At 42.7% G+C, this 144,179-nt stretch overlaps 2 protein-coding genes and 1 long non-coding RNA gene across 5 annotated transcripts in view; 2 read left to right on the forward strand and 1 right to left on the reverse strand.

Moving 5' to 3' along the window:
* The window catches only part of OGG1 (8-oxoguanine DNA glycosylase), a 17,922-nt gene extending 5,247 nt beyond the window's left edge, over nt 1–12,675 (forward strand). The window contains exons 4-8 of the mRNA XM_075264791.1: nt 4,511–4,690; nt 7,141–7,319; nt 10,074–10,221; nt 11,633–11,682; nt 12,528–12,675. Coding sequence (XP_075120892.1) covers nt 4,511–4,690; nt 7,141–7,319; nt 10,074–10,221; nt 11,633–11,682; nt 12,528–12,611 — 641 coding nt within the window. The 3' untranslated portion in view covers nt 12,612–12,675. The remainder of the gene's footprint in view (nt 1–4,510; nt 4,691–7,140; nt 7,320–10,073; nt 10,222–11,632; nt 11,683–12,527) is intronic.
* Nucleotides 12,676–15,755: 3,080 nt separating this feature from the next.
* RNFT1 (ring finger protein, transmembrane 1) lies at nt 15,756–49,318 on the reverse strand. Of its 3 annotated transcripts, none has more exons than XM_075264733.1 (9): nt 49,242–49,318; nt 32,988–33,415; nt 31,327–31,403; nt 28,943–29,043; nt 27,512–27,665; nt 25,335–25,493; nt 22,673–22,738; nt 19,226–19,327; nt 15,756–17,947 (listed from the first exon to the last, which is right to left on the reverse strand). In XM_075264733.1, exons 2-9 carry the CDS (start codon nt 33,364–33,366, stop codon nt 17,813–17,815), a joined length of 1,173 nt encoding a protein of 390 aa, XP_075120834.1. In that variant the 5' UTR covers nt 33,367–33,415; nt 49,242–49,318; the 3' UTR covers nt 15,756–17,812. The 3 variants fall into 3 exon arrangements, with proteins under 3 accessions (XP_075120834.1, XP_075120833.1, XP_075120835.1); XM_075264732.1 differs by having other exon boundaries at nt 49,116–49,317; XM_075264734.1 differs by lacking the exon at nt 49,242–49,318 and adding an exon at nt 49,031–49,078.
* Nucleotides 49,319–49,420: 102 nt separating this feature from the next.
* LOC142195214 (uncharacterized) lies at nt 49,421–86,764 on the forward strand. Its single transcript, XR_012715074.1, has 3 exons — nt 49,421–49,474; nt 51,659–51,776; nt 86,695–86,764. It is a non-coding gene; the product is annotated as an uncharacterized LOC142195214 (long non-coding RNA).
* Nucleotides 86,765–144,179: the final 57,415 nt, after the last annotated feature.

Consider the following 144,179-nt stretch of genomic DNA (forward strand, 5'->3'; position numbering starts at 1 on the left):
CAGACACCGGGGAGGGTGTCGGGGCCGCAGCATCGCCACGCTTCTGCCAGGAGCATGGCGATGCTGTACATTTCAAACTGCAGAAGTACTTACGGTAATTCTGCTAGCACGCCAGGAAGCAGACACACGCCGGGTGAGGGCCTGAGCTTACGTGGCCACGTCACCCGGCGTGTGATGCAGCAGTGTGTGTGTGTGTGGGGGTCTGCGTTCCTGGCCTGCTAGCAGAAAATTACCGTAATGACTCTAGTATAAGCCGAGGAGCATTTTTACAGCACGAAAACTGTGCTGAAAAACTCGTCTTATACTCAAGTGTATACGGTTGCTTCAATCTCACCAATAATGTATGCTTATAGTTCGGACTCAAACAATGCTGACACACACTCTGTCCTATGATGAACCGGAGAACCTCCTGGGAAAACGTGTTTGGGACTTGCTTTGAGCATTAAGAAATGAATCTGAAACTCCTTGCTCACTGTTCCATTTCAGGGTATAGAAATAGTGGAAGTTTGTCCGTAAAGAGGTTAGGAACTATCTGGTATTTAATATAAAAGTAATGATATCCACTCTAGATTATAGATTCAGTATATTCTCCCCTATACCTTAAATTAACTTTGCTGATCAATGTTCTACCTCCCATAGATATATATTGTAGTTATAACTACATCGAGATACATAGTGGGTCACTGTGAAGGATATCACCTTACCAAAGACGCTTGGCACATCTGTGTACACCCTTCTCACTTTCCACTCACCCCCCTTGAGTGTGCCTGGGTTTATAGGATAATACGAAACAAGCTTTATTATATATATACACTCACCGGCCACTTTATTAGGTACACCTGTCCAACTGCTCGTTAACACTTAATTTCTAATCAGCCAATCACATGGCGGCAACTCAGTGCATTTAGGCATGTAGACATAGTCAAGACAATCTCCTGCAGTTCAAACCGAGCATCAGTATGGGGAAGAAAGGTGATTTGAGTGCCATTGAACGTGGCATGGTTGTTGGTGCCAGAAGGGCTGGTCTGAGTATTTCAGAAACTGCTGATCTACTGGGATTTTCACGCACAACCATCTCTAGGGTTTACAGAGAATGGTCCGAAAAAGAAAAAACATCCAGTGAGCGGCAGTTCTGTGGGCGGAAATGCGTTGTTGATGCCAGAGGTCAGAGGAGAATGGCCAGACTGGTTCGAGCTGATAGAAAGGCAACAGTGACTCAAATAGCCACCCGTTGCAACCAAGGTAGCCAGAAGAGCATCTCTGAACACACAGTACGTCGAACTTTGAGGCAGATGGGCTACAGCAGCAGAAGACCACACCGGGTGCCACTCCTTTCAGCTAAGAACAGGAAACTGAGGCTACAATTTGCACAAGCTCATCGAAATTGGACAATTGAAGATTGGAAAAACGTTGCCTGGTCTGATGAGTCTCGATTTCTGCTGCGACATTCGGATGGTAGGGTCAGAATTTGGCGTCAACAACATGAAAGCATGGATCCATCCTGCCTTGTATCAACGGTTCAGGCTGGTGGTGGTGGTGGTGTCATGGTGTGGGGAATATTTTCTTGGCACTCTTTGGGCCCCTTGGTACCAATTGAGCATCGTTGCAACGCCAAAGCCTACCTGAGTATTGTTGCTGACCATGTCCATCCCTTTATGACCACAATGTACCCAACATCTGATGGCTACTTTCAGCAGGATAATGCGCCATGTCATAAAGCTGGAATCATCTCAGACTGGTTTCTTGAACATGACAATGAGTTCACTGTACTCCAGTGGCCTCCACAGTCACCAGATCTCAATCCAATAGAGCATCTTTGGGATGTGGTGGAACGGGAGATTCGCATCATGGATGTGCAGCCGACAAATCTGCGGTAACTGTGTGATGCCATCATGTCAATATGGACCAAAATCTCTGAGGAATGCTTCCAGCACCTTGTTGAATCTATGCCACGAAGAATTGAGGCAGTTCTGAAGGCAAAAGGGGGTCCAACCCGTTACTAGCATGGTGTACCTAATAAAGTGGCCGGTGAGTGTATATATACATATATATATATATATATTAACCTGAGTGGGTCGGTACTAGCCACTAACATATACAGAAATACATATCAGTGGATGGCAAGCAAAAAACAGATAAAACACAATACAACACATAAAATAAAATAGGAATAAAAGATAGGAAGGAAACAATACCAAAACAAGTCTCTGAAGTCTTCTTTCTAGGCCTCAGGGCGCATGTTTAAGTCAGTAAGGAGCTTCAATCTGCTCACATGGCTTTCAAGGTCAGAACTCCCTTTGTCTCCTCAGGTGAGACCATTTAACTTTTCCAGTCTCCTCCCAGGTTCCTCCCTAAGTGATGTCATTAGGGGGGGGGGGGAGTCCAACGATCCATCCTTGAAACCAAATAACCATGTATCGTCATATTTCCTCGCCAGATTACCGTAAAGTCAGGTGAGGGGTATGATGGGGTTTGTGGCGAGATCCCCATCATGTAGACTCCAAGAATGACATCCTAATTCCCTTTGGGTAATGAGTGCTGTGTCCCTGCCCCCACAGTATCTTCTGTGGGCTTGGAGCGTGCAGCTTCTGTTTGCGCACCTGAGGAATTGATCGGGGCGACTGTAGCCTGTCTTCATAGACAAATATTATCATAAAACCATATTCCCTTTGAAGTTTGACTTCCAGACCTCTGTGTATTCAGAGGTCTTTCAATACACAACTCCAGGATGTCCACCTGCTAGGATAATGAGGTTAGCACAGGTATGCTAATGGAGCTAGGCATGGAACAACAAAGGGCTTTGATTGCAGAGCAGACATACCACATTCCTGAAGCTAAACAGGTTTTGTTAACAGTCATAAACACCACACTGTGTATGAGGATTCTGAACAGATGATAACTCACCAAGGCAAAATACATAACTGGAAAATACATAGCTGAGGTTCTCTCATGATCACAGTCACCCCATCAATAATTAGAAATAGCTTGGTAATTAATCAGTGTGTCACTATGGATAGGTTCACATGTGCGGAGACTCCGCCACAGAACCCCCTGAATACCGACAGAGAGAAAAGTCCTGCATGGAGGAATTTTCTTTCCGCTGGTTTCAGTAATAAAACAGCAGAGACCCGACAGACACCTGGTGGACCCCATTATAGTCTATAGAATCCATGGGTATCCGTGGTTGTCCATTGTTTTATCGGAAGGGCTCTCCATTATTCAGATCCCCCAGTGGACCCAAACAACTGAGTACCCAGTGCAACCTGAGTGCAGTTATAACTATCCAGGTGTATAATGTGCCACCCTTCCTCAGTAACGAGAAATATCCTGGAATTAATCAGTGTTTCACTTATTAGTGACAGCACCTGTGTCCCCAGCGCTGACTGCAGTTATAAGTATGTTCCCATATATATATATATATATATATATATATATATATATATATATATATATATATATATAATGCATCACCCCTTGACTTAATTGCCTACTTTATAACATGGAGCAAGAAGGATATTTTGAAGAGCTTCTGTGTGGAAACCAGATTGTTCTTTCCATTCACAGAACACAGGCATTAAATGTCAAGCAAAATACAGGCAATAAATAGATTGTCCAGGCTTTACCAATGGATTACCTATCCTTAGTCATCAGTTGAAGGGGACTGACACCTGGGCCCCTGACCAATCAGCTGTTTAAGCCTGTTTCCAATTTACAGGCCATGTGACGTCACAATCATTAGTCAAATGACCTTTTCACAGCTCATTCCCATTCAAGTGGATGGGGCTGAGCTGTAATACTAAGCAGCAGCTATTCAACATATGGCGCTTGGTTTTCTGTGAACAGGCCGCACGGCTCATACACATACCACGGTCTAAGAATAGGTCATGTATTAATAAGCCAGAAAATACCCTTTAACTTGATATTCAGAAATAGGAATATGTTTTGGAATTGCTAATAATGCCATTTTCTAATATGGTAGTTAGAGTTATTGCCACAATTAAATACTAATTTACTGTTAGGTCATACAAAAACAAGTTTCCAATTGGAATTATTTAAACCAGTACAATTTTGTTTAGACGCTATTATATACTAATCATTGTACCCACTGGTGTTCTTTGGATTCTTTTTAGAAACATACACCTAATACTGGTGGAACTGGATGATTATGGATGATGATGATATATATAGGCATGTATATGTAGATGTATCTGTATCCTGCTATTCTGCAGGCAGTCAGTAAGAATAGGCACACTAGAAGTTGCTTCTTCTCAACAGCACTGGACTAGGTGGATGTTCTTAGAGAGAATCAAAAGAACAAGAGGGCACTGTAAGAAGTATGTAACATCTATAGCTAAGCATTGGGGATTTTTTTTTTTCAAATGATTGTAATAGAACAATTGCTGTTTTGTGTGAGCTACTAAAGAACTGTAATATTAAATATACTGAAACCTGATAAAGGTTCAATGAAACTGACTATATATTTAAAATCTATGCATTGTCAATCTTCCAGGAATTCGAGTTTTGCAGCAAGATCCTGTAGAATGCCTTTTTTCTTTCATCTGTACCTCCAACAACCACATCTCTCGCATCACTGGAATGATTGAGCGTTTGTGCACAGCTCTTGGAGAAAAACTATGCCAACTTGACTTGGTGGATTACTATTCATTCCCAACACTCCAGGCACTGGCAGGCAGGTAACATGCCAGTTTTTCTGTGACTGGCTATATGTTTAGGAATTTTAAAAAAAATTGTACCGTAGTTAGTTTCTGAATTTTGAACATTTATCTGATAATGATAAAAACTGGCCAAATAGTTACATAGTAGATGAGGTTGGATAAAGACATGAGTCCATCAAGTCCAACCTATAACCCTACAATCCCCTACAGTGTTGATCCAAGGGAAGGCAAAAAACCCCATGAGGCTCATGCCAATTGCCCTATTTCAGGGGAAAAAATTCCTTCCCGACTCCAAATCTGGCAGTCAGTATAAAACCCTGGATCAACGTGTCCTTAAAATCTAGAGACCATAACCCATTATATTTTTCTCTTCAAGAAAGGCATCCAGGCCCACTTTGAACTTGTTCAGTGAATCCGCCATCACCACTTCCTGGGCCAGAGAGTTCCAGAGCCTCGCTGTTCTTACTGTGAAGAATCCCCTTCTATGTTTCTGGTGAAACCTTCTCTCCTTCAGACGTAGTGGATGTCCTCTTGTCACTGTCACTGGCCTAGGAGTAAAAAGATCCTTAGAAAGTTCTTTGTATTGTCCCTTCATGTATTTGTACATTGTTATTAGATCTCCCCGTAGACGTCTTTTCTCTAAACTGAATAACCCCAAGTTTGTTAATCTATCATTGTATTCCAGTCCACCCATTCCCCTAATCATTTTGGTTGCCCGTCTTTGCACTTTTTCAAGTTCACTTATGTCTTTCTTGTATATCGGGGCCCAAAATTGTGCACAATATTCTAAGTGTGGCCGTACCAGTGATTTGTATAGAGGCATAACTATGTCCTTGTCATGAGAATCTAGACCTCTTTTGATGCATCCCATAATTTTATTTGCCTTGGCAGCAGCTGCCTGACACTGGTCATTAAAGGTAAGCTTGCTGTCCACCAAAATCCCTAAGTCTTTTTCATTGACAGTCTTACCCAGTAATTTACTATTTAGTACATAGTCATACATTTTATTACGTCGCCCAAAGTGCATTACTTTACATTTGTCAACATTAAACTTCATTTGCCAAGTCTCTGCCCATGCTTCCAGTTTCCTTAGATCCCCTTGTAATATTCTACTATCCTCCTCATTATTAATTACCCTACAAAGTTTAGTATCATCTGCAAATATAGACACCCTGCTTTGTAAACCCTCTACCAGGTCATTAATAAAGATATTAAACAAGAGAGGACCTAATACTGACCCCTGCGGCACCCCACTGGTGACTGTGGCCCAGTCTGAATATTTACCATTAACAAGTACCCTCTGTTTCCTATCAGTGAGCCAGTTGCTAACCCAAATGCATATGTTTTCCCCCAGTCCCAACATTCTCATTTTGCATACCAACCGTTTATGTGGAACAGTATCAAAAGCCTTTGAAAAGTCCAGGTACACCACATCTACTGCATTACCCATGTCCAGTCTTGAACTTACCTCCTCATAGAAGCTGATCAGATTAGTCTGTTTATGTGCAACAGTATCAAAAGCCTTTGTAAAGTCCCCCAGAACCACAACTTGCTTAATAGTTTCAGCTGAAGTCTTATGGTAGCCATGCAAATTGGTTGTACATTGGCTGAACTCAGTGATGTCGTCAGGGCTAATGTGTATGGGGACCTCCAGATTAACAGATTTAATGGGCAGATAAGGATCAGGTGGTTGGATTTTAAAGGGAGTCTTTGATTGGGGATTTCGTTTTTTTTATGTAAACAAACGTTGGAATGGCCTTTAGAAAGGCTATTCCAGTCCTACCTCTCTTTCTCTCCTCCTCGCAGCTGTTTTTGAAATGTATTGCTTTTTGCAAATATGTAAATGAAGCTCAAATTTAAATATGGTGGTGTTCGTGGAAAAACCCCTTTAAGTGTTTTGATTGTGAACAGGGGGCATGCACCCATGTCAACCCAGCAGCCACTAGTTCACTGCAAAATGAATCATCCACATGATTATTCTATTGTTTAATTTGAATACAATGTGATTTCTACATTGGTTTTCTATGCAAAAGCTTTTTTTTTGTCTTAGGCCTCTTTAATTTTCTTAAAGTGATTATACCCTCTGAAAATTAAAGTTGGAATGATAAAACACCTTCTGTATGAGAAATACAAAGCCTGCATTGCCTGTAAGGGTGTAGAATGAGCTTATGTACCAACGAAGATAATTGTCTATAGAGCTTTTAGTATATTATTTATTGCAGTCAAAATACAATTAGTCATCTATACAGTTATTCACATATGGTTTTACTTTACCTTATCGTGTAGTATCAATCTAAAAAACAAAACAAAACATATATTTACTGCCAATAAACAGGTTGTCCCTTTAGTATTTTTATATGTACTCAACTAAATGACTTGTACTAACTCTATTCTACCCAGTTTTTGTGGAGAAACAAATCCCCTGGTTTATGTTTAAAGCAAATCTATGATGTTTATTCTGCAGCTGATGACACTGAGACAAAGTTGCGAGATTTGGGTTTTGGTTACAGAGCAAAGTTTGTCAGTGAGAGTGCCCGAGCAATAATGCAGAAGCACGGTCATGACTGGTTGAGCACCCTTCGACAGGTTCCTTATGAGGAAGCAAAATCTGCTCTATCTGCCTTACCAGGAGTGGGAGCCAAAGTAAGTACAATGGGTTTTTTTTTTAGCATCAAAAGCTTTTATTGAAGTTTTGCAATAAGGGTGAAGTAACATGAACCACAGTTCAAAATAAGAGGAGGGGAAGGAAAAGGGGGGATACAGAGGAACACCCAGGAAAACAACTACAGGGAAGCTGATGTGAGGGTGAAGGTGAGGGAACAGCAGCAAAATGTAACAAAATAAGCATAACAAAGGCTAAACATTGTGATGTCAGGCCCAGTTCACATCTGCGTTCGGATTTCCGTTTGGGAATTCCTCTTGGGGACCCCCCAAATCAAAACCTATCTGCATAAAAAAAGCAGATACCTAGACTATAATGGGGTCCGTGTGGTATCCACTCGGTTTCTGCTTGAAAAATGCGGATAGAAAAGTGCCACTTGCAGGACTTTTCTCTCCTCATATTTCATGCAGATAGGGGAGCTGAATGGCCCATCACAGATGTGGATCGGACCTCAGCATCTCAAAAAGGGACAGGAGGGTGCATCTACCCACCAGAAAACAAAGAGAACCGCTATGGAGTGGAGGGATAAGAGAGCAAAGTGAAAAATAGGACTGGAAGTTTCAGGAAAAGGGAAAGTGAAAAGACCAGTAGGAGAGGTAAAGAAGTTAAGAAGGTAGGGAAGTAAAGGCAGACTGAAAATCGGCAGAGTAATAAAAGGTATTCCAGAGGAGCCACATCTGCTGATGGGCCCTATCATTTTGCTTCAGTTCATCCAGCAGGTTTTCCATACTATGTATGCAGAGTAGCTCCTGCAACCCAGATGTCGGGGGGCGGGAACTTTCACAGCCTGGGCATGACAGTTTCTGATGCGACCATCATGAATCTGAGTAACTTGCGGGTGTGCTTTTTGAACTTACTGGGAAAAATTGAAAGGAGGATAGGAGCAGATTCATCTTCCAGTGCAATACCAGTTACTGTCCAAATGATGCGTCAGACATTGGTCCAGAAAGGGCGCAGGAGTGAACATCCCAGCCAGATGTGTGACATCGTACCCCCATCAGTGTTGTATCTCTAGCATCGATCCAGAATGATAGATGTAATGGAGGACAGAGGGACTGTGTACCAACGTGAGAGAATTTTATAATTGGTTTCCTGTGCCTTACAAAAAATGGAAAATTTGTGGAATGCCTGGAAGGCAGAGGCCCACATGCGGTGTGAATGAAACCCCCAACTGCGGTTCCAAACTTACCATATATTCTGGTAATTGAGCAGCATAATCCTCTAGTAGCATGCTATAGACAAGCAAGATGGTATGGCAGAGGGCTAGGGAGGAGAAGCAAAGATGTTCAAAAGGTAACAGTGTCCTATGTAAATTATGCAATTTCTTAAAAGAAGTGTAGAAGTGGGTCAATTTGGTGTACTACCGATGAGAGGTAGTATTGTCGTAGCCTATCGGGACCAACTCTGAGAGGTGTAGGAGGGAAAAGGTCGAGATTACCTGTTGGAAGCGGAGAGGCAGCAAGTCCGAAGCATGGGAGAGAAAAGTGGACCACAGGGCAGCAGCAACGTCCAGGTTGCTCGAGATAGGTGTCACAGGTTCATCATTTTTGAATAAGTGCCTAACAGCACTGTGGAGTCCACAAGAGTGGGTAGAGTGATACCTATCGACGATATGTGCAGTGGCCGCAGTCAGGTATTAACCAAGGTAGTCCGGTACAGCCAAACTCCTATGTTTGGGCATGGACATAGTGCTTTGCGATGCACAGAGGCTTCGAAGCCCAGATAAATTTAGTGAATGTCTTCTGGAGTGTAGTAAAAAGAAAAAAAAAAGGCTTTAGACAAGTAGATAGTTTGAAATAGTTTACTGCTTCTGATTGACCATGACTGTCATGAAGCAGTTGGAGTATGGATGTGGGAAAATAGAGGCGTCAAAGACGATGGTTTGGTCTACCAACTCCATAGCTCTGATTACTAGATTAAAGGGATTCTACCATTAAAACCTTTTTTTTTGTGGACAAGACGTCGGAATAGCCTTTAGAAAGGCTATTCGTCTCTTATCTTTAGACGTGGTCTCCGCTGCGCCGTTCCTTAGAAATACCGTTTTTACCGGTATGCAAATGAGTTCTCTCGCAGAGATGGGGGCGAGCCCAAGCGCTCAAACAGCGATTGGGGCGGGCCCCACCGCTGCCAGAGAAGTGTCTCCAGCGATGCCTCCTTCTTCATCCGCAGCGTCATCTTCAATGTCTTCTTCCGGCGCAGGCTCGTAACTTCTAGGCCTCAAGCCTTGAGCAGAGCAGACTGCGCAGGCGCAGAGGCCACTGGGAAATGGCCGCTTGCACAGTATTGTTAGTGGCCATTTTCCCGTGGCCTGTGCGCCTGCGTAGTCTGCTCTGCTCAAGGTCCGAGGCCTAGAAGTTACGAGCCTGCGCCGGAAGAAGACATTGAAGATGACGCTGCGGACGAAGGAGGCGGCGGCGCTGGAGACACTTCTCTGGCAGCGGTGGGGACGCACCCATTGCTGCGGTGGAACTCATTTGCATACCGGTAAAAAACAGTATTTCTAAGGAATGGCGCAGCGGAAACCACGTCTAAAGGTAAGAGACAAATAGCCTTTCTAAAGGCTATTCCGACGTCTTATCCACAAAAAAAAAAGTTTTAATGGTAGAATCCCTTTAAAGTTATATCATTAAGGATAGAAATACGATGGATCTCTTCAGTGACACCCCCCCCCCCCCCCCAACACATGATTGACTGTTGTGGTTTTCTTTTCTTCTAAATTTTGTGTATTGTTTCAGGTTGCAGATTGTGTTTGCTTGATGGCTCTAGATAAACCAGAGGCTGTACCTGTGGACACTCATGTTTGGCAGATTGCAAAAAGAGACTACTTACCTCAGCTTGGTCAGGGTAACAAGACTCTCACGGAACGGGTTTACCGGGAGATTGGTATGAACATTCAATATATGTTAGGAACTTAATGTAACTGTTTCATTTGTACATTCATTTTTGTATACGTTTTCTTGTACACAGTGGAGGCATACATTTTGCATTTTGCAATGCAATACTGAGATATTGGAGACACATGGTACAGAGAATTGCCAGACTAATCTCTCAAGTATTTAGTTTACAAAATTGCTGCCTTACCTTTTTTTTACACAAATGTCAAGAGGCAGCTGCAATAGTAATAAAAATATTTGTGGTATATAATGAAAGGATCGACAACTCAGCTTGAAAAAGAAGACATTTAGTAGTGATCAGTGAGATCCAAAAATATTTGGAGAGTGACACAATCTTCATGAATTTGGCTCTGCCTGTCACCACGTTGGATTTGAGATGAGACAAGTGAGATGCAATTGAAGGGTATATTTTCATGTTCAAGGGGTTGAACAAAGTGTATATATTGGGTTTGTTCAAGGGGTTGAACAAAAATATCATTTGAAACATTTCAGAATTGCAAATTACAAAGCCTCTTTATTTCAGGGGCTCAAAAGTAATTGGACAAATTAACACAGCTGTTCAAGGCAGAGATGGAACAAGTCATGCACAACTTTTCCACATACTGATGAATTTCCTCATCCTCTCCCTCTTCTGGCTGTATAAGGAGAGGGGCACCCTGGCAGGGAGATGTGCTATGCAGACTGATTTTACGCTGCTGTTTTTCTTTTTTAATTTTTTTTTAAGTTTCTTTATTTTGTATGTGATTATTTAAAAGTTAAATTTAAATCTGTTCCAAATTTTCGAGATTCTGGATATTTTTTCTTTTATCAACAAAAAATTGATTTGTGGTTTTTTTTTTTTTAAGATGTTTGCTTGTGTGACATTTGTTTTGTTGTGTTTTCTTTTTACATACAGCACTTAACCCTTAGATCAGTGGTTCTTAACCAGGGTTGTCACTGTCTAAATATTTCTGGACTTAACTGTACCTGTATAAATGTAATTGTGGCCAATACAGAGAACTAGAACATGATTAACTTGAATGCCCTACCCCAAAAGGTAGTAGTGTCAGATACTATGTCAGCATTTATAAATGGGCTAGACACTTATCTAATAGTAAATTGCATGGAAGGCTATAAGTAATCTAGCATGTAATGATGCATAGTTTACCTAAGGGCCCATGCACACGACCGTGTCCGACCCACCAGACGTGATTGATGCCATGTTGATGCTACGTGTCGCTTCCAGCAAGTGCGGCTACACACTGCGGCTATATCACACTGATCTAGCACACAATCATGTGCATAGGCCCTAAGGATGAACTTGATGGACTTTTTTTTTTTTTTTAAATAAAAAAAAAACAAAAACAGAAGTTTCAAGCAAGTCTTCAACTATGTAATTTGTCTATTCTTTTCTATTTCAGGAGATCATTTCCGCAGTCTCTGGGGTCCTTATGCTGGTTGGGCCCAAGGAGTAAGCTTATGTCTATTATATAGAGTATTAATTTTACCATATTTGATACCATATAAAAAAATTTTGAAGTTGGGGGAAATTTGGTGAAATATTAAGGCCAGGGCCCCACTGGACGTAAACGGAGACGCTGCAGGAAAAATCGCGGCATTTTACAGTGCAAGCAAAGGGGATGGGATTCATGCGAATCCCATGCCCACTTTGCGGAAGAAATCAAAGGCGCGGACACGCTGCGATTTGCAAAGCCATTGCGGCTTTGCAAATCGCAGGATGTCAATTATATCTAAGGAAACGCCGGTGGTTTTCCCGTAGATATAATGTTAAGAGAAAGTCCGCAGAGGAAAACTCAGTGAACTTTCTCTTAAAAGCGCTGTGGAAAGAACCGCAATGCGCTCACGCAGCGGTTCTTTCTGCAGCGCTTTAGCACGGTGATTACGGCCCGTGGGGCCTTAGCCTAAAGTTGGTTTTCTAGCATAAAAGTTGCACATTTTTGGCACTTGGCCCTAATTTGTGCCTTGGCATTTATGGCTAAAATGTATGCCAGCCCCTGGCCGAAACGACTTAATAATTCTTGTGCATTAATCATTTGCAGAAGAATGGATTAAGACTAAAGACAAAATAATAAAATTTTCAAATGTATTTGCTGTAATTAGGCAGGTGTTTATACAGCAGAAGGCTATACAGTAGCTGTGTTATAATAAACAGCAGAGTAACATCTGTCACCGCTTCTTAAAGGTTAAATTAAATAAAACTTATTTATCATCTTATCATATATGAAACTTGGTATAAAATTGATATCCAAAGCATTTTCTATTATAACTTTTGTTTGTTTAATTTTTTATTTCTAGGTCTTATTTTGTTCTGATCTTAAGAAATTCCAGAATTCGGGGGATCAACCAAAAGCACGTGCAAAAAAAAGGCCAAAAGAATAAAAATGGATGGAATTTTTTTTTAAATCTATTTTTCCATAAAAAAAAAGGTTTTGTGCATGTGGAAATAAAGACATATTCTATATTTGTCAGATATTTTTTTTAATTACAAGATACAGTAATCTAGCATATCCCATCCCCACAGTGCAGGAAAATACACGCTGGGGACACACTGCAATTTCCAAAACCTTTGTGGTTCTAGAAATCGCAGCATGTCAATTATACCTACGGAAACACAGGCAGTTTCCTGACATTGCCTTATTTTTCAAATCTGACATGTCACTGTATGTGGTAATAATTTTGGAACGCTATAAAGGGAGTCTCTCTGCAAGAAAATCAGTACCTTATAGAGCTGCTTCTACACTTTCCAAAGATCTCTTTCTAAGGCAGACCTGGGCAAAGTCCGGCCCCCGGGCCATATCCGGCCCTCTGACTGTTTCAGTCCGGCCCGCACAGCTTTGACTAGGGGGGCGTGTCTAGGGGGCGTGTCTTAGTGCTGGCCGAAGATGGAGATGTGGAGCGTGTCATAAAGTACTGAGAGATGTAAGGTGAGCTGCAGGGTGGAGAGAGAGAGAGTGTGTGTGTGTGTGTGTCTATATGTGTGTCACAGTCTATATGTGTGCCTGTCTATATGTGTGTCTGTCTATGTCTGTCTGTCTGTCTATATATATATGTGTGTGTGTGTGTGTGTGTGTGTGTGTCTCAGTAACCTAGGGGCAGAGATGGAAGGGGAATGTTATACTGGGGCAGAGATGGCAGATGGAGGGGGGACATGAAACTGGGGGAGAGATAGAGGGGGGGGGACATGAAATGGGGAAAATAAAGGGGGATATGAAACTGAGGGAGAAATGGAGGGGGGGACATGAAACTGGGGGTAGATGAAGAGGACACTTAGACTGGGGGGGACATTAAACCGTAGAGGAAGCTGTAGGGGGACCTGTCTGCCTCTAGTTGCCCCCAGTTTAATGTCACCCTCCAGCTACCCCTACGGTTTAATGTCTGCTTCCAGCTTCCCAATTTTAATGTCCCCCTCTAGTTGCCCCCAGTTTCATGTCCCGCTCCAGCTGTCAATTTATTGCCCCCCTCCATCTACCCCCACTGTTTAATGTCCCCCTCCAGCTGCTCCAGTTTCGTGTCCCCTCTAGTTTCCACCAGTTTATACTGGGGCACCAGGAGAGGGACTTAATACTGTGGGGCAGTTGGAAGGGAACATTATAATGTGGGGACATATAATGTACGGGTGACTGTAGGAGGATTATACTTTGGGGGGGCACATGGAAAGATGATTGGGAATGGGCGGAGTCAACGTAGAAGTGGGTGGAGCTAAATTTGCCGTGGCGCGGCCCTCTAGCATAGTTTCAATCTCTTATGCGGCCCCATGGGAAAATTAATTGCCCACCCCTGTTCTAAGGGCTCGTTCACATCTGCGCCCAGCACTCCGTTATGCAGGTTTCCGTTTTCTGCATAAAACAGAGCAGGAGACGGAAACCTGCAGGATTCTTTCTCCCCCATTCATTTTAGATTAGCTTAGTTTGTGTCTCATTTTTCTTCCAAAAATGTTAGTGCCGTGTAGAGTCAAACAACTGTTATTTTTGGTGCACATAGGGCCGTGATGGCGAACCTATGGCACGCGTGACAGAGAGGGCACTCAAAGCGCTCTCTGCTGCCACATGTGCCGTCGTCCGGTTTGCGTGTGCCAGCAGATTCCGGTACAGATTCCCCGTTAGTGAGCGATCCCTTCTTTCAGCTGTATGCACATACTACTAGGCGACCGCAGCCTACACTGACTTCAGTGTGACCTCAGCCCCGGTACAGGCACAATGATGTAAGTCACGAGCACCTGCAGTCAAAAGGAGGGTGACGACCAGCGGCTCTTCATGAGACTTCAGGTAAGTATAATTGTGTGTGTATATACAGTGTGTGTAGTGGGAGGGCTACTGTGGAGCATTTAATACGGTTTGGTGAGGAGGGCTACTGCGGAGCATATAATACTGTGTAGGGAGGGTGGGCTACTGTGGAGCATTTAATACTGTGTGGGGAGGCTACTGTGCAGCATATAACACTGTAGAGGGGTCTACTGTGGAGCATATAATACTGTGTCCTTACTGTGGAGCATATAATACTATATGGGGACCACTGCAGGGCATATTGTACTGTGTGGGGTCCCTTTACTATTTAGGGGTAATCAATTTTTTATTAAACTTTTGCAATGAAAGGAAACAAGACAATGGAAAACGGCTATATGCCCACACATCAGGGCAGGTAAACATAACAGACACCAGGGGGAACCCCCTGGTCAAAAAGGGAAAATACAGAGAGCCAAAAACAGGAACGAGACAACAGACAAGTACAAGGAAGAGAGGAAAGGGGCTAAGATGCATAAAACACACAAGAAACACCTGGTAGGGGAAGGACAACACAAACAAGACTCAAAAGGGAGAGGCTGGGGTTGCGGGCGAGGGGGAAAAGGTGGGACGTCCCTTCACTATTTATATCACACAGTATCTGTTTTATAGCACAGACGTGATATTTGTACAGGGTAATAACATTGGACTGTCACTATAAAACAGGTCCTGTGCAATGTAACATTTATTGCTCAAAAGTACCAAATGCAGAGACCTTTATCTTTCAGTACAAGTTCTGTAAAGCCCCATTCATACGACTGTAATTTGTGGGTCTGTAACTGTCTGCAATTGTGGATCTGCAGAGTATTAAGATAAAACTGCTGTGCTGGCACTTCACTATAATATAGTGGCTTTTGGGTTGCAGTAGGGGCACTCGGTTTCAAAAAGTTTCACCATTGCTGACCTAGGGTTTTCAGCATCGGACTCAGTTTAGCTGTTCAACGGCTAGACCTTTACTTGTTGGACTAGTGATGTGTTGTGGCATTTATTTTTTTCTGTGAACAATTTCTTGAGCAGTCAGCTGAGTTTGTGGCATAAGCCAAGCATTCTTTAAGCAATCATTAAATATGTCTAACATATTTGTTGGTGCAAAAAGCACCAGATTTTGACAAGCCAGAATTCAGGTGCAGTCAAAATAGTAAATATGGGCTATCAGAACAGTAAAATTGTTGCAAAAGCGTATACAGCATAGCGAAGAAACCTATGTGCACAAAACAAAATTTACAAAACAAACATCCCAATATTAAGAGGATACGTTTATTAAGCAGTTTCTTATAAATAAGATTGATTTTCTTTACATACATGCGCTGAATGAAGAAACAAGTTCCAATATACATTTTTAGGTTGCCTTTTTCAGAATACTTTCGGTTGCAAGATGGGCAACAAAATCTAATACAAAATATTCTTCCAAATGTTTCATATAAATCATTCTTTTCATATAAACAAAGTTTTACCATTGACAGCTGAAAAGTCATACATGATCTGTTTGGCTGGATGCCAGCTAGTAAAGATGATTTACCCCATCCAATGTACAAACCCTGCAGTTCTGTGTAGAACCTACTAGAATGCTGGTGTGGCCTACTTAGAACACAGTGGAAGGTGCAGAATTTACCGGTGTAAAAGCAAAAATGACAATTACTGTGCTTTGGTTTTGACATAAACATATTGAATACTAGTATAAATTGAGCTTAAAATCCTATACTAAAAGGTTATATATATATATATATATATATATATATATATACACACACACACACACACATATATATATATATATATATGTGAAAAATGTATATATATATATATATATTTGTATGTATATAAATGGCCAGCATGCATACATTTTCACTGCAGCAGCCACAATGTATGACCGTCACAACTTTCCAAAATTGATTTAAAAGTTGTGAAAATAAGACTTCAGTCTTCCTAGTAAAGTACATTTGATTGCATGATAAATAGTCAGTTTTGGCTGCCTATGTTCATAAATGCCATGTGACTCACTGTCACTAAAGGTTGTCAAATATGCCTTCTAAAACGGACAGTCCCTTAAAAATATATCAGGTATATAATGGATCACAAAAATCTCACTATTAATAGTTTTCCTATAGTGGATTTCAAGTCACAATACTGTAAAGGAGGATACAGTGATTAATGGTGAATATTTCTAAGAAAAAAACATGCAAAAAAGCTAAAAAATAACTTTTTTCTCGGTACAAAAGTGCTAGAAAAGAGGAGAACATATTGACAGTAGCAAATGGGCTTGGTACTGGCATTTATACCACCAATATCCAGTTACAAATTACATTAAAAGGGTAATTCAGCTTCAGCAAATAAAGCCAATTCATTATATTAAAAGCGGAGTGACTCTTCAATATACAATGTGTGTATCAATTCCTTGCAGTTTTTCAAACCACCCATTATCACATAGGTACAAGACTTGTTACGATCAGAGCATGTTCACAAGTGTTCGATTAGTTTCCATGCCGGATATCGGTCACGTGGATTTCTGGCATGGATGTGCAATTTAATACGCTGCAGCTCTGCACAAGGACTAGTCTTATTCACTGGTGCTCAGAGGTTTTCTAAGCATGGGAATAAGTAAAGATTTTTCGCCCACACTGAAATTTGTTGTAGTATGTGAAGAAAGCTGTGGAAACTCCTTAGACAAGCATGGGCTACAGAATGCTTGTACAGTCTAGTGTAGAATCCATGCTGAAATTCTGAACATGTGAATGAATCCTTACAACAGTTATCAGAACTATCTATTGTAATAAGTTGTGCACCGTGTACTCTCAGAGACTTTGGAAATTCACACACATTATATATTAGTAAAAGGAATAAGATTTATCTGCTGAAATGGAATGGCTGCTTTAAGAGCGACCACTTCCAGTGTGATATAGAAATCATCTATGCAATGATTTACCTGTCTTGACATCACTCAGTGGATTTTACAAGTGATGACAATCATAAAATTAATACAATATTTTGTATTAAAATATATTTTGAGGCAGAAGAATGTTGTATGCATTTGTATAAAGATGTCTGGCTCTGGGCCATTAGCTCTTATACACGTATGCTATTTGCATAGGAAAGAAACAGACACAGGAGTAAACCAAAACACTCACAATAAAAATCCAAAACCCGATGCAGATCCATTAACATCTAGCCCTTCATTTCATCAAGTCACCAAAAAATTTTCTTTTAATAATTCTATAAACCAAAAGAAAAAGTAAAACATAAACCCAGGATAAACAATGGAATTTCATTCAGCATTGAATTAATAAGACAGAAAACTTAAGACTAGAACAGCCGCAGTTGTAGAGATGTTGCGCCATCTTTCCACTTGTGGTTGTGGCTGGAAATCACAGTCCGGCAGAGAGGACAGGTCTTCTCTCTATTGAACCAGAGTGAGATGCATTCCTCACAGAATATGTGCTGAAGGAAGAAGAAACCATTTGTTATACAGAAACAAGCTAAATAAATAGTAAAAAGTATTCAAGTGGCAAATACATGAAAGTTCCCTATTTATTAACCCTTTACCACTGCAACCATTTTTTTCAGATTTTACTTCCCAGGACACTGCCAGGACAGCCAGTGTGCTTAAAGTAAACTCAATATAAGATAGTCACCATGTACCACACAGTTTCTTTCATGTCTGTGCTACGTACACAATTGCAGTTATATTGGGCTTTGTTCACATTACTGTTAACTAGCTCCATTAGCTTTGGTTAGAAGAATATCACAGCATGGAGAGCTGTTTTTGTCATTAAAATGACAGGACCTTTAATGGAGTTCATGAGTCAACATTTAGATCTTTTGTATGACTGATCCATCGGAGTCATGGCTTTTGTTAATAAACAGAAACTATGCCACTAGTTTGAACAGTGGTTGAGCAAGTTATTGCAGAGCCTTCAAATGATAAAACTAAATGTATGGTAAAGGCCAATTATTCAAGGGGCTGTCCATGGTTAAGTTATTTAAGGCCTAGAAACAGACTGCTCTGTCCCATGTATAGTGGCAGAGTACAGACATTACCGTTCGGCTCCTATTGAAGTCACTGGATAGATCATAAAAATCACTTGCATAATGATTGCTTCGCGGGGGTGTGACTGCGACTGGGCCCGGAGGGATACATGCGCCCCACGTGACCTATGAGGTCCAATCTCAGGCCCCAGCAGTGCCGTTTGGGGCACATAACCTCAGTCGCCAAAGAGAGGAGGACCAAGGAAAATACATAAGACACACGGACGGAACAAGGATGCCCAGGAAAGGTGAAACAAGGTGAGTCTAAGAGTTTGTTGTTTTTAAACATGTCCCTGGGCTTCTACTTATTATACTCTGTGGTCTGAGGAGACCCCAGAGTATAATAATTGAACCGGCTCTGGGGGTGCCCTTGGGAGCATATAATATTGTTTGGGGGGTCACTGTGGAGCATCTAATACTGTGTGGGGGCCACTGTGGAGCAGATTATACTATCCCAGTATTATTTACATGCCAGACACTTCGTTGCTCACTCACTATCTTCTTTTCAAGTACCTGTGAGAGTGCTGCAGCACCCTTAACCTTCACTATCAAGAATTTGCTCTAAGGAGGGGATAGGAGGCCCTAGCCAAAAGTCTACATTAGAGCTCACAAGACTTTAGTTACACCACTGATAAAAATCTTAACCTCGGACAACCTCTTTAAGTCAATAGGAAAAAATTATTACCTTACCTGGCATATAAGAACAATTGGTTTTGTGAATTCAGCTTGACATATTGCACACATGTCCTCAGCTTCTGAACACTGTCTTTTAGTTGCAGTCACGCCATAATTCTGTAGAAGGATTTTGGAGAAAGTTAACAATCACTAGCATATATTTCTATATTTACATTGAACACTTAGATTTAGTTTTGAGTACCAGGGGAACACGATAAACTTTCTTTAAGAAAGCAGATGCTAATAGTCTCCAGACGCTAATAGTCTCCTTGATTGCAAGTTGTGCCATTATAAGAAGTGGAAATGAAATGTTCCCTTCAGTCAATTTAATTGCCTTACATTAGGTTCATACTACTGTAGTGTTCAGTTTCCTGTTCTTTGGGTCCACTTGGGGACCCGAAAAATGGGAAGCTAACTCGCTTAAAAGTGGTTACCCACAGGTGGACATATCTGTTCGGAGGTCAGTAGATCGAAAGACGTTTCAGAAATAATAGCAACCCTATATTCAACAGGCAGCGTATGGACACACTGGGATTAACCCTCACACCTAAAATCTCCCTAATAGTAGCTCATATCAGTAAGAGGAGGTTTCTAAAAATAAGCAGATGCAGTCAAGCTAGAGAAAAATAACAGTCTGTGACACCTGAGGCTACTGACCTTGTACCACACCAACAGGGACAGAGACTGAACTAGCTGCTGCTGGTAATACTGCCACTACTACCCCATACTGGCTAAACTCAAATACATGTCCCCATCCCTACGCGTTTCATAAATCAATCACCAGGCGTTGTCAAGGTGTGAACAGCAGTGAAAACTGCTGTCCTAGAAATATCACAATACGGTGGTGGGAACTTGAAAAAGTAATATATGTACAGTGACCTATGAATTTTGCATTGCTTATTTATGTGTTTTTATGCAAATTGTGTAGGTTAATTTGACAAACGAGTCGTTGACCCTTGAATTTGGTTAGGGGCATGTATTTTAAAACAGTCTATCTAGTCCACTATGTCATTTGATCTCAAGAAGGGGTTATTACACCCCAAAACACATTCTCTGCAACATATAATAAAACCTACTATCTTTATTGATAGCATTCAATGGACCATTGTGTTACTAAATATTTGAAGAGGCGCGTAGCCTGAAGATTTTTTCTGAGATTTGCTGGCTCTCTTTTGATATCTAGGCTGGGAGATATTAACGCATAGCCAGTCTGGAGGATAACAAGAGTGGAGCCATAAGAGATACCGATTGACGTTATAAATGGGTTCATCCAGCAAATAAAACTTCTCTGTTAAATATAGATCTTCTAGCTAAACAATTCCTAGTATATTGTACTTGCTGTTAGGCAGGAATTGAGAAATCACTTTTCTGAAGGCAAGTTATGCTGCTTCCAGACAAGTGTCTCATCTCAGTGCAGAAAGAGGAGGGGTACTCTTCCTCCCTTCTGAGACAATACACCACGTTTCACTGAACTCCCCTCCCCTCTGCACCATGCGAGTAGTCAGCTCTTACATTCATGCGTTCTTAGGACCTCACTTCTGATAGTAACCATCATGGCACATATTATATGAGCACAAGTTCGTTGAAATGACAGTGACCATTTAATTATAGATGTGGAACAGTTTCTCATCACAACTTGACCGCTTGCTAGGAACGCAGCACAGAAGCTTCATTATGGCAGTAGTAAAATGTGTCAAACCCAATTAACATCTGATGCTTTTTTGTTTCAAGCCTGCAAATTGGAATGTTGCCTTGATTCAGACAGCAAACACCACACAATGAGTCTGACATTTACATATGTAAAGCAGGAATGGCAGATATCCTGCTGGACTAAATATCTGCTTGCACTGCAGTAACAATGCCAAACAATAAAGATATCACTTCCACACGGCTTAACACTGAACTTGCATTTAGGACTTCTACAACACAAAGCTGGATAAAGATGAAAAAAAAATGAACAGATGTATATTATATAATAAGATAAATTAAAAACACTATTTAACATGTATGACAAACACTTGACAAAAGCAGAAATAGAGAACAACTGAGAATCTATGATCGGTAAAAGAAGCAAAAGGAGTATCATAAACTGCCAATATCAGAAAGGAAGACATTGCAGACAAATGGCCAGCCCGGCGATCTAGATAAATATACATTTTTGGTAACCTGAGTAATTTAGAAGGTAACCAAAATTAACAACACTGATTGCTCAGTAACGGTGAGGGCTAGAGAAAAAATTCCAACTGTGCAGGTATCAATAGAGCTTTGCCTATTCACAGATGCTAAGGACTAGAGTTGGTGGAGGTGGTGAAAGGTCCTCTTTAGAGATGAGCGAACACTGTTCGGAACAGCCGTTCCGAACAGCACGCTCACAGCACGCTCCCATAGAAATGAATGGAAGCGGCCGGCACGCGGGGGGTTAAGCGACCGGCCGCCGGCAAAGTGTACGTGTCAGGTGCTTCCATTCATTTCTATGGGAGCGTGCTGTTCGGATCGGCTTATCCGAACAGTGTTCGCTCATCTCTAGTCCTCTTTAAATAAAAACAAAACAAAGACAACAAAACTGATTAAGAATTCTTAGCGGAAAGCCATGACCAGTTTAAATATTTGTCTTGGCTGTTGAAAAGCGAGGTCAGACATTTTTTATATCAAGACATTAAACATGAACTGGTCATTAACATTGCAGACAACTTAGTCTCATTTAATAGAACTGGTTCTGGACCAAAATGTAATGGACTTTAATTAAAAATGTGGATTTCTGCCTGAAAAACATCTTTGAAGTTCCTGCCACTAGTCTCTGTTCTAGCTAATTTGCTTTTTACTAAGGAAGGTCCGTCAGACTCAACATGAGACGTGCAGGGGCCAAAGTGTCTCTTCACAGTCTCCTCATGTTTACATACACCTTTGCTGTCATGTACGCTCTTGCCTTTACACTGCTCAGAGAAGTGTGCGCAGCTTCTCACAGCGAGTATAAGGAGGACTATCTACTTCTGACTAGCTGCTTTTTCTATTGCTGATGGGATGTTAGTAATAGACAGGAAGCAGCTTTCCTCATTGTACTCAAACCGCTCTTTTATCAGTGTCCTGACTTGGATTTGGAGTCCTGTGTCCCTGGATCTCATATTATGGAACTTGGACTTTTCTCAGCTATTTGTATAAGTTACTTCTGGCTGAATTACATGTAAAGAAACCAGTAGTAGTAAAAATGGATGGGGAAGCAGATTGCTAAATATTGTATATGCCCCTTTAATATGTAGACATAACGGAGCAATTAGCAGTAGAAAACCATAAAATACCATGTATGAAGTCTTATACAGCCAGCGAACAAACTGCCCAGCAAGACCCAGCTAATATTGCAATTTTTGATGAAAATATCAGGTTAGCTTTAACCCCATGTTCAATAGGATCATCTTATTTGGTTAGGTTATTTAATCAACAGAATTGTGTCAAAAGATTACTTACAGGCTGAGTAAAAAACAATCGCAATACATCAGCAGACGTTTTCCACTGTCCAAAAACAACAAACAACTGGAAAGACACAAAATGTGCAATAAGTGGGTGGTTTAACAGTTTAAATAATATATCATTTTTCAATGTATTAATTTTCAAATTAAACCTTATATATATTTTAAAGCATAGATATATCTCTATTTATACACATACAGTGCCTTGCAAAAGTCTTCATACCACTTGAATTTTTTTTTTTACTCCTTACAACTAGAGATGAGCGAACAGTGTTCTATCGAACACATGTTCGATCGGATATCAGGCTGTTCGATGTGTTCGAATCGAACATCACGTGGCAAACTCCAAAAAATTTAGATTCCCCTCCCACCTTCCCTGGCGCCTTTTTTGCACCAATAACAGCGCAGGGGAGGTGGGACAGGAACTACGACACCGGAGGCATCGAAAAAAAATCGGAAAAAGTCATTGGCTGCCGAAATCAGGTGACCTCCATTTTAGACGAATAGTGGATTTCAAATCCAGGTCATATGAGAATGTGAACTTTGTGACTAAGAGACAGGGATAGCTGTACAGGCAGGGATAGCTAGGGAGAACCTTTATTTAGGTAGGAATGATATTAAAAATAACTTTTTGGGGCTCTATCGGGTGTGTAATTGTGATTTTTGTGACATAAACTTTTTCCAATAGGAATGCATTGGCCAGCGCTGATTGGCCAGAGTACGGAACTCGACCAATCAGCGCTGGCTCTGCTGGAGGAGGCGGAGTCTAAGATCGCTCCACACCAGTCTCCATTCAGGTCCGACCTTAGACTCCGCCTCCTCCGGCAGAGCCAGCGCTGATTGGTCGAGTTCCGTACTCTGGCCAATGCATTCTATTAGCCCGATGAAGTAGAGCTGAATGTGTGTGCTTAGCACACACATTCAGCTCTACTTCATCGGGCTAATAGAATGCATTGGCCAATCAGCGCTGGCCAATGCATTCTATTAGCGTGAGCTGAGTTTGCACAGGGGTTCTAGTGCACCCTCGGCTCTGCTACATCAGATTAGTACATCATCTGATGTAGCAGAGCTGAGTGTGCATCAGATGTGTAGTTGAGCAGAACTGGCTCAGCACTGCTAAGTCTCTGCATTCGCATAGGAATGCATTGGCCAGCCTTCGGCCAATCAGCGCTGGCTCTGCCGGAGGAGGCGGAGTCTAAGGTCGGACCTGAATGGAGACTGGTGTGGAGCGATCTTAGACTCCGCCTCCTCCAGCAGAGCCAGCGCTAATTGGTCGAATTCCGTACTCTGGCCAATCAGCACTGGCCAATGCATTTCTATGGGGGAAAGTTAGCTTGCGAAAATCGCAAACTGACAGGGATTTCCATGAAATAAAGTGACTTTTATGCCCCCAGACATGCTTCCCCTGCTGCCCCAGTGTCATTCCAGGGTGTTGGTATCATTTCCTGGGGTGTGATAGTGGACTTGGTGACCCTCCAGACACGGATTTGGGTTTCCCCCTTAACGAGTATATGTTCCCCATAGACTATAATGGGGTTCGAAACCCATTCGAACACTCGAACATTTTAGTGTTCGCTCATCTCTACTTACAACCACAAACAAATGTATTTTACTGAGATTTTACGTGATAGACTAACACAAAGTAGCACATAATAGTGAAGTGGAACGAAAATGATACATGGTTTTTAAAATTTTAATCAAATAAAAATCAGAAAAATGTGATGTTCAAAAGACCCCCTTGTACTCTGATAGCCCTAAATAAAATCAAATTCTCCCAAATGGGAGGCTTTTTTGGAGGCTGATTTTGAGGCGGAGTCAGCGTCACAATTCTTGCCAAAAAACTCTGTGTGAACTAACCTTCAAGGGTATCAGAGGATCCAAGAAAATAATCCACACACCATTTGAGTATGTTAACACAGAGTATTTTTTTTGCAGGCTGAAAAAATCTGCTTCAGGAATTAGGAAATGGTTTTTTGAAGTTTTTTTTTTTTTTTTTTTACATGATACAATTTTTGTCATGTTTTTTTGAGTTGTTTTTGCTTTAATACACTGTATGGATCTGGAAACTTCAGTTTTAAAAAAAAATGCTTGTGGTTTTCACATCAGAAAAACACATCAAAAACCATGTAGGAAACCACGTCACTTTCTTTTTCTGCCTCCCATTACTTTCAATGGCGGAATCTGTCTGAAGAAAGGTCATGTCGCTTTTTTATCCCCTCAGCTGACAAAAAAAAAAAAAAAACTATATAGAAATAATCTCTTTTTACCATCAACAATTAACTCAATTATGATGCCAATTGTAAACAGTCAGCAAGATTCTTAGAAGCACGGACGACAGAGTTTTTCTTGCATCTGATGTTTGTATAGTATCTGAGGTATAGGCACTTAAATGTATATGTAAACTGAAAAACACTGTTCAAAAGGTCAACATACACTAAGTTAACACACTCAAAACTGTAATAGGTTTATGCAAAGCCAAGGCATGCTGGGTCCACTATTGTAAGAGCCGTCTAGGAGAAGACTGGTTATACTACCTGTAATGTATATCTTTATGCATTGTCGATTATACAAAGAGTGGTTAAAATAACAACCTGGCACCTTGGGAATATATTCAAATATAAAAAATACATACTGTAAAGAGCAGGCATACTTTTACTTACTTTTATGATGAGGTAGAGTAAAGCCAACAGAATACCAAAATGCCATTCAACTCCACTAGTTTCAGCTCCATAATCAATCAGGAAACGAAACCAGACCGGTGTAGAAACGAGTGTACAATAATGCTGGGAAATTTCTTCCAAACACATGTACCAAAAGCCCTAAAACAATAAGGCACGGTTATTCATCCCAGCAGAGCTGTAGTCTCCTTTTTATTTTATTGTATCTACCAAGTGCTGTGAAAAGTTTCTCACTCTCCAGAATGGGATTCTATAAGGGCCATAATGGTTTTCTTTGCTTTACATACAGGAAATGATGCCCAGCATACCAAGCAAACAGACCAGTACAGGGACTTACAAGAGTTATGCCTTATAACCTATAACAGCTATTGCATACAAAACGGCAAATACTTAAAGAGGACCTTTCATCAGATTTACAGGTAGTTCTATATACTGCTGGAAAGCTGACAGTGCGCTGAATTCAGCGCACTGTCGTCTTTCCCGATCTGTGCCCCGGGTAAAGCGCTATCGGTCCTGGTGCCGTAGCGCTTTACAGTCAGAAGGGCGTTTCTGACAGTTAGCCAGGGACGCCCTTCTGCCCAGTAGCGCCTATCACGCTGTACTGTGTACTATTTGTCCCGCAATAACTCTGTTCTCACTGCTCTGCGAATGATAAAATAAAGTTATGGCTCTTGGAAGGCAGGGAGTCAAAAACGAAAATCGAAGTTTGAAAAACGGTGCCGTAGCTATATTTGACATGCTGAAATTTCCAAAACCACAACGTTTTTTGGAAATCGCAACTTTTTCGCTGCATGTATTTTTCGCTACAATCCCATCCACTGTACAGAGACTGTAATACGCCACAGGTTTTGCCACGTTTACGCTTCATGAGGTCCTGGACTAAAGGGGTATTCCTATCTCAAGAATCATATTCAGACTTGAAGTTTAATTCATACCTCCAGGTTTAACCATTTTCGGAACGCCAATAGACTTTATACGTCCGGGAAGTGGTTGCCTTGTTCTGACACGACGTGCCAGTATGTCCTGTCAGAACACAGCATGAGATTGTGCAATTGCTGAAACTGGGAGCTGGCTGTAACTTCAGCCGGAGCTCCCAGAGAGATGGCAGGAAAGGTTTATTCCCGTCCCTGCCTTCTCGATCACTGTGTATACAGCTCTCAATGAGCGCTGTATACATGGCTATGGGCGCCGCCATGATGCGGCCGCCCTCTGACCCGGCTGTCATGTGTTCTGCCGGGATCAGTGTCTTGCAAGAGCTGCTGGGTCCTACAGGACCCAGATCAGCTCTGTATACTGTGTATACAAGGTGCAGGAGGCTGTATTCCTCCTACAACTGGGGCTAAATGTACCAGCCACAGTTGGAGGGGAAATCAGCCTAACAAAGAAAAAAGTGATGAGATGTCCCCAAAGGTCTCTTATGACCTTATAGGGACACAATCTGAAAAAATAAAAAGTTTAAATTTTTTTTTAAATAAAATAATTAAAAAATAAGTAAAATAATACGCCAATAAAACACCGTTATTAAAGGTTATAGCCCCACCCTCGACAACACCATACAAAATAAAAATTACCGTAATGGAGAGGAAAATCTATATTATAAAGTTTTTCAGTAGCATTTTGTGTTATTAAATAAAATTAAAAAAAAAAAAAAAGAAAAGTGAAAACCAGACACAATTTCCCTCCTATTTTGTTTATATGTTCCTGGATATAAAAAAAATTAAAACACATTCGAAAATAAAAACAACATAAAAATAAAGCCCTAGGTGTCCCCCAAAAAAGACGCAAAAATTAGTTGAAGATGTATGAGAAAAACGCTACAGTCCTCTAAACCGCACATACAAAATAAACCTAAAATAAAAATAAAACCTGTGGTCCTGGACCACAAATTGGCCCGGTACTGAAGTGGTTAAACAAGATTTCATAAATGAATAGTGCATGTGAATTTAAGAAACTTTATAATATATATTTATTTAATATAGGATATATAAAAGATCAGATTCTTTTCCCACTTATTAGGCTGCCCTCCTCCTCATCTTCTTATCTATTCATTTCTGAAAAGTTTTTTTTTTTTTTTTTTTAAATAACTGTAGGTACCTGTAACTGTAGGAATACACCACAACTGTGATAACTGCATACATATCAATATTGTAGTAGTTTACCTTGCATTTATGTGACATCACAACAGAAGGCACCAGGAGAATCAAGCATTTCAGGCCCATGAAGAAAAACTTCACAACAAAGTCTGTTATTCCCACAACCCACAAGGCATCCCAGAACAGCAAAGGTCCAAGAGTTGGATTCATAAAAATTAAGCTATAAAAAAAAAAAGAAAAAGATTAAACAAAAACAAAACAAAAAAAAAAAACAAAGAAACACAACAACATTAAGTAATATGGAAACAGAAAAACAAAACATCCTGATGTCCCATACAGATGGCCACAGCCAAAAAGCGCTGCAGGAAAAGACTGCGGTGGAAATCCATCGCTTTTTTCCCCACATTGCTTTTCACAGAAAGTCTGCAGAGTTTTCCTCTGCAAACTTTCTGTCATTATTATAGCTATACAGACAATGCCAGTGTTTCTATTGGTGTAACTGACATGCTGCCATTTAAAAAAAAAAAAAAATGCAATGTTTTGCAGCATTTCTGGTATGGTTAATTTACTGCAATTTGTAAATGGGATTAGCCAGAATGCCATCCACTTTGCAAGTACTGTAAAGCGCTGCAGTTTTTACTGCAGTGTTTTTGCAACATGAGGCCCTGGCCTAAGAGTATGTTCATAAAGAGGAATTTGGAGCTGATTTTGGAGGCAAAGATTTTTTTTCTGCAAGCATAAAAGAGAAGCCTCCTGTTCATTCTTCAGTGGATTCTGTCTTTTTGAGAAAAAGGTTCAAAGTGAGCTTGCAAAACCTGCTTCAAATTTCTAAAGTAGATTTCTTTCTGCCTGACCAAATGCCTCCATGTGAGGCTTTCAAGAATAACTGTTGCCAGAAGTCATATCTTAGGGTGCATGCACGTGTCAGAGTGACCGCTGTCAAACAGAATCCCATTTACTTCAATGTGTAGTGCGCGTAAGCCGGCACCCATTGAAGTCAATGGGATCTGTTTTGAAGCGCTTCACTCTGACACGTGTTTATGTGTCAGAATGAGCGGCGCATTACTCCGTGGGATGGGAGCCTTAGATTTGGCTGGGATTACTCACAATCCCAACCTTCCAAATTATACACCAATCAGCAATAACATAGAAACCATTGGCAGGTAAACTGAATGACAGTGATAATGCTGTTTGTCTCCTGTCAAGAAATAGGAGACATATGAAGGATACATACATAGTAGGATAAAAGTAATAATAATAATAGGATATATTAAGCAGCAACTGAACAGTCAGTTGTTGGAATTCATTCACTGGAAGCAGGACAAATGGGCAAAGGAAAGAATTAGAGATACTCTGACAAGGATCCAAACTGTGATGGCTAGACAACTAGGTCTGTATAGCTCATAAACAACAGGTCATATACACATATATATATATATATATATATATATATATATATATATATATATATATAAACAAACAAACAAAAAAACTTGCCTGTAATAAAGTGCCTGAGAAGAAAATGTGTAATACAAAAGCACCGAGGAGCCACACAAAAATACCAGGAGCCAGATGCATTGCAATTTCGAACACTTATCCTGTGAAATAAACAAAAATGATCATTAATGCAAGAAATTGTGCACTCATACCATCCAGAGACATGTATCAAATCTTTTTGTGATGCAAAAAGGGGACCAAGTACTTGCAGGACATCATTATTCTATTTATCACTACCAAGTAAAAAGCAGTGCGTGACGTTTAAGTGGGTATTCACAGCTATGCTATAAATGCTGAATGAGTACTACCTCTGGAACCAACACCATTATTGGGAACGGTGGGTCTTTGACCATTGTAGTCACGTGGGCCATTTTCACATGTGTGATCTTATGCATATCTGGGGAATATGGCAAAGTGAAACTGCTCACTGGCTGTAATGTCCCAGATCCAATCAACTGCATCAGGAAGATACCCCATGACGTCACAGTTAGTGACATGGCAATCCCCTCAGTGGTCACATGTGGCAGGGATTTCCACCAAAAGACAACAACGGACCGAGACTACTGGACCGCCCTGGGAAGCACCGGAGCACCATGGAAGGGTATGATTTTTTTTTCTTCCTTCACCACCCCATCTGATTTACAAAAATGAACTTGGCCATTTTTGCCTGGACAACCCCTTTAAGGCTGAGATGGAATTACCCCTTTCTGGTTCTAAATAACAGTCAAACTGAATTTTTATCGGATTTATCTAAAATACTAATGCTGTCCAAAACATATAAACAGAATCCTGCCTTAAAAAGGTCTGAGACTCTTTTTGTTCCAGATTTTGCTGCATTTTTTTTTTTTGAACGAAAGTCATGGAGTTCCATTCAATTACAGTGAAATACTTGATTACCAGGCTTTGAGAAAACAGCACAGAGCTGAGCTATGCAGTTTTCTGTAACTCCTGTAGAAGAGAATGGGAGTAACAGAAACATAGTTAAAGGGTTTATTCTGCTCTAGCTCTGTGTATACCCTCCCTTTTCCCCTCTCCCCTGCAGGGAAATCACAGGTAATAAATGACTCCTACATCTGAAGCCACATGATGCTTTCATGTTTTGTTTGGAGGCTCACCCCTTCCTGTGAGCAGCAAACACAGAGAATGAGAGCAGGCAGATGCATCATGGGAACTGTAGTTTCTTCACAGATTCACTGCATGTCAATAACAGTGATACAAGGAGTTTCAAGTGAAATAAAACCACGAAAAGCCTGCACAGGTCTCAGTCTTCATAAGGCCTTCTGAATCCCAATTACAGGGCTCAGCAGTCCCTAATGTCATTGAGGAGTCTAGGCGTGGATGGGGACCGGCTACGGAGGCCAAGGGAGGTGAAAAACACTGTTTTATTGTTTTTACTTAACTCCCCTGGGCCTCCGCTAATTTTTACTAAACTGCAGGTAAAACCTTGCAAATATTGTAATAGCTAATGCTAGGTTCACACTAGCATTCTCCTGTCCGTTCTGTGGTTTCTGTCTTCTGCATGCCAGAAGTCGGAAAGCTCAGACCGGGTCCGGCCGTGAGCGGCGGTGAGCGTTTTATGCTCTCCGCCGCGAAACCGGATTTTTTTATCCGGACACAGAGTACTGCATGTCCGACTCTGTGTCCGGATTATAAAACCCGGTTTCGCGGCGGAGAGCATAAAACGCTCACGGCCGGACATCTCTCTCACCCATTCAAATGAATGGGTGAGAGAGACTCCTGCAGGTTTCCGTATCCTGCCTCTGTTTTAAAGTACGGAGATCACAACGCTGATGTGAACGAGCCGTAAACCAAAATAACCGGTGTGCCAGGTTAATCAAATTGATGTTGTCTCTTGGTTTTTTTTTTTTTCAATGAATCGCCTGGCCCTAATGACATGTCACCTGTAAACTAATTTTATAGTTGAAGTCCAGGGTATAAATATTAACAAACGCTTTCTTGGCAAGTCACATGCATGGTTAATTCTCATAACTCATTTAAATATTTAGAATATTTTGTAGAGATTCTAAACATATGCATGGTGTGTATCTAGACAAAAAAAAAAAAAAAAACAACACAGAACATGATATTGACTTTACTTTTTTTTTTTTTTTTTAATGTAGATTGTGAGCCCCAATATAGGGATCACAATGCACTTTTTTTTTTTTTTTTTCATTTAAGTATGTCTTTGTAGAATGGGAGGAAATCCACGCAAACACGGGGAGAACATACAAACTCCTTGCAAATGTTGTCCCTGGTGGGATTCAAACCCAGGACTCCAGCGCTGCAAGGCTGCAGTGCTAACCACTGAGCCACCGTGTTGCCCCCATTATCTTGTTTTTGTAATTAATATCCATAGACGCTGTATAGAGAGAGGGCTTACTTACTCTTAGAAAAACCTGATTTACAATGCTGTTATTTGCATATAGAAAAGTTGTCAGCAGGCCAATCCCAACAGTAATACCTATTATAGAGCAAAATAAATGTAGTTAAAATATAAAGCACAACAAAAGCCACAGAAAATTTAAAGGTGCTTTAAATAAAATTCTGAAAGGTGTAAAAAAAAAAAAAAAAATTAATAAATGATGATAAAAGTAGCAGCTACTATTAGTGTACACATAAACCACCTTTTTTTTCCCCTTTTCTACAGTTCCCCTTTAATATAGTGTGTCTCAGGGCATGTCTCACCCACTTTAGATGAAATCCACTACAATGAACCGATCGCCTCCGGAAACCCCTTTTACTGGGAGGAAAGCCACAATATGGCAGCTCCCATAGCGGTGTATACAGGACTCATTAAGCACTGTATACACATCGACAGTAATAAACCAACCCTGCCATCTCTCGGGTAGTTCAGGCTGTAGTAACAGCCAGCTCTTGCTTCTGCAGTGGAACGATTTTGTGCAGATGCTTAAAACTGCAAGGACTTACTGGTATGTCCTTTCAGAACCAGAGAAGTAGCAAACATTTTTGGTAGCAAAAATTTGGGGTATTCCAATCGGGACATATGGCACATCCACAGAGCAGGGAATTCTTAGCTATTCTTGGAAGTCCTAATAGAAGTACAGCATACTTCCCACTCACTTCAGCTGTCAGACAGGGGTCACAGAAGCTTCTTGAGATAAATGTCGGTCCTAAAAGTTCCACCAACATCAGGCATTCATGTCCAGAGATTGCAATAACATCTGTACCTGTGTCATTTAATGCTTTGGGGGAGGGAAAAAAAAAGTCTCGTGTGCAATAATACACATGGAACATTTCCATTCACTTGATGAGTGCTGCAAAGAGCACAGCCACACCGCTGGTGCCCAACATGTCCAAGCTAGATTCTTGCGGCCAAGAGTAGGTGGTGAGCAAAGAGATTGGTTATCAGTAACAAGCCTGATCGTTTTGGGTAGGTTACAGCACCATTCATCAATGAGCCAATGTGAGGTCACTGTGAAGGGAAATGGCGATACAGCCATCTTTAACAACTCTGCCAATGTTTGGTAAGCAGCCTTTTGCAAGAGGTGAACTGTAGGCACTAGTAAATTTTGGGCTAGGTGTCTGTTCAGGTTTTAATTAGCCCTGGGTGGCATTAGCTGGGGTTAATGAACAACAGGCAGCCTGAGGCAGATATAACACGGAACGAGTACTTTAAAAAAAACAAACAAAACAAATTATAAAGTACTCTTCAAAAAGATAAGAGGAGTATTATTATTCTGCTGGAAAAAAAAATGGAGTGCCACCCTGATCTTGTGGATATGTCACTTCTGCCCCAGTTGAAAATACCCCTTCAATGACACAAATATTAATTTTATTGAATTTTGAGGTTAACCATTTAAATTATTTTGTGTAGCGCTGAAGGCTGAAGCTTTTTTTTTTTTTTTTTTTTGTTACAGATTTTGTTCTTTTAAGCCAAAGACAAAGTTGGCTTAAGAAGAAAGTGAAAATATAAAAGGAACAATTTATACAAATACTTCCAGCTTAATCCACTCCAGATTCTGGCTCAAACACTGCAGCAAAAAAGCAACAATGTTTGTACATTATGAGTGAAAATTATTAGTACCTGTTAGGTGCTGGACAATAAGTTTGGCACTAAAGATTAAAATATAGGGAAAACTTTTATCCAACCACTGATAGACATGCAGGACCTCCGAGATACTGTTGCCATGTTCTCTTGTGTCTGTGTTATTTGAATCGTCTTGCCCACTGGCATCATTATTATTTGCGTGTGTATGACCATGTCGACTCTGTAACCGTATGGTTGGTCTGGCATGTCTTGGGCCAGATCTTGTGCCACTTTCAGAATTTGATGAATGTACATTTATTGCTACATCTCCAGAGCTGTTGGAACCTTCTGCTGGTGAACGGTTAACAGGGAGAGAAAGGCAGGGCAAGCCATCACCATTTCCTGTCTCATGGGCATGTCCAGAGTTTGCCTGCATGGTGACAGTCCCCTTTTCTTCTAGCTTACAAGCCACACTGCTACATTTCCTGAAATGGAAAGAATATACCGTATACATGAGAACATAGGCGCAAAGCATCATATACAAAAAACACATCACTCAAATAAATATTACCGCTAAAGCACTGCTAAGGGAGCGTTCACACTACTGTCTGTGTCCGACAGGTAGTGTCCGCTCCTAGTGTCCGTTCAAAATCTCGCACGGACATTAGGAGCGGACACTAGCTGTGTCCATGACACGTGTCATTTATTTAAATGGCGATCGGGTGCGTTCTTTTGCACTCCGTGCCCTTCCTTCACTGTCCGCATGTAAAGGTGTCCGACTTTTCAAGCGGACAGAAAAACTCTACATGTCGGGTTTTTCTGTCCGCTTGAAAAGTCGGACATCTTTACATGCGGACAGTGAAGGAAGGGCACGGAGTGCAAAAGAACGCACCCGATCGCCATTTAAATAAATGACAAGTGTCACGGACACAGCTAGTGTCCGCTCCTAATGTCCGTGCGAGATTTTGAACGGACACTAGGAGCGGACACTTCCTGTCGGACACAGACGGTAGTGTGAACGCCCCCTAAAAAGCAAATCCCCATATCAGTATTTATAAACACTTGAATTGTCAATTAATATCAAATTTATTAGGGAACCAACCGGGATTCTACCCAGCATTAATTTCCACTGTGAACATTTATCACTTATAGACAAACCGGTATAAACTACTACAGTTATAATATTAAAACTACTAGAATTTGGGGTTTTATAGTGCTATAAGTGAGTTCTCCAATCCTTCCCTGCAGGATATGTACTGTGGGGATGCTCTGTATGATGTGGTACCCTAAATTGTTTTAGTTTTTCCTTGATGTCCAGAATAGGTTAACATGTGGCAATATTTTAACTAGTAACAAAAGCACAAACCTAATAAACCAATGAGAAATTACATGGGATTATACAAAGTAATTGTAAAACTTCCCAGTGCATTTTCTGGACAGAACTTTACTACAAAAATAGAGGAAGACTCACTTGAAAGAGTTAGGTTACATGCAAAAAGGAATTTTATTTATTTTATTTTGCTTACCTATATATAGAGAATCAATGTGAACTGTACGTTTCATGTGAATTTTACTGCTCCACCAGCGATTCCCAACCGGGGTGCGGTGAAGACCCCATCAGGGGTGTCACAACAATCCAGTGGGGAAATGGCTGAATGCTTCCTTTTAACTACATCAGCATCCTTAGGATGCTAATATAGTTGAATAGAACTTCCTGCTTAGCTAGTGATACCTGCTGAAGACCTACTGCATCAATCTGCAGAGGAGGAGGATCTCAGAGCTCCAGGAGACCAAGGATGTTGAACGGAACGGAACTGCGCATGCCCGAGAATTCAAATGCAGCCGCGCGATCTGGCAGGAAGAACATCCAGGGAGGAGGAGGGTAGACGAAGCACAAGCAATGGAGGGTCGTGAATAAAGGTATGATATGGGGGGAGCTCAAAGGCCCTGGGGAAAGCCCAGGGTGCTCGGTGGACTCATTTACATAAAGTAATTAACCAGATTACAACGGAACAGTACAGCGCCGCACATCCCATGAGGCGACCTGAAGCAAGCGCTTCAGGCGGTGCTATGTCAGGACCCCAGGGAGGGCGGCATTTTTGATTACCTAAGCCTTACCTTAGCACCGAGTGGTGGTTTGGGGAGGCCACTGGAGCAGCGCTGCTCCAGCAGCCTCCCCTCACGCTCAGGCAGAGAGCAAGTCCTCTCAGTGCCTGCTCTCTGCCTGCGAACGGCGCTAAGCCCCGCCCCCTTCGCTCCACCACGCCCCTTCGCTCCGCCCCCTCATCTGGGGGGGGGGGGGGCGGCTTTCTGTAGTTCGCCTCGGGCGGCAAAAGGGATAGGTTCACCCCTGTATATGCGCGCACATATTTATGCACGCACATATTTATTCGCGCACAAATTTATGCGCCCTACCCTGTATATGCGTGCACATATTTATGCACGCACATATTTATGCGCCGTACCCTGTATATGCGCGCACATATTTATGCGCGCACATATTTATGCACCCTACCCTGTATATGCGCGCACATATTTATGCGCGCACATATTTATGCACCCTACCCTGTATATGCGCGCACATATTTATGCGCGCACATATTTATGCGCCCTACCCTGTACATGTGCCCTACCCTGTATATGCGCGCACTTATTTATGCACGCACTTATTTATGCGCGCACTTATTTATGTGCGCACTTATTTATGCGCCCTACCCTGTATATGCGCGCAAATATTTATTATGCTTACATATATATGCGTGCACATATATATGCGCCCTACCCTGTATATACGCCCTACTCTGTATATGTGTGCACATATTTATGCGGGCACATATTTATGCGGGCACATATTTATGCGCCCTACCCTGTACATGCGCCCTACCCTGTATATGCGCGCTCTTATTTATGCGCACACTTATTTATGCGCGCAAATATTTATTATGCTAACATATATATGCACGCAAATATATATGCGCCCTACCCTGTATATACGCCCTACCCTGTATATGTGTGCACATATTCATGCGCGCACATATTTATCCGCGCACATATTTATCCGCGCTACCCTGTATATGCGCGCACATATATATGCGCGCACATATTTATGCGCACACATATATATGCGCCCTACCCTGTATATGCGCGCACATATTTATGCGCACACATATTTATGCGCCCTACCCTGTATATCTGTATATGCGCGCACATATATATGCGCGCACATATTTATGCGCCCTACCCTGTATATGCGCGCACATATTTATGCGCCCTACACTGTATATGCACGCACTTATTTATGCGCGCTTATTTATGCGCCCTACCCTGTATATACGCGCACATATTTATGCGCCCTGCACTGTATATGCACGCACATATTTATGCGCCCTACCCTGTACATGCGCCCTACCCTGTATATCTGTATATGCGCGCACATATATATGCGCGCACATATTTATGCGCCCTACCCTGTATATGCGCGCACATATTTATGCACCCTACACTGTATATGCACGCACATATTTATGCGCGCACATATTTATGCGCCCTACCCTGTATATGCGCGCACATATTTATGCGCCCTACCCTGTATATGCACCCTACCCTGTATATGCGCGCACTTATTTATGCGCGCTTATTTATGCGCCCTACCCTGTATATGCACGCACATATTTATTATGCTTACATATATATGCGCCCTACCCTGTATATACGCCCTACCCTGTATATGTGTGCACATATTTATGCGCCCTACCCTGTATATGCGCGCACATATTTATGCACGCATATATCTTTGTGCGCACATATTTATGCGCGCACATATATATCCGCCCTACCCTGTACATGCGCCCAACCCTGTATATCTGTATATGCGCGCACATATTTATGCGCGCACATATTTATGCGCGCACATATTTATGCGCGCACATATTTATGCGCGCACATATATATGCGCGCACATATATATGCGCGCACATATATATGCGCCCTACCCTGTATATGCGCGCACATATTTATTCGCGCACAAATTTATGCGCCCTACCCTGTATATGCGCGCACATATTTATGCACAACATATTTATGCGCCCTACCCTGTATATGCGCACACATATTTATGCGCGCACATATTTATGCGCGCACAAAATTATGCGCCCTACCCTGTATATGTGCGCACATATTTATGCTCACACATATATATGCGCGCACATAAATATGCACGCACATATTTATGCGCCCTACCCTGTATATGCGCGCACATATTTATGCGCCCTACCCTGTATATGCGCGCACATATTTATGCGCCCTACCCTGTATATGCGCCCTACCCTGTATATGCGCGCACTTATTTATGCGCCCTACCCTGTATATGCGCGCACATATTTATTATGCTTACATATATATGCGCCCTACCCTGTATATACGCCCTACCCTGTATATGCGCGCACAGATTTATGCGCCCTACCCTGTATATGCGCGCACATATTTATGCGCCCTACCCTGTATATGCGCCCTACCCTGTATATGCGCGCACAAATTTATGCGCCCTACCCTGTATATGCGCGCACATATTTATGCGCGCACATATTTATGCGCGCACATATTTATGCGCCCTACCCTGTATATCCGCCCTACCCTGTATATCCGCCCTACCCTGTATATCCGCCCTACCCTGTATATCCGCCCTACCCTGTATATCTGTATATGCGGGCACATATATATGCGGGCACATATATATGCGGGCACATATATATGCGGGCACATATATATGCGGGCACATATATATGCGGGCACATATATATGCGGGCACATATACAGATATACAGGGTAGGGCGGATATATATGTGCGCGCATAAATATGTGCCCGCATATATATGTGCCCGCATATATATGTGCCCGCATATATATGTGTGCGCATATACAGATATACAGGGTAGGGCGCATATATTTATGCGCCCTACCCTATATATGCGCGGATATTTATGCACGTACATATTTATGCGCGCTACCCTGTATATTCACACACATATTTATGCGAGCACATATTTATGCGCGCACAAATTTATGGGCACTACCCTGTATATGCGCGCATATATTTCAGCGCGCACATATATATGCGTGCACATAAATATGCGCGCACATAAATATGCGCCCTACGCGCTATATGCGCGCACATATTTATGCGCCCTACCCTCTATAGGCACGAACCTATTTATGCGCGCACATATTTATGCGCCCTACCCTGTATATGCGCGCACATATTTATGCGCCCTACCCTGTATATGCGCGCACATATTTATGCGCCCTACCCTGTATATGCACGCACATATTTATGCGCCCTACCCTGTATATGCGCGCACATATTTATGCGCCCTACCCTGTATATGCACGCACATATTTATGCGCGCACATATTTATGCGCTCTACCCTGTATATGCACCCTACCCTGTATATGCGCGCACTTATTTATGCGCGCTACCCTGTATATGTGCGCACATATTTATTATGCTTACATATATATGCGCCCTACCCTGTATATACGCCCTACCCTGTATATGTGAGCACATATTTATGCGCCCTACCCTGTATATGCGCGCACATATTTATGCACGCATATATTTTTGTGCGCACATATTTATGCGCGCACATATATATCCGCCCTACCCTGTACATGCGCCCTACCCTGTATATCTGTATATGCGCGCACATATTTAAGCGCGCACATATTTATGCGCGCACATATATATGCGCCCTACCCTGTATATGCGCGCACATATTTATTCGCGCACAAATTTATGCGCCCTACCCTGTATATGCGCGCACATATTTATGCACAACATATTTATGCGCCCTACCCTGTATATGCGCACATATTTATGCGCGCACATATTTATGCGAGCACATATTTATGCGCGCACAAAATTATGCGCCCTACCCTGTATGTGCGCACATATTTATGCTCACACATATATATGCGCGCAAATAAATATGCACGCACATATTTATGCGCCCTACCCTGTATATGCGCGCACATATTTATGCGCCCTACCCTGTATATGCGCCCTACCCTGTATATGCGCGCACTTATTTATGCGCCCTACCCTGTATATGCGCGCACATATTTCTCATGCTTACATATATATGCGCCCTACCCTGTATATACGCCCTACCCTGTATATGCGCACACATATTTATGCGCACACATATTTATGCGCGCAAATATTTATGCGCGCACATATTTATGCGCCCTACCCTGTATATGCGCCCTACCCTGTATATCTGTATATGCGGGCACATATATATGCGGGCACATATATATGCGGGCACATATATATGCGGGCACATATATATGCGGGCACATATATATGCGCGCACATATATATGCGCGCACATATACAGATATACAGGGTAGGGCGCATATACAGGGTAGGGCGCATAAATATGTGCGCGCATAAATATGTGCGCGCATAAATATGTGCGCGCATAAATATGTGCGCGCATAAATATGTGCGTGCATATACAGGGTAGGGCGCATATACCCTGTATATCTGTATATGCGCGCACATACATATGTGCGCACATATATATGCGCGCACATATACATATATACAGGGTAGGGCGCATAAATGTGCGCGCATAAATATGTGCGCGCATAAATATGTGCGCGCATAAATATGTGCGCGCATAAATATGTGCGCGCATATACAGGGTAGGGCGCATATACCCTGTATATCTGTATATGCGCGCACATATATATGCACGCACATATATATGCGCCCTACCCTGTATATGCGCCCTACCCTGTATATCTGTATATGCGCGCACATATATATGCGCCCTACCCTGTATATGCGCGCACATATTTATTTGCGCACAAATTTATGCGCCCTACCCTGTATATGTGCGCACATATTTATGCTCACACATATATATTTGCGCTCACATAAATATGCACGCACATATTTATGCGCCCTACCCTGTATATGCGCGCACATATTTATGCGCCCTACCCTGTATATGCACCCTACCCTGTATATGCGCGCGCTTATTTATGCGCCCTACCCTGTATATGCGCGCACATATTTATTATGCTTACATATATATGCGCCCTACCCTGTATATACGCCCTACCCTGTATATGTGTGCACATATTTATGCGCCCTACCCTGTATATGCGCGCACATATTTATGCGCGCACATATATATCCGCCCTACCCTGTACATGCGCCCTACCCTGTATATCTGTATATGCGCGCACATATTTATGCGCGCACATGTTTATGCGCGCACATGTTTATGCGCCCTACCCTGTATATGAGCGCACATATTTATTCGCGCACAAATTTATGCGCCCTACCCTGTATATGCGCGCACATATTTATGCACGCACATATTTATGCGCCCTACCCTGTATATGCGCACACATATTTATGCGCGCACATATTTATGCGAGCACATATTTATGCGAGCACAAAATTATGCGCCCTACCCTGTATATGCGCGCACATATTTATGCACGCACATATTTATGCGCCCTACCCTGTATATGCGCACACATATTTATGCGCGCACATATTTATGCGAGCACAAAATTATGCGCCCTACCCTGTATATGCGCGCACATATTTATGCGCCCTACCCTGTATATGCACGCACATATTTATGCGCCCTACCCTGTATATGCGCGCACATATTTATGCGCCCTACCCTGTATATGCACGCACATATTTATGCGCGCACATATTTATGCGCCCTACCCTGTATATGCACCCTACCCTGTATATGCGCGCACTTATTTATGCGCGCTACCCTGTATATGTGCGCACATATTTATTATGCTTACATATATATGCGCCCTACCCTGTATATACGCCCTACCCTGTATATGTGTGCACATATTTATGCGCCCTACCCTGTATATGCGCGCACATATTTATGCACGCATATATTTTTGTGCGCACATATATATCCGCCCTACCCTGTACATGCGCCCTACCCTGTATATCTGTATATGCGCGCACATATTTAAGCGCGCACATATTTATGCGCGCACATATATATGCGCCCTACCCTGTATATGCGCGCACATATTTATTCGCGCACAAATTTATGCGCCCTACCCTGTATATGTGCGCACATATTTATGCACGACATATTTATGCGCCCTACCCTGTATATGCGCACATATTTATGCGCGCACATATTTATGCGCGCACATATTTATGCGCGCACAAAATTATGCGCCCTACCCTGTATGTGCGCACATATTTATGCTCACACATATATATGCGCGCACATAAATATGCACGCACATATTTATGCGCCCTACCCTGTATATGCGCGCACATATTTATGCGCCCTACCCTGTATATGCGCTCTACCCTGTATATGCGCGCACTTATTTATGCGCCCTACCCTGTATATGCGCGCACATATTTCTCATGCTTACATATATATGCGCCCTACCCTGTATATACGCCCTACCCTGTATATGCGCACACATATTTATGCGCGCACATATTTATGCGCCCTACCCTGTATATGCGCCCTACCCTGTATATCTGTATATGCGGGCACATATATATGCGGGCACATATATATGCGGGCACATATATATGCGGGCACATATATATGCGCGCACATATACAGATATACAGGGTAGGGCGCATATACAGGGTAGGGCGCATAAATATGTGCGCGCATAAATATGTGCGCGCATAAATATGTGCGCGCATAAATATGTGCGCGCATAAATATGTGCGCGCATATACAGGGTAGGGCGCATATACCCTGTATATCTGTATATGCGCGCACATACATATGCGCGCACATATATATGCGCGCACATATACAGATATACAGGGTAGGGCGCATATACAGGGTAGGGCGCATAAATATGTGCGCGCATAAATATGTGCGCGCATATACAGCGTAGGGCGCATATACCCTGTATATCTGTATATGCGCGCACATATATATGCACGCACATATATATGCGCCCTACCCTGTATATGCGCCCTACCCTGTATATCTGTATATGCGCGCACATATATATGCGCCCTACCCTGTATATGCGCGCACATATTTATTTGCGCACAAATTTATGCGCCCTACCCTGTATATGTGCGCACATATTTATGCTCACACATATATATGCGCTCACATAAATATGCACGCACATATTTATGCGCCCTACCCTGTATATGCGCGCACATATTTATGCGCCCTACCCTGTATATGCACCCTACCCTGTATATGCGCGCGCTTATTTATGCGCCCTACCCTGTATATGCGCGCACATATTTATTATGCTTACATATATATGCGCCCTACCCTGTATATACGCCCTACCCTGTATATGTGTGCACATATTTATGCGCCCTACCCTGTATATGCGCGCACATATTTATGCGCGCACATATATATCCGCCCTACCCTGTACATGCGCCCTACCCTGTATATCTGTATATGCGCGCACATATTTATGCGCGCACATGTTTATGCGCGCACATGTTTATGCGCCCTACCCTGTATATGAGCGCACATATTTATTCGCGCACAAATTTATGCGCCCTACCCTGTATATGCGCGCACATATTTATGCACGCACATATTTATGCGCCCTACCCTGTATATGCGCACACATATTTATGCGCGCACATATTTATGCGAGCACATATTTATGCGAGCACAAAATTATGCGCCCTACCCTGTATATGCGCGCACATATTTATGCACGCACATATTTATGCGCCCTACCCTGTATATGCGCACACATATTTATGCGCGCACATATTTATGCGAGCACAAAATTATGCGCCCTACCCTGTATATGCGCGCACATATTTATGCGCCCTACCCTGTATATGCGCGCACATATTTATTATGCTTACATATATATGCGCCCTACCCTGTATATACGCCCTACCCTGTATATGCACGCACATATTTATGCGCGCACATATTTATGCGCGCACATATTTATGCGCGCACATATTTATGCGCGCACATATTTATGCGCGCATATTTATGCGCGCACATATTTATGCGCGCACATATTTATGCGCGCACATATTTATCCACCCTACCCTGTATATGCGCTTTACCCTGTATATCTGTATATGCGCACACATATATATGCGGGCACATATATATGCGGGCACATATATATGCAGATATACAGGGTAGGGCGCATATACAGGGTAGGGCGCATACATATGTGCGCGCATACATATGTGCGCGCATACATATGTGCGCGCATACATATGTGCGCGCATACATATGTGCGCGCATACATATGTGCGCGCATACATATGTGCGCGCATACATATGTGCGCGCATACATATGTGCGCGCATACATATGTGCGCGCATACATATGTGCGCGCATACATATGTGCGCGCATACATATGTGCGCGCATACATATGTGCGCGCATACATATGTGCGCGCATACATATGTGCGCGCATACATATGTGCGCGCATACATATGTGCGCGCATACATATGTGCGCGCATACATATGTGCGCGCATACATATGTGCGCGCATACATATGTGCGCGCATACATATGTGCGCGCAGGGTAGGGCGCATATACCCTGTAAATCTGTATATGCGCGCACATATATATGCGCGCACATATATATGCGCGCACATATATATGCGCGCACATATACAGATATACAGGGTAGGGCGCATATACAGGGTAGGGCGCATATACAGGGTAGGGCGCATAAATATGTGCGCGCATAAATATGTGCGCGCATAAATATGTGCGCGCATATACAGGGTAGGGCGCATATACCCTGTATATCTGTATATGCGCGCACATATATATGCGCGCACATATATATGCGCGCACATATATATGCGCGCACATATATATGCGCGCACATATATATGCGCGCACATATATATGCGCCCTACCCTCTATGTGCACGAACCTATTTATGCGCGCACATATTTATACGCCCTACCCTGTATATGCGCGCACATATTTATGCGCCCTACCCTGTATATGCGCGCACTTATTTATGCGCCCTACCCTGTATATGCGCGCACATATTTATCATGCTTACATATATATGCGCCCTACCCTGTATATACGCCCTACCCTGTATATGCGCGCACATATTTATGCGCGCACATATTTATGCGCGCACATATTTATGCGCGCACATATTTATGCGCGCACATATTTATGCGCGCACATATATATCCGCCCTACCCTGTATATGCGCCCTACCCTGTATATCTGTATATGCGCACACATATATATGCGGGCACATATATATGCGGGCACATATATATGCGCGCACATATACAGATATACAGGGTAGGGCGCATATACAGGGTAGGGCGGATATATATGTGCGCGCATAAATATGTGCGCGCATAAATATGTGCGCGCATAAATATGTGCGCGCATAAATATGTGCGCGCATAAATATGTGCGCGCATAAATATGTGCGCGCATAAATATGTGCGCGCATAAATATGTGCGCGCATAAATATGTGCGCGCATAAATATGTGCGCGCATATACAGGGTAGGGCGCATATACCCTGTATATCTGTATATGCGCGCACATATACATGCGCGCACATATACATGCGCGCACATATACATGCGCGCACATATACATGCGCGCACATATACAGATATACAGGGTAGGGCGCATATACAGGGTATGGCGGATATATATGTGCGCGCATAAATATGTGCGCGCATAAATATGTGCGCGCATAAATATGTGCGCGCATAAATATGTGCGCGCATATACAGGGTAGGGCACATATACCCTGTATATCTGTATATGCGCGCACATATATATGCGCGCACATATATATGCGCGCACATATATATGCGCGCACATATATATGCGCGCACATTTATTATGCTTACATATATATGCGCCCTACCCTGTATATACGCCCTACCCTGTATATGCGCGCACATATTTATGCGCGCACATATTTATGCGCGCACATATTTATGCGCGCACATATTTATGCGCGCACATATTTATGCGCGCACATATTTATGCGCGCACATATTTATGCGCGCACATATTTATGCGCGCACATATTTATGCGCGCACATATTTATGCGCGCACATATTTATGCGCGCACATATTTATGCGCGCACATATTTATCCACCCTACCCTGTATATGCGCCCTACCCTGTATATGCGCGCACATATTTATGCGCGCACATATTTATGCGCGCACATATTTATGCGCGCACATATTTATGCGCGCACATATTTATGCGCGCACATATTTATGCGCGCACATATTTATGCGCGCACATATTTATGCGCGCACATATTTATGCGCGCACATATTTATGCGCGCACATATTTATGCGCGCACATATTTATGCGCGCACATATATATCCGCCCTACCCTGTATATGCGCCCTACCCTGTATATGCGCACACATATATATGCGGGCACATATATATGCGCGCACATATACAGATATACAGGGTACGGCGCATATACAGGGTAGGGCGGATATATATGTGCGCGCATAAATATGTGCGCGCATAAATATGTGCGCGCATAAATATGTGTGCGCATAAATATGTGCGCGCATAAATATGTATATCTGTATATGCGCGCACATATATATGCGCCCTACCCTGTATATACGCCCTACCCTGTATATACGCCCTACCCTGTATATGCGCGCACATATTTATGCGCGCACAGATTTATGCGCGCACAGATTTATGCGCGCACAGATTTATGCGCGCACATATTTATGCGCGCACATATTTATGCGCGCACATATTTATGCGCGCACATATTTATGCGCGCACATATTTATGCGCGCACATATTTATGCGCGCACATATTTATGCGCGCACATATTTATGCGCGCACATATTTATGCGCGCACATATTTATGCGCGCACATATTTATGCGCGCACATATTTATGCGCGCACATATTTATGCGCGCACATATTTATGCGCGCACATATTTATCCACCCTACCCTGTATATGCGCCCTACCCTGTATATCTGTATATGCGAGCACATATATATGCGGGCACATATATATGCGCGCACATATACAGATATACAGGGTAGGGCGCATATACAGGGTAGGGCGCATACATATGTGCGCGCATACATATGTGCGCGCATACATATGTGCGCGCATACATATGTGCGCGCATACATATGTGCGCGCATACATATGTGCGCGCATACATATGTGCGCGCATACATATGTGCGCGCATACATATGTGCGCGCATACATATGTGCGCGCATACATATGTGCGCGCATACATATGTGCGCGCATACACATGTGCGCGCATACACATGTGCGCGCATACACATGTGCGCGCATACACATGTGCGCGCATACACATGTGCGCGCATACACATGTGCGCGCATACACATGTGCGCGCATACACATGTGCGCGCATACACATGTGCGCGCATACACATGTGCGCGCATACACATGTGCGCGCATACACATGTGCGCGCATACATATGTGCGCGCATACACAGGGTAGGGCGCATATACCCTGTATATCTGTATATGCGCGCACATATACATGCGCGCACATATACATGCGCGCACATATACAGATATACAGGGTAGGGCGCATATACAGGGTATGGCGGATATATATGTGCGCGCATAAATATGTGCGCGCATAAATATGTGCGCGCATAAATATGTGCGCGCATATACAGGGTAGGGCACATATACCCTGTATATCTGTATATGCGCGCACATATATATGCGCGCATTTATTATGCTTACATATATATGCGCCCTACCCTGTATATACGCCCTACCCTGTATATACGCCCTACCCTGTATATGCGCGCACATATTTATGCGCGCACATATTTATGCGCACACATATGTATGCGCGCATAAATATGTGCGCGCATATACAGGGTAGGGCGCATATACCCTGTATATCTGTATATGCGCGCACATATATATGCGCGCACATATATATGCGCGCACATATATATGCGCGCACATATATATGCGCGCACATATATATGCGCGCACATATATATGCGCGCACATATATATGCGCCCTACCCTCTATGTGCACGAACCTATTTATGCGCGCACATATTTATACGCCCTACCTTGTATATGCGCGCACATATTTATGCGCCCTACCCTGTATATGCGCCCTACCCTGTATATGCGCGCACTTATTTATGCGCCCTACCCTGTATATGCGCGCACATATTTATCATGCTTACATATATATGCGCCCTACCCTGTATATACGCCCTACCCTGTATATGCGCGCACATATTTATGCGCGCACATATTTATGCGCGCACATATTTATGCGCGCACATATTTATGCGCCCTACCCTGTATATGCGCCCTACCCTGTATATCTGTATATGCGCACACATATATATGCGGGCACATATATATGCGGGCACATATATATGCGCGCACATATACAGATATACAGGGTAGGGCGCATATACAGGGTAGGGCGCATAAATATGTGCGCGCATAAATATGTGCGCGCATAAATATGTGCGCGCATAAATATGTGCGCGCATAAATATGTGCGCGCATAAATATGTGCGCGCATATACAGGGTAGGGCGCATATACAGGGTAGGGCGCATATATCCTGTATATCTGTATATGCGCGCACATATATATGCGTGCACATATACATGCGCGCACATATACAGATATACAGGGTAGGGCGCATATACAGGGTAGGGCGCATAAATATGTGCGCGCATAAATATGTGCGCGCATAAATATGTGCGCGCATAAATATGTGCGCGCATAAATATGTGCGCGCATATACAGGGTAGGGCGCATATACAGGGTAGGGCACATATACCCTGTATATCTGTATATGCGCGCACATATACATGCGCGCACATATACATGCGCGCACATATACAGATATACAGGGTAGGGCGCATATACAGGGTAGGGCGGATATATATGTGCGCGCATAAATATGTGCGCGCATAAATATGTGCGCGCATAAATATGTGCGCGCATATACAGGGTAGGGCGCATATACCCTGTATATCTGTATATGCGCGCACATGTATATGCGCGCACATATATATGCGCCCTACCCTGTATATGCGCAGCACCGCACATCCCATGAGGCGACCTGAAGCGAGCGCTTCAGGCGGCGCTATGTCAGGACACCAGGGAGGGCGGCATTTTTGATTACCTAAGCCAGTCCAGGACACGCTGTCCTGGACTGGCTTAGTACCGAGCGGTGGTTTGGCTCCAGCAGCCTCCCCTCACGCTCAGGCAGAGAGCAAGTCCTCTCAGTGCCTGCTCTCTGCCTGCGAACGGCGCTAAGCCCCGCCCCCTTTGCTTCATCACGCCCCCTTTGCTCTGTCACACCCCTTCGCTCTGCCCCCTCATCGGGGGGGGGGGGGCGGCTTTCTGTAGTTCGCCTCGAGCGGCGAAAGGGATAGGTTCACCCCTGGAACAGTAGAATCGAAAAAACGGTAGAACGGAGAATCAAAAAAAGGTGATAATAGTAGAATAGCTTTTTAAAGGCTATATAGGAATGTCTTTATCTCAAAACCACTGACACCAATGATAGAATCCCTTTAACCCAGTCACTTTTACAGACCATCAAGGTTGTTGGAGCTAAGGATAAGTCATTCATATCAGATCTGTGGTGATCTGACACCCGCCAACCCCATCGATTAGTCGCTTATCCACAAAGAATGGAACAGACAGTTCTGTTCTCTGTGTAGTGGTGGAGGAGTCCCTTCAAGTGAATGAGAGCTGATCCACAGTCCCTGGTCTGGTCACTGCACTGTCTGCATCCAGCTCTATTCTCTGTATATCAGCTACTAGGATCTGCTAATCGGTGGGGACATCAAGTGTCCAAACCCCACCAATCTGGTATGATGATCCATCCTCACGACATATGTGTCGCCTCCATTCCTGCCACCACAAGTGTTTACATGCGCCCTATATTTATAGCTGTCATGACTTTCCTGTCACTATAAGAACGTGGCCTAGCCCTTTACCTGTACAGATCACAGCAATGCCCTCTCATGAGCAGAACAGATATCTACATACATCACAACGCACTCACGGGAGACAGACTGCAGCTTCGCCGTCCCTAGAAGACCCTGTTACTGCGAGTCTCAATAATATTTACTAACAGCGCGCGTCCTCACCGCTCAGAACTTGGTCGTAGCTTCATTCTGGTGCTTAAAGCCGAGAACGTCGCCGCCCATTTCTATATCAAAAGCGACAGTCACAAGTGAATAGTGCGGGGCACGGCGGCGGCGGCGGCGGCTCACCGGTAAACTGCTCTTTCCGGGACACGCAGGTTCCGGGTGCTACAGGGTGACGAACAGCAGTCAAGACAAGTACGAAGGTGACGTCATCAAGAAGGAGGAGCAAGTTCCTACACTCTAGCTCCTGTTAGAGCGCTAGTTACGTCATATGGGGGAGGGGTGGACGCTTACGTCGTTGCCAAGGGCAAGGTGGCTGGCGTCTATCGGTGTTAGCAACGGGATGGTGACAGACTCAGGTGAATAATCTAGATAATATTATACATAGGTAATATATAATACATAATATAGGTATAGTATATTTATTATATGTGCACATAGGAAACCCCTGCGGCTTACTGTGCAGTAACAAAGTTTATATGACATACAAGACCGTAGTTTGCTTCATTGTTCATTTACTGAACCTGCCAGGTAAAATGGTGGACATGACATATGTAAGGAAATATTTCCTGTGGGCATTGATAAGAGCTTTGTGTTGTTTCTCCCCCACTGGTATTGTAGTAGGGAACTGATATGTCCTGTGACAATCATGCAATTTCCAGGGGGGGTTCTTGCTTTGTTTTTAATTAAAAACAACTTTTTGAGCAATAGCCAGTACAATACAATACTGTGTAAGCGGCCATTTTTCTTGTGGCCACGGGCATGCGCAGTCAGCTTTGCCCTAGAAGTTACAAGCCGCCGCCGGAAAAAGACGCGGTGAAGACCTCGTTCCAGAAGAAGATGGAGGCGGCGCTGGAGAGTTCTCTGGCAGCATTGGGGACACCCCCAGTGCTGTGAGAGAACTCATTTACATACCGACAAAAACTGGATTTTCAAGCGAACGGCGGCGTGGAGAAGACAATGAAAGGTAGGAGAAGAATAGCCTTTCTTAAGGCTATTGCGACATGTTAATGGCAAAAAATTATGATTGAATGATAGGATCACTTTAAAAAAAAATCTATAATTAGGGTGCATTCACACGGAATAACGTGCCGCGTGATGTGGCACGTATATGGCGTGTGAGACTTTGCACGCCGTAAAAGCTCCCATTGATTTCAATGGGAGCCTGGATCGTATACACCACGTTATTTCCACGCAAAATCACAGCCGCAAAATAACGCGGCGTATACGAGCCTAACTCCCATTGAAATCAATGGGAGCGTATATGGCGCGCAAACTCTCACACGCCGTATACGTGCCACATCATGCGGCACGTTACAACGTGTGAAAGCACCCTTACCCATATCCCTGGAGCGGTCATGTAACCGCCACAGGGACACTTTCTGATAATCTGGTGACGTTCCATTTCACCGCTTCTGAAACAGAACATCATCATTGTTCTTCCCCCTCTCCTATCCTCATCAATACTTACCGAGCCTCCCTGCGTCTGAAACGGCTCCTCCCCTCTTCCTCTCTGCTAGTAGTGGGTGGAATAGGTTTGCTAGGGAGACAGGGGAGGGTAGGAGGGACTAGTAATGAGCAGGATCGCTAGGCTAGGGAGACAGGGAGGGAGAGTGTAACGGTGTGAGAGAGGTTGGGGACCTGAGTGAAAACAACTAGTATAGAAGCTACACAGGAAGCTACACAGGAGGAAGTTACACCATGTAAACAAATGCAGAGGATGCCAGCAGCAACCAGAGACTCCCAGAAATCAGTCCAAAAAAACCAAAAATTTCTGCCCGGAAAACCCCTTTAAAGTCGCCATATTCTGACACTTGGGCCAGGTGTACTTTTTAGTTATAACATTTTGGTGGTTTGCACATTTTTAATTTTTATATATATTCTAGGGAAGGGACTGAGGTCAAATAATTTTTAATTCTTTTTAATTGTTTTTTTGTATACTGTAATTATCAGGACTCCTAGAGGTCTTGAACCCCAGGGGGGTCTGATCACTAGTTCAATGCATTGCAATGATAGAGCAAAATACTGGCATTTGTTGCCTGTCATACAAATTAAGGCCAGACGAGTTGACTCCCAGCTGTCATGGCAACAGATCGCCAGTCCCGGATGTCATCATTCCAAAAATGGTGTCTGTTTTCGTTACCCCAACCACTGTTATTGGTCTTGATTTGACTGTCGTCGAGACAGGATTATTTAATATGGAGTTTGGGAGAAGGGAGAGGTCCAATCTAGAGATAGTGACCCTCAGGCCCGTTTCACATCTGCAATCAGTATTCCGTTTGGTGATTCCGCTTGGGGACCATCCGAACGGAAACCTATACGCATGAAAAAGTGGAATGGAAACCCGAACACAGATGTGAAACGGGGGTCATCTATCAGACATTTATAGTATATGGGGGTTTTTTTATGGGAAACACCCCTTTAACTTTTCAGTAGCTTTTCTTCTCAACTGTACCAAGCAACAGCAATGTGGAATATATTGTTTATTGTACTATTACTATATCTTATGTTAAAATATGTATTATTATATTTTTTTTAATAAGGATGGATGTAACTCCTCATCAGCACAGCTATTTTGCTAACAGAGATGATCATTTTCATGAAGCATGGTTGGATTTTTGCTTTCACAATACATTGCTACCATGCAGCCCCTGGAATAAGGTAAGATTACATACATTTCATAATTCAAGTACTTATGTACTGACATTGTGATTCTCAGAATGAGTTTTTTTGATGAACAGGGGTCTTGTTTTTTTCAGTTACCTAACAAAAAACGGCCATGGGATGATCAGGGCAAGCATTAGCTTATGTGCAGATGCTAGCCAGGTCTACATCACATTCAAGCTCTGTCTGTTTGTACATAAGCCACACTTCATACAATATTTATCCTGCACAGCTCATTGTTGAATTTTTTTGCAAGAATTTATAATTTGTAAAGGGGGGAGAACATCGGTGAAGGTTATCATGAAAGTCTGGAAATAGATCACCTTGTTCCTTGGGGAAATCTTTACAACATGTCTCCACTCTTAGGGAACCGTCAATGAATTCTTGTCTCAAAGAAGCCAACTGCGCATACCCGAGCAGCCATTTTGTGGTGATCTGCTACACAGACTTACTGTGCTCGTATGCTCAGTATGATCAGTTCTCCAGACCACCACAAAATGGTCACTTGGGTATTCAAAGTTGGCTCTGCCTGAACCCACAGTTGGCAGAGCCGATTGCGCTTGCCCAAGATTTTAGATAGGTACAGAGTAGCGTCAGAGGCCTGTGCAAGGCACATGTTTTGGTGAAAAGGAGGAGATCATGAAGCACAAGCATGAAAGGGGGCAATGGACAGGTTTGATGCGGGGAGGGAGGTGCTCGGAGAGCTGGAGGAACGCCCCCGGTGCTCTTTGATCCTCATTAGCATACCAGAAGAATTTTGAAGAAACGGCGGGGATAACTAAAGAAGTAAAGGTAGAAGTAGAATAGCCTTTTTAAAGGCTACTCCAACGTGCCTTTAGTTGAAAATGAGTTTTTGAAATGATAGACTCCTTTAAAGAGGACCTTTCACCATTTTGCCCACAGGCAGTGCTATATACTGCCGGAAAGTTGACAGTGCGCTGAATTCAGCGCACTGTCGGCTTTCCCGATGTGGGCCCGGTGTGAAGAGCTTACGGTCCCGGTACCGTAGCTCTTCTATGGTCAGAAGGGCTTTTCTGACACTCAGCCAGAGACGTCCTTCTTCACAGCACAGCCAATCGCGCTGTGCTGTGAGAGCCGGGAGGAACTCCCCCTCCCTCTGCTCGCAGTACTCGTCCATAGACGAGCATTATCAGGGAGGGAGGGGGGAGTTCCTCCCGGCTCTCACAGCACAGCGCGATTGGCTGTGCTGTGAAGAAGGACGTCTCTGGCTGAGTGTCAGAAACGCCCTTCTGACCATAGAAGAGCTACGGTACCGGACTGTAAGCTCTTCACACTGGGCCCACATCGGGAAAGCCGACAGTGTGCTGAACTCAGCGCACTGTCAGCTTTCCGGCAGTATATAGCACTGCCTGTGGGCAAAATGGCTAAAGGTCCTCTTTAAGTGTTCTATAAATCTCTTCCTGTGCTATAATTTGGCTTAGATATGTATACAATTTTGCTAAACATTTTTTGAGTTAAAATCAATTTACTTTTTCTATTCCAAAAATGACATGGCTGGATATGTGGACTATAGACTGTAAGCCCTTGTGGGCAGGGCCCTCTATCCCACTTGTTCCAATCGGTCATTGTTAGTATTATATTTGTTTGTTTATTTTGTGTACCGTATGTAAACCCCCAAATGTAAAGCACTATGGAATTAATGGTGCTATATAAATAAACAATAATAATAATAAACAATAATAATGTGGAGAGAAAAAGATAATTTCATACACAAAAAGCAGCATTCTGGGAATTTGCTCTTCACAATGAGATTAATACAGGTACAGTACTGTAGGTTCCAGACATGACTCACCTGTCCCCAAAGCTCTGGTGTCCTCCCAGTATGGTCCAGTCCTTCTGCTCTGGTGTTTTCTCACAGGTCTTTTTCTGAGTTTGGGAGCCTTCACACGGAGTTTACGCTCCGCTCATTCTGAACGTAAACTCGTTCAGAGTGAGCGGCGTAAAAACCAGATCCCATTGACTTGAATGGGTGCCGGCATACGCACGCTACCCATTGAAATCAATGGGAGTCTTTCAGTGGGATACGAACGTATGCCGGCACCCATTCAAGTCAATGGGATCTGTTTTTTACGCCGCTCACTCTGAACGAGTTTACGTTCAGAATGAGCGGAGCGTAAACTCCGTGTGAAGGCTCCCTTCCTCTGAAGCCGCTGATTGGCCTCAGTGGTCAGGTGTGCAGGTAGTGACATCATATGCCCTTTGCAGAGGTGTGTGGCTGGGACTTTCGTCTTATGTCAACACTGGACTGAGAAGACTACACCGTGTTGGGATGCACCGGAGCGCCGTGGAAAGGTAAGTATGAATTTTTAAAATTTTTTTCACTGCCCACAGCTGATTTAAAAATGAAACGTGTTGTCTATTTTTGCCTTGATATCTCCTTTAAAGCACTTGGGATTGCAACGTGGCTCCATTAACGTATAATCATAAATGAATTGCAGGGCGACATTATTATTTTTGGTAGTGCAATGGAAGTCACAGCTAAAGTCACTGTGTAGACCTAGCAAGAAAAATATATTTGGGGTATATTCACACAGAGTTTTTTGCAGGCGAATTTTGGCATCCCGTTGCGGTTAGCAGCTACAAAAAAACACACAGCAGAAAACTTTTCTGCCGTATGAACAAGTCCTTATACACATATAGAGCTGTATTGTAGGAATTAAACCTTGGGAAATAGAAGCTGTCTACAAAATTGGATTAGGATTTCACTGAATGAAAGTTAAATTGAGATATGTTTTAGACAGTTCTAATGCAAACACAGGCTCAAAATGTCACCCACAGCTACAGGGGCATTGTTGGGTTGCTGTTCCAGAGAAGCACTTATAGCTGTCTATAGGTTAATCTGGCAGATCAGGTTCATACCTGGTGTGTATGCTGGCTGATTTACATATCCATGAAAAGATTTTCACTGTATTGCTTCATTGGGTTGTAGACAGGGGTGAACCTATCCGCTTTGTTGACTGAAGCAAAATATAGAAATATGCTCTCAAGACACTAAATTAGAAGCACAAAAGGGCACCAGAGTGGCACTGAATTCTCTAGTCATTTTATTACCCTCGTTAGACCATTCGTGCCCCCATTCAACAACCTAATACATAAAGTCTGTGGCTCCTACAAAATAACAGAGCCCCCAACAAAGTAACCCCCCCCTATAGGATAATAGTTCCACCCACAGGATAATAGTGCCCCCCCCCCCACCTATAAGCAAAGGAACCCCCCATTACCTGTGGGTTGGCATTATTAGGTCACTATTACTGTGATAATAGCACTCTTCCAAAGGCAATAGTCCCCTCCCATAGAGATATTAGTGCCTGATGAGGTAATAGTCCCCCAACATAAGTAATATTACCATGTATGTAGGGACTATTACCTGTTTGGGGCACTATTACACTAATAGCGCTTTTCCACAAGTACATAGGTAATAGCCCCCTACATAACAAATGCTCGTAGGGGGGCATTATTACTGTAATAATCCCTTAGTAGTGGCCCCTATCTCTCATATCTCTCTGATTCAGAAGTGTATATAATAAACCTCTACCTGCAAAAAGCTGATGCTGCATGTATGGAAGGAGGCGTTTTATCCCCATCGACACTAATATAAACGATGGATGCTATCTTCTGTCATGTTTGTTTACTTTTATAACAGAAGAAAAAGTCCTGCATGCACAACTTCCCTTAAAAAAGTAAATAAACGTGACAGAAAATAGCGACCGTCATCCTAGGATGGAAGACAGCAACGGATGTTAACAATGGTAGTATGAGCCCAGCCTTACTAACTCAGAAATATAAAGGGTAATGTATATTCATATGCAATAGATTTGTTTCCGTAAATGAAAATTGGTTCCATTCATCTGATTTTTATTTTAGATTTCTTCTTGACTGTAGAACCTTTTTGATGTGAGAGCTATACTTTGAATATCCACATGGTGACAAAAAATGTTTTAACAATGAGAACAATTGCTCTTTAAGCCACTTGGTGGCAGCCTATGCACATGGAAATTTGAATAATGCCAGCACTTATAGACTTACAAAGGGTTTTTTTTTTATTTGCATTGAAATTAGTGATTATAAGATAAAATTAGTGTTTGTCTTCATGTCTATGATATATAGATACAAAAATGTTATACAAATCTTCATACATATTCGTACTACAAATAATTCTTCAATGGAATTACAGTTTTCTTCAGCATTTCAGTATTTGCATGTAGTTTGTGGTCAGAGTGGGTTCACACTACAGTTGGTTATCCGTTATGATAGTGTCCATTAAAAAAAAAAAAAAAAAAATGGACACCTATCATAAAAGTCTGATGTTAATTTAATGGATCAGTTTAAAAAAAACGGACACATTAGCATCATTTACCCCTTACTAAACTCTCCCCTATATAATCTATTCTGAATTCAGCAGCCAGGCTCATCTATCAGTCTAGATGCTACAGCAATGCCTCTGGTCTGTGCCAGCCGTTACATTGGCTGCCTATTCATTACAGGATAGAGTATAGACTTATCACCCTCATCCACAAGGCTCTCCATAATGCCGCACCTCCCTAAATTTCCTCCCTCATCTCTGTCTACCTGCCCAACCCGTGCTCTCCGCTCACTCAATGACCTAACACTTACATCCTCTATTATCAGAACCTCCCACGCTCATATACAAGACTTCTCCTGAGTTGCGCCAGTACTTTGGAATGCTCTACCCTGGAGAATCAGATTAACTCCCAATTTCTACAGCTTCAAGCGCAAACTAAAGACACATCTTTTCAGATAGGCCTATCACAATTCCTAATGTAAACCCTTCCGCAGTTAGAATGCCTAAATCTAACCCTCCTTTGTTCACGCTCCCACATTACCGCACAGGATAAGATGCCTTATCAGACTGTAACTTTATACACTCACCGGCCACTTTATTAGGTACACCTGTCCAACTGCTCGTTAACACTTAATTTCTAATCAGCCAATCACATGGCGGCAACTCAGTGCATTTAGGCATGTAGACATGGTCAAGACAATCTCCTGCAGTTCAAACCAAGCATCAGTATGGGGAAGAAAGGTGATTTGAGTGCCTTTGAACGTGGCATGGTTGTTGGTGCCAGAAGGGCTGGTCTGAGTATTTCAGAAACTGCTGATCTACTGGGATTTTCACGCACAACCATCTCTAGGGTTTACAGAGAATGGTCCGAAAAAGAAAAAACATCCAGTGAGCGGCAGTTCTGTGGGCGGAAATGCGTTGTTGATGCCAGAGGTCAGAGGAGAATGGCCAGACTGGTTCGAGCTGATAGAAAGGCAACAGTGACTCAAATAGCCACCCGTTACAACCAAGGTAGCCAGAAGAGCATCTCTGAACGCACAGTACGTCGAACTTTGAGGCAGATGGGCTACAGCAGCAGAAGACCACACCGGGTGCCACTCCTTTCAGCTAAGAACAGGAAACTGAGGCTACAATTTGCACAAGCTCATCGAAATTGGACAATTGAAGATTGGAAAAACGTTGCCTGGTCTGATGAGTCTCGATTTCTGCTGTGACATTCGGATGGTAGGGTCAGAATTTGGCGTCAACAACATGAAAGCATGGATCCATCCTGCCTTGTATCAACGGTTCAGGCTGGTGGTGGTGGTGTCATGGTGTGGGGAATATTTTCTTGGCACTCTTTGGGCCCCTTGGTACCAATTGAGCATCGTTGCAACGCCAAAGCCTACCTGAGTATTGTTGCTGACCATGTCCATCCCTTTATGACCACAATGTACCCAACATCTGATGGCTACTTTCAGCAGGATAATGCGCCATGTCATAAAGCTGGAATCATCTCAGACTGGTTTCTTGAACATGACAATGAGTTCACTGTACTCCAATGGCCTCCACAGTCACCAGATCTCAATCCAATAGAGCATCTTTGGGATGTGGTGGAACGGGAGATTCGCATCATGGATGTGCAGCCGACAAATCTGCGGCAACTGTGTGATGCCATCATGTCAATATGGACCAAAATCTCTGAGGAATGCTTCCAGCACCTTGTTGAATCTATGCCACGAAGAATTGAGGCAGTTCTGAAGGCAAAAGGGGGTCCAACCCGTTACTAGCATGGTGTACCTAATAAAGTGGCCGGTGAGTGTATGTCCAGGCACCATCTGCATGTTAAAGCATATTGATTGGTGACAGCACAGCTTTTTTATGTTCAATGAGAGTAACCTCTATCACAGAAATGTCTGTACCTCTGTATTAGCAGTGCTGCCTGCAATGCTGCTCTTGCTACCTCTTGTGTCACTCCCTCTACCTCATAGATTGTAAGTTCTTGTGAACAGGGCCCTCAGTCTAATTGTGTGAGTAGACTATTTCTCTGTAATGTATCTTTTGGTCTATACTGGAACCCTACATTTTGTAAAGTGCTGCAGAGTACTGTATATTGGCATTATATAAATACATTTTATTTATTATTATTATTATCAGTTAGTGTAAGTTAGTGTGTGGTTTTATACTGTCAATTTTTTTTTTTTTTTTTTAATTTTGTTCTGGCTTTCTGAGTAAGTGCAGAAAAAAAAACGGGACAGTAATAACAGATAGTATAACGTACACCCATCCGATACTGTCTCTTACCCATAGACTTTAATGTTAAAAAATAACGGACGCTTGTAACAAACAATGGGCAACGGACACTACTGATGGTCACCAGCAGTAGTTTGACTCCTTAGTGGAACATGTTTCTTAGTCTTTATGTATGTAATTTAGAAGGTGGGGTGGGGGTGTATAACATAGATTAGAGAGATCAATTTATCCTGAACAACCTCTTTAAAGAGGACCTTTCACCACTTTTGGGCACAGGCAGTGTTATATACTGCTGGAAAGCTGACAGTGCGCTGAATTCAGCGCACTGTCGGCTTTCTCGATCTGTGCCCGGTGTAAAGAGCTTACGGTGCCGGTACCGTAGTGCTCTATGGTCAGAAGGGCGTTTCTGACCATTAGCCAGAGACGTCCTTCTGCCTCGCGGCGCCTATCGCGCTGTGCTGTGGAGCGGGGAGGAACGCCCCCTCCCTCTGCTCACACAGCTTGTCCATAGACGAGCATTATCAGGAGCGGGAGGGGGGAGTTCCTCCCCGCTCCACAGCACAGCGTGATTGGCGATGCGAGGCAGAAGGACGTCTCTGGCTAATGGTCAGAAACGCCCTTCTGACCATAGAGCACTACGGTACCGGCACCGTAAGCTCTTTACAGCGGGCACAGATCGGGAAAGCCGACAGTGCGCTGAATTCAGCGCACTGTCAGCTTTCCAGCAGTATATAACACTGCATGTGCCCAAAAGTGGTGAAAGGTCCTCTTTAAGACTAAGGCTGTACATTGAAGAAAAGGTGTGTGTGTGTGTGGGTGGGTGGGTGGGGGGGGTTGTTGCAGATTTTGCTGCATTTTCTTTGAGCCAAAGCCAGGTGTGGATTAAGCTGAAAGGTGAAGTACAAATTCTCGTTGCATTTCCCACCACAGAAACTTGTTCTAGGAGCCCAACCAACAGCTTCCTGCTAATAGCCTACCATAGCTCTTTCACTAAAATTTTGCACATGGGCTGACCATCCAGAGAGTATTTTCCCAGTATCATCATTCCCTATAGCGCATGCCCCATTAACACTACACGCATGATCAAAATTTTAGTGAATGAGTAGTGCTTCCCAGAGGGTCCTCCCAGTATAACGCGCTACAGTGACCCTACACAGTATAACGCTCCACAATGGCTCCACATAATATAATGTTCTCCCCAGAGCTCCTACACAGTGTAATGCCCCACAGTGGCTTCACACAGTATAATATGCTCCCCAGAGCTCCCACCCAATATAATACCCCACAGTGGCCCCACACAGTATAATATGCTCTCAAGTACTGGTCCCCTTTCAGTTAGCAATGTGGCTGACCGCAGACTTGCCTGGACCCACCGTAGTATTCTCTGATACACCAGTGGACCAGTCCAATACTGCAGTGGCGTAGCAATAGGGGTGCAGAGAATGCAGTCACTATCAGGCCATGGACCCTAAGGGGGCACAGAGGTCCCTCTGACACATAAAATATACCACTATTCTAATTGACACAAGGTAGTTATGGACCCAATTACGGATTTTGGATCGGGGCCCAGAAGCGTCAAGTTATACCTCAGACTGTGTATATTGTCTATACTATAAGATCCCTGTATGTACAAAAAGACCAAAATAATTACCGTATTTTTCGTACTATAAGACGCACTTTTTTTCCCCCAAATTTCGGAGGAAAATGAGGGTGCGTCTTATAGTCTGAATGTGGGTTTGCAGCATGGCCGCGCTACTGCCACCGCTGGTTTTCTTCAGCGGCAGTAGCGCGGCAATCCGCAGGCCCCGGCAGCTAAGACAGTCCCCGGCATCTGCTGTAATAGACCGGATGCCGGGGAGTGTCTTAGCTGCCGGGGCCTGCAGATTGCCGCGCTACTGCCGCCGCTGGTTTTCTTCAGCGGCAGGAGTGTGACAATACTGCAGGCCCCGGCAGCTAAGACACTCCCCGGCATCCGCTGGCCTATTACAGCAGATGCCGGGGACTGTCTTAGCTGCCGGGGCCTGCAGATTGCCACGCTACTGCCGCTGAAGAAAACCAGCGGTGGCAGTAGCACGGCCATGCTGCAAACCCACTGCTCCTCCGCAGGTCCCGACAGTTAGTTAGCCCCCCCCCCCCCGGCCTCATACCTTTAGTGATGCAGGCCGGCTCCTGCACGGCGAGGCCGCAGGAGCCGACCTGTTCCGATGACAGCCGGGAGCCTAATGAAGGCTCCCAGGCCTGTCATAGATATATATTACTATCACGGCTGGTCTATGACCCTCCGCGATAGTAATGTATAGAATCTCCCATAGACGGCAATACACTTGTATTGCCGTCTATGGGACTTGCAAACAAATGATTGCAGGTTCAAGCCCCCTAGGCGGGGGATATTAAAATAGTAAAAAAAAAAAAAAAAAAAAAAAAAAAAAAAAAAATATAATAAAAAATAAAATAAATAAAAGTTCACCTCCTTTCCCTAGAATACATATAAAAGTATAACATTACTTTGAAACATACACATTAGGTATCCCTGTGTCTGAAAATGCCCAGTCTACACCTGGCCCCACAAAAAAAACGCCCTATACATCCCCGTACAGCTGCAGGGTCACCTGTCAATGTGGCCTTGCAGCTGTTCCAAAACTACAACTCCCATATATTAAATATTTTACCATTTTTTGCCTGAAAATTTTTTTTCCCTATTTTTCTCCTCTAAAACCTGGGTGCGTCTTATAGTCCGAAAAATACGGTATATACTTTCAAGTTCTAAACTTATCAGTTTAAGGTGGTAAAAGGAAAATGTTTGTTTTGGTACCGTGTTAGCCAGTGGTTATAAAATATAAAAAAACAAAAAAACTTTGCAAGTCTTCAGTAGGTGATACCTTTTTTAATGGCTAACTCATAATGATGACAGAATATAACGTTTCGAAGCTTCCTCTGAGCTTCTTCTTCAGATGTAACTAAAAAACACTCTGTAGAGGCTGCATATTTATGACTGGACACAGGGGTAGGATTACAGGAGGGAGGGGGGAAGAGGCTTATTACTATATACTTATAACAACAAACAATCAATTGCCAGATCCCAGGTTCTTATCTTAATGGCTGTCTTAATGATTTGTATAAAAAGACATAAACCCACGTGAGATGTTCATTCTGTTATGTCAGTCCAGGTAGCTGCAACGGGGCTAAGGGACAGCAGTAGGGAATCTTGCCCTGCACTACTCCCACTAGCTATCCCGGTCCCTGCCTCACGGGTGTGGGTCGGCTGTACTCAGGCTAAGCCTGACCCCGACAGCTCCTCTCTCACTGATTCCGTAGGCCTAGAGGGAAGTGGGAGAAGGAATGCCCTATAAGACCTCTAGGGACTGGAGACTAAAGGGGGTCACCCCTAACGAACAAGTGAAGCTGCTACTGACAGGGACTGACAAGGGTGTGCGCTGACTAACAACACAAGCAGCACACAGGAAAAATGTGGGAAAGGATTCCCCCAAACCAATATGGGAAGGAACCTTACACTAGGAAACAAACACAGGGAAACTGAGTAGAAATCAAAGGATAAGGCAATTCACTCACACAGTCAATTATACACAGAGGGAGGATTGGTGAACACAGAAGGGAAAACACACAAACCAACTCGTTCACCCAAACCTCCCAAAAATCAACCACGGAACTTCCTCTATCCCAGAACACCACCTACTCCTCCTGCTAAGGCCTAGCTCTGTAAAAGCGACACTCAGCACAGAACCATGGGAGGCATGGGTTTAAATACAGAGTAGAGACCACTCCTCCCAGGTGCAAATGGGAGGACAGACTAATCAACCAGGAGATAAAGCTGCCTACCATCAGTGCGCACGTGCAAGTCAGAAGGTGTGCACCAATACTCACGACAGGACAACCCCGCAGCGCCAGGATGCCACCCCAGACACTGCGCAGCCAAAAACTCCCCAGGTAAGAAAAATAGAAAGTAAAGAACCTAAATACTCCTAACAGGATCCTCCCCTCAAGGAGAAGACTCCGGATTCTCTAGGAGCATCCTTCTTCGGGAACTCCTTGTGGAATTTCTCCACGAGTCTGGGAGCTGACACATCCGACTCCAGGACCCAATAATTATCCTCAGGACCGTATCCCTTCCATGCCACCAGATACCATAGCTTCCCCCGAACATATTTGCTATCCAGAACTCGGGATATCTCATACTCCCCGGACTCAGAAACTGGTGGAACCTTAACTGGAGACGTTCCCTTCTTGGCCTTCTTTAACAAGGAGACATGGAAGACCCGGTTTATCTTCCACCTTTTAGGTAGTTGCAGCTGCGCCGCCACTTCATTTACCATCTTGATGATCTTAAAAGGACCCACAAATCTGGGACCCAGCTTCTTGCTAGGAACCTTCAACCTGATATTCTTGGTGGACAACCAAACCATCTCACCAGGGAAGAACTGCAACTCTCCTCTCTTCCGATCCGCCTGGACCTTAGCCTGGTGCGACGCCCGCACCAGATTCTCTCGGATATGGGACCATACCCCTTGCAGCTTTTTAGAAAATAGCTCCTCCTCCGGAACTGGGGAAGAAATGGAAGAAAATACTCCGAAAACAGGATGTCTACCACCGGAGCAAAAAAAAGGTGTGGTACCTGTGGCATTGGAATCATGGTTGTTTAGGGAAAATTCTGCCAGGGGGAGAAAGGCAGCCCAATTATTCTGGTTCTCTCGAACAAAACACCTCAAAAACTGTTCCACATCCTGATTCTTCCTCTCTGTTTGTCCGTTAGACTCTGGGTGAAACCCGGAGGAAAACGACAGTGTAACTCCCAACCTGCTGCAAAAAGCCCGCCAGAATTTAGCCACAAATTGCGGTCCCCTGTCCGAAACGATCTCCTCAGGAAGACCATGCAACCTTACAATTTCTTTAATAAACGCCTCAGATAGTGTCTTGGCACATGGCAGCCTGGAAAACGGGATCAAATGGCACATTTTCGTGAAGCGGTCAACGACTACCCAAATGACCGTGAAACCCTTAGACACCGGAAGGCCCGTGATGAAATCCATAGACAGATGAGTCCAAGGTGCCTTAGGAGGTTCCAATGGATGTAGAAGACCGTGGGGACGGGTATGCGACGCCTTGGCTCTTGCACAGACCGAACAATTTTGAACAAACTGCAAGACCTCCTTACTCCACCCTGGCCACCAAAAATTCCTAGACACCAATCTCATGGTCTCTGAAACCCCCGGGTGACCAGCAAGAACCGACTCGTGACACTCCCTCAGGAGACTTTGTCGGAGAGTAGTTGGGACAAAAAGCTTGTTTCTAGGTATCTTGGAAGGTGCAGCGTGTTGCGCTTCGATCAAGGCCTTCTCCAATTTCGCGCCCAATACTGCTACCACCACTCCATCCCCAAGAATAGTGGCAGGCGCCTCTCGTTCCTCCTCAGTCGACATATACCGGGATAAAGCATCAGCCTTAACATTCTTTGAACCCGGCACATAAGTCACGTTAAAATGGAACCGCGCAAAAAATAGAGCCCATCTGGCCTGCCGTGCATTTAATCTCTTCGCCGACCCAAGATAAATCAAATTCTTGTGGTCAGTAAATACCTGGACTGGCCTTCTGGCCCCCTCCAGGAAATGACGCCAATGTTCGAACGCTAGTTTTATTGCTAGTAGTTCCCTATCTCCGATGTCATAATTCCGTTCAGAGGCAGAGAATTTCTTAGAAAAGAAGGCACAGGGATGCGTACCCTCCTCGAACTCCTGAGAAAGTACTGCTCCCACCCCCACCGAGGAGGCATCCACCTCCACTCGGTAGGCCAACCTCTCATCCGGCTGTCTCAAAATGGGAGCGGACGAGAATCGCTTCTTCAGTTCTTCAAACGCAGCTAGCGCCTCTGGCGACCACTTAGCACAGTCAGCCCCCTTCTTAGTCAAGTCCGAGATAGGTTTCACAACCTCAGAAAATCCCTTGATAAACTGGCGATAATAGTTGGAGAACCCCAAGAACCGTTGGACCGCCTTTAGGTTCTCGGGTCGCGGCCACTCCAAGACTGCCCTGACCTTCTCAGGGTCCATCTCGAACCCCTTGTCCGATAGGATATAGCCAAGGAAACATAATTTATTGACCGCGAACACACATTTCTCCAGCTTAGCACTTAATTGGTTAACCCTCAGGAGATCTAAAACCTCTCTCACTCTCTCCCAATGAGTCTCCAAATCCGGGGTGTAAATGAGTATATCGTCCAGATAGACCACAACCCCCCTCCCTATGACGGCACTTAGTACATCATTAATAAAATTCTGAAAAAACGCAGGCGCATTGGTTAGACCGAAAGGCATCACAAGATTCTCAAAGTGTCCTAGGGGTGTGTTAAACGCTGTTTTCCACTCATCCCCCTTCTTGATTCTCAGCAAGTTATACGCCCCACGTAAATCTATTTTACTAAACCAGCGGGCTCCCGTAATCTGGCTGAATAGATCCGAGATCAACGGAATGGGATAGGGATTCCGCACCGTGATTTTGTTAATCTCCCTAAAATCCAAACAAGGGCGCAACCCTCCATCTTTCTTCTTTACAAAGAAAAACCCCACTGCTACTGGGGACTTAGATGGGCGAATATGCCCCACCTCTAGACTCCCCTCAATATACTCTTTGAGCGCCTCCCTCTCCGGAATAGTGAGATTGTACAACCTTGTCTTGGGTAACACTGCATTAGGTATAAATTTAATCGAGCAATCATAGGTGCGATGTGGTGGTAATGTCTTGGCTGCCCTTTCCTCAAAGACCTCCCTGAACTCACATATTTCTTGAGGCAAATTGTCTATAGACAAAGACATAACGGATATGGGCAGACATCGACCATTACACCCCTGCCCCCAAGAAACTACTGACTCGGTCTCCCAGTTGATAATAGGGTTATGCTGCTTCAGCCAGGGCCACCCCAAAACTACTTGTGCTGGTAACTTAGACAACAAGAACAAGTCAATCTCTTCCCTGTGGCCACCCACAATAAACTCCAAACCCTCCACCTGTTTGGAGATGACAGCTTGCTGTAGAGGGGTCTTATCAATAGCCCACACCGGTATCTGAGACTCCAAGACCAAAGGACTCACCCTTAATTGCTCACAAAACTCTGAGTCAATAAGGTTGACTGCCGAACCACAATCAACCAAAATATTAAAATACAATACCAAACAGGAGAACAATCGGGTGCCCCTGGTCGTCACATATAACCCATACCTGGAGACGCTGAGAGGAATCACATGCAAATTACATCCACTACTGCAAAAAGACAACTGTCTAAAATCCATATTTTCAGACCCCCCTCTCCTATGCTACAGACAGCCACCAAACCTCAGGAATATGATTATTAGCAGCTCACTATCACCTCCAACTAGCAAAGGAACATTTCCATGTGGACAGAAGAGGTGCAAGACCTGCCCGCACATACTGACCACTGACAGGATAGAGATCCCAAACTCTAACAGGGAATATAAAATCCCAGGTGTGTTCACCTGTAACACACCTAATGTTGTGTATTTGATCATTTGCACCAAATGTTCCACTGAAAATCTGTATGTTGGAGAGACCGGTCAGAAACTCAGAATGAGAATTAATTCACATCGCCATACAATCAAACAACAGAGAACTGATCTTCCCGTGTCAAATCATTTTTGCCAGGAAGACCACAACATCATCAATGACATGAAAATCTTGATCTTAAAAGGGAACTTTAAATCAAGGAAACAGCGACTGATTTATGAGTACAAGGCCATGACCCTATTCCAGACGTTGGACAATGGAATGAACATCTCACGTGGGTTTATGTCTTTTTATACAAATCATTAAGACAGCCATTAAGATAAGAACCTGGGATCTGGCAATTGATTGTTTGTTGTTATAAGTATATAGTAATAAGCCTCTTCCCCCCTCCCTCCTGTAATCCTACCCCTGTGTCCAGTCATAAATATGCAGCCTCTACAGAGTGTTTTTTAGTTATATCTGAAGAAGAAGCTCAGAGGAAGCTTCGAAACGTTATATTCTGTCATCATTATGAGTTAGCCATTAAAAAAGGTATCACCTACTGAACAGACTATAATATAGAGAAAAATGTAAAGCTCTAAAACTCACCAATACCTCAGAGTCCAAAAGGGGTGCACGATCACATATCCTGGGTCTCAAGGATAAACTCCAAACTGAAAAAATTCTTTCTTCAATAAAATGGATCCGCACTCCTGAAGTCTCGTATTTTTCTTAAAACTTAACTTTTAATCATCCATAAAAAGGTATACAGTCCAAAACAAACATAGACAGTGAAAAGAGTGGAAAAAACTAAGTGTCCATAAAAAACGCCAACGCGTTTCGGGGAAGAAGAAACCCCTTATTCATGGCATACATACAACATCTACAACTGCAATTCCTTATATATGATTTTAATTACCAACCTATGTTACACCTGATGCCTCTGACGTACTTCCCTCCGTAAAACTACCCATCTAAATAAACTTAACGACATCACAGTAAACCATATCAAACACAGTACTATAAGTATAAATAGAACTTACTATTCCAAATGCTGGTATAAACATGGATACTGACGGTGAAGCCCGCAGTAGAAAAGTAGCTTCTATATTTGGTTCACATAGTATGGATCATATATGTGATACTAAAGGTGATGAACAAGCCAGGGAATATATTATGAAAAAAGAAAAACTGCTGACTCAAGAACTAAAAACCTTTTGGGATAGAACTACATTGAGTCAGTATGTCAGTAAAAACATGATACCAAGAGGCTTGCGCCTAAAAAAGTACCCTACGTTTATATATGAAGACATCTTTTTGGAGAAATGGAATGGAATCCTTACCAGCTGTTCCTTGAAATTGATGGAATTGATCATAGATTTTGAAAATAAAAGAATTGCTAAAATACAGGATGATTTGAAAGAAATACAAGCGAATATGGATGTTATCTCACTCAACTCCTCCCTAAAAGAAATGGATAATAATATACAAAGAAATTTAGAGAATTTGGAGAAGAAAATTATGGAGAATAAAAAGAAAAAATTCAATAGAGATTTGGAGGACTACAAAAGTGGTAATGTGTATAAAAAACCTAATACACAATTTTTTACGTCCTCACCATATCCAAAATCTATTTTAAAATCTAGCAAATATAAAGGTGCACGATCCTATCCTAAACGTTATGTATCATTCAGTTCCTTCGGGGAGTCGGAGGTATCCAACCAGTCGGGATATTCCAGGCTAAATTCCAAAACTACTACAGATCTTTCCTCGGATTCAGCGGATTTATCCCCGCGCCACTCGGATACGCAAGGTTTAAAAAACCGGATGTGGCAAAGAAGAAGACCAAGAGAGGAGGAAGAAGAAACAGGAATACGAGGAAGATATGTGACCAGATCGAAGAAAACATTGTTTACATAACAAATAAAGAAGATAAGTTTCCATCGGTTATCAACCTTTCAGGAATAGAACTATCTGACACACAAATGAAAGTCCTGGACAAGGGTCTGAACTTTGCACCAAAAAAGAATTTCAATTTTTTGGACACTGTTAAGGACGTAAATAAATTTGTTAGATCCTTAACCATTAGGAAACATTTCTTTATTGAATCAGAAAACGACCAAGGGGAGATTGAACCTTGTGGCAAAATAGTACCGGAAATTGTATCGGAGAATATGCATAGTATGCCTTTGAATAGTTCCGTTTTGGAACATACGTTAACAAATGATCTAATTGATAGAAGTTATAAAACTATTAACCGTTTGAAAACGGAGGATAGATTACCAGTTAGAAGATCTAACCCTAGATTTTATCCTTTACAGACTAGAGCTAACAGCTATATATTATTTCAAAATAAGATGGAGGAGGACCTAAAGAAATTAGAAAGGGAAGTGAGCAAAAACATGAAGGAGATAAATAAGAAAGGAAAGTATAGGAAAAGAGAAAGATCAAATATGTCTTCAAGTGAACAAATAGCTTTAAAGCAACTCAAAAACAACAAAGAAATTGTTATCAAAAAATCGGACAAGGGGGGAAAGACAGTTGTATTGAAAAGGGAGGACTATGTGAACAGCTGTCTAAGTATTTTGGAAGACACAAAAACATATAAAAAATTGAACTATAATCCTACGTCAGAATTTTCAAAAGAACTGAAATTGTTGGTAGAAGAGGGAGTGGCTCTAGGTGTCTTTGACACCTTAGAGGGTGAATATCTTATTAATGGTACACCTACTGTACCTATACTATATGGCTTACCTAAGCTTCATAAGAATATATTCCCCCCCCTCTTCGCCCAATAATTTCTAGTAATAATTCCGTAAACGAGAGAGCAGGCAATTGGTTAGATGGGATCTTGCAACCCCTGGTTAAAAGAATACCTGGCTACATAAAAGACAGTAGGGAGGTTTTGAAATGTTTTAATGATTTCAAATGGGAATCTGACTACAGCTGGCTCACATGCGATATCTGTGCCTTATATCCCAATATTCCACATCAAGAGGCATTGGATGCTCTTGCATATCATCTTTATAAGTATAGCAACCTTGTTGAACCAGTATGTGAGTTCATAATATCCATTACATCATATCTTCTTAGACATAATTTTTTCTTATTTCAAGATATTTTTTACTTACAGTTATGCGGAGCGCCTATGGGCGCTCCGTTCTCACCATCTTTGGCTAATATTTTTTTTGGCTTTTTGGGAGGAGGGTTATATTTTTTCGGATCGTAATCCATATTTGTCCTCCCTCCTCTGGTATGGGCGCTACATCGACGACCTACTAATCGTGTGGGTCGGAGATGTAGCGCCCATACCGGAGTTCATTCAGTTTCTTAATAGTAATCAATATCAGTTGCAGTTTACGTTTTCACATGATAAAACATCTGTTAATTTTTTGGATATTGTGCTCACAGGTTCTTTAGAAGAGGGGAGAGTTCACACCTCCCTCTATAGAAAGTCCTGTGCTGGTAATAGCATTTTGAAAGCAGGTAGCTGCCATCCTCCACACACTCTGAGGAGTATTCCGGTCGGAGAGCTTATTAGAACGAAAAGGGCATGCAGTAAACAGGGGAGATTTTGAAAAATTGGAAGAATTAACCTTAGACAGACTCAAAGCAAGGGAATATCCTTCTTGGATGTTAAATAGAGCTAAGAAGATAGTGGCACAGAAAGAGAGAAATGATCTACAAAATAAATCTAAGGAAAATACATTGGAGAAAAAATTAGTTTTTAGTACTCCATACAGCCCTCAATTTGACATCATTAAGGGTTTGATTAAAAAAAACTTACCTATCCTGGCTCTAGATAAAACTACTGAAAAAATCCTAGAAGCAGGAGTACAATTTGTCGAAAGGAGAAATAAAACAATTGGTAATACAATATCTCCTAGCTATCTACCATTGAGTATAAGGGAAAATAAAGAAATGGCCATGGGATTTTTTAAGTGTGGTACCCTTAAATGTAAAATTTGTTGTAAGGCGTATGTCACTAGGGAAGTTACCAGCTATGCTTCGGATTTTAGCACAAAAATTAAGATCAAACTAGATTGCAACTCAGTGTCAGTTATCTACTGCATTCGTTGTATAGAATGCAGTAAGGACTACATTGGCTGCACCAGTAGGAAACTGAGTATCAGAGTACTAGAACATATAAGAGATACTAATAAAAAGTCTACAGAACAAATGTCTGGAGTGTCAAGGCATTTTGTAGAAGTACATCAGGGCCAAGTTCAGACCATGCGGTTTTGTGCATTAGAACGGGTAGAGTCCTCCATTAGAGGAGGTAATTTGAAAGATAAATTACTTAATAGAGAAGCCTTCTACATATGGAAGTTTAATTCAAGAATACCGAACGGGTTAAATATTAAGACAGATTTGACTTATATTTATTAAAAATCGGTTATTATGTTATGATTTACTTTGTAAATTTCTCATTTAGTCTGTTATTAATGAGACAATGTTTTAGTATGCTTCTACATACTGTCTATGTGTTGTTCATATTTGTATATTTATATTTATTATTTATTATATAGCCGTGGTACGAAGCATTATAATCTTTTCATTGAGTAGACAGTGGTATATATTTAGCCGTTTAGAGAATGGTTAGTTTGTGTAGGAGGCTTTCCCTCCCTCCCTCTGAGAGGCGTGTCTATTTACACACACATGAGGCTGGCAACCATACCCACGTGGATTTGAAAGGTTTCAACCATACCCCGGAAGTATTTCAGTGAAGCTACCATCAGCGAAAGGGACCGCAATACATAGGAGATAGACAATGGAATTATTCTATATTATATACCAGCATTTGGAATAGTAAGTTCTATTTATACTTATAGTACTGTGTTTGATATGGTTTACTGTGATGTCGTTAAGTTTATTTAGATGGGTAGTTTTACGGAGGGAAGTACGTCAGAGGCATCAGGTGTAACATAGGTTGGTAATTAAAATCATATATAAGGAATTGCAGTTGTAGATGTTGTATGTATGCCATGAATAAGGGGTTTCTTCTTCCCCGAAACGCGTTGGCGTTTTTTATGGACACTTAGTTTTTTCCACTCTTTTCACTGTCTATGTTTGTTTTGGACTGTATACCTTTTTATGGATGATTAAAAGTTAAGTTTTAAGAAAAATACGAGACTTCAGGAGTGCGGATCCATTTTATTGAAGAAAGAATTTTATCACCTACTGAAGACTTGCAAAGTTTTTTTGTTTTTTACAGTTTAAGGTGGTCATAGTGGCTAGAATTGGCACCATCTCTAATTGCATAACAGCTTTGTCCTTCAACTTCTCAGATTTGTACTAGCGAAGAACATATTCATTTTTGGGGGTAATATCTTCCACCTGCTGAGGGGTACAGTAATGGGGAACCTGGTGGCCCTCACCTATGGCAACCTGTACCTCGGCTGGTGGGAGGAAACTAAAGTGTTCTTGGATGATTTTGTGCAATGGGCATGCCTTGTGGATCTATGGATCCGTAACATTGACGACATTTTGATCCTTTGGCATGGTGCTAAAAATGAGTTCCATGATTTTGTCGCAGCCCTGAATATTAACACACTGGGGCTCAGGTTTACCTCTGAAATTCATGAGAGTACTCTATCTTTCCTTGATCTCAAGATCATAATGCAGAGTAATGGGGCTTTAAGTACCACTGTTTTTAGGAGAGAAACAGCAACTAACAATTTTTTACAATGGAACAGTTGCCATCCAGTGAACCTCAAGAAGGGTATTCCCGCTGGCCGGTTCCTTAGAGCACGGAGTAATTGCTCCACGGATTTATAGGTTATAAAGTGCAAGGAAAATTCACAGATATTGCACTAAATGTTATACAACTAATTAATGTAAGGGAAATTTGACAAATATTGCACTATACGTGTGAATGCCCCCTAAGATACTCATATTTATTATTTTATACTACCATTTGTGGTTTTACAATAGTATTAGAATTTATATTTTATTATATTACCTCTTTTCCTAGTCCATTATTATATTGTATACCTGCTGATGTATTCCCTCTACCTCTAGAAACCAGTGGTATTATTCATTATGTGCTTCCAGGCCAGAGGGTATTTTAGTTACAGATTACACTAATTAACCTGCTGTTGTCTTGAGAAAAGAGATTGAATCTCTTGAAACCCATCGCATTGCCTTTTTAATATGCACAAGTTGTCTTATTATTATCTTTTTTGATTTGCAATAAACAAAGAACTTACTTCTATCAGCGCTCTAGACTAGCTCCTCACCAAATGCTCTGCAAACACAATGTGGCATTGTGATCTCAAAATGGGGCTCTGTCACCTCATAATGGAACATTGTTGACTGGCTGACGCTATTTTGGACTTGCAAACCACTACCTTAATTCACTTGGATGGCTATTCAAAGAGGTTGCCATGTTCCTGGCTGGTGGGCTTATTCATTTTTTTTTTTTAGATCATCATTAGCTCCGTTTGAAGGTTTGCATACTAAACACAACATACATGAAACAAGTACAATACTAACAGTGACCAACTGGAACAGTGGGATAGAGGGTCCTGCACGCAAAGGGCTTACAATCTATGAGGGAAGGAAGATAGAGACAGTAGGGGAGGGTACAAGCAGTTTGGATGGTGGGATGGTGGTGGTGGGGGGCAGCAGGGTTATAGGGTTCCTTGAAGAGGTGAGACTTCTGGATCCTCATGGAGTATGCACGGAAAAGGTCTTGAAGGTGGTTGTGTGAAGAGTGGATAAGAGTAGAGTGAAATAGGATGTCTTAGGGCCCCTTCACACGGCGTAAGCGTGCCGCTCATTTAGACACGTATACATGTGTCCGAGTGCGGCGCTTCAAAACAGAGCTCATTGATTTCAATGGGAAGCGCGCGAATATCAGCGTATATGTGCGCTTCCCATTGAAATCAATGGGCTCTGTTTTGAAGCGCCGCGCTCGGACACATGTATACGTGTCTAAATGAACGGCGTGCTTACGCCGTGTGAAGGGGCCCCTAGGGTGTGTTGAAATGGAGGAATTTTCCGCGTGTTTGGGGGCGGATTTCGCTCCCGAATTCAGAGCAGATTCCTCACGGAATCCACCTCCCATTATTTTCAATAGGAGGCAGAGATGTTGCCGCAGATTCCGTCTGTGGGGTCTGCGACTCGAGACTCCGGGCCTAATCAGGAGCAGGATGCCGCGACGGGATGCTGCAGCGGCAAAAATGTCTGCAACAGAAAATGAAGAGAATTCCTCTTCATTTTCCGTCTTGCGAACATACCCTTAAGGGGATCAGAGATTACATGTGGGAAGGTAGCAGAAGATTAGATTGGACATGTATATAGGAGACAGGTTGTGGATGGTTTTGTACTGTTAATAGATAGCCAGTGAAGAGATTGGCAGAGGGGACAATAATAAATAATGATAAATAATAAGGGGAGAGCTAGCTTAGGCAAGAAGCAAAATCTAGGCTGACGGGAAGGGTGCATTTGCTGGGAAGCCATAGAGAAGGGTGTTATAGTAGTCTAAGTGAGAGATCATCATACTGTGGACTAACATTTTTGTAATTTCGGGGGTGGGGGGGGAGAATTTATAAACGTGCTTGAGTTGTAAGGAGGTGCTGAAGACTTTTATGTGTGGCTTGAAGGCTAGGGTAGAATAAAAAGTTATCCCAAGGCAATAGATTTGTGGCAGTAAGTGTGGCATCATTAAATTTGATAGATGGGTCAAGTAGAGGGGCTTTGGGAATTGGAGTGAAGATGAATTTTTACCATATTGAGCTTGAGAAAGCATCAGAAGAGGAAGGAGGCTATGGATGCTTGACACTCTGGATCTTTAGACAACAGGGCAGTAATTTCTGTGCCAGAGATATATATCTGATTGTCAGTGGCATAAAAGTGATATTGAAAACAATGGGATTCCATGAGTTAGTCAACGCTAAGCATGTAGCGTGAGGTTAAAAGGGGCCCCAGGACAGAGCCTTGAGGGACAGCTACATATAGAGAGTGCAGTGAGGCAGTGGTGTGTGAGTGGGAGATGCCGAATGTGCAGTTGGTGAGATATGAAGAGATTCAGGAGAAAGCTTATACAATTTGATCTAACCATGCTAATCTAATCTTTATGTATTTTTATATACAGTAGGTGTTAGCAGTGATGTTTTTTATTCTAGCAAAGCACTGTCATACCTTTTTGTGATCACAGTAGGATTCTGTAATATAACAAATGGGCTGTATGATATCAAAACAGGGTACGTTAGACATTGGTTTTCAGCTAGTTACCTGTCAACGTGCTTTGTCAACAGTTTTTCAGAACAATGGCCTAAAATATCAAATAATATGTACTCACCTGTCCATAGACATATACTGACTTGGCTATGGATCCAGCAGAGAGCCTCTGTTTGGGTCTCTGACCTTTGTTGACATTCTGCCTGTACATGAGTGCTTCAGCCAATCAGTGGTTGAGTTCTGATGCCAAAGATCAGGAACAGTGGGGACCCAAATGGAAACTCTCTGGTGACTATATACAGTTCGTTATTTTAGGAACAAAAAATACAGGAAAACCCTTTTAACTACCTGTTATGTTCACTTTTGTAGAATATGGATGCACAATCCTGGTGTGATTTTAAAGTTAAACGGGTTGGCCACTTTCAGACCAATATTGAGAAACAAATGTTATTGTTTGTACAATAAAAGGATATATAATTTTCCCAATATACTATCTCTGTATCTATTCATCATAGATCTCTGCTTGCTGTCACTCATTCTGTTACTTCTAGTGCAGGGGTAGGGAACCTTCGGCTCTCCAGCTGCTGTGAAACTACAACTCCCAACATGTTCCATTCACTTCCATGGGAGTTCCAAGAACAACAAAGCAAGTATGCATGCTGGGAGTTGTAGTTTTGCAACAGCTGGAGAGCCGTACGTTCCCTATCCCTGTTCTAGTGAATTAAAGTCTGTCCATGGTCATGTGATGCACACACAGGTGCACAGCTGATTACCAGGCAGATGTCTGATTACTGTGCTGTAACTATAATGAGCGGCACCTGTGTGCTCATCACATTACCATGGACCATAAATCACATGACCGTGGTCAGAGTTTCATCCACTAGAGGTAACAGAATGAATGACAGCAAGCAGAGATCTAGAAAACTGTGAGAGATTGATTCAGAAAGTATTGTTGGAAAATTGTACAACTTATTATCATACAAACCATAACGTTTGTCTCTCAATATTGGTCTGAAAGTGGACAACCCCTTTAAGAGTCTCTGTTTTAAAATAACATGGAGGTATGGTTCTAGGTGCTATAGAATCCAAACAATATTGTCATCTGAAGTTATCCTCTCAGTGTGACTCATCTGTTCAGAGATCAGGTCAGTTTAAGGCTAAGGCCCCACATTGAGGAAACGCAGCCTTTATTTGTTGCAGATTTTGCTGCGGTATTTTGAGCCAAAGTCAAGAATGGCTACAAAAGGATATGGGAAATATATAGGAAGTTCATATACTTCTACCTTTTCCTAAATGCACTCCTGGCTTTGGCTCAAAAATCAGCAGCAAAATCTGCAACAAAAAAAGCTGCGTTTCCGCAACATGGGGCTTTAGCTTTAGGTTATGTTCACGCTCAAGTTTTTTGCAGTTTTTTGACACTTTTTTTTACATGATACCATTTTTGATGCAATATTTGGTACTATTCCGTTATCGGGCCAGCAGCAGCGCATTTCAGCACCAGCTTTCGGGACAGCAGTTCAGTTCAGCAGCGGGAATTACAATGACATCCGAGGACTGCTGGCCCGATGCTTGTGCCCAGTAGCCAGTACATCAATGACCCCCCCTCCATCTCCTCCTCCTTCCAGTGCTGCCCCCCAGCTCTCCTTACATCTACCCCGTACCCTCTCCCCGCCACATGACTAAGCCGATGCTGGCCCGATGATAGAGGCTGTGCTTGTGTGTAGTAGGCAGTACATCGATCGATGCCCTCATCCTCCTCTTCCTTCCAGTGCTGCCCCCCAGCTCTTCTTACATCTGCCCCGTACCCTCTCCCTGTAATAGGCCTCACCGTAAATCTTGAGCAATGAATGCTACTAGATAGCCGCCGGACGCTGCAGAAAGTTTGTCCCTCCGGCTCGCTGTAGCTCACCGTTCCTATAGTCGGCGTGTTTCTTGTCAGGGCCTGGATTGAGCCCCGGTGTCTTTCCTTTCGGTCTCGGTACTAGCGCTGAGGTGAGGCCTAGTCGTGTGGCGGGGAGAGGGTACGGGGAAGATGTAAGGAGAGCTGGGGGGCAGCACTGGCAGGAGGAGAAGGATGGGGGAGGGGGGTCATCGATGTACTGGTTACTGGGCACAAGCATCGGGCCAGCAGTCCTCGGATGTCATTGTAATTCCCGCTGCTGAACTGCTGTCCCGAAAGCTGCTGCTGAACTGCGCTGCTGCTGGCCCGATAACGGAATAGTACCCAATATTTATTTACTCCAGAACACTGTATGGACCCGAAAAATCCACTTAAAAAACACAAGCGATTTTCAATGTAGTTTTTGCAAAAAAATGAGTAACGTTTTTTTCACCACCCATTGATTTCCATGGGTTTTCATTTCGGTATCCTCCTAAGATAGGTTATAATGCCTCAGGTTCCGGTCCAAAAGCCGGGTAGCGGCGACTGAAAGCCGGTGCACTGCACCGGCATCCAGCCGCGCACTCCGCTCCGGATTAGGCCCAATGAATGCTGGTAGTGTCTTCAGGATGAATCGTGAGGCGACTCGGCCTGAAGAATGAGCACCTCGCTTCTTTTTTCCAGGAGCCGAAAGAAACGGCTACTCCTGAGCAGCTCCCATTGATTTCAATGGGAGCCGTCTATTTGGTCAGGATTTTGAGGCGGATACGTGTGAACTTACCCTAATGGTAAAAATCCTGCTGACAGGTTTCACTTGTGCAGCCTTCTTTCTGGAAACATACAGGTAATAAAATATGGGTGAATAGTTACTTTATGCAGAATGTTTCTTCTTGCAATATCATGGACAGGACAACATCTAAGAAAAAAGGAAATAAATCTTTGCAGATTGCAGTCAATTTTGACTCTTGATTGAGTCTTTGAGTCATTTGCAGGCAATACTGGAGCACATTATCGGGTAGTCAATAGCTGATTATAAAGAAATGGCAGCACAGAAGGAAAGTAATGCCAATGATACTCATTGTACTTTTGTTCTGCAGACAAACATTAAATATTAATTCCGTACATTAACAGGCAACGCATGATCTCTCACAGTTCTAGCTACTAGTTATTCCACTAGAGTCACACAATTGTTTCCATGTACTGAGGCATTGGAGATTAATTATACCAAGGTACATGGAGAAATCCAGGCCTATTTTTCTACATATCTTAATGTAGAATATCGACTCAGAAGCTGTGAAACCGAATCTCCAGAAATTAATTAATGAATTCTAACATTACATTAAATTGCCCACAAATGCTCTGGGGGTGACACACAGTGTACCAAACACAGTTATAACTGCAGTCACGTCTGGGTCAAAGGTGCTGTTACTAATAAGGAAGTGACAATCTGATTGATTTCAGGCTATTTTTTCATTCCTGGCCTTATGGAGGCTGAATTTAGATACCGCTTTTTTGCTAAAGAATAGGGTTGAGCGATCGAGTAAATTTCACGATCGCGATCGGAATTCTGATCCCGATATTTTTAGGTGGGATCGAGGTCGGAGGTTATTTCTCATAATGCTTTGCTACTGGCCAAGCATTGTGGGAAAAGCTAACAATGTTAGCTACTAGAGATGAGCGAGTACTATTCAAAACTGCCATTTCGAATAGCACGCTCCCATAGAAATGAATGGATGCAGCCGGCACACAGCCTGTGCCGGCATCCGGCCGCTTAACCCCCTGTGCGCCGGCTGCGTGCATTCATTCCTATGGCATAGCAGGGAGGAAACAGAAGACTAGATAGTATCTACTCTTCTGTTTCCTCCCTGCTGTGCCGCATACTGGACTCTGCTACATCTGCATTACTGTACATTGACTTGTCTATCTACTCTTCTGCTTCGTCCTTGCTTTACCGTATACTCAGCTTTGCTACATCTGAGATCTACATCTCAGATGTAGCACAGCAGGGAGGAAACAGAATGGTATAGTCCACTAGAAACAGAATAGTCCACTTACCTGCACAGATCCGCTGCCGCTTTCACTCCCCATTCTTCTCGGTCTGGTAATCTCTCTTTTACAGGCCTTCAGAGCGCTGTGTGTGCCCCTACCTCTCAGGTTAGTGTTACAGACCTGGGAAGAAGGCGGAGCTTGTGGCTTAGGAGAGTGTGGGCGGGTACTGGGAGGGGAGACGAGAGTGATGTACTCACGTCTCCCTGCCCTGTTCCCACCTTCACTCTCCTTAGCCACAACAAGCCCCGCCTACTTTCAGCATCTCTAACACTAGCCTAGGGAGGCGGGGGCTCGCACGGCGCTCTGAAGGCCTGTAAATGAGAGAGAAGAGGAGCGAGAACAACGGGGAGCGGCAGCGATCTATGCAGGTAAGTGGACACCAGGGGGGACTAAGTAGCCAGAGGATTTTTTTTTAATCACTACACAGCTTGGAGTCTTAAAGGGGTTGTCCCACGTCGCATACTTACCCGTCTTCGTTCCTCTAAATTCTTCTGTCTTCCGGCTTTGTCTCGTCATTGGTGGGCGGGGTCACATATGCAAAGCCAAGCGGCGAGATGCCGCCGGCCCTGCGTGCGCGCTCATACACCAGTCTACCCTTCACAATGCGAATACAGACCCGACACCCTGCGGGTCTGTATTAGCATTGTGAAGGCTAGACTGGTGTATGAGCTTGCACGCAGGGCCGGCGGCATCTCGCCGCTTGGCTTTGCATATGTGACCCCGGAGCGGAACAGCATCGCTTCTGCCGCTGCTGTCTTCATGCAGGGCAGAAGCATAGCGATGTGCCTGTGCCGGCGTCTAACAGTCCCCAGCATCCGCCTATTACAGCGGATGCCGGGGAGTTAGACGCCGGCACAGGTGAAGCCAGCAACATCGCTATGCTTCTGCCCTGCATGAAGCCAGCAGCGGCAGAAGCGATGCTGTTATTCCGCTCCTCCGCCCCGGAATAGCAGCATCGCTTCTGCCGCTGCTGTCTTCATGCAGGGCAGAAGCATAGCGATGTTGCTGGCTTCACCTGTCCCCCAAAGGGTAAACTACCCCCCCCTCCCTCCAGGCTCGCTCCCGTGTACTTAGCCCCTCCTCCCTCCCCCCTGAGAGCAGGCAGACACATCACTTGACTCAGGTCAGGGCTGTGGCCACAAAAAAATGAATAAAGTGAGATAGTGGCCAAATAAAGCAGTTTTGCTGAAGCATTGTATTTAGGAAAAGTCTTACATTCACATTTACAAGCATTATAGATAGGATCCTTGTGACGGGACAACCCCTTTAAAATTGGACTCCATGCTGTGTAGTTAATAGGATCGTTTTTAAAATCCGATCTTCGATTATTAAAAAAAATCCCATTGACTTGCATTAGGATCGGAGTTGGGATCGGGTTCGAATGAAAAATAATCGGATTTTAAAAACGATTCTGAAATCTCAAGATCGGCTCAACCCTACTAGAGAACTGTATCACGTATTTGCACACCTACTCAGGGGCAGATTATAATAAGGGTGAAATGTGTGGTTGCCCAGGGCCCATGGCTACAAGGGGACCCAGCAGCAAATATTTACACATTTGCGCCCATTATTATCCAGCCTTGTAATCAACTCTATCAGCATCTGCTAGTACAGTTGTTTATTGTTGCAGGGCACGGGAATCTACTGAAGGTAAGTATATGGGCAAACCTCCCCTGACAGTTCTGTTTGGACTCAACACATTTGAACCAGAACTGCCATTATTATACTTTAGGTCTCTTCAGACTCCTAAATATAGTAAGCAGAGGCCCAAAGGAGTTGAGTAAAATATCAAATAGTATTACCTCCTCTCATTACTTCAATTAACAACTATATGCAGTTCTTCATTTAGCAGTAGTAATTACATCCAAACACTTCCTATATTTTGATACCAGTCTTTCACATTGCTGAAAAGGAAATTCATACCCCAGTTTTTTGCGGTCCGTAGATTGTGCGTTTGCTTGTTTCACAGAACACGTTTTTGCACGACTCTCGTATTTGCCCAATAAAGACACTTGGTTTTTCTGTCCCCCAAATTTTAACATTGTAGCAATTGACCTTCCCATTGAGGGACTAAACATTTGTACACACTAGCCTGTCAGTGAATCATCTTCCAATTGGCCCTGCAAGTCAATGCAAAACTCAGTGTTCCTGTTTGTCGTCTGGTTGGTTATATTGCTCATTAAGTATAGCAACTTTCTTTACTGTGTGCCATTTGTGTTAGAACTACTGACACAATTTAAAAACTTTTTAATAATTTCTTGGCACCTAATTGAGGGGATGGGTTATTGTGCCCAAGTGCTTTTATTAGAAGCCATGGATTCACAGGACTTGCTCACAATGGGCTTGAATGAACATAACTGTAAGTAACTTACTTTAATTATTTAATTTGTTTATTAAAGATTGATACTGGCTAGCAGGATTCGATTTACTACGGTGCTCAGTATGTTATATGTATGCATTACTGGAGCAAGAGTTTAAGGGTGAATACTGCTGTGGCAAATGTTAGCATGTTGCCCATCTGGAAGCTCAAATTAGAGATCTGGAAGAGCAGAATGCAACACTGAGGGCAACTGACAATCTTGAGTAGAGCTTGCTTACTGAGCAAGCAGTCAGTGGGTAAAATATGGAGGTTGGAGAGCTAGAAGGACATCAGGAAGACCAGACAATGAGTGAATACAGATCGAAGGAGTGGAAGAAGTTACAAGAAAAGAAAGTCCTTTTTCTGTTTATCCAAACAAAGTTAGGTACTGATGTGAGGATATCAGTGTCCGAAAATCCATCCGTAGCAGATATTAACAGCCGGGGAGGACAGTCCAACTAGTAGCAGGAGGTAAGGCAGTTAGTGGCTATAGGGGATTTTAATCAGGAAGAATCATTTGTCTCCAAGACTGCTTCGTCCTAATGGTTTGCTGCCTCCCTGGTTATCAGGGTCTGACATGTGGTGGAAATAGGTTTTTTGCTGGGAGGAGCTGTGGCAATTGTGGTCCATGTGGGTACCAATAACAGAATAAATGGTAGGTGGAGGCGCTTTGCTGATAGTTTTAGAGAACTGGGCTCTAAGCTTAAGGGAAGAACGTCCAAAGTTGTATTCTCTGTAATTCTTCCTGTGCCATGCACAACACAGGAAACGCAGAGGGATCTTAGGCTGAGTGCACATGGGGTTTTTTGGTTTGCAAACTGAGGCGGAGGCCGCCTCAGTTTCCAGACCGAAAAACAGGTAGCCGCAACTGGATGCTGGTGCAGTGCATCGGCATCCAGTCGTGCACTCCGCTCCGGATTAGTCCCAATGAATGTGCCTAGTCGGGAAGAGGGAGTGTCTTCAGGAAATGGCTCCTGGAAAAAAGACCTGACCAGCTCCCATTGATTTCAGTGGTAGCCGTCTTTTTCGTCAGTATTTTGAGGCAAATTCGGCCTCAAAATCCTGACCAAAAAACTCTGCGTGAACTCAGCCTTATGGAATTTAATGCATTGCTCAAGTTTTGGTGCAGGAAAGAAGGGTTTGGGTTTCTAGAGCACTGGGCTGACTTTTCAGTGGGGTACAGGCTCTATTAAACAGAATGTATGGGGGGTCTCTTGTGCTGGGAAGAGAACTCTAGCATGGGTGGTGGAGTATTTAAACTCGGAATGAGAGGGGAGGGCCAGTCGATTGGAGGTGGGAGGGACTAGAACAGTTTAAAGGGAAATACATTTCTTACAACCGAATAGTATAGTCGAATCTGGCCATAAATCTTCAAGAATACTCATTTCCGGAAATTTATGTGTGAACTTGGATGTCAAGTTAAAGTGTATGTTCACAAAAGCCAGAAGTCTAGCAAGCGAACTGGGGGAGCTTGAGGCCCTGGTCCAGGTAAACCATTGATGTAGTTGATGGGGCTGAGATATGGCTGTATTCCTTACATGATTGAGCTGTTAATTTTGTGGGTTTTACATTCAATATTATAAGACAGGGCTAAAAGGAAGGGAGATGGACTGTGTATGTAGGTCAGAAGTGGTATGAAAGTGAGTGTGAAAGTGGAAAATGTGGGTGAAGATTGTGAGCATGTGATATCCTTGTGGTTGATATTGCATAAATATATGAACAATGATACAATACATTTTGTTATAATAGAGCCTCCACCAACATAACTGAAGAGAAAGAGCATTGTATAAGAAAATTGATTACGTGGCACAGACAAGTACAGGGTTCCAGATTTTAACTACAAAAACATCAATTCAACATAACTTTTAATTGAAGATACCCCCCCCCCCCCCCCCGAGTAGAGCATCCAATGTCCATGTGATTAGAAACCACAATGGATAACACCCTGACCATCACAGTGGCAACCAGAGTGACAAACAGTAGGAGTGATGCACTGCTAAAAACCACATGTGGAAAAGGCAGTTTTTCTAACTCACCAAAATGACAGGAAATACTACATAAGTAGCATACTTACAAAAACCACACGTGTAAAAGGCAGTTATTGCAACACCACTAAATTCATAGGCAGTACTACATGAATAATGCAGCGGTAAAAACCACATGTACAAAAGGCAAGTTTTGCAATGCACTAAAATGACAGTAGTACATGAACACAAATTGGCACAATCTTATTGTTGTGGTTCATATATAGTTGGATTTTTAACAGCCATGCCAGGTAGTGCCATTTCATGTGTGGGAGGTACTTCAGACACTTCAACTACCGGTAATGGGAGTCACCACTCGCTGGGGACTGACCCTATAAAGCCCTTACATTATTCGCTAACCACCCTGAGTCATTCCTGCAAAGGCAGTACCTTGCTAGCCCTTAACCAAATGGTCCTGGTGCATCAAATCCTGGTGTACATATCATTACAGGACACAGGGACTCCTCGGGGAAACGAATTCTGTGGGCTTAGATATTGCTCTCCATAAAGGGTTCCTCCTTCCTGTGAGGTAAAGCTGAAAATTAATCATACAGGACCCTTGAGAAATGCACAACACAGTGCAGCACTAGACTGCCTAGTTACATGTGAACTCCTAGGAAAGGGGCACAACAATGTTGATCCTCAAATGCTCCTAACTCCACCCACACCATTAACCACATATCACATCCATTTGGACTCACCCTAGGATGCAGTTGAAACCTGGCATGTGGTGAGACATCCCCTTCAGGATACTGTGTGTCCAAGTACTTTGGGCGCAAGCACCTGAAGTTTACTTCTACCCCACTCCTGCAGTCACCACCCATACAGGTGACACTGGCTTAGGGAAAAGTTGCTACAGCGTGTAAAGTTACTACAGCAACCGTATTAACAAACCATAGAGCTTCTTGTAACCTTCTTCAGACAACCAAGTGGTGGTCAACCAGTAGGGAGATGAAAACTGGAATTAAATAAACAAAAGTATCCTCCTGATGCTATTATTGAGGTCAAGTATATCACTACTAATGCATCCAGACATAACGAGTAAGGAAAAAGTTAATTAGACAATAAAAAACACACACAAAACTACCAGGATTGTAATCATGATGAGGGGAAGCTACAGCAAAGTTACAGTTACCATATTGGAAAGGAGCATGGTAGTTTACCAACCTCATGGGCATAAGTACGCTAATTTAACGATACAAAGATGGTACATGCCTATTAGAGACTTATACAAAGCAGTTAATTTGGAGTTATTTTATTGTCAATCTGAAGATCCAAGTACTCTCCAATCCTTTTATAGCAGTTGCATTTTCAACTTGACCGTGGTTCATGTGACTTGCTATTAGATTGTTGCATTGGTAAATAACATTGAGATGCTGGATGTTATTTACAGACATGATGTGGTTTCCATCTAGCCTGGTGATCATTTGATCTTCCAGAGACAGACTTGAAGAAGTATTTCAGATTTGGAGGCTGTATTCCACCTGTAACTGGGATGTATGTATCAGTTCCCAATTCATTCATTTCAATGGGGCCATGAGAGATAACTGAAGTACAGTGGAGTACTGTGGATAGGGTGTTCTGCAATAAGTAGATTGATTTAAAAAAGAGAAGAAGCACAGAATGAATTTGAGTAGTAGCATTTACCTTCAGTTTAGTTCTGTACTAATTCTACTTAAAATTACACGTGATGATGTTGCCCATAAATAACCAGGTCATTCCTCTCATAGTGCATTCGGGTGTAATCTATTCCCAAGGAAGGCCCGTACTCCCACATCAAAACCACCTCCCAATTAGCACGACCACAGCATATCAAAAAAGCCCCATACACCCAGCCATTCATATAATGTTCATGTGTCCTTTGTAGGCACTTTTAGTGAAGTACATTGGTCAGTACAGGCAATCAGATCAATTTAGAACCATGCAGCACTCATGTACACCAATCTAATGCAGCACTCATGTACACCAATCTAATGCAGCACTCATGTACACTAAGCTAAACTTTTTCTAGCCCTAAATGATAGAAAAACCTTATAGTGGTTATAAAATAAGCATAAGGGTCCATTCACACGGAGTAAACGCGCGCTCATTTTGGCAAAATACACATGTAAAAATAAGACTCCCATTGACTTCGATTACATTTTTTACACATGTAAAAAAACGCGCCAAAAAATGTGACAGGTTTTTTACACGTGTAAAAAATGTCATTGAAGTCAATGGGAGTTTTATATTTACACGTGTATTTTGCCAAAATGAGCGTGCGTTTACTCCGTATGAATGGACCCTTATGCTTATTTTATAACCACTATAAGGTTTTTCTAGCATTTAGGGCTAGTTCACACAGAGTTTTTTGCCAGCAGATTTTGAGGCGGAATCCGCCTCAAAATCCACCTGCAAAAATGTCTCCCATTCATTTCAATGGGAGCCGCTAGCTTTTTTTTCTGCTAGTGTTTTTTTTTCAGCTAGTGGAAAAAAAAAGCGAGCTGACCTATCTTCAGGCGGATTCTGCCTGGAAAAACCGATTGAAGTCAATGGGATGCGTTTTTTTGGCACGGTTTTTGATGCGTTTTTTGCAAAATCCGCTTCAAAAACCACTAGTGTTTTTCAAAGAGGTTTCCAGGTCCATACACTGTGCTGGAGCAACAAAAAAAACCAAAGCTAAAAACATCACGCTTGTCTACCTAATACGGGAGACGGATCGCTACCGCTCCCGTCCTTAGGTCCGTTTAGCCTCTGATGAACTGGTTGAATAATTCAGATGAAGCCGCCAGGCTTCACATCATAGCTGACAGGCAAACTATATGCATCACGCTTGTCTAACTAATACGGGAGACGGATCGCTACCGCTCCCGTCCTTAGGTCCGTTTAGCCTCTGATGAACTGGTTGAATAATTCAGATGAAGCCGCCAGGCTTCACATCATAGCTGACAGGCAAACTATATGCATCACGCTTGTCTAACTAATACGGGAGACGGATCGCTACCGCTCCCGTCCTTAGGTCCGTTTAGCCTCTGATGAACTGGTTGAATAATTCAGATGAAGCCGCCAGGCTTCACATCATAGCTGACAGGCAAACTATATGCATCACGCTTGTCTAACTAATACGGGAGACGGATCGCTACCGCTCCCGTCCTTAGGTCCGTTTAGCCTCTGATGAACTGGTTGAATATACCAGATGAAACTCGTCAAGCGAAACTTGTAGGACTGCTGTGTGTGCTATTGAGTCACCAATGTGACTTGTATGAATCTTTTGCTTGTGATTGCTAGACTTAGTTCTGGGGGAGTAATGTGGGCCCTCAAGTCAGTGGTCAGTTAGGGTTCTGATCGGTCCTTTACTGATCCCAGTTAGTGTGTGTATCTTCCCTAGCAATTGGGCTGCGTGCTGGTATGATATTGGCCCTAGCAATTGGGCTGTGTGCTGGCATGGTGTAGTTGGGATTTATTATATCCCTGTGTTACACTGATCAAACAAATATCTAGGCTAGAGTGTGCAATTTAATAGCCTGGGTGATCTACACCTTCAATTTATTATACATCACACTAATTTTTCTACTAATTGCTTCAGAACTCCCTATTTTTATATACTTGACTATTCAAGATATTTTTATTGACTTTTAGAGTATACCTAATAAAAGTTATATTTCAATGTACCTTACACTACTCTTGTTTGAATAACACACTTTACTTGTATCAAAAAGCAGTTAGGGTAAGTTCACATGGAGTTTTTTGGTCAGGATTTTGAGGCCGTATCCACCTCAAAATCCTGACCAAAAAGACGGCTCCCATTGAAATCAATGGAAGTCGCTCAGGTCTTTTTTTCTGGGAGCCAGTTTGTTCCGGCTCCCGGAAAAAGAAGCAAAATGCTCATTCTTCAGGCCATTTCACCTCACGATTCCTCCTGAAGACTCTCCCTCCTCCAGACTAGGCCCATTCATTGGGCCTAATCTGCAGCGGAGTGCGCGGCTGGATGCCGGTGCAGTGCACCGGCTTTCAGTCGCGGCTACCTGGTTTTTGGTCCGGAACCTGAGGCGGCCTCCACCTCAGGTTTCGCACCAAAAAACCCTGTGTGAACTTAACCTTATATTGCTGAGAAATTATTTTTTTTTTCCATGAACACAATTGTGGTTGCTATGAATCTCTGTCCAGGAGACATGTCTTTTTATTTTTGGCTGTGCTGGGTGATGACTACAAAAAAAATGGGAACTTTGGTACATGCGGCACCCAACAGTTAATTTGAATACGGAATAAAAGTTGAATTTCACTGCAGATTACAGTGCACTGAAGATTGCACGTTAATATTGGTTTGTCTTCTTAGTTGTGCAAACTCTCAAAAATGTTATTCCTTTTCTTTGCAGGTGTGTACCAGGGTTGCTGTCACCTATGCTAAAAATATACAGTCGATACTTGATAATCCCAAGAAAAGGCAAATGGTATTCAAATTACTAGGAAATAACTTTGTACAGAACCATTTTAGTGAATATCCAAATGATCCTAGCCTACTGGTAAGTCATAACAAGTCACATTATTTTTCATAAAGTACCTTAGATATTAATTAGATAATTTTAATACAGTACACTTGAATTGGTGGAAGTAGTGAAAGGTCCTCTTTTTAAGTTCTTAACATCTGTTTACACACGTCACTCTACTTATTATAGCACAGTTCCTGAGCAACAAGTGCAGTTAGGGTCAGTTTATATTTGTGTTGGGTATTCTGTTCGAGGAGTTTTCACCTCTCTTTCTGTAAAGAGAGGCGGAACTTAAGAGCAGATTTTACCCTGCCGTGGTGAGGGGTAGCAGGGCACTTGTCCAGGTGGTTGGGAGCTACGGTATGCCTATTCTCTGTCTCCATGACTTCACGTGACATAATCTAGTGCTGGATGCGCTGACTGTAACTAGGGCTTATTTTAGAGTAGGGCTTATATTTCAAGCATACTCCAAATACCCTGCAAAACCAAGCTAGGGCTTATTTTCAGGGTAGGGCTTATTTTGGGAGAAACATGGTATTTCATATGTAAAAAGTAAGTTACAAAATACCTTTTGAAAGCAAATAGCAAAAGTGTATTTACCATTAGAAAAAACCCAATGAAATCCTCCTATCCCTACCACAATATGATATGATAGACCTGTAGCCAATCTTCATTCAGGATAAGTGTGCCCAGTTTGTTTTTTTTCACTTTCCTATTGTTTCTTAGTAGAGATGAACGAACACTAAAATGTCCGAGGTTCGAAATCCGATTCGAACAGCCGCACACTGTTCGACTGTTCGAACGGATTTCGAACCCCTTTATAGTCTATGGGGGGAAATGCTCGTTTCAGGGGTACGCAAAATTCGATAAAATTATACTTATCAAGTCCACAAGTGACGGTCGGGCTGGATTCTCCTTGAAGTCTTCTCCCGGCGCAGCGCCCCCGCGTCTTCTTCCGGCTGGAATTCACTCTGCCTACGCATCGGGGCCTAGGCAGAGCCGACTGCGCATGCGTGGACATGCGCAGTCGGCTCTGCCCGGCCCGACGCCTGAGCAGAGTCGACTGCGCATGCGAGGGCATGCCCGCGCATGCGCAGTCGGCTCTGCCTAGGCCGGATGCCTAGGCAGAGTGAATTCCAGCCGGAAGACGCCGCGGGGACGCTGCACGGAGAAGACTTCTAAAGGTAAGAGAAGAACCAGCGTTGATTGGCAGAATGTATAGCATTCTGCCAATCAACGCTGGTTCTGTATCGAACCTTAAAGTTCGAACAGCTGGTAGTGTTCGATCAAGTACGAGTATTTCGAATACCGTAGTATTCGATCAAACACCTACTCGATCGAACACTACTCGCTCATCTCTACTGCTTAGTAGATCAGGGTTAGATAACACGCATGTGCCATCCTAAGGCAGCATTCACACTGAGTAACGCTGGCGTTTTTGTGCTTATTTGGGCACGTAGCGCCGCGTTTGCGCCGTACAACGCTACCGCAAAATAGCGCGGCGCAAACGCAGCGTCTACGCGGCGTTTACTCGGTGCTACGTGCCCAAATAAGCACAAAAAACGCCAGCGTTACTCAGTGTGAATGCTGCCTAATAGATGGAGCATATACAGTGCATGAATGATTTCTACTAGGAGAAATAGCCAGTGCAATTACACAAAACAAGGTATACATGGGAAATGTATTTTTTACAAGTAAGCAGGCCGTCTCATGCTCTATAGTTTGGACAGCCCACTTTGGCCATTGCAAGCTGAACATGTATTGGTGCTATTGGGGTGAAGATCTTGAAAGAGAGGGCACATAGGGGGTGGGTGGTCATAGGTACTGTGCAGAGGGTTTAACTACATAGTTTTTGTTTTGTTTTTAAAACATTGTATGTTGGGAAAACCTCTTTAAGCAACTAAGTATGTGACCTCCAAAGTAGTTAAGTAATGTAAATTATATCCACCCATTAAACATCGCCACTGCCAGTCGGGTCTAACGTGGGAGGGAGGCCACAGACACCGGGCTGACAAAAATACATATTGGCACCCCAGGACAAACCACGTTGGGCTGATGAACGGCAAAATTCCTTAGGTGCCATGGTCATGTTTGACCACAGGTTCTAAGCAGTTAAAATCCCCACTTGGAACTCATTTCCAAGTTAACAGTTTGCATGTTATGTTTTCCCTGCCTGTGTCTTTGGTCTTTTTTCTCTTTCTTCTCCTCTTTCCTTCCTTCTGACCCTCCTAGGTCTAGAGATCCGTGGCCAGATTTTGAATTTTTGCTGACTACTTCTGCCATTTTGAGACATGAAGATCTGCTGTTCTTCTGCAGGATGGATGAGATTCACTCCTACATGTGCAATACTCCTTCCCTTCCCTTAGACTCCAAAGGTTAACTATGTCACTCTGAATGTTAAGGGCCTGGGCTTCAATCAAAAGTGTGCCTTGTACAATGTGAGCTCTGGTCTCTCCAGGTAGATGTGGCCACATTACATTTTGCCTGACATTAATTCCCCACTTCCTAATTTGCCTTTCATAGCAGCCGTAAAGTGAGGATGGAAATATTAATCATCAGGGTCACTTCATTATACTTGAAGGTCTCATACATGGCCAACCTATACTTCTATGTAACGTTTACATTTCCAATGTTCAGATTCTGTTCCTATGTCGATAACGGATAGGCCCCTTCTACACGTTCAATCTCGTCTGACTAGGGACTTTCATAATTTATTCTGTTCCCATACTTTTTTGACCTATGGCGAGTTAGAAACCCAGTGGATCGAACTTTCATGTTCTTTTCCCCAGGGTCGGACTCACTCACCAGGGAACCGGTGAATCCCTCAGTGGGCCTTATGCCTTTAGTCCACTCCTGTTATTAATAGTGGATGTCTGGTAACAGGCATTGTAACAATCGTGGTCACAAGAAAATTTACAAGAAAATTTCCCAAATCCTTTTGTTAGGGATCACTTCAGTTGTGAAGGGGATTTTAAAGCCCTATATATTAGAAACCCCCCCCCCCCCTAAATCACCGTTTTCTAAACTGCACCCCTCAAATAATTCAAAACAGTATTTGGGAAGTTAGTTATCACTTTAAGGATTTCATGGGATTTAAAACAATATGTAGTTGAAATTTAGATCCTTTTTTTTTTTTTTCAATAATATGTTCATTTAGTCCTAAAATGAACACATTCATATGGGATTAAAAGAGAAAATGCATTTCACAGTTTGTTATGCAATTTCTCCCGAGCATGAAAATACCCCACATATGGATGTAAATTGATCTTTGGGCACACAGCAGCACACGAGAAGGAAGAAGCGACACTACATACTTGAAAAGCAGATTTTGCTGGAATAGTTTTCAAGTGCCATGCCTCATTTGCAGAGCACCTACAGCACTAAAGCAAAGGAAACCCTCCAAAAGTGAAATTTTGAGAACTACACCACTCATGAAATTTATCAAGGGGTTCATTAAGCATTTTGACCCACAGCTGTTTTACAATTTTTATTAAAATTTGGGTGTATAAATGAAAAATTCCTTAAACGTCAATTTATCTCCAAAGTTTTCATTTTCACAAGGTGTTAAAGGAGAAAAACACCCCACCATTTGTTAAAAATTTCTCCTAAATATGGAAATACCCCATATGTGGTCTTAAACTGCTATATAGGTACATGGCGGGCTCAGAATGGAAAGAACATTATTTGGACACCATTTCATATTTGCAAAGCCCCTAAAATAAGAGTACAATGGTGACTCTGTTTTGGAAACTACACCGCTAATAGAATTTATCAAGTGATATAATCAGCATTTAGACCTCACAGCTGTTTGACAAATTTTATTAGCATTGGGAATACAATTTTAATATTTCTTTCAGTCTATTTAGTCCCATTTTTTTTAACTTATACAGAGGGTTAAAGGGGTTGTCCCATAACAAGGATCCTATCCATACTGCTAGTTTATGTGGATATAAGACTTTTCCTAAATACATTGCTTTATCAAAACTGCTTCGTTTGGCTGCTATCTTAATTTATTCACTTCATTGTTGACACTGGCCCTTGGGATTATCTGCTCATTTGACAAGTGATATAGCTGCCTGCTCTCAGGGGGGGAGGGAGGGGCTGACAAGCAACGGAGCTCCTCATATAGGGGAGGGGGAGGTGAGAGCTCCGGGATTACTGTGCTGTCTATTTTCAGCTTTTCCACTTATCAGCCGGTTTAATTGAAATTGGCTGATAAGGGCTGAGATAAGGAGTCCGTTACCTCTGTATGTAATGCAAGCTGTCTCAAATCCAGCTCCGCTACATAATTTTCCACTTCAGCGTCATACTGTGGATCATAGCAGATAGCAGAGAAATTTAAACCCCGCCCACCAATGTGCGAGAAATCCAGGAAGCGAAGAGAGTACAGAGTCTTCAGGCTACAGAACAAGAGTTATGGGAATACCCCTTTAAATGAGAAAAAGCACCCCACAGTTCTTTACACAATTTCTCCTGAACATGGCAATACCCTATATTTGATCGTAAAATGTTTTATGAGTACATGGCCTAACTCAGAATAGAAAGGGCAGATTTTGCTAGAATAGTTTTCAGGTGTCATTTCATATTTGCAGGGCCCCTAAAGTATCAGTACAATGGAAACCCTCCCAAAAGTGACCCCATTTTAGAAACTACACCCCTCAAGGAATTTCTCAAGGGATGTTGTTATATTGAGCCCAAGAGTGCTTCCCAAAATTAAATGTACAAAGTGAAAATTTACATTTTTTAAGAAATTTGCCATTTTACTGCAGTGCGGAAGCAGGACAGTGCCAACAGCATTCATAAACAAGTTAGAAACATGGGGGAATTAGTAAGTGGCTAGCTTTGAAATGGTGCAATATACGCGCGTATTGAAAGCAATAGGGAAAAAAGCCGCCCATTCATTTCAATGGGGAGCCCATGTATGCCGGCACCCATAGAAATGAATGGGATCTGCTTTGTACGTGATCATTCTGAACGGGTTTTACGTTCAGAATGAGCTGAGCGTATACTCAGTGTGAAAGCACCCTAATGTTTTCTTGCTCCTAATCTTCAATCTCACTGCTTGTTTACATAAGATTTCTATTCAGCCTCACATTTACAACTCTATGGAAAAGGAAGAGGCTGAGTAGGATTCTCCTTTCAGCATGTTAATTGATTTATTGCCTTTGTGTATTAGCAGCCTTTAATCTATGCTCTAGCAGTGTTAAAAATAATAATAAAGTCAATAGTCTAAAGAGGCACCAGATCTATTTTTACTCATTCTTGCCCTTTTCTTCCATATCCAGCATACTCCAAACATGAGTAGCTTAGAATATGAGAAAATGGAAACAAAAATGAAGCTGTGGCTTTGGGATCAGTGGAAAAGAACCGCAGAGCAAACAGGATGTACTACAGGTTTGCAGTGATATCTCCATCATACATCCATTGTATAGAATAGTGCGATAATGGCTTATACTCAGAATTTGTGTTATTTCTATAGATGATGGCATGACAGAGGTCTCACCACAGATGACACATTTTATAAATCACACTTACCAGCTTGTTGAGAATGCAATGGATATGTTTTTAGCCCAGCATGAAACTAAAGACAAGGTAAATGAATAATTTAAAATGTCAAGCGATCTCAACATAACATCTTTATACAACCAATATTTAATTATTTCTTTTCAGAGCCTCTTATCTGTAATGAATGAAGAGCTTGTATCTTGGAGAACTTTTTCAAGAAAACGGCCAAGATCTGTTGAAAGTAAAGACCTGCATTTAGCCCTAACCAGAACTGAAACATTTCCATTAAATAGTACTAAAGGTAATCTATTAATATATCTATTGCCAGGGTCTGGGGTTGCTAGGTGGGGTGGCATAGACACAGAAGTCCAGTTTCTTTAGTCCAAAACAAAGGTAGAGTTTATTTTCACTCAAAAAGGTAGTGCAGCAACAAAAGGAAACAATACAAAAAACTAAACATAGAATAGGTTACCTCACCTACAATAACAGAAATCCAAAAAGCCAGTAGAATCATTCAGGACACAGCTCCAAAAATATGACCTCTCTGTTGGCTCTCCAGCCAAACTCTGCCCCAAAGTCTGCTGCGGGAGCTGGCTTCTTAAGCTCCCTTGATGAGCAGACTCTCTGCAGCTGAGTCGCTGCTGGAACATCCCCAAAGTGTGGACTGGAGGGGGGTGGAATGACAGGTCCCACTACCAACCTACCTGCCATTCCTAAAAATCCAGCCCAATACTGAGCATTTACCAAAATTCTCAGCAGACGAAAGTTGTCTGCTGAGAACAAACATTCCTTCTGGAGTTTACTTATCTCACCCACCTTAGTAGTCTGGAAGAGATTTACACCCCCTCCATTACCTGACCAGCCATCGGTTTACACTATATACACTCTAGAGCAGTGAGTGGTTCTTAACCTTAACAGTGCTATGACCCTTTAATACAGTTCCCCATGTTGTTTTGACCCCCACCCATAATTTTTTTTTTTACCTCCAATACTGTTGCTTTCAACATAGTAGCTGCTTTTAACAGAGTAGCTGCTTTAAAGATAATAGGTGCTCTCTACACACACGTGACTGGTGCACATAAGTACATTATGGCGCCAAAACTGTCACGTATACCTGTATGGTGTATGTGATGGGGTTGGCGCAATTATATCATCACACCAGGTACTTGTATGTGGGCGTATCTGCATGTGAGTAAACACGTCTGGAGACGGATAGAGGAGTGGTGTCTCAATTTCTAAGACCATTGGAAATAGGTGATTTCCAATGGTCTCAGGCGACCCCTGTGAAAGGGTCGTTCAACGCCCAAAGGGGGTTGAGAACCGCTGCTCTAGAGGATGTTTGAAAGAAATGTTCGACCTACATTGGTAGCAAGCAGAGCATGAAAGAGTTGACATCCACCATGCAAATTTATGTCTGTACTAATGGAAGGATACTTTCATATGGCATTCACATAAAGTAATGTGGAGTATCGAAATGTTTATAAAGAGGTAGATCTTTGATTTTGCTCCTATACTTGTAGTCACAACTACTATGAATATTGTTTTTCCAAGTAATAACAGCAGAGGACAGTGCAGCATCACCTAGACCTAAATGAAACTTTGAGAAATAAGTTAAGTCGTTCTCATCGATGAATTTGTATAATCTGTAATATATAGAAAATTTACCAGTAGACAAAATACTATTAATTTTCATTCCATTTTGGTTGACTTGCGTATTTGGGATTAAGGTAGAGATACAAATGAAAGACTGAATAATCTCACCAATTGTTAAATAACAGGCCATGATATACAAAATAGCTGTGTGCAATTTTAGAAGACAAATGTCAGTTACTTTCGCTGAGGGCAGTGGTTATTCAGATCCCCATTTACAAAAACTTTTAAGATGTACAATTATATAATATACACTTATCAACATTGAAATTGCAACAATTAGAAAGACAAGCTGTAGGGTTATGCAATATAGCAGGTGTCTCCAATCTAGAAATGATCACTTTTTTAGCATCTACCTCCAATCTGTGGCATGAATGAAGAGGGAAAAATCAACTTAAAGGAACAGTTTTTTAGTCTTGTAAAACCTCAGAAATCGTATGAAGTAGTGTGGGATGATTCTGCGATTCCTCCTGTTTTGTGCCAAGTACCACCTCTTGTTGCAAAGTGAGAGGGACAGAATCCTAGAACTGAGAGACCTTGGTATATTACTCCAGTATATTGCTATACACCTAGAAACAAATATCAGTACTGTTCAGTTTTGCATATTCTGGTGATTGGGAGAACAATGAGAACTTGGAGTAACAGCAAGAGTAGCGCATTGATGAATCTCTGCATAGACAAACCGTCTGATTGGTGTGTAGCGATCCATTCTGTACTGCAAGTGAATTGGACATCACATCCCAAGGCTGGGGTGGAAAACAGTTATCATAAGAAGGCTCTTGCACGACACTGGGCCACAAGCCAGACATCCAGGTACTGATGTTCCATTGACCTTACACCACCACTGTCAAAGGCTATTGTGGTGAACAGCAGGTTGGCAATGGAGACTGAAATAGAGGTCTGTCCTCTTAAGCGAGGCATCCCGCTTTTGGCATGGATGCAGCAGTTCCCACACAGTGTAACACCTCCTTTAATGAACCCAACATTGTATTAACTCCTTTATTGGCCTCCACACAATATAACACATCCCTTTACTTACCCTTACACATTCTATTCCCCCCTTTACTGGTCCCCCACAATTTATTGTCCTCTTTACTGGCCCCCACACAGTATATCCTTTATTGCCTCCCACACAGTATATTGTCCCTTTTTCGGTCCCACACATAATATTGCCCTCTGTTTCTTGGTCCCCAAACAGTATGCTGCTCCTTTTTTAGCCCCCCCATCCCCCACAGTTAGATTTGACACACATTTTTCATAAGTTTCCAACTTGGGTTCATCACCCACAGAGTTCTGTTATACTCTGGAGTCTTCTCAGACCCTAGAGTATAATAATATTGGGAGACCTGAGGAGTGAGGAAAAATAACAAACACTTACACACACCTCTCCTGGTTGTGGTTCTGAGCGGTGACATGGAGGCTCGGCGCGTGACATCACACAGAGGCTGGAGGAGGCTTGAAGAGAATGTTAGGGAACCCCTGGCCTCCCAGGAGAGGTGAGCATAACTTTTTGTTTTTTTTTTCTCGCCTACCTTGGTTCCGCACAAGTTCAGCTACTGCAATTATTACAACAGGCAGAAGCCAATATTTTTCTCACCTTTACTGCCTCCTGTTTCGCTTGGCTTCCGCTTCTACCTCCAGGGCACAGACACTGAAGAAAGCTGCAGTGTGCTCTGAAGGAGGAAGTGGAGGCCGGACTGGACAGGACCAGGGATTGCTAAATAAAATTTTAACCACTTCCAGTTGGAATAAACCAGCAGATAGCGGCTGGTTAAAAAATGTTTGTGCCAGAAGGGCCTGTCCAGCAGCCATTTTTCCACTGGATAATGCAAGGCATGTTACTTGTGCTATTGTGAGTAGTCTGCCTTGCCCAAACATTCTACCATGGGCCAGGGTGTCTAATGGACAAATGTTTTGAGGTAACAAAGATTGCTCACTTGCAAGGTGAGATGTTAACAGGTTCCTTTGTTTATGAATTTTGTATTGTTTATGACCTATGTATCCTTGTTTCCCCCTTCTTTATTTTTACATTTCCCTTACTTTGATAAATGTTAATTAAAATACAATTAATGACCTCATTGCAGAGGCGTAGCTACCGGGGGTAGAGGGGGCGGTGTCCCCATGCCTAATGACTTTGTGCCCCCCCCCCCCGGCCGCTATTAATGCTTTTACTTTAACTAGATCGGTGTCTGCAGACACCGATCTAGTTAAAACCCATCCTTGTCTTGTAAACCACAGGCCTGAAGAGGCTTTTGGTTTACAAGACACCGAGAGCAGACAAAACACATCTGCTCCCGACACAGGCTGGCACGATGACATCATCACACCTCCTGCATCAGGAGGCAGACGTCCTATGCGTGGACCCTGCACATAGAGCGTAGGGCCAAGAAGAGGAGGCGGTAGCTTCATTCAACAAAGGATCGCAGGTAGGTGAGTATAACTTTTTTTTGGGATAATTTAATAGTATAAGGGGTTTTTAGGAGGGGGTAATATAAGGGAGGATTTATAGCGGGCATTAGGACAATGGGGGGTTATTCATATAAGGGCTATTAGGAGGCATTACATGAGTGGGGGAAGAGGTCATTTAGGGGTCCAGTATTTATGTCAGGGGGAATAAGGGGGATAATATAAGGGGGCAATTAAGGCTAAAACCCGACATAACGGGCCATAGCAAAGGAACATTGCAGGAAAAACCACGGTGGTAACAAATCACGTTTTTTCCTGCAGCACTTTTCACAGAAATTGCAGCATGTTGACTGTGTGTATTTTTCGGCAATATGTGGATGGAATTCTCTAAAATCCCATCCACTTTGTAGAACTGTAAAACACTGCATTTTTTCTGCAGCATTTACATCGTGGCCACACCACAGCATTTATGCCACGTGAGGCCTGGCCTTAAGGAGTTTTCCAGCTCATTTTTATTGATGATCTATCCTCAGAATAGATCATCAATAAGAGAAATTGATTCCCCACTGATCAGCTATATGAGGGGCTATGGCACCTGTTTATATCACACGCTGTCTTTTTATAGTGACCGCATGATGTTATTCCAGTCTTCTGCATAGGAATGAGGCTGTAGTTACATTACTATGAAATGTATGATACTATATACCGTATTTTGCGGACTATAAGGCGCACCGGACTATAAGGCGCATTACCCATGAGCGCCTTATAGTCCTGCCTAGGTCCATATATAAGGCGCACCGGACTACAAGGCGCAGCGCTGTCCGGTGCGCCTTATATGATTGAAAGCGGCGGCCGGCAGACTTTGCCGGCGGCCGCTTAACCCCCCGCATGCCAGCCGCTTCTATTCATTTCAATGGCACGCTTCCATTGAAATGAATGGAAGCGCTCGGCACACGAGGAGTTAAAGGGATTCTACCTTTAAGAGAACTTCCTTCTTGATCACGTCGGAATAATCTCCTTACCTTTTTACCATAGCCAGCGCCGCCTTCTTCCGCAGCTCCGTCTCTGTCTTCTTTGGGCCTCATGGATGACGCATGCGCAGTCGGCTCTAACAGGCTCTCGCAGCCAGAGCCGACTGCACATGCGTCATCCATGAGGCCCAAAGAAGACGACACGGAAGGCGCGAACACAGCTCAGGGAGAAGGCGGCGCTGGCTATGGGAAAGGTAAGAGACGAATAGTCTTTTAAGGGTATTCCGACGTGGTTAGGGGGAAGAGGTTCTTTTAATGGTAGAATCTAGAGTTGAGCGAGTACTGTTCGGATCGGCTGATCCGAACAGTACTCGCTCATCTCTAGTAGAATCTCTTTAAGCAGCGGCCGCCGGCAAAGTCTGCATGCCGCTTCCATACATTACAATGAGAGCGCGCTATTCAAATAGTTAGAGATGAACGAATACTATTTGAATAGCGCGCTCCCATTGCAATGTATGGAAGCGGCATGGAGACTTTGCCGGCGGCCGCCGCTTAACTCCTCGCGTGCCGCCGCTTAACTCCTCGCGTGCCGCTGCTTAACTCCTCGCGTGCCGCCGCTTCAAGCCTTATATAAGGCGCACCGGACTATAAGGCGCACTTTCGATTTCTGAGGAAATCGAAGTATTTTATGTGCGCCTTATAGTCCGGAAAATACGGTAAACATAGAAGGAATCATGGCACTTTCACGGGTACCACAGTTCATTCAAACATCTGATACTGTGGTCCCAGGTACTGGAACCCCAATAATTTTTTTTTTACTTTTTAATAAGGAAATACCTGGGGCGTTAATATTAAGGGGCACTAATTAAAGGGGGTACACAGGGAAGTGATTAAAAATATGCAGTATTATTAATTATGGGGGTTATATTATATAATTGGGGGTAGCAATAGGATGTGTGTGCAGGTGAGGATAATGTGGATCAGGTGCCTGGAAAAGTAAAGAGCCAACAATGTCTGTGCTGCACACTTTACAGAGACTGGGAGAAGTGGTATAACCACCAAACTGATATTTTCTTGTACATCGTATACAATAAACTTGTTTTCCTAAAAATAATTAATGAGCCATTCTCTATGACGAGGAGGGCCATTATATGGGCTCCAATTAGAAGGTCACTTGAATGGATGAGGAGAGCTTTTTCTAAATGGTTTTATGACCTTTGGTATAGAAATAGTTTGTAGGTTTCTCTGCTTTTTGATCATTTGGCTTGTATGCTTGAAGAATGTTTTGTGGTTTCGAAAATGGAGTAAAAATGGTCAAGGCTACCATCTATTTCAAAAGTAAATACAGTATCACAATTATTTTACAGTGCACAATCTGGCATGTTAGACAAATATTTGGTAAGCATGGACTCTTACCTAGGTGAAACTGTCTTGCGGTTATCAATTCTGGATGCATGTTTTAGAAGATGTGTCCATGAACTGGCTATTCATCATTTTTGGAAATTAATTTTTTTGCTTGCTGAGGGAGTGGGTATTATGGCAGGTGGACTGGATAGCTGGTGTGGCACAAGCTAGGGATTCCCTGGTTTTCCCCCCTAAGCCCCACAATGACACAATCTATGATTCATTATATAATATGATTAAGAAAATCTGGAGAAGTCCATGTGCACAAGGGACAAAGCTGACAGTATTGAATACTCGTGACCTACGTGTCCTATGGTGGCACGTCATTAAAAACAGGTATGACCTTTATTTTTTGGAGATCCTTCTAGTGGCCCATATTCCCCTGTAGTCCCACACATTTTGCATTACTATTGGGCCTCCCACTTACGCTACATCCTGTTCTGGGCTGCTCCACAGGCCTTTACAAAGTGGGTTAAGATTGAGAAGCTCTGGCTAGCACCGGTCCACCCCAATGTGTTTTTGTGGTCCCGTTCCCCTCCCCCTCCCTCTGTCCCTCTTCTAGGACCCATTTGCTTTACGCGAGCTATCTGGCTTGCTTGTTCTTCCCTTTAGCCTCTCCGTACTCTTCAATGATCTTCTTTTTGTATAATCCACTCCTCCCTGGGGGACTTACGGTAGCTATGATTCGACCTTGGAGTAAACTGGGCCTCTTCCATATTGCTGACCTTGTGGAGTCGCTGACCCTGGAGCTCAGGCCATTTGACTACTTCACCTCTGTGCTACACTTGCCTGCCTCTGAGTGGCTCCACTACCAAAAGATTGTCCATTTTGTTCCTCTCAATTTGGCTCCCTGAAGGTATCATTGCCTACTGCATTTGAGAGGGTGTGTCCGGCGGGTACCTCCATGGTTGGCTTGATATCAAACATTTACAGACTTCTCTCCTCTCCTGGAGGACAGCCCTTTGTTTCTCACAGGTATATGGCTAAGCGGTCTGGGGCCCTGAATAGGCAGATCTCACCTGGACAGTGGCAAATTATTCAGTCTCGTGCGGCTAAATCCTCTACTTGCATTTCGTACCGTGAAACCCAATACAAATTGCTCATGCATTGCTACTTTACCCTTGCCCTGCTTCATTCCTTCAACCCCAGTATCCCCCCTCCTAATGTTGGCATTGTCAGATAGAAGTGGGTTCACTGTGCCATATTTTTTGGGACTGCTCGGGTATTTGCCCCTTTTCCCTGGAAGTTAATTGCCTCTCTGATGCCCTTTTCATTCAAGGTGTTCCGCTAGACCCCCTTGTCTACATGCTCAACCTGTCCCCTAAACATTTGGGCAAGCAGACCTGTAAGTTGTTTTTGTACTTGTGTACGGCCGCTAAAATGCTTTTTGCTCTTCACTGGAAAAGGAGCTCCTCTCCCTCTGGCCCATACCTCATCGCTAGGGTGAAGGACATTTACAGTATGGAATACCTGACTGCCTCTCTCGCCTTTCACGCTGTGTGGTCATCCTGAAACTCATATACCTGTAGTATTCTACAAGGTCTCTGACTCCTTCCTTTTCCCTTACCCTCCCCTCACCCTCTTTTCCCTCACCTTTCAGTTTGTACTACCTAACTATTGATTTGTGCTTTGACTTGACTTATTTGATTTTGTCTGTAAAATTTATAAAAATGTTCAATAAAAATTACAGTTAAAACAAACAAACAAAAAAACCCAGGTATGAATCTGTATTATATATCACTACTTGGGCTCAAGAATACTTTCAGAAATCATTCTGTGAACACAGTTGGCTGTGTAATCAACAAATGCAAATTAAAGCTGTATCATGCAAAGAAGAAGAGATATATTAAGATACCTCCAACTTCTCTGTGCCAAAGCTCATTTCAAATGAACTGTGATAAAGCAAGGCTAAAAACTTGTTAATGTCACCTCCAATAATTTAAAACATTTACTGCACTTTGTCAAGTCTATATAATTTGTATAATCACATGTGTTATGGCACTAGTATATATGTAGAAGCAGAAGCCTTCACAATCCCAAGAATATGAATGGGAAAGGATCTGTAAGTGAGTTTCTGTTCAGACTATAAATTACAGACAAGTCAGCCAGCAAGAGTGAGTTAGAAAAGAATTGGTTGCTAGCTGAGCAACTGTTCTCTCCTCCTACTCCTTATGTGTCATGAGATGCAGTCTGTCTTTGATGTGTCTGCTGTTCTCTTTTGTAGGCCCATAAACATCAAGTGCTCTTCTCTAGACTGAGTGCTGTTTCTTAGTGAGCCAAGTCATTGTCAGCCTATTTCAGCAGATGTTCTTTGTACCACTGTGATTTTATCTACTTAGGTATGAAAGATAGGGTACAGTATGGCATTTACAGTATATAGCTTATTTACTTGCATATAGAAATGATCTTGTAATGCTTTCTTATACATTACATATTATACAACTCCTATTCATTGTTTATTATATTACTAGAAGTGAAACATATACACTGTAACTAATAGCTTATAAATAAATATATATATATATATATATATATATATATATATATATATATATATTATTTAGATATACAAATGCAACTGACTAGTTATTATATAGCTTGCTGTTCGTTCTTGAAGATATATTATAGTAGCAGCACAATTTTTTGTGTGTTCATTTGTGATGTATCATTTTACTACTTAAAGGATATTCCTATGAACATAATCATATCTATACTTCTAGATAATTAAAAGTTAAACATTTTTTCAAATAAGTAGTTAAAAATTCGGCAGTTTTAAAGATTTTCTCTAATCATCTTAGTAGTGACATCTGTTGTCTTGATCAGTTGCCAATGGATACGACCACCAATGTAGAAACTTTCTATGGTCTGGGACTTGTCAGGAACTCATCCATGATTTTCTTATTGTAGCTGGGTTATCAGGAAGAGACACTACATGTATCTGAAGATATCCCAGCCACAATAAAGACATCATGGCTGATTTTCTGACGTTAGAAAGGTTCTGCATTCATGGTCGTATCCACTGGCAACCGATCAAGGCAACAACTTGCGACCATAAGATATTTAGAGAAAAATCTTTAACATTATGAACAATGTTTAATTACTTCTATTTGCAAAAATGTTTAACTGTTAATTATCTACAAATTTAAAAATGGTTATGTACATGGGAATACCCCTTTAAGTATGACTTTTTAGGCTGGGGCCACACGGGATTAAAAATGCTGCGATTTGCCCACGGCGGAAATACTGTGGGAAAAATCACGGTGTTTTATAGTAAGGGCAAAGTGGATGGGATTCTAGTTTCTAGTAAATCCCATGCTCACTTAGGGGTAAAAACCAGCACAGTTTTGGAAATCGCAGCATGTCAATTATACCTATGGGCAAACTGCCGACATTTCCATAAGTATAATTGTAACAAAGTCTGCTGAGGAAAACTCCATGAACTTTCTGTCTGAAGCACTGCGGGAAGAACCGCGATGCCTGGTTGTAGTTCAAGCTCTCTCTGGAGTCTATCTGAGGACCACTCCTGGTACTGGACCTGAATCTCAGTCAAAAAAAAAATATCAAGCACTGATCTCACTGATCTAATCTTTTGCAGAAACATCTGGGTCACAGTGAAAGCCCATTCACATACTGTACATTAATTGTGCTGTAACTTAGTGACACTGATCTTTGGGTGTACAAAGGGTGTCATGGACAAAATCACCATGTAGATGTATTCATTTACAGGTAAATCATGAATGTCTATATAAATATAGAGACAATATTTTACACTTTTTTGGAAAGTACTTCCGCTGTAACACACTTTTTACTCTCATCTGGGACTCCAGACAAATTTAATTTATCTTCTCCAGGGGCAACGTGGTGGCTCAGTGGATAGCGCTGCAGCCTTGCAGCGCTGGAGTCCTGGGTTTGAATCTTGCCAGGAACAACATCTGCAAGGAGTTTGTATGTTCTCCCCGTGCTTGCGTGGATTTCCTCTAATTCTACAAAGACATACTGAAGGAAAAAAAATGTACATTGTGAACCCCATATAGGGATCACAATCTACATTTAAGAAAAAAAATATATATATATTCCCTTGTTCTTTTCTTGTGGATTTTCTTATTCTTGCATCATAAAAGGATAGTTCCTCATTGTTCTTCTGAATGCTTATTTATTTTTTAATATCTAATTTAGTTTATGGTAAGTGATTGGAATTGAAAGGTCCCATGTAAGCAGCTGGTCTGAAGTAGTCTCTCTATAATAACAAGTGTGTTTACCCTGGCAGTTTAGAGTAGCCATTAGTTGTTTTTTTGGCACAGAATCACAGTCTGCATTAGGCCTAGGCAATTAAACGAAAACTAACCAAAATTGAAAGTCAACTGAATTAATCAATGTGATTATTTAATTATTTAGTATCCATGCCATCCTATCTCACACTGCTATTGGCTAAAGTATATGTCACTAACTGTACACTATCCAATTAGGATTGCTGATATGTAAATAACTGAAACCAGAATTCACTGGTCAGGACATGCCATATAGACAGGGGGTGTGTTATGGAAAAAGGGAAGTGTCCTAAAATTGTTGATTAAACGTAATGTTTAACCATTAACCCCTTCCCGCCGATGGCATTTTTTGATTTTCGTTTTTGACTCCCCTCCTTCTAAACCCCATAACTTTTTTATTTCTCCGCTCCCAGAGTCATATGAGGTCTTAATTTTTGCGGGACAATTTTTTCTTCATGATGCCACCATTAATTATTCTATATAATGTACTGGGAAGCAGGAAAAAAATTCAGAATGAGGTGGATTTGAAGAAAAAATGCATTTCTGCGACTTTCTTACGGGCTTTGGTTTTACGGCGTTCACTGTGCAGCCAAAATGACATGTCCCCTGTATTCTGTGTTTCGGTACGGTTCCAGGGATACCAAATTTATATGGTTTTATTTACATTTTGACCCCTAAAAAAAATTCCAAAACGGTGTTAAAAAATTTTTTTTCTAAAAGTCGCCATATTCCGACGGCCGTAACTTTTTTATACATAGGTGTACGGGGATGCATAGGGCGTCTTTTTTTGCGGGGCCGGGTGTACTTTTTAGTTCTACCATTTTCGGGAAATGTTATTGCTTTGATCACTTTTTATTCAAATTTTTAGCAGAATTAAAACAGTGAAAAAACGGCGGTTTGGCACTTTTGACTATTTTTCCTGCTACGGCGTTTACCGAACAGGAAAAATATTTGTATAGATTTGTAGAGCGGGCGATTTCGGACGCGGGGATACCTAACATGTATATGTTTCACAGTTTTTAACTACTTTTATATCTGTTCTAGGGAAAGGGGGGTGATTTGAACTTTTAATACTTTTTATATTTTTTTATATTTTTTTTTACTTTTTTTTTTTTTTTTTTTTTTTTTTTTTGCATTTATTAGACCCCCTAGGGGTGTTGAACCCCAGGGGATCTGATCACTAATGCAATGCATTACAATGCTAATGCATTGCAATGCATTGCAAAAAAGCATCATCTCTTTTGCAGGCTGTATACACCAGCCTGCAAAAGAGAGAATTTGCAGACTGGCTGGGAGCCCTTAACAAGGCTCCCGGCTGTCATGGCAACGGGGGGTCGGCCCTGGAGCATGCTCCAGGAGCCGGCGATCCCTGCCAAAATGGCGGCGCCCATGCGCCGCCGGGAAGATGGCGCCTCCGGCGCCTTTGACAGCAGCGCCGGAGGGGTTAATGCCTCCGATCGGTCCGGGGACCGATCGGAGGCATTAGAGCCGGTTGTCTACTGCTTGAAGCAGTAGACACCCGGCGGCTATGACGGCCGCCCGGCTCCCGGGCGGTCGCCATAGTTACAGACCCGACACGCGCCGTACTATTACGGCGCATGTCGGGAAGGGGTTAAAGCATATGTTTAATCATTAATCATCCATCATTAATCATTTTGATTTGGGTCGCCAAGCCCTAGACTACATTAATGTCCACGTTCCTGTAGTCCTGATGCAATAAAATAATTCAATATGCCTCATGAACTGGTAGAAAAGGATGGAAGTATTTTTTTAAAAAAATTGCATGAGACATTTTACTACCTCTTGAATCCTTTTTTTACAAAGTTATAAATGTAAAATTTTTGGCACATTATTTCTACTAGCTTCTTCCCACAACTTTGTCTGTGGGTTGTTGTCGGCGATGATCCGCCCGCATTCCGCCTGTGCCAGCGTCTCGGCTCTGCGACATCTGTGCATATGCGCAGCAGACCCAGCGGTGCCCACGTCTCGCCTCTGCTACATCTGTTTATACGTGCAGCAGACCCAGCGGTATGTACATCCATAGCACACGCCGATGATCCACCCGCTTTCCGACTGCGCCCGCGTCGCGGCTCTGCAACATCTGTGCATATGCGCGCAGACCCAGCAGTGCCCGCGTCTCGGCTTGGCTACACCTGTGCATATGTGCAGCAGACCCAGCGTTATATACATCAATATGGAGAGCAGAACAAGCTGTGCTACAGTGCTGTCTCAGCCCTGCTACATCAGGCAATTTTGATTATAGGGCTTGTTTTCTGTCAGTGTGTGAGCTGCTTCTGTGTTAGAAACGTCTGTTGCTGAAATTTGCCACAGTTCGCACCCTTCCATCAGAGGCCGAACACCACATTCCCCTGTGTGATGCACACAAACTGAACCCCACATATACTCCTTGTGCCCACACACAGCCTGCATGTGCTGCATTTGCCTGACCTTCCCTGAGACTCCATTGTGAGCGGCTTCCACAGTGCCCGGTGCAAGGCTATATAGCTGCGCCCACACCATAGCGTGTAGCTCCGCCCACACCACAGAGTGTAGCTCCACCCTCACCATAGCGTGATCCTATCAGAGAACGGCTAAAGGGCCTGTGCTGACATCATCAAGGTTCTTTAGCGTAGTGTGAACATTAAATTGTTCATAGCAGTTGCGAAGCCATATGTTTTACTGGGCTAAAAAGTAGCCTATGTTTCAATCCAGGTCACAATCTATGTATGTGCCGAATTTCACGCAAATCCGTTCAGCCGTTTTTGCATGATTGAGGAACAAACATCCAAACACACAAACATCCAAACAATTAGGAATTAGGATAGGAAGGATAGGATTAGGATAGGATATCCATAAGGCTATGTTCACACCACCATTGGAGTTTGTCATACAACAGATGCAGCACAGTGTTGAGGCTTCTGTTATGAATGGACACAAACAAAAGGCTAGGAAAAAGGTAAAGTCAACCAAAAGATCTGAATAAACCACTTATTTTTTTTATCTAAACTGGTTGGGTTTGTGCATTTAAACATAGGACTGGACTGGGAATAATGCTCTAACTACAGATTATTTTATAATAATTATGTAATGAGAAACGGTTTACAAGGAAATGTGAAAGCAATAGCTTAAAGAGATTGTATAACTGTCCTTGTAACAAAGGATGTACATGCCAGCCTCGCTGGTACTGGAAAGTAATGAAGTATGAAGATGTTTAAAATTAGCAACTCCTGGTGATAAATCTGACCCAGTTTTAGTATATATCCTTTCAAATCTAATCTGTAAATCCTTACTCTCTGCAGGCGAGCATTAGCATGTCACACAGTTCATTTAGTTGTTCTAAAAATGGATCTTTGGCTGAGCATGATGTTACATATGTCATTGGTTGTTACTGTGGATGTGATTTACGCAAGACTATTGATTTCAAGGAGATAATGGACACTGACAGTTCATGTAGGACTGTACATTATGTGATTCTTTTAGGTCTTAATCAATTTAAGGAGCACCATAAAGTAAACTATATAGAGAAAAGTAGTGGGAGATCTACAGGAGCTTTCTGAACATTGTCACCATCAAATAAGGATTTCTTACACCCTGCTTAAGTCTCCCACATTATCACAAGCAATCCAGTACAATGACTTGACAAAAATTATGAGGCTCCTCTCCAGCATCATTTTGCTTTAAGTCTCACATGTATTATTATTATTATTATTTTTATTTTTTTTTGGGAGGGGGGTCTATGACCAGCCGCAATAGTAATGTATAGAATCTCCCTTAAAATAGTGAAAAGATAAGATAAGATAGTCCTTTAATAGTCCCACAATGGGGAAATTTCAGTGATACAGTTTCATGGATGGTACAGTAGTATATAACAAGAGAGAAACACATACAAGCTCATGGCAGATAGAGAAATACTAGGAATCATAGCAACTTAAAAGAAAGAAACACAGACACACTGCAGGATCATTTAGTTCTCTGTGTGAAGTGATGTTAATAATACAGCTGAATGTGGTTGGAGGACATGAGGAGGGGTCACAGCATGTAGCTATAACAGGCAGAAATGTTTTTTTTGCAGAGGTGGGGACATATGCAGCTATCATGATAACATGTGGTACTTCCTTTGGTATGTAGTGAGATCTCATGCTCACAGCTGATAGTTCGCTATCTTGTATCAGCGCTATTGTCCATTAACCACAAAAAAAATGCCCCAAATGTCCTTCATCACAAGCCCTCCTCCTTTCTTCTTACCACTGTGTTCTGCTGCCCAAAGAAGTCTGAAGCCATCCAGGTATACATGGTGCTGCTCTCTTGCCAAGCTTCCATAAACTCATGGGTTAGGTGGGTCATGGTAGGTTCCCAGGTTGTAATAGAGTCCCACGTGTCCACAGTAAAAGAATTAAATACCAGTCAGCTGTAGGCATCTTCACACATCAGCAATAGACGCCAAAAATCATCTCCTTGAAAGAAGTCCACACTTCCATGCAGGTTTCTCCTCCAGCTTTGTCTGCTTCATGGTGACCATGCTGTCCTTAGCTCGTGGGGGGATGGTAACAGGCACATGTGCACACAGGAAACTCCAGCTGAATCAGGTCTAGAGTCTTGTCCATGTTTTAACAATAGAACCAAAATTAAAAAAAAATACTCCACAGGTTCTTACATTCGATTTATAGCTGCTAATTCATAGTGCTAGTTTGCTTGGTTAGAGGATTCTTGAAGATACAGACAAAAAGAGTGAAAAGGAAAGATAAAGGTTGCTCTCAGCTTGGAGCTCTGTATCGAGGCAGCCACTCAAAGCTTTAAAAAAATATATTAAAAAAATAAAGTAAGTAAAAGTTCTAAATCACTCCTTTCCCTAGAATACATATAAAAGTAGAAAATGACTGTGAAACACATACACATTAGGTATCCCTGTGTCTGAAAGTGCCCTGTCTACTGAATTTATAGTATCTGCAGTGCTCCTGTTCCGTCGGGAAGGGGTTAATAGGAGCACTGCAGATACCCTATATTCAGCCAGGCTGAATTCCAAGTGGGGGAAAAAAAAAAACAGTCCTCAAGCTCAGGGAAGGGGCAGACAGACAACCAAAACACCCTCTCCCCTTCCCCAGCACCTACTGCACCCAAAAACTCCGACCATTTTATTTTTTTAAATTTTCCAGTAGCTGCTGCAGTTCCCCCCTAAGCTTATACTCGAGTCAATAAGTTTTCCCAGTTTTTTTGTGGTAAAATTAGGGGCCTCGGCTTATATTTGGGTCAGCTTATACTCGAGTATATACGGTACATGTTATGTCAGTCCAGATAGCTGCAACGGGGCTAAGGAATACCAGTAGGAAATCTCGCCCTGCACTACTCCCACTAGCTAACCCGGTCCCTGCCTCACGGGTGTAGGTCGGCTGTTCTCAGGCTAAGCCTGACCCCGACAGCTCCTCTCTCACTGACACCGTAGGCCTAGAGGGAAGTGGGAGAAGGAATGCCCTATAAGATCTCTAGGGACTGGAGACTAAAGGGGGTCACCCCTAACGAACAAGTGAAGCTGCTACTGACAGGGACTGACAAGGGTGTGCGCTGACTAACAACACAAGCAGCACACAGGAAACATGTAGGAAAGAATTCCCCAAACCAATATGGGAAGGAACCATACACTAGGAAACAAACACAGGGAAACTGAGTAGAAATCAAAGGATAAGGCAATTCACTCACACAGTCAATTATACACAGAGGGAGGATTGGTGAACACAGAAGGGAAAACACAAACCAACTCGTTCACCCAAAACCTCCCAAAAACCAACCACGGAACTTCCTCTATCCAAGATAACCACCTACTCCTCCTGCTAAGGCCTAGCTCTGTAAAAGCGACACTCAGCACAGAACCATGGGAGGCATGGGTTTAAATACAGAGTAGAGACCACTCCTCCCAGGTGCAAATGGGAGGACAGACTAATCAACCAGGAAAGAAAGCAATGAACCTAAATACTCCTAACAGTACATGTATTATTTTCTGATCAATGCATTTCTTCATCTTGATGTAGCTTTTCACTATTGCAGATGACATTGGTATTTGATGTTTACTAGAGATGAGCGAACAATGAAATATTCGATATTCGTTTTGAATAGCCCCTCAATATTTGACTATTCGAACGAATATCAAACCCCATTATAGTCTATGGGGAAAACCGTTTGTTTCAGGGGAAGCCCCATATCGACTCAGGAGGGTCACCAAGTCCACTATGACACCTCAGGAAATTATGCCAACACCTCTGGAATGCAACTGGGACAGCAGGGGAAGCATGCCTGGGGGCAGCTAACAAGCCCAAGTCACAGTTTTACCCCACCATCACAGCCTATCAACTACACACTTTCCACACTCAAAAAACCCACTATAAAAGTGGAAAAATACCTGGAAACCTTCTTTCCTCCCCAATTGGATATACAGAAACCCAAATTTTAAGCTAAAGAAACATTACCAAGCAACCCTTTAAATCACGTTGCCCATGACAACCACAGATGGAATAGGCAATGAGAAATCCAACAGTACCCACCCTTAACTGTCATTGTGGATGCGTGTGTGTGTGATGTGGTAAGACCTTCAAAAATTCACTTTTCTGGCCCTTAACGTGAGCCTTCCCAAATTAACTTAGAGGCCCTTAAAGGGATTCTACCATTAAACTACCTTTTTTTCTACTGAACACGTCGGAATAGCCTTAAGAAAGGCTATTCATCTCCTACCTTTAGACGTGGTCTCCGCCACGCCGTTCCGTAGAAATACCGGTTTTAACCGGTATGCAAATGAGCTCTCCGCAGCAATGAGGGCGGGCCCCAGTGCTGAAACACCGATGAGCGCGTCCCCATTGCTGCCCAGAGCTCTTTCCTGCGCCGCCTCCTTCTTCTGCAGCAACTCCGCCTCTTCTGGCTTCTCTTGCTCTTGTAGTTCTATACAGGAGCATAGAGAGGCCACCCCAAAATGGCCGCCGGCCAGCTCCTGTATTGAACTGCAAGAGCGACTACCCCAAAATGGCCACCGGCCGGCCATTTTAGGGTGGCCTCTCTATGCTCCTGTGTAGAACTACAAGAGCAAGAGAAGCCAGAAGAGGCGGAGTTGCTGCAGAAGAAGGAGGCGGCGCAGGAAAGAGCTCTCGGGCAGCAATGGGGATGCGCTCATCGGCCTTTCAGTGCTGGGGCCCACCCTCATTGCTGCAGAGAGCTCATTTGCATACCAGTTAAAACCGGTATTTCTACGGAACGGCGCGATGGAGACCACGTCTAAAGGTAGGAGACGAATAGCCTTTCTTAATGTTATTCCGATGTGGTAATTAGAAAAAAAAGTAGTTTAATGGTAGAATCCCTTTAAGCTGAGCTACCCGCAGACAGTGGCGGATCCAGGCTTTGCGGGGCCCTGGGCAATTGACTTTTGCGGGGCCCTAGTTACCGGGGGGTCTGGGGGGTATAGAATACCCCCCAGGGCAAAGGTGGGGTCTGGGGGTCCTCCCCCAGGATTTTTTGAAAAAATTAGCCCTAAAAATGCGTTTTTGAGGCTTTTTTTTACCCCCACCCCACTGTATTATATGCACCTCAGTACCCCCCCCCACTGTATTATATACTCCTCAGTACCCCTTTACTTTATTATATGCTCCTCAGTACCCCCCACTGTATTATATACGCCTCAGTACCCCCTCACTGTATTATATACTCCTCAGTACCCCTTTACTGTATTATATACTCCTCAGTACCCCCCACTGTATTATATAGTCCAGTCCTCAGTACAACAAACACATCATACTGTCATACACTGACTTACCCATGTGAAGAGCCACAGGCCACAGCCGGAGCGTCCTCCTCCTTCAGACTGCACTGCAGGACTGGAGCGATGACGTAATTTCGCCTGCGTCGGCCTGGCTACACTGACAGCTTTCAGTTCTATGTCTGTGCATAGAACTGAAAGCACAGCAGCGATCCGCTCACTATCAGGGAATCGAATCGGATTCCCTGTTATTTAGTGAGCGATCCACACAGTGGCGTAACTAGGAATGGCGGGGCCCTGTGGCGAACTTTTGACATGGGGGCCCCCCCGACACCGAAGATCTCGACCGAGTCTCTCCTACGCATTCCTGCGCGCTCTATTATGTCCCATAGTGGCCCCTGCACACAGTATTATGTCCCATAGTGGCCCCTGCACACAGTATTATGTCCCACAGTGACCCCTGCACACCGTATTATACCCCATAGTGGCCCCTGCACACCGTATTATACCCCATAGTGGCCCCTGCACACAGTATTATGTCCCTTAGAGGCCCCTGCACACACTATTACACCCCATAGTGGCCCCTGCCCACAGTATTATACCCCATAGTGGTCCCTGCACACAGTATTATCCCCCATAGTGGCCCCTGCACACACTATTATACCCAATAGTGACCCCTGTACACAGTATTATGTCCCTTAGTGGCCCCTACAGGACTAAATACTGTCACGTCACCGCTGACCGCTATACCAGGACAATTGTAGATAAAAAATCTGGTCATGTGCATTACAATTTAGTAACTCCATGTGCCTCATATTAATAGCAGTTAACCCCATCATGTCCCTCACATTAAGCCTTGTGTACCTCACATAAGAGTTACTGATATGCGAGAGACATGGAGGTAATAATAAAGTATCTTCATTACTATTACCCCCATATGTCTCACATATCAGTAACTCTTATGGTGAGGCAAACAGGGGTTAATGTAAGGGACATGATAGGGTTAACTGCTATTAATATGAGGCACATGGAGTTACTAAAACAAAAGTAATCACCCCAAATGCCTGATATTAATAAGTAACCCCAGTATGTACCTGTGGACCTGTTTTCTTTCTTCAGTTTCATTTTCCTGGATCAGCTTCTTCCTTTCTTCTTCCTCTCTTCTGGTGTGAAGGACGGCAGGAGCTCGGCAGGGATAAGCCCCGCCTCCTGGGCTCTCCTCAGCCCTCTCATTGGTGGGCAGAGGACAGGCAGAGAAAGGGAGGGGGGAGAGAGGGGGAACGTCCTGAAGCGCTGAGAGGAGCCAGACCTGCAGCTCCTGTGTCTCAGCCGTGCTCAGTCTGTGCTGCAGCTTCGGGGCCCGCTGTTGGTGGAAAGTATTCCACCAACAGGGGGCCCCGATCATTATACTCCCCCTGTACCACCTCCCCCCTCTCTAAGTATCGCTGCGCATCAGATACTTGGAGCGGGCGAAGGTGGGCATCTGCAGGCAGCGCTGATGAGCTGACTGTCTGTCACTGTCATTGTCTGATTCCGCGGGGCCTCGGGCTGCGGAGGTGCAGGGCGCTTCAGGGCTGGCTCGGGCCCGGATCTCATGAAGGCCGGCTCCAGCCTGTGCTTGGCTGAGGCCTGTCTGGCCTGTGTCGTGCCTCGTATGGCGCGGGGCCCCGCTAGGTGCGGGGCCCCGGGCGGTTGCCCGGCTCGCCCGGCCCTGGATCCGCCCCTGCCCGCAGAGATTGAGGCCCTTTAGGTGACTTCAGTCTTTTACCAGCAGAGTTTTAGGCCCTTTAACTTAGTTCAGCCTTGCACCAGCAGAGTTTTTTGCCCTTTAGGTGAGTTGAGCCTTGCACCAGCAGAGTGTTAGCCCCTTTAAAATTGTTAGCCCCTAAAATGGTGGTTCCAGAACAGGGCCGGCGTCAGCGCACGGCATAGTCGGGCAAGTGCCGGGGCCCACAGAGCCTCTGGGGGCCCCCCGGCACTTGCCCGCCCCAGCACTTGCCTGTCCCGATTTCAGCTCATCGGCGTCCGACAGATGCTGATGAGCTGAATACATAGGCGATTAAAGCAGGAGCTGTGAGCTCAGCTCCTGCTTTAAAGCTGCGGCCCGGCTTGCATGTGCCTACACGCGCAAGCCGGGCCGCAGCTTTAAAGCAGGAGCTGAGCTCACAGCTTCTGCTTTAATCGCCTATGTGAATGGAGTTAGAGAGCGGAGAGAGGAGCGTTGGGGGAGCGATGGAAGGCGAGTGTAAGTGTTTGTTTTGTATTAAATATTAAGGTGGAACATAATGAAGGGGGCCCATGAAACTGGGGGGCAAATGAAGGGGAGGGGGGGAACGGCATGACACTGGGGCAGATGGGGGGGTGGAACAGCATGACACTGGGGCAGAGACGGGGGACATGAAACTGTGGGCAGATGAAGGGGGAGAACGTGATGAAACTGGGGACAGAGATGGAGGGGGGGACATGAAACTGGGCGCAGAGGAAGGGTGTATATGAAACTGGGGGAGAGATGGAGGGGGGCATATAATTTACGGGTGACTGTAGGAGGATTATACTGTGTGGGAGCACATGATAAATGAATGAGAATGGGCGGAGTCAACATAAAAGTGGGTGGAGCTAAACTTGCCACGGCGCGCGAAGCGCGCCACACATTTTGCCCCTCTTTCTACTCTTTAAAAATTGGGAGGTATGGCGTTGGTGACGCCACACTCCTGCTTGACGTCACTCGCTTCATCTGCGATGCACAGTGTCTCGACTCCCCCCCGCCTCCTTTACAAGGGGGCCCACTGAGGCTCTGTCACCCAAGGGCCCATAAAAACCTGGAGCCGGCCCTGTTCCAGAACCATCACTCTCATTGTGTGGGATTGATGCAGTGGATTGGACTGAGGACCCAGACATTGACCTTGATTTTGATTGGGAAATTGATAACATTTTGGCATCAAGTCCTGGGGGTAACTTTTATTTAGCGGACCACAAAGGTGGAGAATTGGCTGAAACCACTACTACCAGTAATGGTCCTCTGATATGGGACTCTACATTACCTCTACAGAGTGCTGATTAGGTGTTAATAGTCCAAACAACATGCTCCAGTACTTTAGATGTAGATCAGAAACCACTTTCCCTTCCGACACCAGATTTAACCAAGCTTCATCATCATCATCATCATCATCATTATCATCATCATCTCCAGGGCCAGCAGTTTTGAAAGCTTACTCCTCCACTGCAATCTCGACCATACCTGCGACCTGTAAGTGCTTCAGCACTGGGGTGTGGAGACGTCAGCAGGTCGTGCTGAAGCTCATCAGCTTGGCTGACAAAAAACACACATCCCCCGAGGTTAGGGATGCCATCCTTGATGCAATGGCAAACTGGTTTTCCCTGCTGCACCTGAGCCCAGGCATGTTGGCGTATGTGATAATGGCCGGAACCTGGTAGCTGACTTGGAGCTTGCCAGACTCAAACACGGTCCACACATGGCCCACGTTTTCAATTTGTTGGTGAAAGCTTCTTTGAAACCTACACCATTGTGCCTGACATACTGGTGAAAGTGCGGCCATTTTCGTAAGTGAAAAGTAGCCTCTGCTAGGCTGAAAACATTCAGAGCACACTCCTGTCATCTTTGCATCATTGGCTGGCAGAGGAAGATGAGGGTGATGAAGTAGCATTTCATGTCACTGTCCCACACGAGGCTTGAGGGTGAAGTTAAGTGCATCCCATTGCTTCAGCACGGATGGTGTGAAGGGGAGTGGAAAATGGAGGAAATGGAGAGTGACCCTTACAGTTGGGGGCAGCGAAGTCATGCCAAGTAACACACTGGAACACATGGCTGACTTCATGTTGGGTTGCTTTTCAAGAGACAAAGGCATAGTTCACATCATGGAGAGCAAACAATACTGGATAGAACAAAAACTGGATTGAGCTTATATAGCGTGACTGAATTGCTGTGTATCACACTTAGCTTTTGGGGGTACAGCATTAAAAACTGGTTTGAGCATACATGGACTGACTGAATTGCTGTGTACCCCACTTAGCTTTTAGGGGGAACAGCATTAAAAACTGGATTGAGCTTATATAGCGTGACTAAATTGCTGTGTATCACACTTAGCTTTTGGGAGTAGACCCTAAAAAACTGGATTGAGCATATATAGCCTGACTGAATTGCTGTGTATCCCACTTAGCTTTTGGGGGGTACAGAATTAAAAACTGTATTGAGCGTATGTAGCCTGACTGAATTTCTGTGTATCCCAGGTAGGTTTTGGGGTTACACACCGTGAAAAACTGGATTGAGCGTATATAGCCTGACTGAATTGCTGTGTATCCCAGGTAGGTTTTGGGGTTACACACCGTGAAAAACTGGATTGAGCGTATATAGCCTGACTGAATTTCTGTGTATCCCACTTAGGTTTTGGGGGCACACCCCGTGGATGTCTGGATTGAGCATACATAGCCTGACTGAATTTCTGTGTTTCCCACTTAGGTTTGGGGGGTACACAACATGGATATCTGGATTGAGCATACATAGCCTGACTGAATTTCTGTGTATCCCACTTAGGTTTTGGGGGTACACACCATGAATATCTGGATTGAGCGTACATAGCCTGACTGAATTTCTGTGTATCCCACTTAGGTTTTGGGGGCACACCCCGTGGATGTCTGGATTGAGCATACATAGCCTGACTGAATTTCTGTGTTTCCCACTTAGGTTTGGGGGGTACACAACATGGATATCTGGATTGAGCATACATAGCCTGACTGAATTTCTGTGTATCCCACTTAGGTTTTGGGGGTACACACCATGAATATCTGGATTGAGCGTACATAGCCTGACTGAATTTCTGTGTATTCACTTAGGTTTTGGGGGCACACACTGTGGATATCTGGATTGAGTGTACATAGCCTGACTGAATTTCTGTGTTTCCCACTTAGGTTTTGGGGGTACACAACGTGGATATCTGGATTGAGCATACATAGCCTGACTGAATTTCTGTGTATTCCACTTAGGTTTTGGGGGCACACACCGTGGATATCCGGATTGAGTGTACATAATCGGACTGAATTGCTCTGTATCCCTGTTAGGTGTTTGGGGGGACACCCCGTGGAAAGCTGGGTTGAGGATATATAGCCGGACCTAATTGCTCTGTATCCCTATTAGTTTTTGGGGGGACACACATTGGAAAGCTTGGTTGAGTGTATATAGCCGGACCTAATTGCTCTGTGTCCCTGTTAGTTTTTGGGGGGACACACAGTGGAAAGCTGGGTTGAGCGTATATAGCCGGACTGAATTGCTCTATATCCCTGTTAGGTGTTTGGGGGGACACCTTGTGGAAAGCTGGGTTGAGCGTATCTAGCCGGACTGAATAGCTCTATATCCCTGTTAGGTGTTTGGGGGGACACCCCATGGAAAGCCGGGTTGAGTATGTATAGCCGGACCTAATTGCTCTGTATCCTTGTTACGCTGGGTTCACACCAGCATTCTGGAGCGTACGCTCCTCCCAGTAACGTGGACACAGATGACTATTCGGTCCACTTCTAACATAAGAGATCTTAGGTAAAGGGACTACTATGTCTTAGCCCTTTAATTGGCGGCTAATCATTCTGGCCGACCAGGCGACATACAAAAACCATGCTCGTGATTGCGCTATAGAAACGTCACGTTCTGTGAACGCTGCCACCGTACCTCTGATGAACCTGGTCATTAGGGCCAGTAGAAATGTGTTAGGCATCAGAGTGATGCCATAGATTGGCGGAGTGTGTGTATGTGGATTTACATTATGTAGAATCTCCCATATATTAGCTAGAATGTACCCCCACTCAGTTTGCCCTAGTCTATCTAGTGGGTGGTGAATTCATGAGTGTTGTACGCTAGGTGTTGAAATATGCCAATGCTCTTTAGTGCTGCAGGACAAGACAGTCATTGATCAATTTATGAGATCTACTTATACCTAGGCTAGAGTGAGATTTCACAATATTCTAATATAGGGTGAAACCTTTGTGTTTCATAGGTGGATTCAATATACAACTATGTTCACCCTATGATAAAGAATTCATCTAGCGTTAAGTGATTTATTGTAGGTCATGTGATGCATGTTTAAACAGCACTGATCATATTCCTATAATATTAAAGGGCTAAGACATAGTAGTCGCTTTACCTAAGTTCTCTTATGTTAGAAGTGGACCGAATAGTCATCTGTTTCCACGGTATTGGGAGGAGCATTTATTTATTAGACTCCTCTCTCTTCCACACTACATTTGACACCACCTTTTAGTACTTTACTACGACTGATTACAATTACTTTCTAATTGGGGCATTCTCTGTCCCTTGGTGTTATCCACGATACACACAGTTGTGTGTTATTTGGAATGTTAAATGGAGATGAGCGAGTACTATTCGAAACGGCAGTTCCATAGGAATGAATGGGAGCAGCTGGCGCACAGGGAGTTAAGCGGCAGGACGCCGGTCCCGGCTGCGTCCATTCATTCCTGTAGGAGCGTGCTATTTGAAACTGTTTTGAATAATACTCGCTCATCTCTATTAATCAACCCTTTTATACTTACCTAAACTTTTAGATGGATTTATACTAATAAAAGCTATATTTTAGTTTACCTTATCCCCTATTTAGTTTTTTTTGTTCATTTTTAGTGTACACATACCAATTGGATCATTTAGGCTATTATGTGGATATGCATAATACCATCAAATTAACTTTGATTATATTTGGGAACATTTGCTGGCATACTAGTTATGTGACCCACAAGGGGTCCTTTGTCCTATCAAACTGTAGGTTTTGTCAGAAAACTACAATCTAGGCAGATGAGCATTCTGTCATCCAAGCAGATGCTTTTGGAAACAGTGGAACAGATTTTTCAAGACTGATTTTTTTTTGCACAAGTCTTAAAGAAGGGCCCGAGGGGCACAAGCCACACCTGATTTATCGAGAGGCTCTGGTCTCTTCATAATAGAATGGTAATCCTTATCATTTAGAAACTGGCATAGATTTCCTGTATAACTCATGCCAGAAAACTATATATGTAGGGCTGAGGTGTCCCCAAGCTGTGTGCTCTCTCTTTGTGCTCCAACCATATTCAATGACTGTGGCAAGCGAGGTGCAGAACGGGGAATATAATGGATATTTGGTGCAAGAAAGGGCCTTGTGCCAAACGTACACCACAAGTAACTCAACTGACTGATAGATTTCCCCCAGATTCTTATGAGCGTTGTCAACAGGTTTTTCATTGGGGTACCTAGGCACTTCTACAGTTGTCAATAAACCCTACAGAGAATGTTAAAAAGCAATATGTCTGCATCCTGATTTACATATTCCCTCAATGTATACCTTGTTCATCTTCACTTTTTTTCAACTATTTAGAAATTTGCCAATGTGAGTATTTCTCTGAATTTTTCATATTTCTAAAAGAAACCTTCATATATCACATAAATTTTCAATCACCAAAATCTTTATGATCTCTGCTAAATATTGGGCTAAACAAAAAAAGAAAAAACAGTCAAAACAGTTTTATAGTAAATGTTCACTGTATGTTTTGCCACACATTGAACTGACATTAATGAGAATTGTCTTCTATTGTATTAGCATAAAGCATAACAAACCTACCATGGTTATTGAAATACTTACATGGTTATTGAAATACATTATGAGTTTCACCTACTGAAGACTTGCAAGTTTTTTGTTTTTTATATTGAAATACTGTGCATTTTACATGTAATGATATTGATGTATTGGAAAACAATATATAACCCGTATTGCTATGCTGGTATGCCATAAAACTGAAATGATATGTTTGATGGTATCTCTTCTCCCATAGGAGTTTCAGGGCATGAGATAAAACCTCCACCTTTAAGCTGTGCTGGGGCTGAAGTGCTGGGTAATTCAGTCTGTGCAATCATTTCATTAGACTCGAGTGCCATGACTTCGGTCTGTGATAGACTTAGTGGACATCTTCTTCCAAGAGCTCTCAGACGCTTTATATGGATGGATAAACTTCTAAGATCTGAAAAGAATTTCAGAGAAGAAAAGATAAAGTAAGCTTCATGTAATCACATATAAAAGTATGTTTTTCAAATAAATACTGTTAGAGTTTTGGCAGTGAACCTGCGTATTGGTGAGATTTCATTTGCACAAGCATGACAAAAAAAATTGTCACGTGTAGTTAAGATTTTTAAGCAGCGGATCAATTTGTTCAACTTTATAAAAATAAATTGTAGAACCTATTCAGAGGTCAGTTTCCCTGTTACTTTGTTACTAACAGATCATAAAAAAAAAAGAGAGAAAATAGAGATGGAGAGACGGCTGCACTAAAGTCTAAACAGGCGTTCACTCTACCGTCACTGTCCACCCAGGGGTTTCCATCCTAAACCCTGGGGAAACTGGACAGGGGATGGCTTGCTTGCAGTCAGCTTTAAAACACATTCATTTGATTTTGTTTATAACCCCTTCCTGCCAACGGCATTTTTTGATTTTCGTTTTTCGTGTTTGACCCCTCCCCCCTTCCAAACCCCATAACTATTTTATTTCTCTGCTCTCAGAGCCATATGAGATCTTAATGTTTGCAGGACAAATTTTTCTTCATGATGCTACCATTATTTATTTTGTACAATATACTGGGAAACTGGAAAAAATTCACAATGGGGGGGATCTGAAAAAAAAAGTGCATTTGCGCAATTTTCTTGCGGGATTTGGTTTTACAGTGTTCACTGTGCAGCCAAAATGTCACCTGTATTCTATGTTTGGTACGATTCTGGGGATACCAAATTTATATGGTTTTATTTACATTTTAACTCTGTAACAAAAATCCAAAACTGTGCCAATTTTTTTTTCTAAAAGCCGCCATATTCTGACACCTTTTTTAACTTCCTTGTATGGGGATGCATAGGGCATCTTTTTTTGCGGGGGCAGGTGTAATTTTTAGTTAAAACATTTTGGGGAATTGAGCACCGACCGTGGGCATTATCGCATGGTGTCTGCTGTATGATACAGCAGACACCAAGCGGCTATGGCGGCCGCGTGACTCTCAGGCAGCCGCCATAGTTAAACACCCGACATCCACCATATGTCGAGAAGGGGTTAAAGCTATTTGTTGGTGTTCATATGCAGCCCCTGCAGCATGTCGGACATGCAGGACTTTGTGCCCGTGAAAAAAAAAAAAGTTTACAGGCGGAGAGGCTGCATACAGACACCGGCGGTTTACTTTAAAAACCCATTCAAAAGAATGGGTTTTTAAAGCTGTCCTCCGCCATCCCGTCCCCTGTCCATTTTCCCCAGGGTTTAGGACAGAAACAGTAGTAGTGTGAACACCCCTTAACAAATTATTAAGCCTTGGGCTAAATTAAATAAATCCACCGGAGCTGTAATGATTCAGTAAGTCAGATAACTACGTATTTGATCAGCCAAGAAATATGTATAGAAAAACAAAAAATGGAAGTCGGCACTCCAATTAATATGCAAAAATTAAAATATACTTTTAATGTCCATAATTAAAATGAATAAACCAACATAGAAGACCAGTGCAAAAATTTGAAAAATACAAAAAACAAACACTTACAGCATGATGAAAAAATAGACGTGCTCAAAGCATGAATGAACCAGCGTTAGTAGCCTACGCGTTTCAGGGCTTTAGCCCCTTACTCATGGCAGAATGCAAGTTTAGTGAGACACACAGTAGATGTATATATACGTCAAGCCTTCTTACGTAACATTAGATAGACAATGGGCTACATGTGTGACTCACAGAACGTGCATACAAACAAACCAACGGAATTGAAAGAGCAAACAACACACCAAATGCTGAGAGACATAAACTAGTTACATATAAAAAACATATACAAAAAGAATGCCCCCTACAACCCTACTTATGTGCAATACGTAAATAAAAACATTGTATACAAAATACATAAGGGTGTTGTTATATCCCTTGCTTGGCTCTATTCTGTTTGATTATGATAAGGATAAAGATAAAGATAAATCTTCTTATTTCCTTTTATTTTTGCCAACTTGTGCTAGAGTCCTATATAAAGATAATTGAATGGATATCCATACTGCGTTAATCGGCCAAAAACCGCAAACATATGAAACAAAGCAATATTATAAACATTTTGCACCGAATTTTGGACTAGAGAACGTGAGCTTCATATATGTATTGAAAATGCTATATGCAGGCCTGTTTGGCCATATTATGATATTAAATAAAAATTAGTGAAATGAAAAACAAAAAGAAAACGTGCAGAATAATGAGCACGAAATGACACGAATAAGACACATTATTCGAAAAGAGGAGGAGCTATCATAATGAAGTTTGACGACGCTATATAAGCTAGAACCCCTTTGCAAACTAAAACAGATGGTAATAGTATAATATATAATCATATAATTACTTGTAAGTAGCAAATGCTACACTACTTATGATGTAAATATCAAAAGGCTACCTATGCACGGATAACTGAAAATAAACTTGTCCGTAAAACCAAAACACAAGGATTACATGTGTGTGTATCAATGAGCCATAATGACTAAAGATGATAAATGTTGCGGTGCCTAAATCTAAAGGAAATGTGTGAAACTTGTATATGTGATATTATATGATATTGAACCTAATGTTAGGTATATTATGGCCTTCCCAATAGTGATCACAGATATTAAGAACTACATGAATGATGTTATCAGATTAAGCCGAAATGAAAAAATGTACTAATAAAAATATGAAAGATCAGTCTTATAATTAAGACCTTTTGGGAATCTGGTATCCAATTCTAAGATCCAATAGAATTCCCTTTTTAGCAACTTACGCTTCCAATTTCCTCCTCTTAAGGGTCTACTCACTCGTTCTATAGCCCAAAATTGCAATGTATCCATATTACCTTGATGCTTCTGAGAGAAGTGCTTGGAAGCTCCCGATGTATTAGTTGCAGACATTTTGATGGAATCCGCAATGTGCTCCGCTATTCTGATTTTTAATGCCCGAGTAGTGCATCCAACATAGTGCAACTGACAAGCACTGCACCATATTGTGTACACCACATGATCTGATCTGCAGTTTAAAAAACTGCGTATTTGATATTTTTTGTCGGAAAATGCATTATAAAATTCTTTAGTTTTTTTAGCATATTTACACATTTGGCACCTTGGCATACCACATTTGTGGAAGCCTTGTTTGTCCAACCACGTACTTGCAACAGGTTTACGTTGTTTGGGCATCATACTAGGAGAAAGCATGTTATTTAGACTTTGACCTTTACGAGATATAAAATTGCATCCCTCTTGAACTATCTCCCGAAGAACCGCATCTTGGTATAGTATGGGCAGATGTTTGCGTATAATTGTCGTAATCTGACTATAATTGTTGCTATAATTAGTACAAAAATATACATTGGTATTTGAATCTTGATATCTGGTTTTGTTTTTATTGTCAGGATTATCAACTAAAAGAGCTGATCTATCTCTTTTTTTGGCCAAGATTGTAGCTCTGTCCAAAGACCACTTAGGGTATCCCCTATCCTGTAGTCTACGATAAATGTTCGCGGATTCCACAGAAAAACTGTTGTCATCCGAACAAGTGCGTCTAGCCCTCATCATTTCTCCCATAGGAATGGCCTTCTTTGTATGGAAAGGGTGATTGCTACTAGCATGTAGGACTGTATTGCCTGCGTTCGGCTTTCTGTACAGAGTACTGATGACCCTCTCATTGACACTATCTCCCTGTAGGGAAATGTCCAAAAAGTCCACTGTAGTCCTATGCACATTGTAAGTGAATTTTAAATTCAAATGATTATCATTCAAATACTGCACAAAAGCTGGCACGGCCGCTATATCACCCGACCACACCAAAACTAACTATTTAACTATCCAGCAAAGTCAAGAGGAACAAATAGATATCCCCAATATACAGAATGAATTTTCTCATTTATTATTTGGGGAACAATTATGTTTAAAAAATCTCCAGTCTTTGGTTAACACAGGTACCACTCGACATATTCATACAGTAGGAGTTCAAACCAGTAATCCATATTTTTATCCGGTCAAGTCTAGGGTACCATGTTTGGATCAGTTTCAACATGCTATTGAATGTGAACTAAAAGCTTTACACAATGAAATGATAAACAATCGTAAAAAAGGTAATCTTACACATAAAGAACGGCTAGCTTTACAACAGCTAGCACAAAATGATTCTATTCTAATTAGCATGGCAGACAAAGGAGGCCTAGTGGTTGTCCTGGATAGAAAAGATTATATATGTGAGGTTTTGAAAATTCTACAGGATGTTACCACATATAAATCATTGTCCTCGGACCCAACAGACATTTTTAAGTCCAAATTACAGAATTTGGTACAGGAGGGAGTGGACTTGGGCATCCTATTGGATAAACAGGGTAATTATTTGGTTCCTGAGAATCCAGTTATACCTGTTTTCTATGGGGTGCCCAAGGTCCACAAAGGCATTTCTCCCCCACCACTACGCCCTATCATTTCAGGGATTAATTCCCTAAATGAAAGAATATGTCTATGGTTGGACAACCTTCTCCAACCTTTGGTAGCTAGGGTACCTGGTTTTTTGAAGGATTCAAAATGTGTTCTCAGGAGGTTTGACAATTTTAAGTGGCTAAGCAACTATGCTTGGATTACATGTGACGTAAGCAGTCTTTATTCGTGCATACCTCATAATTTAGCGATATCAGCTTTATCGCATCACTTGTATCGATACACAGAATATTCTGAGGAATTGTGTGAATTTGTTGTTTCGGTCACCCAATATTTATTAACACACAATTTTTTCTGCTTTGATGAACAATTTTACCTCCAAATTTGTGGTGCCCCCATGGGGGCCCGCTTCTCGCCATCGCTCGCTAACATTTACATGGCGTGGTGGGAGGAGCTTTTTTTGTATGCTGACACTAATCCATTTGCATCACAGATTTGCTGGTACGGCCGCTATATAGACGACCTCCTTTTGGTGTGGTCGGGTGATATAGCGGCCGTGCCAGCTTTTGTGCAGTATTTGAATGATAATCATTTGAATTTAAAATTCACTTACAATGTGCATAGGACTACAGTGGACTTTTTGGACATTTCCCTACAGGGAGATAGTGTCAATGAGAGGGTCATCAGTACTCTGTACAGAAAGCCGAACGCAGGCAATACAGTCCTACATGCTAGTAGCAATCACCCTTTCCATACAAAGAAGGCCATTCCTATGGGAGAAATGATGAGGGCTAGACGCACTTGTTCGGATGACAACAGTTTTTCTGTGGAATCCGCGAACATTTATCGTAGACTACAGGATAGGGGATACCCTAAGTGGTCTTTGGACAGAGCTACAATCTTGGCCAAAAAAAGAGATAGATCAGCTCTTTTAGTTGATAATCCTGACAATAAAAACAAAACCAGATATCAAGATTCAAATACCAATGTATATTTTTGTACTAATTATAGCAACAATTATAGTCAGATTACGACAATTATACGCAAACATCTGCCCATACTATACCAAGATGCGGTTCTTCGGGAGATAGTTCAAGAGGGATGCAATTTTATATCTCGTAAAGGTCAAAGTCTAAATAACATGCTTTCTCCTAGTATGATGCCCAAACAACGTAAACCTGTTGCAAGTACGTGGTTGGACAAACAAGGCTTCCACAAATGTGGTATGCCAAGGTGCCAAATGTGTAAATATGCTAAAAAAACTAAAGAATTTTATAATGCATTTTCCGACAAAAAATATCAAATACGCAGTTTTTTAAACTGCAGATCAGATCATGTGGTGTACACAATATGGTGCAGTGCTTGTCAGTTGCACTATGTTGGATGCACTACTCGGGCATTAAAAATCAGAATAGCGGAGCACATTGCGGATTCCATCAAAATGTCTGCAACTAATACATCGGGAGCTTCCAAGCACTTCTCTCAGAAGCATCAAGGTAATATGGATACATTGCAATTTTGGGCTATAGAACGAGTGAGTAGACCCTTAAGAGGAGGAAATTGGAAGCGTAAGTTGCTAAAAAGGGAATTCTATTGGATCTTAGAATTGGATACCAGATTCCCAAAAGGTCTTAATTATAAGACTGATCTTTCATATTTTTATTAGTACATTTTTTCATTTCGGCTTAATCTGATAACATCATTCATGTAGTTCTTAATATCTGTGATCACTATTGGGAAGGCCATAATATACCTAACATTAGGTTCAATATCATATAATATCACATATACAAGTTTCACACATTTCCTTTAGATTTAGGCACCGCAACATTTATCATCTTTAGTCATTATGGCTCATTGATACACACACATGTAATCCTTGTGTTTTGGTTTTACGGACAAGTTTATTTTCAGTTATCCGTGCATAGGTAGCCTTTTGATATTTACATCATAAGTAGTGTAGCATTTGCTACTTACAAGTAATTATATGATTATATATTATACTATTACCATCTGTTTTAGTTTGCAAAGGGGTTCTAGCTTATATAGCGTCGTCAAACTTCATTATGATAGCTCCTCCTCTTTTCGAATAATGTGTCTTATTCGTGTCATTTCGTGCTCATTATTCTGCACGTTTTCTTTTTGTTTTTCATTTCACTAATTTTTATTTAATATCATAATATGGCCAAACAGGCCTGCATATAGCATTTTCAATACATATATGAAGCTCACGTTCTCTAGTCCAAAATTCGGTGCAAAATGTTTATAATATTGCTTTGTTTCATATGTTTGCGGTTTTTGGCCGATTAACGCAGTATGGATATCCATTCAATTATCTTTATATAGGACTCTAGCACAAGTTGGCAAAAATAAAAGGAAATAAGAAGATTTATCTTTATCTTTATCCTTATCATAATCAAACAGAATAGAGCCAAGCAAGGGATATAACAACACCCTTATGTATTTTGTATACAATGTTTTTATTTACGTATTGCACATAAGTAGGGTTGTAGGGGGCATTCTTTTTGTATATGTTTTTTATATGTAACTAGTTTATGTCTCTCAGCATTTGGTGTGTTGTTTGCTCTTTCAATTCCGTTGGTTTGTTTGTATGCACGTTCTGTGAGTCACACATGTAGCCCATTGTCTATCTAATGTTACGTAAGAAGGCTTGACGTATATATACATCTACTGTGTGTCTCACTAAACTTGCATTCTGCCATGAGTAAGGGGCTAAAGCCCTGAAACGCGTAGGCTACTAACGCTGGTTCATTCATGCTTTGAGCACGTCTATTTTTTCATCATGCTGTAAGTGTTTGTTTTTTGTATTTTTCAAATTTTTGCACTGGTCTTCTATGTTGGTTTATTCATTTTAATTATGGACATTAAAAGTATATTTTAATTTTTGCATATTAATTGGAGTGCCGACTTCCATTTTTTGTTTTTCTGTTTATATGGCCTGGACCGGGAGGTATGAAGCCTTGAGCACCCAAGCAGAGTATTTCTAGAGTATCGCACACTATACAAGCACTTGGCACGGGGGCTGTGTTCACTTTCCATTGTTTCTAAGAAATATGTATACTGCCAAAAATTACACACAAAATCCATGGTAAGTGTATAGCTAAAAAGTAGTAAAATGGTGAAAGGTCACATGACAAGACAGGTGCTGAGACTGTAGTGTATCCATTAGATTATACCAACCCACAACACCAAACAATGACAACTACATAAAAGTTGTTCTAAGTATAAACATACAATATTAGTGCAAGGATCTAATAGATGTAAATGTGTATTTAATAGAGATGAGCGAACACTAAAATGTTCGAGGTTCGAAATTCGATTCGAACAGCCGCTCACTGTTCGAGTGTTCGAATGGGTTTCGAACCCCATTATAGTCTATGGGGAACATAAACTCGTTAAGGGGGAAACCCAAATTCGTGTCTGGAGGGTCACCAAGTCCACTATGACACCCCAGGAAATGATACCAACACCCTGGAATGACACTGGGACAGCAGGGGAAGCATGTCTGGGGGCATAAAAGTCACTTTATTTCATGGAAATCCCTGTCAGTTTGCGATTTTCGCAAGCTAACTTTTCCCCATAGAAATGCATTGGCCAGTGCTGATTGGCCAGAGTACGGAACTCGACCAATCAGCGCTGGCTCTGCTGGAGGAGGCGGAGTCTAAGATAGCTCCACACCAGTCTCCATTCAGGTCCGACCTTAGACTCCGCCTCCTCCGGCAGAGCCAGCGCTGATTGGCCGAAGGCTGGCCAATGCATTCCTATGCGAATGCAGACTTAGCAGTGCTGAGTCAGTTTTGCTCAACTACACATCTGATGCACACTCGGCACTGCTACATCAGATGTAGCAATCTGATGTAGCAGAGCCGAGGGTGCACTAGAACCCCTGTGCAAACTCAGTTCACGCTAATAGAATGCATTGGCCAGCGCTGATTGGCCAATGCATTCTATTAGCCCGATGAAGTAGAGCTGAATGTGTGTGCTAAGCACACACATTCAGCACTGCTTCATCAAGCCAATACAATGCATTAGCCAGTGCTGATTGGCCAGAGTACGGAATTCGGCCAATCAGCGCTGGCTCTGCTGGAGGAGGCGGAGTCTAAGATCGCTCCACACCAGTCTCCATTCAGGTCCGACCTTAGACTCCGCCTCCTCCGGCAGAGCCAGCGCTGATTGGCCGAAGGCTGGCCAATGCATTCCTATGCGAATGCAGACTTAGCAGTGCTGAGTCAGTTTTGCTCAACTACACATCTGATGCACACTCGGCACTGCTACATCAGATGTAGCAATCTGATGTAGCAGAGCCGAGGGTGCACTAGAACCCCTGTGCAAACTCAGTTCACGCTAATAGAATGCATTGGCCAGCGCTGATTGGCCAATGCATTCTATTAGCCCGATGAAGTAGAGCTGAATGTGTGTGCTAAGCACACACATTCAGCACTGCTTCATCAAGCCAATACAATGCATTAGCCAGTGCTGATTGGCCAGAGTACGGAATTCGGCCAATCAGCGCTGGCCAATGCATTCTATTAGCCCGATGAAGTAGAGCTGAATGTGTGTGCTAAGCACACACATTCAGCACTGCTTCATCAAGCCAATACAATGCATTAGCCAGTGCTGATTGGCCAGAGTACGGAATTTGGCCAATCAGCGCTGGCTCTGCTGGAGGAGGCGGAGTCTAAGGTCGGACCTGAATGGAGACTGGTGTGGAGCGATCTTAGACTCCGCCTCCTCCAGCAGAGCCAGCGCTGATTGGCCGAATTCCGTACTCTGGCCAATCAGCACTGGCTAATGCATTGTATTGGCGTGATGAAGCAGTGCTGAATGTGTGTGCTTAGCACACACATTCAGCTCTACTTCATCGGGCTAATAGAATGCATTGGCCAGCGCTGATTGGCCGAATTCCGTACTCTGGCCAATCAGTGCTGGCCAATGCATTCTATTAGCTTGATGAAGCAGAGTGTGCACAAGGGTTCAAGCGCACCCTCGGCTCTGATGTAGCAGAGCCGAGGCTGCACAAGGGTTCAAGCGCACCCTCGGCTCTGATGTAGGAGAGCCGAGGGTGCACTTGAACCCTTGTGCAGCCTCGGCTCTGCTACATCAGAGCCGAGGGTGCGCTTGAACCCTTGTGCACACTCTGCTTCATCAAGCTAATAGAATGCATTGGCCAGCGCTGATTGGCCAATGTATTCTATTAGCCTGATGAAGTAGAGCTGAATGTGTGTGCTAAGCACACACATTCAGCTCTACTTCATCGGGCTAATAGAATGCATTGGCCAGCGCTGATTGGCCAGAGTACGGAACTCGACCAATCAGCGCTGGCTCTGCTGGAGGAGGCGGAGTCTAAGATCGCTCCACACCAGTCTCCATTCAGGTCCGACCTTAGACTCCGCCTCCTCCAGCAGAGCCAGCGCTGATTGGCCGAATTCCGTACTCTGGCCAATCAGCACTGGCTAATGCATTGTATTGGCGTGATGAAGCAGTGCTGAATGTGTGTGCTTAGCACACACATTCAGCTCTACTTCATCGGGCTAATAGAATGCATTGGCCAATCAGCGCTGGCCAATGCATTCTATTAGCGTGAACTGAGTTTGCACAGGGGTTCTAGTGCACCCTCGGCTCTGCTACATCAGATTGCTACATCTGATGTAGCAGTGCCGAGTGTGCATCAGATGTGTAGTTGAGCAAAACTGACTCAGCACTGCTAAGTCTCTGCATTCGCATAGGAATGCATTGGCCAGCCTTCGGCCAATCAGCGCTGGCTCTGCCGGAGGAGGCGGAGTCTAAGGTCGGACCTGAATGGAGACTGGTGTGGAGCGATCTTAGACTCCGCCTCCTCCAGCAGAGCCAGCGCTGATTGGTCGAGTTCCGTACTCTGGCCAATCAGCGCTGGCCAATGCATTCTATTAGCCCGATGAAGTAGAGCTGAATGTGTGTGCTTAGCACACACATTCAGCTCTACTTCATCAGGCTAATAGAATACATTGGCCAATCAGCGCTGGCCAATGCATTCTATTAGCTTGATGAAGCAGAGTGTGCACAAGGGTTCAAGCGCACCCTCGGCTCTGATGTAGCAGAGCTGAGGGTGCACAAGGGTTCAAGTGCACCCTCGGCTCTCCTACATCAGAGCCGAGGGTGCGCTTGAACCCTTGTGCAGCCTCGGCTCTGCTACATCAGAGCCGAGGGTGCGCTTGAACCCTTGTGCACACTCTGCTTCATCAAGCTAATAGAATGCATTGGCCAGCACTGATTGGCCAGAGTACGGAATTCGGCCAATCAGCGCTGGCCAATGCATCCCTATGGGAAAAAGTTTATCTCACAAAAATCACAATTACACACCCGATAGAGCCCCAAAAAGTTATTTTTAATAACATTCCCCCCTAAATAAAGGTTATCCCTAGCTATCCCTGCCTGTACAGCTATCCCTGTCTCATAGTCACAAAGTTCACATTCTCATATGACCCGGATTTGAAATCCACTATTCGTCTAAAATGGAGGTCACCTGATTTCGGCAGCCAATGACTTTTTCCAATTTTTTTCAATGCCCCCAGTGTCGTAGTTCCTGTCCCACCTCCCCTGCGCTGTTATTGGTGCAAAAAAGGCGCCAGGGAAGGTGGGAGGGGAATCGAATTTTGGCGCACTTTACCACGTGGTGTTCGATTCGATTCGAACATGGCGAACACCCTGATATCCGATCGAACATGTGTTCGATAGAACACTGTTCGCTCATCTCTAGTATTTAACAGACCACAAACACCATTCCAAATGCACATTTTGCTCACGTTTCTTCTGGGGGTACCAGATGCTATAATAGGTAACATATTTGACGTCAATTTTAGATGTAGAATTGTTAGCGTTTTCCCTATGGATTTTAGCTAAGGCCTCACGTATTGGGCCGCTTCAAAAAGGCAATGCGGGAAAAACCGCTTCAGAAATGCATCGCGGTTATTGCTACAGCGATTTTCACAGAAAGTCTGTAGAGTTTTCCTCTGTGGATGTCCTACTTTCATTATACCTGTAGGTAAACTGCTGGCATTTCTGTAGATATAATTGACATACTTTGATATCCAAAACGTTTAGGAAATCGCAGCATTTCCGCTGCACATATTTTTCTGAAATGTGTGGATGAGATTTGCTATGTTCCTATCTATCTGTAGTGACTGTAAAATACACGTAGAGCTCTAAAAGCACACATTTGTAGTCACAAATGAATTAGTGACAGAATGACAAAAAATTATTTTGATCTTTTAATAAAAGAAACAGCATCATTCTGGAGAACGCACTGAGACTTGTGCAAATTCAGGAAGATATTCCTCACTTTTTCTTCCGTGCTGAAATGCTGCCAGCAAGTCTTTTGTCATTCCCTAAGGAACCTTATTTCCAGGAATACAATTTCAACTTCTGCTGAATATGATTAGCTACTTCTAAGGATCCTCCTTCAATCTATACATAGGCTTTCCTAGAATCACTGCATTTTCAAGGTATAGTGATTGGCTGAATTACAGCAGTAAATAAGAATCATGTATAATGTTGGTACAAGACATAGGCACAGACATGCAGTTTGAAGGTGTGTTGCATATTACAGTATAAGGCAGTGATAACATCTGAAAGCCATAGCCGGTTAATACTATCAATTTTCATTTTGCTGCAGCAGATTCAGAGTCAGCACTGTCTGTCTGTTACATATCATGGCCAGATACAGAACCTTTTGTTTCAGAGAGGGGGAAAATACATTGCGGCAACTGACTTTTTATTTAAGGACCACATGACATTTTGTTTTGTAAGATTTATTAATACCGTCTCATTATTTTGATTCTATTATGTGACCTTAGGCTTTTTCACACAATGCATCTTTTTTTTTTCAGATTAACCAGTTAAACCAAAACTTGGGTATTAAATATATTTACGGAAATGTCTTGGCTGCAATGGCCATACATTAGATCAACATTAGCCAAACATGCCAGTTTTTAGGCCAAAGGCCCAGGTAGCATTACTGCCAGAACATTTTACGGGGCGTTCACACTAGGGTCTGTGTCCGACGCTAATGTCCGCGCAAAATCTTGCACGGACAATATCATCGGACACTAGCTGTGTCCATTACATTTTGCATTATTTTAAATGGGACATCATGTAGTGTCCTTTATTGTCCGTGTCTGTCCTTAAGTGTCCGTTTACAAAGATGTCCGATTTTCCAAGCGGACAGCTAAATCCTACATGTAAAAAATGAATACTATAAATTTAAACAAATGTTTATCACTTAAAAATTCATAATGTAAACAAAAATATTAGGTATTCCCATGTGCGAATAAGGGAGCGTTCACACTACCGTCGGTGTCCGACATGTAGTGTCCGCTCCTAGTGTCCGCTCAAAATCTGTCACGGACACTAGGAGCGGACACTAGCTGTGTCCGTGACACCTGTCATTTATTTCAATGGGCATCGGGTGCGTTCTTTTACACTCCGTGCCCGTCCTTCCCTGTCCGCAAGTGAAGATGTCCGACTTCTCAAGCGGACAGAAAAACCCTGCATGCAAAAGAACGCACCCGATGAACATTGAGATGAACGACTCAGTGTCCGCTCCTAGTGTCCGTGACAGATTTTGAGCGGACACTAGGAGCGGACACTACATGTCGGACACCGACGGTAGTGTGAACGCCCCCTAAGTCTACACTTTCCAATTTTTTTTTTATCTTGCACAGTGAATGCCTGTAGGATTTACATGTAGGATTTAGCTGTCCGCTTGAAAAATCGGACATCTTTGTAAATGGACACTACATGATGTCCCATTTAAAATAATGCAAATTGTAATAGACACAGCTAGTGTCCGATGCTAATGTCATTAGCATCGGACACTAGCTGTCGGACACATTCTGGCAAATCCCATCTACAAACTGAAGAAAAAACATCTACAAAACAAAAGAAAAAAAATCTGCAAAAACCACAGCATTTTACAGTCCCTGAAACGTGGATGGGATTCTTTCCAAAACTGTTGCGTTTTTGAAAATCGTAGAATGTAAATTATACCTATGGAAACACTGGCAATTTCCCTATAGGTATAATTGAAGCAGAGTGTTCCCAGAGGAAAACTGCAGACTTTCTGTGAAAAGCGCTGTGTGAAAAACCATGATGCGATTCTTTCACTTTTTCCTGCAGCGCTTTTTCACTATAGCTCACTACATGCAGCTTTAGCCTAAAATAGTTTTCCCTCTCCTTTACAGTAATTTTATGTAGATGAAAATTGTTGTCTCTTCAGAGGTGAGGCTAGAACCTGTGATGTGGGCATGGTAGTGGTATTGTTTCATTTTTTTTACCTATTGTGACCTCCCCTTAGACCTTTGAGGGCAGGGAGTTGCGTTTCAATTTTACACATTTGCCTCAGTAACCGATGTTTTAGCCCCAGGTAAAGGAGGAAAGCAGTCTATAGGTTGTCCGACTTTCATAACAGCCAACCCCCTGCTTCTGCAGCTTCCTAATTTTGTGCAGGTCCTTAACACTGCAAGGACACACACGCATATATATATATATATATATATATATATATATATATATATATATATATATATATATACATTCTTGCAGAATTGAGAGTGGACCCTCGACGGTGTTTAACACCAACAGGCAGTCTGGAAGTAGTGAACTGCACTTTATGTACTTAAATTCACCCATTGCCACAAGTAAAGGGATAATGTCCATGATCATAGAAGTCTCTGATCACAGTGATTGCTTACAGATCTCTTCTGTGTAAAACAGCAGAGACCCTGTGTTCTGTTGGCCATTCACCTTTAGAGTGGGCACCATATTTAAAGACCCAACATCTGCCATACTATCTTGGCAGATGTGAATGGGTTAAGAGACATAATCCTCTTAATAATTTAGGTGTTTCTTTCTCTGGTGCAGAAGAGATCCAAACTGGCATAGGAAACGGCCATCTTAATAACTCTAGCCCATTTGTTCCACAATTATACATACATAATAATACATTTTTATTTGTATAGTGCCAACCTGTTCTGCAGCACTTTATACATCATAGACTTCATACACAGAGGAAGACCACATGCATACAAACATGTGCATCGGCATGTCGTAAAACAGCATAGACTGCACTTGGATGATATTTGTGTGCCAACCACGCCCTGTATAGACCCATTAATTTCATGTATTAAACCCAGGCCACAAAACGGATAGGAATAGGACTTGCCTAGGTTATGTCCTGGGCTCATGTCTGATTACATGGAATCCTGATAGTACATTGGCGCATGTATGGGGTCATAGAAAATAACAGATCAGTGTGCTAGCTGTTGAAACGCAGCTAGGACACTCACAAAGCACATGTTCATGTGTATGAGCCAAAATTAGACATTACAGAATAATAAATTATTCATCAATTCAGACAATAGGAATAAAAGCCCTGCTTGCAAGGGCTTACAGTCTACAGAGAGGCAAAAGTGGTTATGAGACATGGTAAATAAGATATTATAATATGGTATTCTGTGACAGCTCATTATGATCGGATTTTCCATGGAACTGTATTAGGCTTAGGAATCCAGTTTGCAAAAAAAAAAAAAAAAAAGCTAAAAAATAGCATTGTGTTACCAGTGCTCAACCCTTTCCCACTTTGTGCCATACTACTACGTCATGCTGAGCATATACAGTGTTGGCCAAAAGTATTGTCACCCCTGCAATTCTGTCAGATAATACTCATGTTCCAGAAAATGATTGCAAGCACAAACTCTTTGGTATCAATATCTTCATTTATTTTGCTTGCAATGAAAAAACACAAAAGAGAATGAAAAAAAAGTCAAATCATTGATCATTTTACACAAAAATCCAAAAATGGGCCGGACAAAAGTATTGGCACCCTCAGCCTAATACTTGGTAGCACAACCTTTAGACAAAATAACTGCGAACAACTGCTTCTGGTAACCATCAATGAGTTTCTTACAATGCTCTGCTGGAATTTTAGACCATTCTTCTTTGGCAAACTGCTCCAGGTCCCTGAGATTTGAAGGGGGCCTTCTCCAAACTGCCATCAAGAGATCTCTCCACAGGTGTTCTATGGGATTCAGGTCTGGACTCATTGTTGGTCACTTTAGAAGTCTCCAGTGCTTTCTCTCAAACCATTTTCTAGTACTTTTTGAAGTGTGTTTTGGGTCATTGTCCTGCTGGAAGACCCATGACTTCTGAGGGAGACCCAGCTTTCTCACACTGTGCCCTACATTATGCTGAAAAATTTGTTGGTAGTCTTCAGACTTCATAATGCCATGCACACGATCAAGCAGTCCAGTGCCAGAGGCAGCAAAGCAACCCCAAAACATCAAGAAACCTCCACCATGTTTGACTGTAGAGACCGTGTTCTTTACTTTGAAGGCCTCTTTTTTTTTCCTGTAAACTCTATGTTGATGCCTTTTCCCAAAATACTCTACTTTTGTCTCATCTGACCAGAGAATATTCTTCCAAAACGTTTTTGGCTTTCTCAGGTAAGTTTTGGCAAACTCCAGCCTGGCTTTTTTATGTCTCTGGGTAAGAAGTGGGGTCTTCCTGGGTATCCTACCATACAGTCCCTTTTCATTCAGACACCGACGGATATTATGGGTTGACACTGTTGTATCCTGAGACTGCAGGGCAGCTTGAACTTGTTTGGATGTTAGTCGAGGTTCTTTATCCACCATCCACACAATCTTGCATTGAAATCTCTCGTCAATTTTTCTTTTCCATCCACTTCTAGGGAGGTCAGCCACAGTGCCATGGGCTTTAAACTTCTTGATGACACTACACACAGTAGACAAAGGAACATTCAGGTCTTTGGAGATGGACTTGTAGCCTTGAGATTGCTCATGCTTCCTCACAATTTTGCTTCTCAAGTCCTCAGACAGTTCTTTGGTCTTCTTTCTTTTTTCCATGCTCAATGTGGTACACACAAGGATACAGGACAGTGATTGAGTCAACTTTAATCCATTTCAACTGGCTAAAGTGTGATTTAGTTATTGCCACCACCTGTTAGGTGCCTCAAACTCTATGTTGATGCCGTTTCCCAAAAAGCTCTACTTTTGTCTCATCTGACCAGAGAACATTCTTCCAAAACGTTTTGGCAAACTCCAGCCTGGCTTTTTTATGTCTCTGGGTAAGAAGTGGGGTCTTCCTGGGTATCCTACCATACAGTCCCTTTTCATTCAGACGCCGATGGATAATATGCGTTGAAACTGTTGTACCCTCGGACTGCAGGGCAGCTTGAACTTGTTTGGATGTTAGTCGAGGTTCTTTATCCACCATCCACAATCTTACGTTGAAATCTCTCGTCAATTTTTCTTTTCCGTCCACATCTAGGGAGGTTAGCCACAGTGCCATGGGCTTTAAACTTCTTGATGACACTCCACACGGTAGACACAGGAACATTCAGGTCTTTGGAGATGGACTTGTAGCCTTGAGATTGCTCATGCTTCCTCACAATTTTGCTTCTCAATTCCTAAGACAGTTCTTTGGTCTTCTTTCTTTTCTCCATGCTCAATGTGGTACACACAAGGACACAGGTTGAGTCAACTTTAGTCCATTTCAACTGGCTGCAAGTGTGATTTAGTTATTGCCACCACCTGTTAGGTGCCTCAGGTAAATAACAGGTGCTGTTAATTACACAAATTAGAGAAACATCACATGAGTTTTCAAACAGTGCCAATACTTTTGTCCACCCCCTTTTTTATGTTTGCTGTGGAATTATATCCAATTTGGCTTTTTGACAATTCTTTTTGTGGTTTTCCATTGAAGACAAATTAAATGAAGATAATAATACCAAAGAATTTGTGATTGCAATCATTTACTGGAAGAAAATGAGTATTATCTGACAGAATTGCAGGGGTGCCAATACTTTTGGCCAACACTGTAGTTAACATTAAAAACTACCATTACCCCCTCTCATGCCACAGTCACAGTAGCTGTCTCTGCAGCATTACTGCTGAGTCACTTACAACCCTGGAGGCTTAAACCCTTAGATGCTGTGATGCTGTGTCCTTCAGACACTTGGATTGGCACACCATAGCTCCAATTGCTGTATGATTTGACCCTACGATCACACCTATTCATCATCTCCATCTTTGCATCCCTCTACTTAGTGTGGATAGTGTGCACTGGTAGTAGAGATGGAGGGGACTTCTGCACGAGAACAATTGATTGCTAAGACAGTAAGTGATAGAGTTGCTCTATGATACCATGTGTAGAAACTGGTTATTTTTGTTCTAAATTTACCTGGAGTTCTTCCAAAGCTTACCTGTCTCGTGCCCTGTCTAAGAGCCATGTATAAGTGCACTTTGTTTGATCTGCACTTAGTTTGATATGTACATCTGCATTAAAAATGCCACCCTGCTCATCAGCTAAGAGTACTAAAATAGCTCCATCAACAAAACCCCAGACAAATCAATGATAAAACATAATAAAGCCAATATAAATATGCTATCGCTATAATCATAATGACCTTCCGGACAAAGTTGCCATGTAATTCCTAATGCATATAGTTTCTAACGTTGTAAAAACAAAATGCAAAAAAATGATAGAATTATAATTTTTTCACACAACCCCCCAAAAATGTTAATAAAAGCTAAACAAAACATTTTATGTACCCCAAAATTGTGCCAACTGAAAGTACAATTCGTGCAAAGAATATGTCTTCACATAACTAAGTTGGATAGAAAAAAAAAGTTACAAAGTGCAGATGAAAAAAGTCCATAAACGCCCAAACTAGCCTGGATCATTTATAAGGTGGGGCTATTATTTCTAACAGAAGAATATATAAGGAAGGAACTATTATTTATAAGAGGACTAGTATGGTGAGACTGTTATATATAAGGGGGACTATTATACTTAATAGGGGCTATTCTAAGAGAGGAAATATTATAAAGAAGGGGGTTATTAAGAGAGAGAGACTTATATTATATATAAGTGGGACTATTATAAAGGGAAGACTGTTATATATAAAGGGGGTTATTATAAGAGAGGAACAATTAAGGGGCTATTATAATAGAGGAGCTATTATACAGTATATAAGGTGGCTATTATAATGAAGAGACTGTTATATATAAGTGGGTTATTATAACAACGGACTATTATGGGCAGCACAATGGCTCAGTGGGTAGCTTTGCAGCACAGGAGTCCCAAGTTCAAATCTGACCAAAGACATTGTTTTTAAGGAGTGTGTATGTTCTCCCCATGTTTGCGTGGATTTCCTTCAACACTCCAAAGACATACTGATAGGGAATGTAGATTGTGAGGCCAATGTCAATTAGTGATTGACATGCTGCAGAATATGATGGTGCTATACAAGTGAATAAAATAAATAAGGGTGGACTATTATATATAAGGGAGATTATTTTAAGAGGAATTATTATATATATAGGGCATTGTTTTAATGGAAAACTATTATATATAAGGTGCGTTATTATAAGGGGGCTATTACGTGTAAGGAAGACGATACTATATATAAGGGGGAGTCTGTTATTTATAAAGGGAGGTATTGTGGTATTGTAAGGGAGGGACTGTTATATATCAGGGGGCTATAGTTTATAAGGGAAGAAAATTCTTAAAGGGATCCTATCATTTAGAAGGTATTTTTTTTCTCACTAACACGTCGCAATAGCCTTAAGAAAGGCTATTCGTCTCCTACTTTTAGATGTCTTCTCCGTGCCGATATTCGGTAGAAATACCAGTTTTTAACGGTATGCAAATGAGTTCTCTCGCAGCACTGGGGGCGTCCCCAATGCTGCCAGAGAAGTCTCTCCAGCGCCGCTTCCATCTTCGTCAAGAACAACCTTATCTTGTGTCTTCTTCCAGCGTAGGCGGTTGAAACTTGTAGACTTCAGGCCTGGGCAGAGGCGACTGCACATGCCCGCAGCCACAAGAAAAACAGCCACTTACACAGTAAGCAAGCGGACATATTCTTGTGGCCTGTTGGAAGGGGATTAAAAAGAAAAAAAAAACAACTAGTTCAGAGGATAACAAGAATTAAATTACCATATATGTGGCATTTAGCATTTTATACTTGGTTTCAGATCCTCTTAGAGGGTCCATTCACACGAAGGAATTTGGCACTGATTTTGGCACGGAATTGACTTCAATGCGTTCCGTTTTCTGCGCGGAAGACATTAAAATCAATGGGAGGCTTTTTTTCCCATTGATTTCAATGGGTTCTGCGCAGAAAACGGAACCCATTGAAGTAAATGGAAGTCTTTTTTTTTCAGCGCTGATTCTGATGCCAGAATCAGTGCCAATTTCCTCCATGTGAATGGACCATAAAGGGCTAAAGAGGATTTATCACCATTCCTGGTATGGATGTTTTAATAAAATATTATTTTAATAAAATAATGAACATTGATCATATTGTATATAACTTTGCATTTTACTGTTCCTCTATTGTTGCTCTTAGGGTAAGTTCAGATGGGTTTTTTTGGTCAGGATTTTGAGGCCGTATCCGCCTCAAAATCCTGATCAAAAAGATGGCTCCCATTGAAATGAATGGGAGCCAGTCAGGTCTGGACATGCTCATTCTTCAGGCCGATTCGCCTCGCGATTCGGCCTGAAGACACTCCCTCCTCCCGACTAGGCCCATTCATTGGGCCTAATCCGGAGCGGAGTGCGCGACTGGAAGCCGGTACATTACACCAGCATTCAGTCACGGCTACCCATTTTTCGGTCCGGAACCTGAGGCGGCCTCCGGAATGATTATGAATAAATTAACACTTGGTTATTACCATTCTCTTTGCCAACGGGGTGTTTCTCTACACACTCTGATACTGGCAGGTCTGGTTGGACTTTGTTAGAATGTGTAGGAACACACCTTCAATTGAGAACACTCTGTTGTCAATTTCTTCATAAAATTTTAATAGGAATAACAGAGGAATGGCACAGTGGTATAAGTTATGGGAAATTATGCTTCATAAATTATTTCATCAAGAGTACAATTTATAGACTACATGTTAGGACAAAACCTTGAACCCAACAGATGTCTTATAGATCTGTAGACAAAAAAACATCATTTTATTCTGTTTAGGATAAATTGATACCGTTATACGTATTTTATTGTGGATATAGAACTTCAGTTTGCAAAGGTATAGCGAAATGGTATCTATGGATTGGCAAAATAAGACCAATTAAAACCTATTATGGATGGAATATTCAACTGTATAGGCATACAGTTAAATTGCTTACAAATCTGATGTATGTTTTGCTGGACCATTGGAAATCATCCTGTTAGGCACGGTGGGAATTTACACTAAGTACAAACCTCTGGAAGTCATCCATTAACTTTTATAACATGGTTAATTTTGTAATATTTGCAGCGTATTAGAGAGAGAAACAAGGGAGCGATATGGTAGAACACTGGAACACAAATGTGTTGAATTAAAGCTGAGAAGTGCAACACGCTCTCCAATTTCAGGTCTTATCGAGAAAGCTGTTGTAGAGGTAAGTGGTGAAACACTGAGCCTCATGGTAAGTCAATGTTCACACTGCACCAAACATATGGTACAGAAAATGTATGTAACTGTCAGGCAGGGTTCACACAGATTTTTTTATGAAGGTGTCCATTAAAAAAATGTTAAAAAAATGAGCAACTACCATAACAGACACTAACTGATGTTAGACCGAGTTCACACGGGGTATTTTGGAGCAGAACCTGAGGTTCCTGGCCAAAATACAGGTAGCTGCAACTGGATGCCGGTGCAGTGCAGTGATTTCAATGGGAGACGTCTTGTTGGTCAGGATTTTGAGGCGGATACCCTTAGGGAGCCTTCACACGGAGTAAACGATCCGCTCATTCTGAACGTAAACGCATTCAGAATGAGCGTCAATAAAACGAAATCCATTGATTTCTATGGGTGCCAGCATACACGCGATACCCATTGAAATCAATGGGTGGCTTTTTTTTACCTATTGCTTTCAATGTGATACGCGCATATCACATTGAAAGCAATAGGTAAAAAAGCCTCCTATTGATTTCAGTGGGTAGCGCGCGTATGCCGGCACCCATAGAAATCAATGGGATCTGTTTTAACGCCGCTGACTCTGAACAAGTTTTATGTTCAGAGTGAGCGGGCTGCAATCTTTTCCGCAAAGCGGGGATGGGTTTCGCATGAATCCCATCCACTTTGCCTGCAGTGTACAACGCCGTGATTTTGCGGGCAAATCGCAGCATTTCTGGTCCATGGGGCCCCGGCCTCAAGCCTCAAGGTTAGTTCACACTGAAGAATTTGTTACAGATTTGGTGGTAGATTCCAACCCCGCATCTTTGACAGATTCCATCCACATTCTGTTTCCCATTGTTTTCAATGGGAGGCAGAGATTGAGCAAAGGACATATATTTTTTCAGCGTCCTGCTGCGATCTTGCTGCGGATTCCTCAGCTTGAGACTCCCTGCTTATTAGGTCCATTCCATTCCAGTCGGCCAGTGGAAATTTAAGAGGGATTCATTTTCTGCTGTCTGAACTTACCCTTATAGTTCTGCTGGCTGTTACTGGAAACAGTCAGCAGGTTGTAATAGTTTGGAATTTTGCATGGAATCTGCTTGATATATGTTTTTACTTCTCAAGTAAGTACTGCATATGCATGGTTTGATCATGATTGTGTTCTTGTGTCTAACAGAAATTTGAGAACATTCCATCCATGTATTCATTTGCATCAAGTGAAGAAATGATTAAGGAGTCCAGCAAAGCATTGAATGTTCTCTATGTGTATAGTGGCATATATGAACCCTATCTAATCCACTGGCTGTTTCCTCTTCAAGTAGCATTCAGGCAAACTTCAGCTACAGGTAACTGGCTATCAGTGAGAAGTTCTGCAGTTTGCATTCTATATTTCTATCATGTTTTATTTTTTTAACATTATTTTTTTCCCAAGTTTCCATTACCTCCAAATCCTTATTTTTAAAGGGGTTATTCAGTTTTTAAAAAATATGGGCAAAACAGGAGGCAGCAATACAAAACACTTCTTAATATATATCCCGTTTAAATTCAGCACCATTTATCTGATTTAGTTTCAGGTCATTGACCTCAGCTGTGACCTTTTATTTGCAAGCTGACTACCCACTCTTTATAAAAAACAAAAAAAACTTTGCAAGTCTTCAGTAGGTGATACCTTTTTTAATGGCTAACTCATAATGATGACAGAATATGACGTTTCGAAGCTTTCCTCTGAGCTTCTTCTTCAGATATAACTAAAAAACACTGTAGAGGCTGCATATTTATAACTGGACACAGGGCTAGAATTACAGGAGGGAGGGGGGAAGAGGCTTATTACTATATACTTATAACAACAAACAATCAATTGCCAGATCCCCCAGTTCTTATCTTAATGGCTGTCTTAATGATGTGTATAAAAAGACATAAACCCACGTGAGATGTTCATCCCATTGTCCAACGTCTGGAATAGGGTCATGGCCTTGTACTCATAAATCAGTCGCTGTTTCCTTGATTTAAAGTTCCCTTTTAAGATCAAGATTTTCATGTCATTGATGATGCTGGATACCAAGATCGGAGTTATTAAAATACAATACCAAACAGGAGAACACTCGGGTACCCCTGGTTGTCACATACAACCCCCACCTGGAGACGCTGAGAGGAATCACACGCAAATTACATCCACTACTGCAAAAAGACAACCGTCTAAAATCTATATTTTCTGACCCCCCTCTCCTATGCTACAGACAGCCACCAAACCTCAGGAATATGATTATTAGCAGCTCTCTGTCACCTCCAACTAACAAAGGAACATTCCCATGTGGACAGAAGAGGTGCAAAACCTGCCCGCACATACTGACCACTGACAGGATAGAGATACCAAACTCTAACAGGGAATATAAAATCCCAGGTACGTTCACCTGTAACACACCTAATGTGGTGTATTTGATCATTTGCACCAAATGTTCCACTGAAAATCTGTATGTTGGAGAGACTGGTCAGAAACTCAGAATGAGAATTAATTCACATCGCCATACAATCAAACAACAGAGAACTGATCTTCCCGTGTCAAATCATTTTTGCCAGGAACACCACAGCATCATCAATGACATGAAAATCTTGATCTTAAAAGGGAACTTTAAATCAAGGAAACAGTGACTGATTTATGAGTACAAGGCCATGACCCTATTCCAGACGTTGGACAATGGGATGAACATCTCACGTTTATGTCTTTTTATACACATCATTAAGACAGCCATTAAGATAAGAACTGGGGGATCTGGCAATTGATTGTTTGTTGTTATAAGTATATAGTAATAAGCCTCTTCCCCCCTCCCTCCTGTAATTCTAGCCCTGTGTCCAGTTATAAATATGCAGCCTCTACAGAGTGTTTTTTAGTTATATCTGAAGAAGAAGCTCAGAGGAAAGCTTCGAAACGTCATATTCTGTCATCATTATGAGTTAGCCATTAAAAAAGGTATCACCTACTGAAGACTTGCAAAGTTTTTTTTGTTTTTTATATTTTATAACCACTGGCTAACACGGTACCAAAACAAACATTTTCCTTTTACCCTCTCTTTGTGAGCATTTCAGCCAGCATCAATGAAACATCACACAGCAGCACGTGACCTTGGCTGTAGGAGTGATTTGTTACCTGTGATTTCATTGCAGGGGAGAGTGGAGAAGGTAGGGTTCCATGCAGAGTGAGAGCAGGCAGATGAATCATGGGAAACGTAGTTTGTCCACAGATTTACTGCATGTACAATGCCTTGCATTTTTTATCAGCTTATAACTAGAGATGAGCGAACACTAAAATGTTCGAGGTTCGAAATTCGATTCGAACAGCCGCTCACTGTTCGAGTGTTCGAATGGGTTTCGAACCCCATTATAGTCTATGGGGAACATAAACTCGTTAAGGGGGAAACCCAAATTCGTGTCTGGAGGGTCACCAAGTCCACTATGACACCCCAGGAAATGATACCAACACCCTGGAATGACACTGGGACAGCAGGGGAAGCATGTCTGGGGGCATAAAAGTCACTTTATTTCATGGAAATCCCTGTCAGTTTGCGATTTTCGCAAGCTAACTTTTCCCCATAGAAATGCATTGGCCAGTGCTGATTGGCCAGAGTACGGAACTCGACCAATCAGCGCTGGCTCTGCTGGAGGAGGCGGAGTCTAAGATAGCTCCACACCAGTCTCCATTCAGGTCCGACCTTAGACTCCGCCTCCTCCGGCAGAGCCAGCGCTGATTGGCCGAAGGCTGGCCAATGCATTCCTATGCGAATGCAGACTTAGCAGTGCTGAGTCAGTTTTGCTCAACTACACATCTGATGCACACTCGGCACTGCTACATCAGATGTAGCAATCTGATGTAGCAGAGCCGAGGGTGCACTAGAACCCCTGTGCAAACTCAGTTCACGCTAATAGAATGCATTGGCCAGCGCTGATTGGCCAATGCATTCTATTAGCCCGATGAAGTAGAGCTGAATGTGTGTGCTAAGCACACACATTCAGCACTGCTTCATCAAGCCAATACAATGCATTAGCCAGTGCTGATTGGCCAGAGTACGGAATTCGGCCAATCAGCGCTGGCCAATGCATTCTATTAGCCCGATGAAGTAGAGCTGAATGTGTGTGCTAAGCACACACATTCAGCACTGCTTCATCAAGCCAATACAATGCATTAGCCAGTGCTGATTGGCCAGAGTACGGAATTCGGCCAATCAGCGCTGGCTCTGCTGGAGGAGGCGGAGTCTAAGATCGCTCCACACCAGTCTCCATTCAGGTCCGACCTTAGACTCCGCCTCCTCCGGCAGAGCCAGCGCTGATTGGCCGAAGGCTGGCCAATGCATTCCTATGCGAATGCAGACTTAGCAGTGCTGAGTCAGTTTTGCTCAACTACACATCTGATGCACACTCGGCACTGCTACATCAGATGTAGCAATCTGATGTAGCAGAGCCGAGGGTGCACTAGAACCCCTGTGCAAACTCAGTTCACGCTAATAGAATGCATTGGCCAGCGCTGATTGGCCAATGCATTCTATTAGCCCGAT

Source organism: Leptodactylus fuscus, chromosome 2, assembly GCF_031893055.1.
Source record: "Leptodactylus fuscus isolate aLepFus1 chromosome 2, aLepFus1.hap2, whole genome shotgun sequence".
Lineage (NCBI taxonomy): Eukaryota > Metazoa > Chordata > Amphibia > Anura > Leptodactylidae > Leptodactylus > Leptodactylus fuscus.

What these genes read in the sequence shown, in the direction of transcription:
- RNFT1 (XM_075264732.1), bottom strand. Translation starts at nt 49,141, where the DNA reads ATGAAGCTACGACCAAGTTCTGAGCG. An exon ending in TCTCAGGCACTTTATTACAG is followed by an intron (nt 27,666 to 28,942) that starts GCAAGTTTTTTT and finishes TTTTTTTTATAG; the next exon opens with CTTAATTTTTATGAATCCAA. An exon ending in TACTCTACCTCATCATAAAA is followed by an intron (nt 22,739 to 25,334) that starts GTAAGTAAAAGT and finishes GTGTCTTTCCAG; the next exon opens with TTGTTTGTTGTTTTTGGACA.